The sequence below is a fragment of the Triticum aestivum genome, chromosome 7B, assembly GCF_018294505.1.
Source record: "Triticum aestivum cultivar Chinese Spring chromosome 7B, IWGSC CS RefSeq v2.1, whole genome shotgun sequence".
NCBI classification, from domain to species: Eukaryota; Viridiplantae; Streptophyta; class Magnoliopsida; order Poales; family Poaceae; genus Triticum; species Triticum aestivum.
In genome coordinates this window covers 751,872,607-752,016,295 of record NC_057813.1, presented here as the reverse complement: position 1 = coordinate 752,016,295, position 143,689 = coordinate 751,872,607, and the positions used below count along the sequence as shown (strand labels likewise).

Here is a 143,689-nt window from a genome sequence, read left to right as displayed (position 1 = left end):
TTAGTGTCGCCGCGTTGCCTACGATCCAAAGGCAGTGCCTGCAACCACGACAATCGAGGGGACATATATCAGCTGGTCGTTCCAGTTACCATGCATTACAACATAGTTTCAAATAGCTGACCTATAGCGGTTTGAGTTGGGTGCCACTAAATGACACCCACTAGCTGACTATAGAATCGCAATAGCTTGACATACAATACTTGCTGCCCGATCTGCGAACCACAGTGTCTTCGCATTCAAATCTCGTGAATGCACACGCGCTGTAGCACTGGCATGTAGGATCGGGCACAAGTAGGGCGCAGTTTTATCGTGTGTATAGCAACGCTATAGGATTCATGCACAATTGTGCGAAAAAGTTCTGAAATAGACAGCTATAGCCGGACATGGAGTATTTGATCACGAGCTCATATGCTCCCACATGAACAGTAAAATCAAAAAATAGTTAAAAATTCAAAAAAATCTGATTTTTTTGTGATGAATATTGATAAATTTTCTAACTGCGTGCAAAATTTCAGGTCGAAATGACATTTGTGAAGGTTTGGGCGAAAAAAATAAAATCAACGGTCCAAAAAAACTTGTTGGAAGCATTTTGGAGCATCGATTTTGTTATTTTTGCCCAGACCTCTACGAATGTCATTTCAATCTGAAATTTTGCACGCACTTAGAACATTCATCAATGTTCATCCAAACAATAAACTCAGATTTTTTTTTTGAAATTTTTACTATTCTTTTCTATTTTACTGTTCATGCGGGAGCATATGAACTCGGGATCAAAAGAGGACTTTAGGCTATAGCTATAGCCTTGTTACTAGCAGTCTTCGCTATTTGGCTTAGCCCTCTATTTAATGCAATGATTAGAAGTTCAGCTGTAGCCTGTGCGTCCGTACCTTGCCCTCGTCAAGGCGACGTTGGCACGTCGCCGGTTCGACAGGAAGCCACCGGAGCCGGTGCTGTTGGACCTGACGGTGGAGAGGATGATAACGTCTTCTTCGCTGCCCTGGAACCCATCCACGGTGTTGACGCGAAGAACCAGTGGGCGCATCTCCTTCACATCCCCTATCCCCCCCTTAATCGCCTCCACCTGAGCAGTGTATGGGCATATGACGCCCACGCTAACCAACTTCCCAGCTCTGTTACAAGCTGCACGACAAACACCATGACATGAATTGGCATGCGGACGTAGGTGCACATATAGCTCAGCAGTAGCAGAAAATACATTCAGTGGAAGTGAAACCTTTCTTGAGACTCTGCAGTATTTGCAGGATGGCGGTCACCTCAGACATGTTTGTCTTGCTGCGGCCGCGGTCTTCCACACCGTCGATGTTGATGAACGAGTATGGCCCGAACATTGCACCAGGAAGGTAACTACGTTGGTGCTTCGTCTCCAACACATTGGGGCCATTCAAGATTTGCCTGTCGTAGAAGCTCAAGTTGGGGAAGATGCTTATGGAAGGGTGCATCCTGTACTGCATGTTGAGGAGGTGCTTCTTGTGTCCGAGTAAACCCAGTCTTTCAAACAGGCTCCTGCCCAGCAACGCCTTATCTGAAATCTGCAAGAGATGTCACAAAAATATAGGTAGATGCAATTTAAAACTAATACTTGGGAGTAACAAGTACGTGGTATATGAAAGGCATGGACCTTGCTTTGGACCATGGCCGGCAGTTGGCGCTCGTCACCGATAAGAACTGCATGCTTGAGTCCGAAGACTTGCAACGGGATGAGGGATTCACATTCCTTGAGCTGTGCAGCCTCATCGATCAGAAGCAGATCCATCTTCTCCCCCTCCAGCTTAGACGAGCCAGACACAGTGCATAAAATGACCGAGGCGCTTTGGATGCAAAACTTCTTGATCTCGGAAAATTCTTTCGTCACAGGAAGGTTCCGGTCCCGTAACAGATCTCTCGTGACGTCTAAAATTGCTGGCATTTTCTCCCTCATGGCACCAACTGTTTGTTCCGAGTGGCAACCCATTCTTAAACCATGGCATTGCCGTTTCAGCTGTCTCGATGACGTGGGGACTTGTTTCTGAACGCCCGGCAGCTTGCTGAAGTCGCGGAGCATCTTGCTGAGCAAAGCAATGTTGCTGTAGTTCTTCTCCAGAGTTGACACATGAGACATGATTGTCTTCAAACACTTGCTAAGCTCATCGAAGATCCGGTGGAACTGTGACGTGGGGAAGGAGTAGTACTTGAGTACTACTGGTTCTGTGCCATCCTCCGGCTTGATCATGGCTATTTGGCCGCGCAGAAACGCTTCCAGTGAAAAATGACACCGCCTCCAACCTGTCCCCGGCGAGAAGCACTCTGATAGCAGCTTCACACAAGTGTCCAGGAAGATGTGGTCGAGATCGTCGGCGATGTGCATACGTTGCCTGTTGCCAAACAGCAGCAGATCGCCGTGGCCCATTCCAGCGCAGGCATCGGGATCGGGGTGCTTCCTTCTCAGCGCCAGGAGGCGCGACGCCAGCTGGCAGACGGCGGTGTTGGTCGGCGCGCACGTCAAGACCCGCCATTTCATCTTCATCGCCGACAGCAGCAGCACGGTGATGGTCTTGGTTTTGCCCGTGCCAGGCGGCCCCCAGATGAGGCTAACCTTGGTGCTCGCACCACCACCGCCACCGCCACGCTGCACCGCAGACACACAGCTCAGTATGGCGCCAGTCTGGGACTCGTTGAGCCTGAACGCAGACAGCCTGCCCGATACGGATAGCGGCACGTCGGTGCCGCCGGTCAGGGAAGTGCTCTGTCTCACGATGGAAAATCTGTTGTCAGATGAGAAAATCTCAAAATCATACTCCTAGAAAGGATTCAACGAAGCGATCTGCGAACCAAATCTTACCAGCTACTGCACATAGAGTTCTCTATGGTATACTTGCACATGTTTAAAGTTATGTTTTACCTGTGAATGAGAAAAGTTCACTTCTACACAGTATTTTTGCTTGTGTCTTTATGTGTACTTTTCTAAGTAAAATTGTAACTTTTCTATCTTCGGGTAGTAAAATTCTGCGAAAATGTGATAACAAGATTAGTCATAAAAATATTTTTCATATCGTATATCCATTTATAGGTGATGTAATGGTTCATCCACTAGCTGATTCATTGTTTTGGTGACTTCAGGTTTGGAGTTAGGAAAAAGGACAAGGTTCACAAGTACATGATTGCCCTGTTGGATCCACAAGTACCATGATTGATTAATCAAGATGCAATGGAGATATCTATCAGAAATATGCATGCTTACCCATAAGTGGTTCTAACTTATGTCGACATTACTTGAGTTAATGATTTTTCCACTGATTGACCAGTTATGAACTTGGCTTGTAAATTTTGTAAGACTTAACTATGCTCACTTTTTCCGAACAGTAGACAGCATGGCATGATTAGGAGATTCCTTCAGAGTAAGGCACATTGTCTACTCAGTAGATTTTCCATTGTTCATAGGAGATACCTTCAGTTCGGAAGAACCACAAAATTTTCTTGCAGACGTCTTAAAATTAAGCATTTCTCGAAACATTTCATCATCACTGTTTCAAGACCATAGATGCCTCTTCAGGCAGGAACACCAATATGTGTGTATTGATGTCGTATAGTAACTTATCAAAATTATTTACTATTTGGAAATTTTTGATACAACATTGAAGAAAACTACAAATTGGTATGTCCTTTATAGACCGTATTGTGCTATTGGTTTAGGAATATAGATAGATTTAATTCCAAAAACCAAATGTATGGAATCAACGGCATGTATATTAGTTTTTAAGAAAAAAACTTCATTTCAAATCTACTTACATACATAATTTCATAGTTTCAACTGAAATTTTTGAATCAGCCTGGTCTAAAACTTTCACCATTCGGCACTTTATTTTCCTTCAAAGCATAGGATCTCGTTAATTGAATTTGTGGTAAAGAAGATATGCGAAATCACTTTACATAGAAGAAATGTATTGGAACCAATATGGAACAAAAGGATTGCTGGACTTATATTTATTGCTTTCTCACTTTGCAGCACAATATTCAGTTCATATTGCTGCATATACCTTCTTTCAGCAATTCAATTTTACGGTCCCTTTAGAAAAATTATTAATACCGATTTGATACTTCGGCTAAACTTTCAGTTATGTATTAGCTCCTGAGAAGATGTTGCAGATATTTGCTCTAAAGTATATAAGATCGTATAATTTGATGTGTTGTGGTACTTGAGTTATAAGCATGTGAGGCATGTAGGCTTTAAGTACAACAAGTAGGTACAACTTTTGCTCTTAGCTCTATTTTTCACTTCAAACAAACATGCATCAAGTATTCGATAAGCTAGAAAACTTTTGTAATTTCTTCTAAATCAAACTGTATTCAAGCCAAACCTGGTATACTGAATGAACACCTTTTAGTAAGTGAATGCATTGTATTGCTACTTATTAAATCATTCTATTGCACTAAAACAATGCATGTCCCATATTTCGACAACAAAATAAAGACTCAATATGAAATTAAATTTATTGACAATATTATGAGATTGAGTTGTCACAAAGTTTACAATGATTGACAACTAAACTTATTATTTTTTGATAATATAAAATATTTTAAAATATAAATAAGTACTTAAGGTCTAGCCCGCGCGGGCAACTTTGCTAGCCAGTTACTACTAGAAAGTAGAAACGATTGAACGAAGGGATATGAGAACAAAAGAAGCTTACCAACGGCATAGGGTCTTCTGCTTCCCCGGCGATAGCCTTGAGAACCGAGTCGCCATCTCTCTTGACAGAAACAGAATCGTTAGCTCGGTAAAACTTCTGGTCTTAGCTTTATTTTTCACTTCGAACAAACATGCATCAAGTATTCGATAAGCTAGAAAACTTTTGTGGTATAGTCATACAAGTTTGTAATTCCTTCTAAATCAAATTGTATTCAAACCAAACCTGCTATACTGAATGAACACCTTTTAATAAGTGAAGGCATTCTATTGCTACTCGTTAAATCATTCTGTTACACTAAAAAAATACATGTCCCATATTTCGACAACAAAATAAAGGCTCAAATATTATGAGATTGAGTTGTCACAAAGTTTACAATGATTGACAACTGAACCTAATATTTTTTGATATATTAAATAATTTAAAAATATAAGTAAGTACTTAAGGTCTAGCCCGTGCAATTGCGCGGGCCACTTTGCTAGTTACTACTAGAGAGTAGAAACGATTGGACGAAGGGATATGAGAACCAAAGAAGCTTACCAGCTGCTGGATGGAGTCTTCCTCTGCTTCCCCGGCGATAGCCTTGAGAACTGAGTCGTCTCTCTTGACAGAAAAAAAATCGTTAGCTCGGTAGCGTAGGCACCGCCAGATGCGTTGGTAGGGTATGAAGCTGAGCAGGCTAGCAACGAACGCGTAGCTGTTGACGTAATCGTCTACTCTCTGGGAAGCTCTGACCACAAAGCTGCTGCTGTCCTTGTGGACGTCGAGGACCTGGGCAAGGCAGTAGGAGGCGCCGTCGTTGCCGCTGGCAAGGTCGGACGGCCGAAGCGGCATCGCCGCCGAGAGCACGACGATGTCGCTCATGAATGGAGGGCATTCGAAAGTACAAGAGCTGTATATGCTGCACGAGGTTGAAGCAGTTGGTCTGTGCATCGTCCAACAGGTTGGACCTCATCTCTGCCCGGATTTCTTCCAGCAGCGGGGCCTTGAATGAATCAAGGTAGCTCCTCAGGCCCAAGAACCTGTCAGGTATCCGGCTCACCTGTGAAAGAAATCACGCACCATCACCATGCAATGCATGATGGTCAAGTACATACTCTGCTGCTTGCTCTCTGGGAAGAAGGATTCGACTTGGCATTACCTTGCCCCTGAAGAGGTCCTGGTTGAGGACGTCCTGGATGGACCAGGAGAGGATGAGGTTGACCAGGAGAGCATGAGGGACGTGGAGCTGCCTTTGTTGTGGCCAAGGTGAGAGCTTCGATGAGGTCCTCAAAGGGAGGCGGCCTCTAGTATGGTGATGTGTGGTACACCGCGACCGCTAGGATGCCAAATTGTGTCTAAGTTGCGCGGTGCAATGAGAATACGTCAATAATAGCACAGGGATGACAAATATAAACTACGAGTAAGAGGAAGACCACCAACACTGTGTCAATGAACAACCACTGCAACTGCCCATCTTGTTGGATGCCGCTGGACGTCTAGATCGCCGACGTGGCCATGAAACTGGCATTTCAATTTTATTTTTTGGAGGTGGAAACTGGCATTATTTTCAGTGCTCGTCTGGTGGAGTTAACCCTTGCATATGGGGTTTCTAAAAGACTTCCATGTGATGTTTGTTTTAGAATATCTGTACATCTTTTTTTTGATATAAATTGCGTCCTTTTCATTTAAAGTTCAAAAAAACTCATTAGAGATACATATAATGTTGGGTAAAAAAAAGCCACACATGATGCCCAAAGAGAGGAAGAAGCATGGGCTTCCCCATTAAAGTCATGTTTCCCGTGTATGTGTCCGGTATGTGGAGTAGAAGAGGAAGATAACTTTCACCCGTTCGTGCGCTGCCAGTTTGGACGTGATCTGTTTGTGGCCATGGCCAAGGTGTGGAAGCTCCCGGATATCACATCAATACTTAATAACGGGAAAGAATGGCTGCTACACATCCTGGGTCCTCTTTCTAGCCTGGAACGAACAATGATACTGATGATCTTCTGGAGGTGCTGGTTTGTCCGAAACGAACTTGTTCATGCTAAGCCTGCCCCGCCTATGGAAGTCTCTCTAAGATTTCTTCAAAGCTATCTAGTTTCCTTGGTTGGCATCAAACAAAATCCACAGGCTGACCCAGCCAAAGGCAAAACCTATATTGAATGGAAGGATACAGCAAGAAGGGGGAGATGCGCTGGTATTCAGGTCGAACGGAAGTGGACTGCGCCGGAGTCGGGCTGGTCCAAATTGAATACCGGCGGTTCCTTTGTTACGTCAGAACAGGCGGGTGCAGGCATGATTCTACGTGATCATCAAGGAGCTATTAACTTCTCGTCCTGCAGGGTGTTGTTTTCTTGCAGAGACTCCCTTGAGGCTGAGTTGTGTGCGTGTATGGAAGGCATGTCTCTTGCCTTGCAGCGAAGCGTTTTGCCGATCGTGGTGGAGATGGATTCTATCGAAGCTTGCTCCCTCTTATCAAGCTCGGATACGGATCGTTCGGTTTATTCTATTGTTAGAGAGATTAAGCACCTCATGGGTTTAAGAAAAACATGTATTTCTCATATAGTTAGATCTCAAAATAAGGCTAGTGATTGCTTAGCTAAGTTTGCTAGGACCGAAGGCAGGACCATGACTTGGTTAGGAGCTGGTCCAGTTGAAGTATTGGAAATAGCAGCGTCTGATTGTAATGACATTGTGATTGAGTAATGAAATGCTATTTCTCCCGCAAAAAAAACATTGAAGGCTTGGACGGGTACCACGACACTGGTTAGTGATCTCCGTAAGGATAGTAGAATACCGACAAGGAGCTTCACAGTCTCAAGTATGCACATGGACTGGGCGTGTAGGTCAGTAGCGAGGGCCACTACTTGGCTGCAAGCAGGCGCTTCTAGGATCGCCGGGTCGACGAGGCCATCGAGCACCATCACCGACGCAGGTGCCGCGCCTCTGGTCCTGTCTATGGAGAAGCCGCCGTCCATATTAACCTTTCTTCAGAATACGTGAATCTGTTACGTGCGAGTCCTCCGAAGTACATCGTTGTTAACAAGCAAAAGCATGCGTGCCAACCCGAACGACTCGGAACTGAAAACACGAGTGGCAATCCCTCAACAACAAAAGAACACGAGTCACGACGTAGGCAGATTGAGTTGGTGGACTGGTTATTTCGAATTGTACCACCTCGATAATTTAGGTACGTATACTCCAGCGTAAATAGCGTGCTGCTGACCGATCGTTCGCCGAGGAAGCACGCCTGGCGTGCCGAGGCAAAAAGGCCGGTTCGTGTCGGCCCGTTACCCTAGCTCGCTGGCCTCACAAATGTGACTTCGTGTGTGTAGGGGGACAGGCGTACAAAGTGACGTAAATCCTTTTTTTATTTGGTGAATTTTGTTTTTTCTATGTTCTGTAAAACGCAATGGAATTGTTTTTCGACTAGGATTGATTTTCCCGTACCTACTGCATCGACAACATTTCTTCAATGATTTCGATTTGAAAGAAGCGCATCGGCTTTAATTTCCTTATCTACACCCTTCCCTACTAAGAGTGACGTTTTTTTTGCGGGGGTAAAAAGGAGTGTATTACTCAAGAGCCTGAAACTTCATCCCTGCACAGACTAGGGATGTTAAGAGGGCCCGAGCGGAGCCAGACCACAGTTTGGTCCTCCGATCGCCCAAAGTTAGCTAGAACATGACTAATATTATTTTGCTCTCTAGAAATGTGAGTAACCCTACACTCCCGCTCACTCATCAATCTCTTAACCTCCGAAATGACCATGGCATATTGTGATCGATCCTTGCTATGAGAATTGCTCAACTGGACTGCATGGAGACTATCGCATTCCAAGATGACTGGTAGTTCCGTCCACTGGTGCGCTAGAGCCAGCCCTTCCATGCATCCTGCTAGCTCTGCATGAAGCGCATACGGGCACGACCACAAGGATCTGCAAGCCGAAAAAATAATGTCGCCATTGTGGTCTCGCAGCACCATTCCCGAACATGTTGTCCCATCGTCCGGATTGAACGACCCATCCACATTCAGCTTCGCCCAGCTCACCGGCAGGGGACTCCACTTGCAGGTCGGTTTCCGTTTGTTCCGCACATGTGATATGGGTTGTTCAGCACCCTCCTGCTGGATCACCATCTTCCCCTTGTCCCAATCACCTGCTGGGTACTGCTGGATGCCCATGATGAAGGTTACATAGCTTTGTAGGAACTTCCGTGAGACATCAATTGGTGGCGCCGGCTTGCTCTGTGCTATTTTGTTTCTCACAAACCAGCACCGCCATAACAACATGAGTAGCCTCAGTCTGTCTCCCTCATTGCAGCTCGCAATGAGATGAAGGACCCATTCAGGACCCGTTACTAAGAGTGACGTTGATTGGGAGCCTCTGGTTCTGGAAAAAACAAACCCTCTAGGAGTGGTTATATTTCTTCCGTAGCTCTTGCATCACAAGTCTTTTTCTATGATTTCAATCTGAAAAATAAGCACAGCCGGTTCTTCTCTCTATAAATTAGAATAAAAAAATAAAGCTACCAACTTCCATGTGGGGATAAGTATGGAGTAACATTTTTTCGCTTCTCCCCTTCAAAGTCCTCTAGCGACGCAACGCAAAACGACAATGAGCATTTGAGTAAGTCGAGCAAAGAAAACCCTTACTTCACATTTGCAACCTTATTATTGGTTGCTATCAAATGATTCGTAAGTCGTAGTTTCACCATAAACCCATCCATGTGTATAATGATCCCCTCTTGACGACCATACCCAATTTGAGGAGGGTGATTTGATTTCTTGACACTAATCACTTCAGATCTAAAGGGCTTAGAAATGATGCGCTCTGGGAGCCTACCAAGGTGGTTGTTTTCTTTCCCTCCTAGAATCTTGTGTCGTCTCCTACAATAAGCATTGGATCTCGGATTATTTGACATCCATGTTTATGCATGTTTGATGAGGGTTGCTAGAAAATTTAACACCCCATATGATCATCTAGGGCTACACCACAATGCTACACCACATTTCGAATTCTATCTATAAGTACGCACACATGCCCTTCCGTGGCTAAAACCTTCATAACAACCTCACTCATTGATTCCACCTTGCAATCCACTCCACGCAATCCATCCATTCCACTCCAATCATCTACAACCACAAGTGAGGAAAAGAAGACTTGGTAGATTCCATCACCGCTTCTTTGATTCCTTGAAGGCAAATAACTTCTCTTAATTGGATTATTCCTACTCCTTAAGTTCATCTATTTCACGACAATTCTATTCTTGTGAGAGAATGTTCTCTTGGATTCAAGAAGGAGCTTCATTGAAGATCATATAAGTTCGTGTCAAGTGACTTTGCTTTGCTTGTTACTCTAGGGCGGTTAGGAGGATTTGGTAGCCTATCATGTTCTGTGTGTGAAGGACTCAAGAGTCTCTATCCGTTCGGAAATTGCAACTTGGTGAAAATCTACCCCTCAGTGAGGCTTCTTGGTGCAAACCATGATCGGTTGTTGGGTGACACAAACAAGATCAGTATGATCCTAGAACCGTTGGTTCAAAGCCTCCATGAATGTGGATGAAAGATAGTGCCGACTCTATTGGAACAATGACAAAAAAATCCTCGTCTCATGGGTATTTGCATCTTTACCCTACCTTCTACTTATTTGCAGGTTGTTACTTTCCGCCTCTCAATACTGTTGATAGCTTGATTGGTAAGTTTTTTAGGAAGTTTCACTAAATTGGAGTTGAAATTTCTCATATGACTATTCACCACCGTCTAGTCCTTATACCTCAATCCAAACAAGTGTGTTGGAGCTAACAACGAATCCTTTAATGCGATTTGGCTCGATGGTTCGAGAAGAAAAAATGGCAGCGATTTCGTCACGTGGAAAACTGGGTTTCTTCTAAGTGGAGGAATAAGTCTTAAGTGGCTCGGTAATATTGAAAGCAAAATCTCTGAAGGTACTAAAGATTATAAATACTCAAAAAATTTGTGGCTTCAGTGGTTTCTTGAAAACCTTGCTTTAGGATCTATTCTTGTAGTTTGAACCAAATTACATTGTTTGTGCCTTTCTTCATAATACAGGTGTCCTATACTCAATGTGAATCTTGGATTCACCAAAATCATACAAAGCACCTCTGCACCAAAACCCAATAGGGGTATCTAAGAGATGCACTTTCATTTATGTAAACTCAAGTGTGAAGGCATGGACCATGGAAAGTGAGGAAAGTAGACCAAGTCGCGAACACAGAGCGAACATATAAAGAGGGTAAGGAAGTGTATCTGTGAGGTCTCCTAAGCCTCCATCCAGATTGGCCTGGAACCTTCGTGTCCAAACTGAGGGAACCCGCAGCAATACTCAAAAATCTGACTCCAAGCCAAAGAACCCCAAGGAATAGTCTTCGAGCCCTCCACTTCCACTCATTCCATCATAATAGCGGAGCCTTCGACCCAATCTAGTCAAAAACTCCCAGCCTGGAAGCAGGAGCGACGACCCTAACTATGACCATCGATGCCACACTAACAAGAGCCTGAACCAACAAACCAGAGTCTGCAGGCTAAAACACCTATAGATTCCGAGGCTTTGCCTGGACACAAATTTAGGATCTCCGATCTCCGGTCCTTGTACCTCTCTCTCCTACTTACCCCTTCACCCCTAGATTTCAAGTGTAGTAGGTGAGTCAACACTTCCATTTTATCTTATAATTGTTGGTCTCTTAAGTGCTCTGCGTTGCTCACAATGGTCACTTTCACATTGAGACGTGGAGCTTACTTCACGACTACATCAAAATCCCTTGGGAGAACTTCCTAAAATTTTCCTGCACATAAGCAAAAATATCTCCTAAAATCCACCATACCTATATATCATGGAATTTCCCCAGTTATTATGATTATATTTACATGCACCACAATCATTTATTTCCATGTTTGGCATGTATTTTTTCGTAAACACAGGTGTAGATCCATGTCGCCCACCATCCCCACCACCTGGCATGGGTAGAGCATCTGGGCGTCGTTCCCTCCTCCCCATCACGGGTCAAGAGCCTGGCATTGGCATCTCACCCATCTCCCACCTTCTCTTTTTAGGCACAGTTCAAGCTCCTCTAGCTGCCCCGCGTGAGTGGAACAACGATGATGGCTTGAGCTCGGCTAAGGCAAGCAGCCCAGCGTTCCACGTCCATCTTGTTGGGCGGATCCAGCTCGCGCGACGCGTCTGCCTCCTCTGCTCTAGTAGTCGTGCTATCCTGCTCCGAGAAGGGTGAGGTGCAGTGGCACTAGTATTTTAAGTCAGGGTGGTCCATTTAGCATAAAAACTAACAAAAATACAATATACTAGTATTGAATTTATAAAGAGCGCAAACTAATAAGATCTTGCAGAGTATATCAAAATTCACATTTAAGTCTTAAATTTGCAGAAAGAAAATACCACACTTTCTTTGTCAAGGACAACGCCTTTTCGTGGTCATTAGAGTATGGATTATATCATCTTCGTTCACTTTGAAGAAAAAATCTTGCACAATGTATATGGCTAGAAAACCATTCAACAAAAAAGAGATGCAATGTATCGGGTCAGCTTCATTTTGCAACAATTCTACAATATAAAAGTTCAATTAATGAACATCAGTTGGAATGAACCCGTAATCAACGCTCAATAACAAAAAGACCATAAGTGCTATAGGTTAAACTTGCTAAAAACTATTATACATTTAAATTCAAGGAGATGAAAAATCATACTTTGAATAAAGAAGCTGGATGTATACTTGAAATTACACTTTTTCCTGCCTCAGCCTGCTCTCAGCCGTCGGCCTGCCAAGCGCCCTGCTGGTCGCGTCGTGGCGCCCCAATCCACCAACGGAACTGCTGGCAACAGGCATCATTGGCCCACTTCTAGAGTAAATCGGGATAATATTTGGACGAAATCGGGCAATCATGATTGGAACGTCTCGGTTCTGTAAATCTATTCCATTGTTTGGCCGATTAATCGGGACACGAACGATCAACAGAGGCCACATACAGATAGACTACGAGGAGGCTTGGAGAAATAAATCGTTCTCTTGTTTCATAGGCTTGGACTTAATCCTAGTTGGGCTTCCATTTTTAGCGAGGTATACTAGCGTGACTGGCTGACTCCTATTGCTCAAAAAAAAAAAAAACTGTCTGACTCCTAGGGTGGTCCATGGACCACCCTGTGGCTATGCCACCGGTGATGTGGCCCGAGACATCCTCCACAAGTCCTTTACCATGGAGTCTAATGCCACTGCTGCCGACGAAAGAACGCGAGGACGCTCCGATACGCGATTAAGGCTTCACAACTCGAAGCGAAGAAAGAAGCCCGAGCCAGAGCTCTCGCCAACGAGCAAGCCCCCTCTCCCCGAGCCTTCGTCGGACTGCTGTACGAGGAAGACGAGGACCCCTACGCCGGCTTGAACCTTCACTTGCACGTAAGAGGAGGAAAATGTCGGCGAAATGTCAACTTGTATGAAGTATCTCCTACTTTCAAACTTCGTGTTGTATGTGTATGTGCATGTATTTTTTTTTGGGGGGGGGGGGGGGGGGGGGGGTTCATGACCCGGAAACCACAATATTCGAGCGACGAAAATTACATGTTACATAATAGTGAACCGAAGTATATGTGCACCCCGCCCATATCAGCATGCATCAGTGCTGCGACGGCTGCTCACACGAGTGGAAGCTGAACATTCTCAGAGTCCTACACGTATTCGATCGGCTCATTTTCTGGATCAGTTTGTTTATTCTATGCATTTCGTTAATCTACTACGTAGCACTAATGTACAGAAAACAGCATAATGTACAGTGCATAATGTACAGAAAACAGCATAATGTACAGTGCATAATATACAGAGAACAAACAAGGTCTGTACATTATGGGGTGTGTCATCCTTTCTTAATGAATGATGAAATCAACCCAATGCTGTTTTTCGTCAAAAAAATATATGCTGCGGACTAGTTTTGGTCAACGCATGCATGAACGGGTCCGAAGAATATGCACTGTACGTGCTGTGCTCCGGCTGCTGCATGCATGCCTACCCAAGTCAAAGCCAAGCCCAGACCTCATAAGAGAGTCCCACACGTATTCGATCCATCGGTTCCCTTTTGGATTTGCTTGTATATTGCGTTTTGTTCACTAGCCCTTCTTCCTAGCTCCACCACACAAATATTTGCTTCCTACACTGGTGCTAGTGCAGCTCACACCCACAAAGGCCCTGGCCAAACTTTCAGCCACATATGAGTCACACCCATCCCCCCACATGTCGTGCATGAATATTTTCTGGAAAGTACCCACCCATGCATGCATGAATGAATGAATGAATGAATTGCGGATAATATACATCTTTGGTAGAGCTTGCTTACAAAGAAAAAAAACTGGCCATCGAGACATCCAGCTGACTAAGAGCATGGTTGGTTAATAGTATAGTCATTCGCCCGCTATATAACTGTCATGTCATCTATAGCCGTCATCTATAGTCACTCTTACAAGTTACAATAGTGTGGGTTGCAAGGTTCGCCATTACATTAGTATTTTTTTCATCTTCTCTGTTTCTCTTTCTTACTGTATTTGCCAAGAAATACGCATATAGTTAAGCTCTTGCATGAAAGCCCAATTCCCTTACTTTTTCACATCTCTCTTCTCCATATAAACAAAAGTACCATGTGTAAGACAATAGGCTTTGGGAGGAACCGGCACAACCCTCTAGGGGTGGCCTATCACATATATATATAATGAGGTGGTATACAACGTTACAATATACACATGTAAATACAGTCTAACACCCTCCCTCAATCTTAGCCACTTTCTAATGAATCTAGAAGGGTAAGATTGCGCCTGCAAGTCTCAAACTGTGGCAAAGGCAATGGCTTGGTGAAGATGTCAGCAAGTTGATCCTTGGAAGAAATAAACTTGATCTGTAGTTGCTTCTGAGAGACACGTTCACGCACAAAGTGATAGTCAACTTCAATGTGTTTCGTTCGGGCATGGAATACCGGATTTGCAGAAAGGTATGTAGCACCGATATTATCACACCAAAGAATAGGAGGCTGTGATTGGGGTATACTTAACTCCTGAAGCAAGGACTGTACCCAGATGATCTCTGATGTGGCATTGGCCACAGCCTTATACTCAGCCTCAGTACTGCTACGCGAGACAGTAGCCTGTTTCCGAGCACTCCAGGCAATCAGGTTAGAGCCAAAGAAGACAACATAACCCCCCGTGGATCGCCTGTCATCCGGATTGCCAGCCCAGTCTGCATCAGAATATGCTGAAAGACAACCAGAATCAGACGGCCGAATATGCAAACCATGAGCCACCGTGAAACGAATATAGCGCAAAATCCGCTTAACAGCAGACCAATGAGTGTCACGGGGTGACTGCAGATACTGGCAGACTCGGTTAACAGCATAGGAAATGTCTGGTCGCGTGATCGTCAAGTACCGGAGCCCACCAATAATACTCCTGTACTCTGTCGCGTCAGAAGAAGAAAGAAGCACACCATCAACAGCATTGAGCTTATCAGTGGTAGACATGGGTGTAGTCGTCGGTTTGCACTTAAGCATCCCAGCTCGCTGCAACAAATCCAGAGAGTACTTTTTCTGCGTCATAACAAGGCCAGCAGCACGAGAAGTAACCTCCACACCAAGAAAGTAATGAAGCTTCCCAAGGTCCTTGACCGCAAAATCAGCACCAAGTGAGCGAACAAGCGCAGTAGCAGCCGACTGAGAGGAGCTGACCAAAATGATATCATCTACATAGACCAACAAGTACATAGTAACCTCAGGCCTTTGAAGAAGAAACAATGAGGAGTCAGCAGTTGATGATGCAAAACCATGAGCACGAAGAGCCATTGCAAGACGAGCATGCCAAGCACGAGGAGCCTGCTTCAGACCATAAATTGCCTTGGACAGACGACATAGATGATCAGGGCGATCCGGATCAGAGAAACCCGGAGGCTGGCGCATGTAAACCTCCTCCGCCAAGACACCATGAAGAAAAGCATTTTGAACATCAAGCTGACGAAGAAACCAACCTCGAGTAACAGCCAGAGAGAGAAGAAGTCTGATGGTAGTAGGCTTGACCACTGGACTGAAGGTGTCTTCATAGTCAAGTCCAAAACGCTGTCGAAAACCACGAGCAACCAGACGAGCCTTATAGCGCTCAATGGACCCATCAGAATGCCTCTTCACTTTGAAAACCCATTTGGAATCAATGACATTTACCCGTGATTGTGGAGGAACAAGAGTCCATGTCTGATTGCGAAGAAGCGCTTGATACTCCTGCTCCATGGCCTCTCTCCAATGAGGAATGCGCATAGCAGCTTGATACGTGCGTGGCTCAGAGGATGGATCTGCGAGAGCAGCAGACATGCACGCCGCTAACCAAGCAACTGTGTCATCGTGATGTTGCTTAGGCTAAAAAATGCCACTCCGACTGCGCGTATGTGGACGTAGAGCAGCAGCAGGAGCCGGCGGAGGCGAAGGTGACGGAGACGTGACGGTCGCCGGAGATGCAGGAATCACCTCAGGCGAGCTCGGGACAGACGACTCCGAGCTGCATGGCGAAGACTGGCCCGACGACAGGGGCTCAGAGGCCATGGGCGAACCGAGAGTGGGCGAGGCCAGCTCCGGTGACACCGGCCCAGACGGCCTTAGCGAGGCGAGAGCAGGCGAGGCCGGCCCTGATGAGAAGGGCCCAGACACCCTGGGCGAGGCAGGGGCGGGCGAGGCCAGGCCTGGTGATGACTGCCCCGACGCCCTGGGCGAGACGGGGACCGAGGAGGCCGGCCCAGTCGGCGGGGTTGCAGGGCGTTACGATGGCGAAGGCAGCCCAGAAGCCAGAGGCGACCGGGCCAGGACGTCGATCGGCCGTGCATGAGCACGAAAACCGAGGCCATGCAGGGGCGCCATGTGCTCCTCATGCACAACAGAAGGTGCCGAGGATGAAGGCGATGGCGACGAAGAGGAAGATGGCACTTCCAGAATCTCCAAACGAGCCCCACGACCAGTGCCTGCGCCATGGTTAGGCAACAATAGAGGAGAATATGCAACATCATCAAATTGGTCAGAAGCAACAGAGGATGAATGCATGACAGGTGGCTCGGTAGTGGACACAGGGAGTTTGGCAAAGGGAAAAACATGCTCATCAAACACAACATCCCGAGAGATGTAGACACGATTAGTGGGCACATGAAGACATTTGTATCCTTTATGAAGAGAGCTATAACCAAGAAAAACACACTTCTTGGAACGAAACTCGAGCTTACGCTTGTTATATGGACGGAGATGGGGCCAGCAAGCACACCCAAACACCTTGAGAAAGGTGTAGTCCGGTTGTTCATTAAGGAGAACTTCAATGGAAGTCTTCATATTCAAAACACGAGTGGGAGTACGATTGATGAGAAAACATGCAGTGGTGAAAGCATCACTCCAAAAACGAAACGGAACAGATGCATGGGCCAAAAGAGTCAGACCAGCTTCAACAATGTGACGATGCTTACGTTCTACTGAACCATTCTGCTGATGTGTATGTGGACATGCTAAACGGTGAGTGATCTCAAGCGACTGAAAGAAGGAGTTGAGGTTGCGATACTCGCCACCCCAGTCCGACTGAACATGAACAATTTTGTGCTTGAGAAGGCGTTCAACATGTTTTTGGAACTGAACAAAAATGTCAAACACATCAGGTTTATGTTTGATAAGATAAAGCCAGGTAAAGCGGCTGTAAGCATCAACAAAACTGATATAGTAATTATGACCACTAACAGAAGTCTGAGCAGGACCCCATACATCTGAAAACACAAGTTCTAAAGGATGTTTCACCTCACGACTGGACTCCGAAAAAGAAAGTTGATGACTCTTCCCCTGCTGACAAGCATCACACACTGCTACATCTTTATTACTAGACACACTAGGAAGCTCATGACGACGCAAAACATGCCGGACAATAGGTGTGGCCGGGTGACCAAGACGAGCATGCCACTGTGACGGAGATACCCGAACTCCACTGAAGACGCGAGCGACGCCAGGATGCTCCAGACGATAGAGACCTTGGCAGAGCCGCCCACTAAGAAGAATGTCCCTCGTGCCCCGATCCTTAATAAAAAGATCAAAAGGATGAAATTCACAAAGCACATTATTATCACGAGTGAGTTTAGGAACTGAAAGAAGATTACGTGTCACAGATGGAACTCGAAGAACATTGCGAAGTTGAAGACTCCTATTGGCATGTCTAGTGAGAAGTGATGCTTGACCAATATGAGAGATGTGCATACCTGCTCCATTGGCGGTGTGGATCTTGTCGGAGCCATGGTAGGGTTCACGAGTGTGAAGCTTCCCCATCTCACTGGTCAGGTGCTCTGTCGCCCCAGAGTCCATGTACCAGTGGGGATCAATGGAGTAGGACTGAGTGTGTCCCTGTGGCTTCTGCGGCGGCGGACGATCAGCCATGGCGACCTGACGAGCAAAGTTGCGTGTATCCTTCCCGTCATTGCCGAGACCAAGAAAACCCCGTTGGAAGCGCTTGTGACACTTCGAGGCCCAGTGCCCATCGCGACCACAAAGCTGGCACACACGTGGACCGCCAGCCCCTGGTAGCGTCGCAGTAGGAGGAGGGGCCGAGGCGGGTGGTGGTGACTGCCCCGAAGGAGCCCTGGATGAAGCAGAGGAGCGACCACCCTTGGTGGCGGCGTTTGCCGAGAGGGCGCCGTTGCCCCTGGATCGGCGCGTCTCGACTCGTTGCTCAGTAAGCAGGAGGCGTGAAAAGACCTCGTGTGCTGGCATGGGCGTGGAGTTGCCTCTCTCATTGATGATCTCGACTAGGGCGTCATACTCCTCATCAAGACCATTGACAATAAATGAGTTGAACTCGGAGTCGGTGAGGGGCTGTCCAATGGAGGCCAGCGTGTCGGCGAGACTCTTGACTTTGTTGTAGAACTCAGTGGCGGTGGAGTCAAGCTTCTGACACTCCCCAAGTTGGCGACGGAGCCCAGATACACGAGCCTGCGACTGTGCCGCAAACGAGCGCTCAAGAATAGTCCATGCCTCGTGGGACGTCTTGGCGAAGACAACAAGCCCAGCAACGGCCGGAGAGAGCGACCCCTGGATGGAGGAGAGGTTCGCCTGATCCTGCCCTGTCCAGACACGGTGAGCCGGATTATAGACCGGACCGTGCACGCTGTCAACCAGCGTAGGAGGGCGAGGGAGAGAGCCGTCGACATAGCCAAGCAGATAGTGACTCCCAAGAAGCGGAAGAAACCTGCGCGCGCCAGAAGATGTAATTGTCCGACGACAACTTGATGGTGATGAGATGGCCGAAGCGAAACGGCGGCGGCGGCTGCGATCCCATCGAGGAGACTGGCTGAGGTGAGACCACCGTGGAGACAGTCAGAGGGGCAGCCGGCGCGGTGACAGAGGGCGCGATGGCCGCGGTTGACGCCGCGAAGCCTGCCAGCGCGACGTCCTCCGCCACCAGCGGCGCAGTGGCCGAGGGCGCGACAGCCGCGGTTGACGGGGCGGCGGCGGTGTGGGCCACAAGCGCCTGCCCGGGCGAAGTAGCAGCCGGCGGGAGCGCGAAGAGGGAGCCGACGCTCCGTGTCCCGATCGGCGCCTGAAGGGAGGCGGCATCCAGCGGCCTCGAGAGAAGTGCCGCGAGGGAGGCCGGCAGAAAACCGGTGGCGGTGGAGCCGGACGCAGCGGTGGACGTCATAGCAGTCGGGCGACGGCGACGGCGGGCGCGGCGGCGGCAGCGGCGGCGGTTTAGGGTTTTTAGGCGGAAGCGGACGTAACCTAGCGTGATACCATGTAAGACAATAGGCTTTGGGGGGAACCGGCACAACCCTCTAGGGGTGGCCTATCACATATATATATAATGAGGTGGTATACAATGTTACAATATACACATGTAAATACAATCTAACACCATGTAACACTATTGTGTTTGCTCTAAGGCCAAGCACTCAACACATTTGATTCTCAGTGGGTAAAAGTGGATTAGGGCAAATTAAGCAAGCAGATGAAGAAATCAACATGTCAGACATGCATGTTTAACTACGGGGGCTCTTTTGTGCATCTACATGCAAGCCAACAGAACAGGAGGAGGGGAATGTGCGATGCCACGTCACCAGTATGAACACCAGCCGGGATCCGTCCATCATTTTCTAGGTGTCACCACCGAGCGTCCGCCGTGGCACGCACCCGCGGTGAACAGTCCAGCCATCTTTAAATCCTACTGCTACCCTATTTTATCTGCCAGGGCTGCATACGATCTCGGATGGAGATGACCCAAAATCAAAGTTTTTCGTTTCGATGATAAGAAAAACTTTCATGTTGAAACATTTTTTTAGGCCATATGAATTAGTTTCTTACCGTCTCAAAATCTGGTGTGAACAAAGAGGCCCAAGGGAGGGTAGGAGCACGAGGCTACAATCAGGGCCGGCCCTGAGGTGGGGCAGGGGGGGTGGCCGCCCCAGGCCCCCAAGATCTAGGAGCCCCCTCCCAGGTGTAATATACGTATAGCCATAGCTTCACCTAGAAAAAAGAAGTAGCCCAGCCCAAGAAGGAAGGCACGGCAGGTAGCAGCGAACGCACATAAATCAGTGTACGATCATGCGGAAACAAATCAGCATACACACGTAAATCACGTAGGCTCATTCTCTTTATTCCTTAACTATCGTGAGACATTCTCCCTCCAAAAGAAAAATAAACGATCGTGTGACGTGAGGTCATCCCTAATTCCCTCTATTCTCTGTTCTCCACAAGCTCCAAACTCCAGATCTGGTCTCTGTTAGGATGATCCCTTTTCCGTTCGAGCAAACGCCTCGACGGGACCGTGCACCGCAGACCCCCACCAACATCCCTACCGATCTAGGGTTACCGCGAGCCGACGGAAAGCTCCACTGCATCCACCCTAGCGCACACACAACCCCACACCGACGACGCCACCATGGCCGCCGGCGCCGGTTTCTCGAGCCAAGGAGAAGGTGATCTCCTCCCTCCGCCGTCAATCCTATAGCCTACCCGATCCACAGCATCTATTAGTCTCCAGGCACTGTACGCGGCGACGATACAGCACGAACATCACCTACCCCAGAAAATTGACATCGCCAGCCCGGGCGCACATGTACATCCTCGAGTGTCTGCCACCAGAAATCCACATCACATCATCGCCGAGTGTCCAATGACTGACGCCGATCTAATCAATCTCAGGTATGTCAATATTACTATTCCCTACTATTTAAAGTAAAACTTCGTGCTTTGAGAAATAAATAATTTGATAAAAGTAGTTTCCATGAAGAAATTCTATAACCTGTGGATGATTTTTTTTCATGTTACATATCTATTTGTTTTGGTTGATATGAATCACTTCATTGAAGAAAGGATATAACTCACTGTGTTTAAAGATTTGTTCAGATTTACCGTGCATGTGATTGTTGCATCAGCTAAAAGAAGCTTTTCAAATTTAAAATTATTGAAGAACCATTTGGGATAAAAAATGAACTAAAAGATTGACATTGACACAATCACAAGTGATTTTGCATCGAAGAATCTTACAAGAAAATTTGAAGATATGCACATTATGTTTTTAACAAGGGGCCCCAAATTATACTTTCGCCCCGGGCCCCCAAAATCTCAGGACCGACCCTGGCTACAATTCCTCCTCGTCGTGTTGCCTTCCTCTACTACATGGTGCCCGACCACCTCCATCGTCTTTGTAGCCTGCCTGGTGTGGTGGAAAGCGAAAATTATATAAGGGCACGTTTGGTTGCATTCTCGGTAGGGCCTCGCTGAGAGGATGAAATGAGCCAGGCTGAGCAGGGCCTAGTTTCGAGAAAACGAGGCAAAAATGATATTGTCAAGTAGTTTGGTTGCCTGCATATGGGGTCTTGTCATCATGAAGCAATTTTCACCCGGTGTTTGGTTGCCTGGCTCGCATGGTGATTAGAAGTAAATGACTATACTTAAAGCAGAGCACCTCGGCCAGCACGGCGGCGTCAGGCTGCTCCCCCGCCATGGCTGCGTTAAAGTGCACATGCACCGCCATGGGCTCCGGCGCCGAGTCGTCGTCGGAGCCCATCTCCATCGTGAGGTCGTCGTTGGCGGTTCTGCCAAGCAGCCGCAAAGGGGGGCACCTCGTGCTTCATCTCCGTCGACAGGGTCTCTCACAGAACGTTCCTACCCGCAGTCATGATGGGGATGTGGTGCATGGGAGGAAGATGTGGAGCTGATGGGGTTGTGATGTGTTCTTCGCCGGCTGTGGCCGCCTTTAAATGGTGGATGACGGTGAGGCTAAGCATCCTCAATGTGAGGCGCCGGACTTGGTTTCTTGGCCCCGAGCCTGTTTAATGGTGGAAGACAGGCCCAGGTATTGAACGAGCGTGCTATGTATCTGCCCCGTCCCGTCCAATAAATGTCTGGCTGGCACTGAACAGGCGTAGACAACTGGGACGCGGCACAGGTGCCAGAGAGAGGTCACATCGTCCTGGGCCGGCGTCAATGTGTAGCGGTCGCTCTAGAGGAGCATGAATGCCGGCAGCTGGCTTCGGGTGGGAAAGCGAGCGGGCACCCGAGGGGTTTTTGGTGGGCTAGATTAGTCAGACATGGGTGTGCAGCGGTGCGGACGCCCAGACCCCCCCCCCCCCCCCCCCTCCTGGTTTGTCTCTGGTTTGCGAGGAATAGTGTGTGCGGACTGCCGAACGGGCTGATGCAGGGCCATGTTGAATGGCAAAATACGTCCGGGTCTTGCGGTTCGAACGGTTACGAGTGGTTTGAGGTTCAGCTTTGGAGATGGCCTAACTCACCGAATGGTCTCCTTCTTCTATTATTGGCTTTGGTCAAATTTCAACGCGAAACGTAATCTTTATGATTTCAGCGACGAAAGTTTAGCCTTGGAATAGTCTTCCAACGCATGATGTATGGCACTATAGTACGGTTGTACCTGTTTGGGTCAAAGCAGAAACAGTGCTGGAGAGCACATGCAATGCATAATTAATGGTATGCTCCGACGGCTTGGGAGCTAGCTAGGCTGCTTTACACAAGTCAGATCCAGACTTTGTGCAGAGTCCTACACGTATTCCATTGGTTCATTTCACGATTAGTTTGGTTACTTCACGCGTTCCACCACACAAATATTGCAAGCAACAGCCACGATGCCACTAGTGCAGCTCACACCCACAAAGACAAGGCAGAGGAGGGCGACACGTAGTACGCTTACAAGCACTGCCTTTGCCTGCCTTGGCCAAACTTTGAGCCACATATGAGTCACACCCATCCTCCTCGTGTGCCCACGCGTGACTATTTATTTCCTTTAGAAGAAACCCTCGCATGCATATTGTACTAGTACTAGAAATCTTATCTTGGTCGACGTTACATTGTTAAGTGGTGACAGTGCGTACTGTCAACGCTACGGATGCGGTGCATTGTCCAAAAGAAGAAGGGAAAACTTTAAGAAGGCAGTAGTAGTAAAATCTAAGGCATGTAAAATGATGCTATCTTAAGAGTGACACGTAGAATAAATGATAAGGTGAAGAAGAAAGAAAAGGCTTGTGTTCTCTTATTCAAGAGAAGACAAAAGATAATCTCTTAGCACAATATGTCTCATCAAGTTTTTAGGAATAGCTAGTTATTGAAGATAAGGCTAAGAAATGACCTATTGTAGACATCTTTTTTGTCATGTCTAAATTACATGCAAGACTTAAGATAAGACTATCTTATCAACCATTGTACATGCCCTAAGGCAAGTCCATGCTGGCAACGCTAACCCGACTTGCACCCTTTGTAGAGTGGTGGAAGACATGGAACACATTCTCTTCAAGTGCTCCCTGGCTCAGTTCGGTTGGAGCTGCGACCGCTCCTGGCTTACTTGCACTTGGAATCCACAAGGCTTTAGCGACTTGTTCGGTCTCTCCGGCAACCTGTCAGGGCAGGGGCGCATGATCTTTTGGGTGTTCTTTGCGGCATTAAGCTGGAGTTTATGGATGACTAGGAATAAATTTACTATTAAGCATGTTTTTACTAACAAACCCTTTGGTTGTCTGTTTAAAATGGTTGCTTTCTTACAGCTGTGGGCGCCTCTGTTTAAATCTTGCGACGTGGATGCTTTCAACTCGCTCATTTCCAAGACCCGCGCGACCGCCATTAGCCTTGCATCATCATGCCGTGCCTCCCCAAGCTCCTCCAGTTCAGTAGTGCCTAATGCTTTCTTGCCTTCCCGGCCTGTGTGCCTTCTGCCCTAGTGGTTGTACCGTACTTTGCAACCCTGCTTGGTTGCCTTTCTTTTAATCCATCTCTGCAAACTCTGGTTACTTATGGTACTCGTGATGATTGACTTTATTTATAAAGTCGGGCGTCAAGCCTTTTCTCCAAAAGAATAGGCAAGTCCATGCAAGCGTTGGGCTACAAAGATAGGGTTATATCATTACAACAAAAATATGGTACTGCAAACGTGAATTTTGGATGCTCCCAGGCTTAATAACCACTGGGCCAACAAAGCCGGCAGGGAATGCATGACGCCATGTCACCGGCGCGTGTGTGCGTCCCTTCCCTGGGGTGGGTGTGGGGACCAGGCGCCACGTAGGAGAGCCCCAGCGGATTCGTCCATCCGTTCCTTTATAAAGTCGAAGTTAATGTTTTTTTCCTTTAAGATGTGAAGGATTGATCCCTGTCCTATATAGGAACAGGAATCCATTGCTACAAACCAAAGGGCTTCAAAGGATTTTTTTTCCCTACAATGTCCCTATCCTTTACGATTCCTATAATATTCCTATGGACCAAAGAAGGCCTAAGGTCAATTCCATCCAAGGGTAAATTAGCAGACGGGTTTACTAAAACTCTTCCAGCAAGGCCATTGACGAGCACAAGAGAAATTTTAATATAGGGTAGTTTAGATTAAGGAAGTGTGTTTGAGTATCTGTTTAAATCTATTGTAATCTAAACCTTCCACTATCTCTGCTTCTCTCGTTTCCTTCTCTGACTCCTCGGGTATCGATGAATCCTAGTGAACATCGCAGGCTTGTACGCCACGACAAGCTGTTCCTGTCTCTCATAAATAAACACAATGCGGCTCTCATCTGAAGTAGGAACGCCTCCAATCTTTCAACCACTAGTGGCAATCAAATTTGGTTCCAAAACTGCCTTACATACACTTTCGCTTTCCAGAACGAGGAGCGGTGTTGCTGACCGATTTTCATGTTTCAGGATACTTCCCCAGTCCGAAAAAGTTTGTTCCTTAAATGGTTGTATCTAGCATCAAGTTAGTGCTAGATACATCCACTGTGTTTGAGGAACAAGTTCGGGAGAAGCTTTTTTGGGACGGAGGGAGTGTTATACTGCTGCGGACCTGTGTTTGGTCAGAGCATCCACTGTGTTGTGCTGTGCTCCGGCTGCCGCATGCTTACACAAAGTCAAAGCCAAGCACACAAGAGTCCCACACGTATTCGATCGATCGGTTCGTTTTTGGATCTGCTTGATTATTCCATTTTGTTCACCACGCAAATACTCCATTTGCTTGCTGCTGGTGCTAGGGCAGCTCACACACCTAGAAGGGCATGAGAGGACACACGTACCATTTCCCGCATTTCGTTTGCTGGCCCTGGCCAAACTTTCAGCCACACATCAATCACACCCATCCCCCGTATATCGTGGATGAAGATTTTCTTGCAGGTACCCATGCATGCATGAACAGTGCATTGTGGAAATAAATAAATATTGGGTAACTTGAGATACTACGTACGTGCCGTGCATGTTTTGGTCCAAGCAGAAACAGGGCTGAAAAGCCCATTCATATTATCCGTCTGGACTGGCTAGGCTGCTTACACGAGTCAAATCCAGGCTTTCTCAGAGTCCTACACGTATTGGGTTCATTTCTGGATGAAAACAAAATCCATTTTACTACCTAAATAAAGTGGATGGTTCACTTTACCCCCTAGTCTATTTTTCTGCTTCTTTTACCCCCAAATAAACTCAAACCGGACAAAACATCCCCTAGCTGATTTTTCTCCACCTGCTGCTGATGTGGCATTAGTCAACGGCGGTTTTGACCTGGGTGGGACCCTTGTCAGTTCTCTCTCTCTCCAGATCGGATGCGCCATCGGCCGAAGGAGCTCGCCCGGCCCGAGCCAGCCGCGCCCCACCTTGCTCATCGCGTCGCCCATGAGCCGGCGTCCTGCCAGAGGAGCCCCGTCTCGCACCGCCGCGGATCCACCGCCCCCGCGTCGCCTCGTGGATCGACCCGCCGCCTCGCCGACCTCGCCGGCCACACCATCCCGCCGCAGAGATGTCGTCCTGTGCCACCGCGGATCGACACGCCTCCTGCGCTGCCGCTGTCTCGCCGACCCCGCCGACCAAGCCATCCCGCCGCCGCGTGAGCCCGCCCCGAGTACCCACCGCCGGTGGTTGTCACCACCTCCTCTTGCCGACCCTGCCTGGACATGCTCTGCGCGCCGGCGGGTGCAGAGAGAAAAACCTCCTAGAGAGAGAGAGAGAGAGAGAGAGAGAGAGAGAGAGAGAGAGCTCTGACAAGAGGGGCCTACCCAGGTCAAAACCGTCGTTGACTAGTGTCACATCAGCAGCGGTTGGAGAAAACCAGCTAGGGGATGTTTTGTTCGTTTCGGGTTAAAAGAAGCAGAAAAATAGATCGGGGTGAAGTGAACCATCCACTTTATTCAGGGTAGTAAAATGGACCTTTTCTTTCCGAATTAGTTTGTTTACATGACGCGCTCAACCACACACAGAAATGCCAATAGTGCTGCTAGTGCAGCTCACACCCAGAAAGACAGGGCAGAGGAGGTCGACACGTAGTAGACGTAGAGCATCTCCAATAGCATGTGTATATTTGGATGTCTATATATTCATATAGACAATGGTCTAAAAAGATTCCCTCATATACACATCCAGTTTTGCATCAGAACGTCTATATACAGGGACCATGACAGGTGGGCCGTTGCTGGGGAGAGGAAAAATCATGACTACATCTGAGTTTAGACAACGCCTTCACATTGTCCAGGCGTGGACATTGTCAAGGTCGATTTAGAGGATGTGTATATTTGGACAACCATATAGACAAGCTGTTGGACGCCTGTTTTGGTCTCACGTCGTGGAAAACGAGTATAGACATCCATATAAACAAGCTATTGGAGATGCTCTTACAAGCACTGCCTTGGCCAAACTTTGCGCCACATGTGAGGCACACCCATTCTCCTCGTGTGTCCGTCCGCGCGTGGCTATTTTATTTCCATTAGAAGGTACCCATGCATTCATATTGTACTACCAGAAATCTTATCTTGGTCGACGCTACATTGTTAACTGGTGACAGTGCGTACTGTCGACACCACAGATGCGGTGCATCGTCCAAAAGAAGAAGGAAAAACTTAAGAAGGCAGTAGTAGCTAGCAAAATGTAAGGCAAGTCCATGCAAGCGTTGGGCTACAAAGATAGGGTTATGTCAGTACGTACAACAAAAACATGGTACTGCGAACGTGAATTTTTTTTTTTTTTTGAGGAAACAGCCCACCCAGAGGCTTATATTACTTAACGGAGCTATTACAATCCTCAATGAGGATACTTCTAAGGTTTGGAGGGATATCTCCAAAAGAGAAATAGTCTCCCTGTCTCCTGACATGAGCTGCAATCTCGTGCGCCAGCTTATTCTTGTCCCTTCTCACGGTCTTATAAGTTATCGCAGCAACCTTCTTCTCAAGGTTCCAAACATCCGTGATTAGAGGGAAAAAGGCTGACTGATTGCTTCCTCTGTTATTGAGTAGACTGACAGCCGTAGCACAATCAGACTCCACACAAACCGGGCCCTGGTAGTATTTAGTTAGAACAGAAAGACCGTGTAGGATCGCATTAAGTTCAGCTTCCTCGGGGCTACTGCAAAGTTGTAGCCGTTGGCCGCTGCACAAGGCAACCATTCCCAGGTGGTTCCTGACGACTACGCCGGCCGTCGATTCCCCTGAGCTAGGCAGGAACGCCGCATCTGAGTTCATTTTCCAGATACCCTCGACCGGAGGAACCCATTGTCCCTCATCCCCTGATCCAGAGTGCACTGGCATCTCATCTGGTTTGTCTGCCTGATCCCCCTCTCTGACGCTGTTCCTTCTGATGCATGTGTTCGTCCCTTGGACCTTTTTCCCTTCCTTGATTTCTGCCCGTCGTGAATCAGCGGCCCGATCAAACGGAAGGACGACCGGGGGTATTGCCCTGTCCCCTGCACTGCAATCTGTTTTGTCCATCTTGATTTCATCCACATATTTTAGAAGGAATTGGACTGACTGATTAATAGTAGCCCTTCCATCAGCATGGATGCAATCATCTCTTAGCCACCAGGCCCTCCAAAGCAAGAGCAGGAGTTTGCTTCTCCCCTCCGCATCACACCTTCCCAGGAGGTTCTGGAGCCAGTCGTCACCATTAAAACGACACTGATCTTCGGCGGGTAACTCCCAGTGAGCCCTCATTTCTTCTCTATGTGCTCTGGCCTTTGTGCAGCTCATTACCGCATGGAATTCATCTTCCTTTTCCTTTCCGCAAATATTACAGATGTTATCAACCTCCAGTGTTCTCTTTCGCTTGTTCTCTTTTGTGGGCAATGTTTCAGTCGCTACTCGCCATCCGAATATCCTGATTTTCTCCGGGACCTTTGCCTTCCATATGAGGTCCCAAACACTTCTATTATCCGCCTCATTACCTGAACTTGATGCTTTCATGCTGCGTTGGTATTTGAGATTTGCGCCAAGCCTGTAGGCACTACGAACAGAGAACACACCCGACTTCTCCTCGTTCCATGCAACACAGTCCTCCGCCATACTCGATGGGATCTTTATTTTACATATTGCTTCTGCATCATACTTATGGAATATTTGATGCACGAGGGCCTCGTCCCATTCTTTCCTGTCTCGCTTCATTAGCTGGTTCACCCACCTCAGTCTTGACCGCCTTTTAAATACTGTGATCTTTAGGCCACTCCTCCTGGGGACCCATTGGTCCCTCTGAATTTGAATGTTCTTCCCATTTCCCACTCTCCAAATCAGTCCCTTTTTCAGTAATTCCAGTCCATGCTCAATGCCTCTCCAAGCTTGCGAGGCATCCGCCGCAAACACGGTGTCAAGGAGGTCACCTCTCGGGTAGTATTTGGATTTAAGGACTCTTGCACACAGGCTATTAGGATTTTGAAGGAGACGCCAGCCTTGTCGCGCTAAGAGGGCTTGGTTGAAGATGTACATATCCCTGAAGCCGATGCCACCCGCCCTCTTGGGCTTGATCATATCATCCCAGGCCATCCAGTGGACCTTCCTCTTCTCACCATCTTCTCCCCACCAAAACTCCCTAATAAGCCGCTCATACTTGTCACAGAAGCCCACCGAGAATTTGAACACCCCCATGGCAAAAGTAGGCAACGCTTGTACGACAGACTTCACGTGCACCTCCTTGGCGGCAGAGGACATATACCTCCCTGCCCAATCATTACATCTCTTTAGGAACCTATCCATGATAGGCTGAAAATGGGTGTCCTTCATTCTTCCATCCGGGGTTGGAAGTCCCAGATACTTGCTTTCAAAAGTTGATGTCTCACAAGCTAGGATCTCTTTGATTTCTATTTGTGTGTCCAGAGGGCAGTGTTCACTAAATAAAATCGAACACTTACTGCTGCTCAATAGTTGGCCCATGCATTGTTGAAACAAAGTAAGAGCCCTCTTGACCGCCCTTGCTTGGTCACTCGAAGCCTTAAAGAATACTAGGCTGTCATCTGCGAATAAGAGATTTGAGATTCCTGGGCTGTTTCGTGCCACCTTTACCGGTGATATTCTCCCTCCCTGAACCTCTCTGTTAAAGATGGTGGCTAGACCGTCAGCAACAAAAAGAAACAAATACGGGCTAAGGGAGTCACCTTGACGGAGCCCTCTTGACGGGCTGAACAGTTCTAGCACTTCTCCATTCAATTTCACTGAAAACTGGACCGATTTCACGCACTTCATGATCCAGCTAATCCATAAAGCATTAAAACCCATCTTCTCCATGGCTCCCTCAAGGAAATCCCAGTCCACTCTATCAAACGCTTTTGCTAGATCAAGCTTGTACGCACAGTATGTATTGTGGGGATTTTTGCTGTGTTGGATCTTATGAAAACACTCGAACGCAATGATGGCATTATCTGTGATCATCCTTCCCGGGATGAAGGCACTCTGAGTTTCTGAAATTAGCTCATCCAAGAGAGGACTCAGCCGGTTGACCAAACACTTGGAAATTACCTTGTAAATCACGTTGCAAAGGCTTATTGGGCGGAAGTCTTTTAAACTCTGTGGGTTGTTTCCTTTAGGGATAAGAACAATGGCTGTGTCATTTATTCCCTCCGGCATAATCCCATTTTCAAAAAAGTTCCTTACTGCTGCAATTACATCTTTCCTCATAAACTCCCAGTTCCGTTGGAAAAAACGCGCCGGAAAACCGTCCGGCCCAGGCGCCTTTAGAGGTCCAATCTGGAAAAGCGCGTCACTAATTTCTTTTTCAGTGAATTCCTTTGTCAGGCCCCTGTTCATCTCCTCTCCTACCGTGCGGGGAAACATCTCAATTAGTTCAAAAGGGGCCACTCCTTCCTCTTTAGTGTAGAGTTGCTTAAAAAACTCAGTGGCCAACTTATTCAGGTCCTCCTTTTTTTTCCACCCATACACCATCATTATTCTTCAGTTTTCTGATAGTGTTCTTCTTCTGCCGCCAAGATGCCTTCCGATGAAAATAGCGTGTATTTTGGTCTCCCTCTCTGATCCAAGTGGCCCGAGAGCGCTGTCTCCACATGACTTCCTCCCTGAGCAAGAGTTCATCCAACTCCGCCGCTGTATTTTTTATTAAGGTTTCTTTTTCCCCATGATTTGGCTTTTCCACAAGCTCTTTAAGTCGCTGGCGTTTCTTTTTAATATTCCAGGTTACAGACCCAAAGTCCTTCCTGGACCACACCATCAGCGATTTTTGAACTTCACCCAATTTTTGTGCAACTCCGGCAAGTGTACTAGCAGATCCTTCATTGCCCCATGCCATCCTCACAGTGGGTTCCAACGTATTTACCCTCTCCCACATCATCTCATACCTGAACCCCTTCTTCTTATTTGTAGAATGATCTTTGGCAAGAGTCAGGAGCAAAGGAAAGTGATCAGACCTTGAGGTAACTATGTGATGCACCTCTCCGTGGGGGAACATGTCCATCCATCGTGGCGCCGCCACGCCCCTGTCTAGCCGAGCTCGGACATTCTTTCTTCCGCTTTGCTTGTTATCAAAAGTCCAGTCGGGACCCCTATATCCCAGGTCATGCAGGTCACACCACCCCAAACATTCTCTGAAGTTACTCATGTGTCTTTCAGAACGTTTTGTAGCTGAAAAATGTTCCCCCTGCCACAAGGTCTCATTAAAATCGCCTATCATCATCCATGGTTCCCTGGATCTGTCTTTTATTCTACGGATCAGACTCCACATATGATGTCTCTCGTGAGCACGAGGCTCGCCATACACAAAGGTGCCTCGCCACAAAGGGCCATGAGGATCATTACGGATATGCACATCGATATACCGCGGTCCATACGAGAGCAAATTTATTTCAATGCTATCGTCCCAGAATAGGGCGATGCCGGCACCTTTGCCTTTCCCATCATGGGCGATACAATGCTTCATACCTATTCTCGATCTTATTCTTTTGACGCTCTCTTCGCACTGTCGTGTCTCTGAGATGAACACGACGGAGGGGCGGTGGGTATGCACTAAGCACACCAGCTCTCGAACTGTCCCGGGGTGGCCCAAGCCCCGGCAGTTCCAGCTCAAGATCGTCATTCCTCCTGACGGGCGCTATCCGTCGCGCCCGTCAGTTCCCCGGCAGCCCCAGTACCGGTAGCTTCCTTTCCGCCTATCTCCCCTTTTGTGCTCCTGTCCTCTGCCCTCTCAGTGCCTCTCTTTTTCTTATACATATCCCTACTGTCAGCTAGCTCACTGTCTAAGCCTATATTGTGTACAGATGTGTTACAGGTCGTCCTCTTGCCCAGAATTGAGTCCCCCACAATTGTGTTCTTCCTCCCCTTAACCTGATTCATGTACCTTTTCTTGATCTTGGCCTTGTTCTCCTCTGCCGGGGGTGCCATAGGTATACCAGTAGGATCATCAGCCTCACCGCCCTGGTCTGCAGAACTATCCACCTCACTGCCCGCTTCTGGGGTCGTCTCCCTCCCTGTCATCATACCCGCCCCTACAGGGGTGGTGACCGCAGCAGTCGTAGGCGTGGGCTTGGACACTGCATCAGGACCAAACCCTGGAGGGTAGGGAGGGGTCACTGCTTCCATGATGGCAAGCGCGAGTGGGGTTGTGTCTGTGTCGGCCCCCGCCACGATTCCTGTAGGTGGAGTTGACGACGCATCCGCAGCGGCCGTGGCTATTGTTGGTGTAGAAGCCCCAGCCCTCGCTATGTTTTCTGTAGGTGGAATTGGCGCCGCATCCGCACCGACCGTGGCTATTGCTGGTGTAGAAGCCACAGCCCCCCCTATGGTTCCTGCAGGTGATGATGTCGCAACCACGGCGGCCGTGGCTATTGCTGGAGTAGAAGCCACGGCCTGTGCGTGATTTGTTGTTGTCATCGCGAGGTTCACACTGATGCTCGCCTTTCTTGCGCCCCTCTGCGCTGGCTCATCACTCACCCTGAGCGCGCTCACCGCGGCTATCGCCGCTTGCACGCCTGGGTCGAGCAATATGTCGTCAAGGATCCTCTTGCGAACGTGAATTTTGGATGCTACTGCCTCCGTTTCAAAATAGATGACTCAACTTTATACTGAAGTTAGCATAAAATTGAGTCATCTATTTTGGTGCGGAGGGAGTACATACCAGGCTTAATAACCACCGGGCCAGCAAAGCCGGCAGGGAATGCATGACACCATGTCACCGGCGCGCGTGTGCGAGTGGGTGTGGGGACCAGGCGCCACGTAGGAGAGCCCCAGCGGATTCGTCCATCCATCCCTTTCCAGGTGTCACCACTGAGCGGCCGCCAAGGCACGCACCCGCAGCGCGCCCATGTGATAACCCTATCCCCTCCCTCTGGCCGGCCCTCGTCTCCTCCACGTCTCTCTCTCAAAAGAGGAAGCAAGAGGACACTAGACGCAGAGAGAGAGAGAGAGAGAGAGAGAGAGAGAGAGAGAGAGAGAGAGAGGGAGACACTGGACTTTGTCCTAGCATGGAACCTTGGTAGCAGCATGTTCACATACGCACGCTCACTCTCAGCAGGATCCGGCCGTACATGTGTATCGTCTTCTTGCTTGACGGCGATCCGGCGCAGGTTCAGGCAGGCATATGCCGTGAGCTCCTAGAGGGGTCGAGCTTGCAGTGTGGCCGTGCTGATAAGAGGTGAGTGGCCTAAGCCGCTCCTCCTGCATAAGCCCTTTTGCCCAAGCACAAGGGAATTGTCGCCATTGCATGTCACTCACCGTGTGCTGTACATGCTTGTGTAGTAGTATATGCAGTGCAGGGGTGCCCGGCAGGCTAGTGGTCGGTAGTGCGGCCACCACTCCGGCCCAGACAACGCGTGCGCGTGTCCAAGAACGCCTTTCCCCCCGGCTCACACGACAGTGGTGAATCCACCATCCGCTCGTCACACGGTGCGTGCCTCACTTCTCTCCCTTGCAGGGGAGAATCCTCTGCTCCGCGGCGACGAGCTCCGGCGGTTTGGGGGTGGCGTTGCGCGCGCGCATGCAGCAGATGGCCACCACCGTCACGCTGCTGCTCGGGGCAGCCTCGTCCCCCGGTGATGGCGCCGCGCGGGACGGCGTCCAGTGCTCCCGCATGTTGCCTAGGAGGAGGCAGCAGAGGCCGCGGTGGGTGCTCTGCTCGCTCAAGTACGGCTGCCTCGGCGTCGGCGAGCCGGGGGAGGCGGGAACCCGGAGCGCGGCGTCGCCGGTCTACTCCAGCCTCACCGTCAGCCCCGGCGGCGAGGCGGCCGTCGCCGTCGTCTCCTCGGAGCAGAAGGTGTACGACGTGGTGCTGAAGCAGGCGGCATTGCTCAAGCGCCAGCTCCGGCCACAGCAGGCGGCGCCGCCCGCCGTAGCCAGGGAGCTGGACGCGCCGCGCGGTGGGCTCGGGAAGGCCTACGCCCGCTGCGGCGAGATCTGCGAGGAGTACGCCAAGACCTTCTACCTCGGTACGGTGCTCCTTCATGCATGCTTACTCTGTTTTTCTTGAGCCATGGTGGCAGTCTGCCGCATGCCAAGCCCATGTTCTGATGATCATGGAGCTCACCCGTTCATGTCTGGTCGTGCATGGCAGGGACCTTGCTGATGACAGAGGAGCGGCGACGCGCCATATGGGCCATCTACGGTAATCAATCTGAAACCTCACCATGCCTGGCTTGGACCCTCCATTGTTGCTCCCCTGCTGTAGTATCAGTATGTGTCACACAGTGTCAGTTAGTTTCAGTAATGTGACTGAAAATGGAGCTAGTTTCATTTTCACTTCAGATCGTCAGAAAGGGCATGCCCACATTTTGCATCAGTTAAATTGCTACATATTGTATTTAACAGCAACTTGCAAGAATCTTTGACACTCCCCAAGATTATTGGCCACTTTTGTTTTCAGTTAATGGCGTAAACTAGTTCTGGATGCGAATAATGGCAAATAGAAACATCGTGGAACTTGCATGCTATACATTTATATAGATACTCCTATATAGTATAGTCAGTGAAGAATAAAGGCCTCACATAACACTTTTTTTATATGCCATTATGTGTGGAAGAATCAAATTAGGCTTTTTGTTGGCTAAATGGCCTCAATAGGATCAAAGTACATGAGAAAAGTTTGCAAGAACATATTCCTCACTACTTAAGGAATGTGAACCTGAGGTTCTGTCAGTTCTAAATGAGATATACTCTAGGCATCGAACACTTTCAGAATCTGATGTATAGCATCATTTGTGCAGTGTGGTGCAGGAGGACAGACGAGCTGGTGGACGGTCCCAACGCGTCGCACATCACGCCGCAGGCGCTGGACCGGTGGGAGAGGAGGCTGGAGGACCTCTTCGCCGGGCGCCCCTACGACATGCTCGACGCCGCGCTCTCCGACACCATCACCAAGTTCCCCATAGATATTCAGGTACCAGCTCGCCGGTGCATAATTGTTCAGTCCACATTGTATGATTCTGGTAGAAGAACAGAGTGGTGGTGGATATTCCCTGTCAGCATCAGATTCTCCCTAGACCTCACAATCTCAGTGCAAGATGACCGGAAAGTCCGTGATTGGTCAAAATTGTTTCGTTTGTCGGCCTTTTATTAGTCTCTGATGCTGTTATTGAGTTGTATGAACTTTTCACACATTGTAGTGGGGGCTTATCCAGTTGACTAGACGTATAGTGGGAATCATCTGGTCAAAGATATGTTTAATCAAAGTGGGGAAATTATAGGGAGAATTTTCAATAAGAATTAGTCCTGAACATGCCAAGAACAAGCAGGAACTTGGAGATGATGTAGAAGGAGAAATGAAAACATGAATTATTGGGCTGTATTCCTGGTCACTGTTTTTTACCGGAGATTGTGCTTTTCGGTCTAATTTCTCCTACAAACCGCGTTACTGTGTATTTCTTTTCTTAATAAAATCGGCAGAGCTACTGCCTTGCATTGTCAATAAGAAAAAGTTCATGGGTTGTTCTTAGCACTACTACTTATGAACTATATTATTGATATTCTAAAATGACCAATTACTTTTACATATGCCAGCCCTTCAAGGACATGATCGACGGGATGCGGACGGACCTCAAGAAGGCAAGATACAAGAACTTCGATGAGCTCTACATGTACTGCTACTACGTCGCAGGCACGGTGGGGCTGATGAGCGTCCCGGTGATGGGCATTGCGCCCGAGTCCAAGGCGACGGCTGAGAGCGTCTACGGCGCCGCTCTGGCTCTCGGGTTGGCGAACCAGCTCACCAACATACTCAGGGATGTCGGAGAAGAGTAAGCCACTCACTCACTACCAATACAGTGCAATGATTTTTCCTTGTACAATCATGATATGGACATTTTGAGATAGCACTATCCTGAATGTTCTGGTGTTTCGACTAATTTTCCAGTGCAAGAAGAGGAAGGATATATTTGCCGCAAGACGAGCTCGCGGAGGCAGGGCTCTCCGATGAAGACATCGTCAAAGGAGTCGTCACTGACAAGTGGAGGAAATTCATGAAGAGGCAGATCAAGAGGGCAAGGATGTTCTTCGAGGAGGCAGAGCGAGGGGTGACCGAGCTCAGGAAGGAGAGCCGGTGGCCGGTAAGTGCCCTAAAGCCACAACTTGAATGTGAAACAAAACTACATATAGATCTCATCATTGTTAATTATCAGTAGCAAAAATGAAGCTATGTCTAGTTTATACCCCCCCCCCTCCCACTTGGTATAATCATTGAAAAAAAATTTAGGGGTTCAAATGGAAGAAGTATCAGTAGAGTGATAATATGGTTTTCAATTTCATTGCAATTGCAGGTTTGGGCCTCTCTGTTGTTGTACCGGCAGATCCTCGATGAGATCGAAGCGAACGACTACAACAACTTCACCAAGAGGGCCTATGTTGGAAAGGCGAAGAAAGTGTTGGCGCTCCCTGTCGCATACGGGAAATCGCTGCTCTTACCGTCTTCACTGAGAAATAACCAGACCTAGAAGAAACAACAAAGCAAGATGAAGATGGTCAGGTTAGGATAGATAGAACGAAAAAGGGCAGTGTTGCGACATCTGCCTTGGAGCTCTTCATCCAGTTAGTTGGCCAAGCAACAATGCGGTGAATCGATCGGTACATTCCTCAGCGATCAATGTTGCATGCATAACATGAAGTTCTGGGGAAGGAAGGGAGAAGAACACTGCAGCCAACCGAGATGGAGACCAAATGTTTGCATGTATATTATTATTCTAGAACATGTGCATTTGAAGACAGAACAACATGTATATATATACTCGTTGTCGGTCCCGAATTCGGGAAACATGTATGTTATTCTGTAAGCGTATATATTCGAACAATATGGTTTGGAATGCAAAACTGAGAAAATACGACGCTGTTTCTAAACTTTAGAAGGACATGCCGTTCAAGGGAAACCAGTTATGCGAGACATTGAAAAATTAACATTGGTCATCCATGTATTGGTCTTGCATCAAGCGAGTAACTAATTTCTGAGATTTGAGATCGGATTAGGTTTAGATTTATGATTGCAGCCTTGTAGGAATGGGAGAGGCATGGATGCGAGAAGATGTTTTTTGGCGAAAAGATAAAAGATGAGGGTTGTGGCTATTTCACGGAGGCTGACCCTTTCGGTGTAAAATTTATGTTATACTTCCAAAATTAATCATACTAGTCGTCAACCCGTGCATACGCACGGGCTAATTTATTTCATAAAGCATATATAAGAAAACTTAAACTATCTATTGCTTTTGGATCTAGTTTAGTGTCCAACACGTGAAACACCTTATAATTTAAAGTTTTCTATTGATATGTTTGAATTGGTTTTAAATGCAAAGTTAGCAAGCAAGGAGTACCTTGTTGCCTTGATTATGGGTTTGCGAGCACTTCTAGTCTATGGGTTCGCAAGTAATTATTCATGAAATTCAATAATCTGCAAGGAAACTCCTACCAGGATATCTATTGGGTGAAATGACATGAACACCTAAGATTATTTAGGGGTGAATTCCATATATGCCACTCAAAACTTGCCCGTATTCCCATCTGCCATTGGAAATTTCCCTCTACCAGATATGCCATTGAAAATTTGCACCGCGTACAGATATGCCACTATGGCCGGTTTGACCGTTAGTTGACTGTCAAGCGGCACTTGCAAAGACGATTTTGCCCCTGGCACTGTAGCGGTGATACACTGTAGTATTCCAGACAAATTTGGTCACTTTCGAAATTGCAGGCAAACATACTGTAGCGTCCACTTTTACAAAAAAAATTCCAGTTTTTTGAAATTGCGTACAAATTTTTCTAAAAAAAGTGTTAGGAATTAAGAATTTGAAATTACCGAGATTTATTTTGAAATTCAAAAAAAAATGTTCGAAATTCAAATCTGTTCGGACGCTACAGTACGGACACTCGCAATTCAAAATTGACCAAATTTGTTCAGAATGCTACAGTATATCACCGCTACAGTACAGGGGTAAAATCGTCTTTTCACATGCCACTTGACAGTCAACTAATGGTCAAACTGGCCATAGTGGCATATCTGTACACGGTGCAAATTTTCAGTGGCATATTTGGAAGAGGGAAATTTCCAATGGCAGATGAAGGTACGTGCAAGTTTTGAGTGGCATATATGGAATTCACCCAGTTACATATTCTAAAATTGTACTAAACCAAAGACACTTATTTTGAGATGAAGGGAGTATTAATTACAGCTACACCATCTCCATAAGTTCCCATTGGTTAGAAAATATAGCATTGTGAAATATAAATTAATTAAGAAAAAAGGAACAAACACTTCATTGATAAAATAAAATAACGTCGGCATCATGTATGTAAATAAAGTTGTTAGAATGCCTCTCACAATCATTGATAAAAAACTTATGGTATTTCCTAAAAAGGGTATCCTTAAAATACTTGTAAATGTCCAGAATAATTAAGAATTTCTTTTAGGACACACCATAAGTTTCTTCATGAATGCAAATAATTTATCAGGTACCGAGTTATTTCTACTGAAATTTATCAGATAATATACTACGGTTCTAATTTATGGTAAAAGCCCACATAAGTACATGTAGTTACTTCCAGCAATTACATTATTGGAGTTCTGACTAATCTGAAAAATAATCTAAACTAAATCACTTTAATTGCAATGAAGATTAAAATGGAGTGGTTCTTTTGAACTATTATGCTCTTTTCACACTACTACCGCTGATGAATGCTTATCCCAGGCCTATTCAAATGGATGTCCTGGCTAGTATACGCCTCGGCGAATAAAAGGGAATACAAATTCACATCAAATTTTACTGACATAGTGACAATTCCGCCATATATCACTCCTTATGTTCATAGAGAACTACTGGCCTGGCCAGGAGATTAAATAACAATTCGGAAGTTCTACTACTGTATGCAGATTTCTATCCGTTCATTTTTATTGTTTTCTTGTCCCTTCCACTGGAAAGTAACATGCTACAGTCCCTTCCAATGCACTACCGGACTCGCGATCTATGCCTACGACCACGGGCCGTCGGCATAGGCCCCTAAGCCGTCGGCATAGATCTATGCCGACGGCTGCCGTCGGCATAGCCCCATCAGTGTAGATCACGTCAGCGTACTCCTGTCAGACCGTCGGCATAATAATTCCGTCGGCATAGGGGGGTATGCCGACGGCCCTGACGTAGCCGTCGACATAGTTTAGCCGTCGGCGTAGTTTTCCGTCTGACGGCAACGGACGGCACCGTCAAAACTGCTGGCGGCTCAGGAGGCGACACGTGGCAAAGATATGCCTACGGCAAAGCCGTCGGCATAGATTTAACCTATGCCGACGGCTTTGCCGTAGGCATATCTTTGCCACGTGTCGCCCCCCTGGTTTAACCTGGCGGCAGGGCTATGCCTACGGCAAAGCCGTCGGCATAGATGTAAATCTATGCCGACGGCACATCTATGCCGACGGCTTTGCCGTAGGCATAGCCCTGCCACGTGTCGCCTCCTGGTGGCTCCTGAGCGTATCTATGCCGACGGCTTTGCCGTAGGCGTAGTTTTTTTCTCCTGTTTTCTCTTTTCCAATTCATTTGATAACATTTCAAAACAGAATAATATGAAATATGACAGTTCATCAACATCATTTAAACATAGTCAAGTTCATCATCTAAAGATCATCACCGGCGGAAGTCCACGAACATAAGAGTAGTGCCAGACATGAAACATCATAAAAGTTGAAACATGAAAGACATGGCACAACGGCCGCATACACGGAATCATCATCGACATCAAGCACCACCGAGTCCACCACCACCGAGTCCACCTCCGCCAAAACCACCACCTCCGCCAAGTCCACCTCCGCCAAAACCACCACCAAGTCCACCTCCGCCAAAAACGCCACCGCCAAGTCCACCTCCGCCAAAACCGCCACCGCCACCACCATCACTCTGCCAGATCTGAGTGACTGGGGTTGATGGAGCAGGAGTGGAGCCACCGGTCCCCTACAAGTTTGAAAGAAGATTCTAACGGTAAATATGACATGATAGTGTTGAATGGACGAGAACTAGCTTGTCATTAGTTAGGCAAATTTACTAACCAGAGTATCATCGCCTAGTGCCAGCCATTCCTCGAACATGGGAATGTGTGGGGCGTCTCCCGCAGGTGGTGGTGGGGGTCCAACTTGTGGTGGCTCCGTGCGGTTAGTCCAAGACGCCAACATAGCCTGGATGTTAGTTAGACAAGTCCACTTAGAAACAAGACGTGATCAACAAAGTCAGAAGGAATGAAAGTGCAAATTTGAGCTTGGTTTAAGAGGGCAAAACTAACCGCCATCACTTGACGGCTGTAATCATCGTTTGCCTTCACTCGTTGCAAGTACTCCCTCACCTCAATATGCCTATGCTCGAGAAAGGCCTGATATGCCTACAAAATTGAGGTTGTTTCTAAGTGGGCAGTGATGAAAATAAACTAAGAAAGATAGAGACAAAGAAGATAAGGGGAAGTACTTACAGCACGTTGGCGGACTAAGGGAGGCTGCGAACGCCCCGTACTCTCTAACGGGCTCGGGTTGGTAGCTCGAAGCCGTGTGTACGAGATCGACGGAGTGATCAAGCCATCGAAACACGGATACCGGCCATGGGACTTACCCTGGATGGCCACCACCGCCGTGTCGTCGATCTGAGACTGGGCGACCTCAGGAACGGGAACATCCGGATGCAACTTCTGATAGTTCTGAGTGTAAGACTCCAGGTGTTGCTCGGTGTTGCCGTAGTACTGGCTCTCGCCCTCCTTGCGATCACTCCGCTCGCGGGCCAGCTTCCACGACTCCATGTCTGAGAGCGGCCTCTGCAACTTGTCCTCCTGCAACGTCAAACAGAAGTTAGCCATACATAAGAACATGACGGTAAAGAAGAACCAAAATGCATCTTTCATATAGATATACCTTCATGGCCTTGAAGCCCCAGTGGTTCCTGTTTCCTTGGCCGTGTGTCCCGTCTTTTCCACGGTTAGCCCGGGCCTTGATGCTCTTGGCAACAAACTCTGGATCGTCACCGACCCACCTATCCACCAAACACGCCCATCCGTCATGCCTTCCATAGCACCAACGAGGAACAACCTATGCAAATTTTGGAAGCATGACATGTGAGCACGAAACATATAGTTGACTCCTTGAAACAATGAAAAGTCAGTAATAGTTACCATCATGAACTGCTCCCTGCTCATGGTAATTTTTTGCCTCTGTGCTTGAGTTTTGGTCATCTTTTGTTGCAGGTAGATGTGGTAGTACTGTGAGACGGCAACCCAACGCACCTCGTACTGCAACTGACGAGCTTTCTTCTTTGCAGACGCAAGTAAGACCACGTCGGCTCTGGCCTTGTGCTCGTCAAGAACTCTATAGAGTTGCTGCAATCATGCATAAATCAGAAGCAAACAAGGCATGAGTTGAGTGATTCAATGATAAACTATGAACGAAACTAAAGACAAGTGATTCAAAAGGGAACTTACCCAAAATTTGGTGATCACGGCCTTAGCGGCCGTCCCGTACTCCGCGTTGCTGCAAGCCTCGTAGTGGGCCCAGCTTGTGGCCAAAACACGCAGCTGTGGGTCCCTGTCTGGCCGCGGGCAGAATAGGCCAGGCCAAAACTGCTTTAACAGGACAGTGAGAAGGCCGTTCGGTTTACGGCCCTTTCCGCAAAGGATCCAGTTACTGCAAAAGAATCAAAGGGTTGCCATGTGTACAATAAAAAATGTTGTCATGTGTTGAAAGTATGATTGAGATGCACTTACTCTGTCCCCGCAGGTTCAATGAGCCACTTGTGCGCCTCGATAGAAGGTGGTGTAGGTACTCCGGCATTACCACGCAGCCACCCCTGCGGAGCACCCGGTGGCAAGTCACCCCACAACTCGGGGTCAACCTCCCCTCCACCCTCCTCGCCCTCCTCCTCACCCTCCTCCTCGACCTCCTCCTCCTCGGCCTCCTCCTCCTCACCCTCCTCCTCCTCAACATCAGGAATATACTCCTCCTCCTCAGACTCAGAAGTTGCATCAGCATAGGAGGGCATCGAAGAAGACCCTCCTATTTCGGACACGGCCCGGAGTTTTTTGGCCCGGTTGCCTCTCCCCCCACCTCCTCGTCCTCTAGGGGCTCTCCCCCCACCCCCTCCTCCTCTAGGGTCTCCTCCCCCGACCCCTCCACCTCCCTGTGAGGTGCCATCCTCGAGTAGTCGGGAGGGAACCTTGTGGGCTCGTCCACTCCGAGTAAGTCCTCCTTTGAGTTTACTGAGGAAACTGGCACCGCTGGACTTGCCCATGATTAGCAAACCTGCATTGAGAAGAGAATAAACAATTAGTAAGGATATAAAAAAACAAGCATACAGGAAAGACATTAATAACGGAAGAGAACATTATTAAAAGAACATACATTTTCTAGAACCCATATGAATCATCACTATTGTAATCTATTTGTCGACCGGTCTCATCATCACTATCCCGCATATCTTCTTCGTTGTCTGACGGAGGTGGAGGCTCTTCCTCATCGTCAGCGTCAGCGTCTTCATTTAACTTTTCAAGCATAATTATGTCTCTTTGATTCACAACTGCCTCACCATCAATCCGTGCGCCGTCGTCGTTTGGGTCCAGGTCAACATAACCCAAGTCATCATCCTCCTTGTTTCGGACCACGTCATCATGTTCCTCTTGAAAGAACACTCCCTCGTATGTCATGGGGTTTATGTTGTAGTAATCATCATCGTTCGGGTCCGGTAGCTTACCATGTGGCGACACCTTGAACACAACTTCCCAACCCTTTAGGTACTCTTTCTGGCATGGGTAAGGCAGATAATATACTTGTGTGGCCTGGGTAGCGGCGATAAAGAGATCAGCTCCGGCATAGACGGTTGATGGTTTAACTTCAACTAAACCAACAGAAGGCGTATGTCTCAGACCCTTTTTGGGGTCGAACCATCGGCATTTGAACACAGTGAGACTTAGGTGTTTACGGCCACATTTGAATGTAAGCTCGTATATTTTTCCTACCCTTCCGTAGTAATCTACATTATTATCTCCTTCGGTGAAGACTCCGGTATTTATGGTTTTGGGATCAGGCCGACTGTTCTGGTGCTCCTCTGTATGGAAGCGATACCCATTCACATCATACTTTTGGCATGTCATGACGGTAGGGTCAAAACCCATGGAAACCCATCTCAATTCTTCATCCATTGATTCGTTCGGATCATTTCCCTACAAGTTTAATTGAAATTATAGGGTGCATGAGTTTAATTGGAAGTGTGAAATGGGTAATAGGGAAGTGTGAAATATTACTTTCTCCATGAACCACGCAACGAAATTTTTCCTTCCATCAGCACCCTTTCGGAGAAGAGCAAGTGCCTCCGCTTCAGTAGGAGGCAGCATTCCCGTCCACTCTTCCTCAACGAATCGACTACAATAAGAAAAGCGGTATAAGAACTAGGCAAAGTGAACATAACGAATTGACTAAAAGAATGGTGCAAAGGTATTACCTCATCCACTCATCCTCAACTTCCTTGATGTTGTGCAAGATATAGAACATGACATCCTCCCACTCATCTCGTGGCATGACATAAGATGTCGAGCATCCAGCCCTGCCACCTTGCCCGGTGAATAGAGGCAACTTGGGTTTATACTTGGGTTCTTCTGTATTGTATCGAGACACCTTATTGTGCAACGTGGGAACATGGTCCGGATAGTAGGCTGTCCTGAGGTCTGCCACCTCCTCTAGGATAACTGCCTCAGCTATGGAAGCTTCAATCTTAGCTTTGTTTCCACATTTCTGTCTCAGATGCTTGTTCTGTCTCTCAGGGCCGTACTGCCAACGATACTGCACAGGGCCCCCCAACAATACCTCGTTCGCAAGGTGCAAAATGAGATGTGTCATCGGAGTAAAGAAGCCTGGCGGGAAGATCTTCTCTAGCTTGCATATCAACTCCGGCGCCTTCTTATGCATTTCTTTTATCTTCTCAGGACATACTTCTTTAGCACAAAGCGTTCGGAAGAAATGGCTTAACTCCGCAAGCACACGCCAGACACGCTCGGGAACATAGCCCCGAACCATCACCGGCATAATCCGCTCAATCCATACATGATAGTCATGACTCTTGAGCCCGGTCACTCTGCCCGTTGAAAGATTGACCCCCTTACTTATATTCGACGCATAACCATCAGTGAACTTCACGACGTGTTTCAGCCACTTGAATGCCTCCATCTTATGATCCTTTTTAAGTACGAAGTCAGCATCTGGCTTGAACCAAGATTTTCGACTGCCTGTGGGAGGTTGCATGTGAAGACGTGGTCTATCACAAATATTCTGTTGATCGACTCTAGCATTAACATTATCCTTTGTCTTATCAGGAATGTTGAGGATCGTGTTAAAAAGGGACTCTGCGACATTCTTTTCGGTGTGCATCACGTCGATGTTGTATGGAAGTTTGAGGTCCTTAAAATAGGGAAGCTGCGTGAAGGGGGTAATGTGAGTCCAGTTGTGCGTCTCACCATATCCTTCAAAACATTTTTTCCCTTTACCTTGCCTTTGCCTTTGCCTTTGCCTTTGCCTTTCCCTTCACCGGCAGGCTTAAGAGCTTTGAGCTGAGCAAGCACATCCGCACCAGAAAACGTTGGAATCTCGTTTACTTCATGGACAACTTTGCCTTTTGTGAAGTTCTTCTTGTCTTCCCTATCAGGATGGTCTGGAGGGAGGAACTGTCGATGCTGGTCAAAGGCAACATACTTGCCACCCTTCTTCAGCCAAATGAAAATCAAGGCCTGCATGCACACTGGGCAAGGCATCTTTCCACTTGTACACCATCCGCAGAACAGGGCATAGCCGGGAAAGTCATGCATGCAATACTGTAGCCAAACTTTCATCAAGAAATTTTTCTGCAGATGCCGGTCGTATGTCAACCTCGGGAAGTACCAAGAATGGTGCAAATCATCCACCAACGGCTGCATAAACACACTCAAATTCTTCCCTGGATATTCAGGCCCCGGAATTATAAGCGACAGGAACATGGTCTTGCGTTGCATTATGGCGCCGGGAGGGAGATTGAGCGGAATAACAAATACGGGCCAGCAGCTGTATGGATTAGACGACATACCATATGGATTGAACCCATCACCTGTTATAGCAATTCTGACATTCCCAGCCTCGGCTGCTTCCTCCGGGTACTTTATATCGAATGACTTCCATGCTTCACCTTCTGATGTATGTACAATTTTTTTTGGATTGTACCTTTTCCCTTCCTTGTGCCACTTCATCATTTTGGCAGACTCCTCGGTGATGAAAAGGCGCTGCAGTCTTTTTATAAAATCAAGATACCGAAGAACCTTCACAGGGATTTTTAGCTGCCGCTTCTGACCATGCTTATCGACCACCTCAATATACCGAGAGGAACCGCACTTCCTACAGTAGTTGTCATCCGCATACTCATGCCTAAACAAAAGGCAATTCTTTGGACAAACATGTATTTTCTCATAGTCCATGGAGAGCGCCTTCATGATTTTCTTCGTACCGTACATGGTTTTCGGCAGTTCATGGCCCTCGGGCAGGCTGTTAGCCCATACTCCCAGAAATGCTTCGAAGCAACCTCGGCTACAGCCGTACTCAGCCTTCACTGCCATCAGTTGCGAGATGGCATCCAGCACAGACAGCTTGGCACCCTCATAGAGAGGTTTCTTTGACGAGGCCAAGATTTCCAGGAAGGCCTTTGCGGTTTCCTCAGGCTCCTCCGGTTCATTCGCTGAATGTGACGGAGGTGTCGGCTGTGCAGCAAAGACATCATCTAGCATGTCTCTAACCCCATCGTCCTCATAACCAGCGACGCGTTGTCGTATCACATCCTCTCTACCACGGTCCCGCTGGGCAAAGTTTATCGGCATATTAAAGTTGGGCATAAATCCATTCGTGCGAAGGTGCTTAGTCATCGCACTCTTATCTCTGCGGATACGTCTCTTACATTTGGCACACGGGCATTCTGGCACCATCCTCATTGGACTACGGAATATCTCTTTCAAAAACACATCAGTTTTCTCGACCCACTCTGTTGTTACTTGATTCCGACGGAAAAACCCACTATACATCCACTGATTATCTGCCATCTCTGCTTTATTGGAAGCCACACAACAAAATTAATGATTCATTTAAATTACCCACATCAATATTTTATTTTTTACAAGGTTGACGAGAACGACATTTAATCCACCTACATCTCTAATAGGTAAAGATGGGTCCTAATCCCACCCGAGAATGTGTAGATTGAGTACGGTCCATGCTCTACCCCATTCCGAGACAAAATTTCGGCAGCACCTCCCCGCTGTTCTCCAAATACACGTCTCGGCAAAATGCCGAGAGAATGTGCATCCGGAGAACAACAGGGAGGCGCCGCCGAAATCCTGTCTCGGAACGGGGTAGAGCATGAACAACGTACCCAATCTACACATCCTCGGGCTGTCCGTGGAAAGCGCTGGACAATCCGAAAGAGCTGCGGTGATAAATATGCAATTGAATGCATATTTATCGATGCAACCCTTTCGGACGGGAGACCTAGGTTACGCGACTTGATGTGAAAATTCAATCTAGTGACATGGAAAAAAGTGGACGAGGTCATGGAATTGTTGCTCACCCTCCGATGTAGTCGATCAAAGGAGAGGGACAATCGTGGACCAACACCTCCAACGTCAACGATCACTCCACGAAGATGGAACACCACAAATCCTGTTAATTACACCGAGTGAAAAAAAATTAGGTCATCACATCACATTAAGCATTGACACTTTTAAACTATGAAAAAAATCATGTTTTGTCAACTGTCAAATTTGGAAGCACTTATCACATCGCAATTTAGGTCATCACCTCACATGAAGCATTGACACATCAATTTTTTAGCAAGATCATCATGATGAAATAACCACTTATCGTATCCCAAATTTGAAGCACATCTCACATAGCTACTTAACAACATCACAAACTGAAAAATAAAATCTTCGTTAACAATTTTATGAACTAAGTGACTCAAGTTGCTTTTTTAACTATGATAATTCATTTTGCCGAGATTCATCCATCTAGCAACCTAACCATAGCAAAATAATTCCTTTTGCCGAGATTCCTCAACCCATCTAAGATACATACAACATTCATCCATCTAGCAACCTAACAACATCCAACATCCATCCATCCATCCATCCATTCATACATCCAACAATAGCTAAATAATGCAAGAAAATGAAAAAAAGGAGTGTTAGCTCACCGGGCAGAGAGGCGTCACGGTGGTGGAGTTGGACGCAGGGGCCGGAGGTGGAGGTGAGGGGAGGGCCGGGGCGGAGCTGGGCCGGCCGGGGAGGGCCGGGACACAGCAGGGGCGCGGGCCAAAGGGGGTCGGCCGGTCGGACCAGCAGGGGGCCGACCAGGCTAGGGCATGGGTCGGCCGGGGCGGCGTCCACGCAGGGCGACCGGGGTCGAGGAGGGAGGGGCGGGGGCGGCTGGAGCGAGGGAGGGCGGGGGCGGCTGGAGCGAGGGCGGCGCCGACTGGAGCGGGAAGGGGCGGCGGCAGGGGACGAGAGGTAGGGTGGGATGGGGCAGCGGCGACGCAGGTGGGGGCGGCAGGGGGCACGGGCGAGGAGAATGGGCGGCGGCAGGGGGCGGGGGAGAACGCGGCAGCGGCGCGGGTGTGGAGGCGCGCGGCGGTGGCGACGAGGGTTGGGAGGCGCGGGTCGGTTTGCTATCGGGTGAATGAGTGGTGGAAGTGGACCGGCTGAGGATAAGGGCGAGCTATGCCGCCGTCGGCATAGGTACCGATGCCACGTGGCACCTATGCCGATGGCTTAGCCGGAGGCATAGTTATATTTTTTTATTTTTTTAATGTTTTTAATAGCTTATATTTTTTCTTCTTTCTGTTTTTTTATTTCATATAAATTTTTGATGTTTTTATAGTCATCAGTTATATTTTTTATATTTTTTTATGCATTTTTAATGTTTTCTTAACACTCCTCGGCCCTCTCCTCTACCGGAACCACACAGAGGGGAGGTGAAGGCGCCACGTGGCATATTTTTTTTGCAACAACTTTTATACATGTTTAAGATTTTTTTAAAAATATTATTAACTGTCTTCAAATATATTTTTAGTGTATATTATTTTCATACGCATTGAAAAGTTTCGTTTACATATAAAATGAGGGACCGACGCGTCCGTTTCCCCCCTCCAGGTGCCGGCGGCGGCGCCGTCCGTGATGGGGGCCACACCCCGAAGACGCGTGCTGCCTCTTTGGACATGCCACAACACCACCCCGCATGTATGAGGGCCCGGTACGACGCTCCGGTGGCATTGCTACCCCCCAGGGCCCCCGTCCCGCCTAACCCTGGAGCGGTTGACCACGAGATCTAGCCCTTTGACTTCCCACGGACGGGCTTTGACCAGTGGACCTCTCCACGCGGTTGTGTCAGGTCGGCCCAGAGGGACACCCGGAAGCAACATCCGGGCCAAAACCACAGCTACATCCACTCCGTGTAGACCCGACGCGTCCGTTTCCCCCCTACAGGTGCCGGCGGTGGCGCCGTCCGTGAGGGGGGCCACGCACCGGAGACGTGTGCCGCCTCTTCGGACATGCCACAACACCACCCACATGTATGAGGGCCCGGTACGACGCTCCGGTGGCATTGCTACCCCCCAGGGCCCCCGTCCCGTCTAACCCTGGATCGGTTGACCACGAGATGTAGCCTTTTGACTTCCCACGGACGGGCTTTGACGAGTGGACCTCTCCACCCGGTTGTGTCAGGTCGGCCCAGAGGGACACCCGGGAGCAACATCCGGGCCAAAACCACAGCTACCTCCACTCCGTGTAGACACGCGACACGTCCGTTTCCCCCTCCAGGTGCCGGCGGCGGCGCCGTCCATGAGGGAGGGGGCACGCATCGGAGACGCGTGCCGCCTCTTCGGACATGCCACAACACCACCCCGCATGTATGAGGGCCCGGTACGACGCTCCGGTGGCATTGTTACCCTCAGGCCCCCGTCCCGCCTAACCCTGGAGCGGTTGACCACGAGATCTAGCCCTTTGACTTCCCACGGACGGGCTTTGACAAGTGGACCTCTCCACTCGGTTGTGTCAGGTCGGCCCAGAGGGACACCCGGGAGCAACATCCGGGCCAAACCCACAGCTACATCCACTCTGTGTAGACCCGATGCGTCCGTTTCCCCCTTCCAGGTGCCGGCGGCGGCGCCGTCCGTGAGGGGGGCCATGCACCGGAGACGCGTGCCACCTCTTCGGACATGCCACAACACCACCCCGCATGTATGAGGGCCCGGTACGACGCTCCGGTGGCATTGCTACCCCCAGGGTCCCCGTCCCGCCTAACCCTGGAGCGGTTGACCACGAGATCTAGCCTTTTGACTTCCCACGGACGGGCTTTGACCAGTGGACCTCTCCACCCGGTTGTGTCAGGTCGGCCCAGAGGGACACCCGGGAGCAACATCTTGGCCAAAACCACAGCTACATCCACTCCGTGTAGACCCGACGCGTCCATTTCCCCCCTCCAGGTGCCGGCGGCAGCGCCGTCCGTGAGGGGGGCCACGCACCAAAGATGCGTGCTGCCTCTTCGGACATGCCACAACACACCACCCCGCATGTATGAGGGCCCGGTACGACGCTCCGGTGGCATTGTTACCCTCCAGGCCCCCCGTCCCGCCTAACCCTGGAGCGGTTAACCACGAGATCTAGCCCTTTGACTTCCCACGGACGGGCTTTGACAAGTGGACCTCTCCACTCGGTTGTGTCAGGTCGGCCCAGAGGGACACCCGGGAGCAACGTCCGGGCCAAACCCACAGCTACATCCACTCTGTGTAGACCCGATGCGTCCGTTTCCCCCTTCCAGGTGCCGGCGGCGGCGCCGTCCGTGAGGGGGGCCACGCACCGGAGACGCGTGCCGCCTCTTCGGACATGCCACAACACCACCCCGCATGTATGAGGGCCTGGTACGACGCTCCGGTGGCATTGCTACCCCCAGGGTCCCCGTCCCGCCTAACCCTGGAGCGGTTGACCACGAGATCTAGCCTTTTGACTTCCCACGGACGGGCTTTGACCAGTGGACCTCTCCACCCGGTTGTGTCAGGTCAGCCCAGAGGGACACCCGGGAGCAACATCCGGGCCAAAACCACAGCTACATCCACTCCGTGTAGACCCGACGCGTCCGTTTCCCCCCTCCAGGTGCCGGCGGCGGCGCCGTCCGTGAGGGGGGCCACGCACCGAAGACGCGTGCCGCCTCTTTGGACATGCCACAACACCACCCCGCATGTATGAGGGCCCGATACGACGCTCCGGTGGCATTGTTACCCTCCAGGCCCCCCGTCCCGCCTAACCTTGGAGCAGTTGACCACGAGATCTAGCCCTTTGACTTCCCACGGACGGGCTTTGACCAGTGGACCTCTCCACTCGGTTGTGTCAGGTCGGCCAAGAGGGACACCCGGGAGCAACATCCGGGCCAAACCCACAGCTACAACCACTCCGTGTAGACCCGACGCATCCGTTTCCCCATTCCTGGTGCCGGCGGCGGTGCCGTCCGTGAGGGGGGCCACGCACCGGAGATGCGTGCCGCCTCTTCGGACATGCCACAACATAACCCGGCATGTATGAGGGCCCGGTACGACGCTTCGGTGGCATTGCTACCCCCAGGGCCCCCGTCCCGCCTAACCCTGGAGCGGTTGACCACGAGATCTAGCCTTTTGACTTCCCATGGACGGGCTTTGACTAGTGGACCTCTGGTCCCAAATCCTCCTGAGAGAGTCGCACAACTCATCGATAGTACTTCTGCTTGCTGGAACGAGGGCTTGGTTCGAACCAGGAGGTGGAGGTGAGGGGAGGGCCGGGGCGGAGCTGGGCCGGCCGGGGAGGGCCGGGACACAACAGGGGCGCGGGCCAAAGGGGGTCGGCCGGTCGGACCAGCAGGGGGCCGACCAGGCTAGGGCATGGGTCGGCCGGGCCGGCGTCCACGCAGGGCGACCGGGGTCGAGGAGGGAGGGGCGGGGGCGGCTGGAGCGAGGGAGGGCGGGGGCGGCTGGAGCGAGGGCGGCGCCGACTGGAGCGAGAAGGGGCGGCGGCAGGGGACGAGAGGTAGGGTGGGATGGGGCGGCGGCGACGCGGGTGGGGGCGGTAGGGGGCGCGGGCGAGGAGAGTGGGCGGCGGTAGGGGGCGGGGGAGAACGCGGCAGCGGCGCGGGTGTGGAGGCGCGCGGCGACGGCGACGAGGGTTGGGAGGCGCGGGTCGATTTGCTATCGGGCGAATGAGTGGTGGAGGTGGACCGGCTGAGGATAAGGGCGAGCTATGCCGCCGTCGGCATAGGTACCGATGCCACGTGGCACCTATGCCGATGGCTTAGCCGTAGGCATAGTTATATTTTTTTTTAATGTTTTTAATAGCTTATATTTTTTCTTCTTTCTGTTTTTTTATTTCATATAAATTTTTGATGTTTTTATAGTCATCAGTTATATATTTTATATTTTTTTATGCATTTTTAATGTTTTCTTAACACTCCTCGGCCCTCTCCTCTCCCGGAACCACACAGAGGGGAGGTGAAGGCGCCACGTGGCATATTTTTTTTGCAACAACTTTTATACATGTTTAAGATTTTTTTAAAAATATTATTAACTGTCTTCAAATATATTTTTAGTGTATATTATTTTCATACGCATTGAAAAGTTTCGTTTACATATAAAATGAGGGACCGACGCGTCCGTTTCCCCCCTCCAGGTGCCGGCGGCGGCGCCGTCCGTGATGGGGGCCACACCCCGGAGACGCGTGCTGCCTCTTCGGACATGCCACAACACCACCCCGCATGTATGAGGGCCCGGTACGATGCTCCAGTGGCATTGCTACCCCCCAGGGCCCCCGTCCCGCCTAACCCTGTAGCGGTTGACCACGAGATCTAGCCCTTTGACTTCCCACGGACGGGCTTTCACCAGTGGACCTGTCCACTCGGTTGTGTCAGGTCGGCCCAGAGGGACACCCGGAAGCAACATCCGGGCCAAAACCACAGCTACATCCACTCCGTGTAGACCCGACGCGTCCGTTTCCCCCCTCCAGGTGCCGGCGGCGGCGCCGTCCGTGAGGGGGGCCACGCACCGGAGACGTGTGCCGCCTCTTCGGACATGCCACAACACCACCCACATGTATGAGGGCCCGGTACGACGCTCCGGTGGCATTGCTACCCCCAGGGCCCCCGTCCCGTCTAACCCTGGATCGGTTGACCACGAGATGTAGCCTTTTGACTTCCCACGGACGGGCTTTGACGAGTGGACCTCTCCACCCGGTTGTGTCAGGTCGGCCTAGAGGGATACCCGGGAGCAACATCCGGGCAAAACCACAGCTACATCCACTCTATGTAGACACGCGACACGTGCATTTCCCCCCTCCAGGTGCCGGCGGCGGCGCCGTCCATGAGGGGGGGGGCACGCACCGGAGAGGCGTGCCGCCTCTTCGGACATGCCACAACACCACCCCGCATGTATGAGGGCCCGGTACGACGCTCCGGTGGCATTGCTACCCCCCAGGGCCCTCGTCCCGCCTAACCCTGGAGCGGTTGACCACGAGATCTAGCCTTTTGACTTCCCACGGACGGGCTTTGACTAGTGGACCTCTCCACCCGGTTTTGTCAGGTCGGCCCAGAGGGACACCCGGGAGCAACATCCGGGCCAAAACCACAGCTACATCCACTCCGTGTAGACCCGACGCGTCCGTTTCCCCCCCTCGAGGTGCCAGTGGCGGCGCCGTCCGTGAGGGGGGCCACGCACCGGAGACGCGTGCTGCCTCTTCGGACATGCCACAACACACCACCCCGCATGTATGAGGGCCCGGTACGACGCTCCGGTGGCATTGTTACCCTCCAGGACCCCCGTCCCGCCTAACCCTGGAGCGGTTGACCACGAGATCTAGCCCTTTGACTTCCCACGGACGGGCTTTGACAAGTGGACCTCTCCACTCAGTTGTGTCAGGTCGGCCCAGAGGGACACCCGGGAGCAACGTCCAGGCCAAACCCACAGCTACATCCACTCTGTGTAGACCCGATGCGTCCGTTTCCCCCTTCCAGGTGCCGGCGGCGGCGCCGTCCGTGAGGGGGGCCACGCACCGGAGACGCGTGCCGCCTCTTCGGACATGCCACAACACCACCCCGCATGTATGAGGGCCCAGTACGACGCTCCGGTGGCATTGCTACCCCCAGGGTCCCCGTCCCGCCTAACCCTGGAGCGGTTGACCACGAGATCTAGCCTTTTGACTTCCCACGGACGAGCTTTGACGAGTGGACCTCTCCACCCGGTTGTGTCAGGTCAGCCTAGAGGGACACCCGGGAGCAACATCCGGGCCAAAACCACAGCTACATCCACTCCGTGTAGACCCGACGCGTCCGTTTCCCCCCTCCAGGTGCCGGCGGCGGCGCCGTCCGTGAGGGGGGCCACGCACCGAAGACGCGTGCTGCCTCTTCGGACATGCCACAACACACCACCCCGCATGTATGAGGGCCCGGTACGACGCTCCGGTGGCATTGTTACCCTCCAGGCCCCCCATCCCGCCTAACCCTGGAGCGGTTGACCACGAGATCTAGCCCTTTGACTTCCCACGGACGGGCTTTGACAAGTGGACCTCTCCACTCGGTTGTGTCAGGTCGGCCCAGAGGGACACCCGGGAGCAACGTCCGGGCCAAACCCACAGCTACATCCACTCCGTGTAGACCCGATGCGTCCGTTTCCCCCCTCCAGGTGCCGGCGGCGGCGCCGTCCGTGAGGGGGGCCACGCACCGAAGACGCGTGCCGCCTCTTCGGACATGCCACAACACCACCCCTCATGTATGAGGGCCCGGTACGACGCTCCGGTGGCATTGCTACCCCCAGGGTCCCCGTCCCGCCTAACCCTGGAGCGGTTGACCACGAGATCTAGCCTTTTGACTTCCCACGGACGGGCTTTGACCAGTGGACCTCTCCACCCAGTTGTGTCAGGTCGGCCCAGAGGGACACCCGGGAGCAACATCCGGGCCAAAACCACAGCTACATCCACTCCGTGTAGACCCGACGCGTCCGTTTCCCCCCTCCAGGTGCCGGCGGCGGCGCCGTCCGTGAGGGGGGCCACGCACCGAAGACGCGTGCTGCCTCTTCGGACATGCCACAACACACCACCCCGCATGTATGAGGGCCCGGTACGACGCTCCGGTGGCATTGTTACCCTCCAGGCCCCCCGTCCCGCCTAACCCTGGAGCGGTTGACCACGAGATCTAGCCCTTTGACTTCCCACGGACGGGCTTTGACAAGTGGACCTCTCCACTCGGTTGTGTCAGGTCGGCCCAGAGGGACACCCGGGAGCAACGTCCGGGCCAAACCCACAGCTACATCCACTCTGTGTAGACCCGATGCATCCGTTTCCCCCTTCCAGGTGCCGGCGGCGGCGCCGTCCGTGAGGGGGGCCACGCACCGGAGACGCGTGCCGCCTCTTCGGACATGCCATAACACCACCCCGCATGTATGAGGGCCCGGTACGACGCTCCGGTGGCATTGCTACCCCCAGGGTCCCCGTCCCGCCTAACCCTGGAGCGGTTGACCACGAGATCTAGCCTTTTGACTTCCCACGGACGGCTTTGACCAGTGGACCTCTCCACCCGGTTGTGTCAGGTCGGCCCAGAGGGACACCCGGGAGCAACATCCGGGCCAAAACCACAGCTACATCCACTCCGTGTAGACCCGACGCGTACGTTTCCCCCCTCCAGGTGCCGGCGGCGGCGCCGTCCATGAGGGGGGCCACGCACTGAAGACGCGTGCCGCCTCTTCGGACATGCCACAACACCACCCCGCATGTATGAGGGCCCGATACGACGCTCCGGTGGCATTGTTACCCTCCAGGCCCCCCGTCCCGCCTAACCTTGGAGCGGTTGACCACGAGATCTAGCCCTTTGACTTCCCACAGACGGGCTTTGACCAGTGGACCTCTCCACTCGGTTGTGTCAGGTCGGCCCAGAGGGACATCCGGGAGCAACATCCGGGCCAAACCCACAGCTACAACCACTCCGTGTAGACCCGACGCGTCCGTTTCCCCATTCCTGGTGCCGGCGGCGGTGCCGTCCGTGAGGGGGGCCACGCACCGGAGATGCGTGCCGCCTCTTCGGACATGCCACAACACAACCCCGCATGTATGAGGGCCCGGTACGACGCTTCGGTGGCATTGCTACCCCCAGGGCCCCCGTCCCGCCTAACCCTGGAGCGGTTGACCACGAGATCTAGCCTTTTGACTTCCCATGGACGGGCTTTGACCAGTGGACCTCTCCACCCGGTTGTGTCAGGTCGGCCCAGAGGGACACCCAGGAGCAACATCCGGGCCAAAACCACAGCTACATCCACTCCGTGTAGACCCGACGCGTCCGTTTCCCCCCTCCAGGTGCCGGCGGCGGCGCCGTCCACGAGGGGGGCACACCGCGGATGTGAGGGGGGTCACTCTCTGGAGACGGGTGTCGGGCGTTTGCAACTGCCACAAAACTTCTGTCGGCATAGCTGTTTTTGATTTTAATAAAATATAAGGATCTATATTTAAAAGAACATGACCGCACATTATTAACGTGCTCGAAAAAATACAAACTATATATATATATATTCATAATATATGAAAAAAATACAAACTACATATATATTCATATGTATGTTTATATTTAACATGCTACATGTTAGTTGATATAATAATACATAAAAAAGCATTAAAAAATACGTACGGGAAAAAATCTTACTATGCCAACGACATAGCCGTCGGCATAGCCGTCAGCATAGTTCCGACCAGCGTGCCGCGGATCACTGACGTGGCAGATATGCCGACGGCAGCCGTCGGCATATGCTCTGCACGGTGCGGCCTGAATCGATGACGTGGCCTGCGGACCTATGCCGACGGCCCCCCGTCTCGGCCGTCAGCATAGCTCTGACGCCGTTAGCCAGGGGGTGGCCGGGCCCCACGGGTATGCCGACGGCCTTTGTAAGCCGATGGCGGCTGTCGGCGTATATGTAGCTAGGCCGACGGCCATTCTATGCCGACGGGTGCCGTCGGCTTATCTCTGCGTAACCCGACGGCCATTGTACGCCGACGGCCAGAACCAGGCTGTCGGCATATCTCCGAAGAAGCCGACGGGGGCCGTCGGCATTGTTTTGGCCGTCGGGGTATGGCCCTGTTCCGGTAGTGCTGGGAAGTAACATGATACACTATTTGGCTGCAAAAGATTGATGTAAAATATAATGCACAAAATGAGAACGCAAAAGAGTGCCACCTTAAATCAGTTCATGCCTACCAATCCTTTTGTTATGCAAGTAACCACATCAAGTATCATGGAGAGAAAGAGAAAGATCAGATTGCTAACGCTGCCATCTTTCAGGAAATAAGTCAAACACGCCATTGGTTCTTTTTCAAGAGGTCGTCACTGCAAGCTGGAGAGTTTTCGCGTGTCAAACTCGTTTTGGGTAAATGTCTGAAATATAGTAGAAAAAAATGAGTTTTTGAAATGACAAAAATAAAACTCATTATTGTCTTGCTGTACGAAGGTCGTAATGAAAAACTACATATCATCATGAGCTAATGAGAGTACTAATAAGTGATAGATGCTACTTCTATGAAATAGTACCACAAAAATAAATTTATATTTTTGACTCGCCCAATATAGTCAACCATGTGAGCCAAAAATTAGTAGCCACGCAAAGAATACCAAAAAGAACAAACAAAAGTGATTCATATATAGCTATATATAAAACATATTTATTCGTATAAAGCATATTTACATAGTGGCCTACAAACATCATGCTCACACCTTGCACCACACGGGTAAATAACTTTCACATTGATTCATGACTTCTATATAGGAGAGAAATTTCATGGATTAATTAATAGCATAATTGTAAGATGATACAAAGGAGCTAGTCCAACACGTACGTACCTACTCCACTCCATCAGATGTCAAGACGTTTCCAAGTTGACCACATATTATCGTCATATATATCAGTAAGCAAGCACTGGAAATTAAAATGCGTATACATGCAGGCATACACGCAGTCTGAGAGCCGATCGAGCCCAGTATACTTCCACCATTTCACAATCAAAGGGCAATCTTCTTGTTTTATTTATCAAATTATTCTGTCTTCAGTGCAGACATGGTACGCCTAACTGAGAGAAAACATGAGGAGACCAAAGTTGTCAGGATTTGAATAAGATTTGCATTCACAGTATAACCGATGCACATGGTTGCATGATGGCATACATGATGGTCAGAATAAGAAAAAGACAGTCATTGGGAGACAAATATTTGATTGAAAAAGTATTTGCATGCGTGTTATTTGTACTGCACTGAGAGGCTTTGCTGCATGTTCGTACCTGCACTGAGAATACTTGTTGCGTACGTGCTGGCGCCTGCCACACGCGAGAGATGAGAAGCAGCAGATCATTCAATAGGAAGTGTCAGCGCCGCCAGCGATTTGTGGCGCCCAATCCGTCCAGTCAGGTGTTTGATCAATTTTGTTTCCACGTAAGCAAAGATAGATCTGTAGATAATTATACGTGATTAGCTGCAACCCTTTGCATGTGTTCTTGCTTTGAACATGAGATGGAGGATAGCAAGAATGATCCAAGTAAATATGTAGGTACAAATTACCAGAAAAAGATCAGCACGCCCGATAAGAGTGAGTAGCCAATCTATTGGCTCCTAATCAAATTCACCCGAGCCTCAGAATTTCAGCGAAATTACATATGAAACCATCAACTATCATCTGCAGGCGATCGAGGACCTCGCGACCGGTGGATCAGTTGGAGGACAAGCGATGGAGCACCAGCGAAATTACATATGAAACCATCAGCTATCATCTCCAGGCGATCAAGGACCTCGCGACTGGTGGATCAGTTGGAGGGCAAGCGACGGAGGACCTTGGGAATGATGGTGTCTTGAACGTGGAGGGTACATGCATGTCTTCCTAGGCGGCGCTCTGGCGGAAGGAGAGAAGAACGATGGGCTAGAATCGAACGGATTTTGAGGATGATAGAACACATCTAGAGTGTCTTTCGGAGGCTTCTCATCAAGGTATATTAATCACACGTATTGTTTTTTTCCTTTCTCTAAAGGAACACGTACTGGTTGTTGACATGTTGTTTCTTTGACTTGGACTCTTTCTTTGAATCGTTCAGTTTTTGGATCAACTGATCCGATCATGGGAGGAGTCTTCTTTAACATGAACTCTTTCTTTAATATATTTTTAATGGAATTTACTTGAGCCTTAGTTTTTTTTTCCTAAGGGGAAGTAAGAGTCTTAGTTGACATAGAACCACATGGACTGCTTCTTTAATCTCAGCCATTATAATTCGGTCCTGCTAGATCAATGATTTCTAACTTTTTTTAATTTTCTTTGACTAACATGATTATTCTTTTGGAAGGTTATAGATGTCAACGTGACGGCTAGGTTAGATGTACAATATATACGTCTCATCTTTTTCTTTGGAGGGGTATATATACGTCCCATCTTAACCATTATAATTTGAACCCACAAAATCAACGGTTTCTATTTTCTAATTAACGTGGGAATTTATAGGAAGTGCCTAATTAGTATAGGTACAGATAGATAGATAGATAGATAATAATATTAGCTATTTATTCAGAACATGTTGAATTTTAATATTTTTATAGCATTCATAATTTCTGTTGCGGGGAATTATTATTATTTGAGACAATGTTGTGCGGAATATATATATATATATATATGATGATGTTTCTTAGGGAAGGTCCTATTTGAAACTCCGCCAATCAGCACAAGTTTCGCTCGGGTAGGCCGGCCCAGGGAGCAACACATAGTCGCGAGCGAGCTCTAGCTCTGTTTTTTTATTTTCCTCTCTTTTTGTGGGGTTTCATTTTTCATTTTCTAGAATAACTTAAAAATTATTTACTCTTGAAAAATGAACATTTTAAAACTTGAGAACCTTTTTGTGAAATGTTAGCATATTTTATAAATACGAGATTTTTTTCAAATGAGAGAACATTTATTAAAAGTTCAGAAAAATAGAAATGGTGAAAAATTAAATATGAACATTTTCTAAAATTAGGAACTATTTTGGATTTTACTGAACGTAAAAAAATCCTGCAAAAAGCAGTAATGAAAAAAAAAAACTGGACACAAAACTTCTAAAAGGTTCCAGAAATCGGGAAAACCAGAGAGCATAACTTATTATATTGGCCCACCCAGTACAGTCACCGGCTCGCTCGGCTCTGATAAGAGCATATATAATTTCTTAGTAGTGTATATGCATGACTGAGAAAATAAAATAAAATAATATTAGGTGTATTTTGGAGGAAAGACCCCAAGGCCCAACTTATTTTGAAAGCTTTACAAGGCCCTCCACCCTCTGGAACACCAGATAGATTGCGTAAAATAACGAAAAACATAAAAGGAGCAGGTTGCGAGAAAACACAACAAAGAGAAAACACCAACAGCTAAGCCACAGAAAGGGAATTCCACATCCCACACTAAGGTTAACCTTTTTTAAAAGTTAACATGAGGGCTCCCAAGATTCCATTAATAGAATTATAGAAGAGACACCAAATGTAACTGAACATAACCATAACCATAACCATAAGCATCATTAAAGGAGATGTGGGATAGTAAACTCCAGACAAAGAAACTGTTGCATCATAAAATATTTCTAAAAACTTGAGCAAATCTTTAGCAACTTCCCAAGTATCATCAGTGATATATTCTCTCCCCATATTTGCATTAATCCATCCCGAGAATTGTACTTCGTCTTGGATGACTGCCTTAAGCATCATATATGTAGAGTTCCATCTAATAGGCATGTCTAGATTATACTTATGCGGAGTTTTTTTCTATTGCTATCCAATATATCCTGTAACTAGTAATTCGTTGATTAGAGTTATCAAGATAAGAAATTGCATTACGTAAAATCTCAATGGGTCTCTCACATCTCTTAATAGTACATTTAGCAATAAAATTAATTATATGGCAAGCACAACGTTGATGCAGTAAAAAAGATGCAGCATATACGGAAAATAGAGGACTGAGGCTCTCCATTGCAGTTGTATTTGATGAAGCATTATCCAAAGTTACTGCAAATATCCTGTCGCTCAGACCAAATGCTGACACAACATTAAGTATAACCCGAGCTATGTTTTCACCAGTATGTGCTTTGTCAATTAATTTGAACCCTATAATTCTTTTTTGCAGTTCCCAATTTTTTGTTAACATAAAGAGCGACCACACTAATGTAGTCTTGCTTTGCCCGACCACTCCAGATATCAGATGTTGAAGCGACAGAAAAAGTGCACGTAGTAAAATCATCTTTTATTGTCTGAAGAATAGTTTTGCATAATTTTTTCATATCCCTAGTTGTAGTTTGTCTAGAAACTGGTTTGAAACTAGGAGTATGAACAGTCTGAATGTATTCGATGAAACTTTCAGAATCACCGAAACCTAATGGCAAATCATTAGAAGCAATTAAACAACAAATTCCTTCTCTATGTAGAGTAGGATCATAGGTGAAATTGTGTACCGTACCATCAGGGTTGAACTTGAGCGTGGCATGTGTCCCCGCAGACTCCTTGTCCTTGTTCTGCTGCATGAGGATGTGCCTATTGAGGTGGCCGGTTCCTCCCCCCCCCCCCCCCCCCCCCCCCCCCCCCGCATCCTCCACCACTATTTCTTCAGTGAACTCCTCCCAGTGGTGGTGAAGGTACTGGACTGGGTAGTGGATTGGCTGCCAGATGCTCCATATTCGTTGGAAGAAGGATATGTGGTATTGTGGGTTGTGGGATCGATAAACTCAGGGATGTCCACATCTAAATCACTAGTATTGAAATTGTACCGGTCAGGATCACTACCCATGGGATCCATATTTGAGTGTGAGAAAAGAGAGGAAGAGGAGGTTCGAGTGTGAGGAATGGGAGAGGTGTGCATCCCTTTTTATAGCAAAAAACTGACATTTTTTAGACCAAATTTGCCCTCCAACGTTCAAATATTCAAATTTGAGACAAAATATACCTAAACAGCCCCAAATATGCCCAAACCCCGCCCAAAACCCCACTACCCCCCCCCCCTAAACCCTCCTAACCCCTCGCTGCCCCTCCCCCCCCCCCACTCCCTCGATCGAAGAGCCCAGCGGCTCTCTAGCATGCCCCGCTCCCTCCCCCTCGTACATAAAGCGTGCCAAGCTGGGCCGTGCCCGTGCCGGCCCGTTACTGGGCGTGCCATGCCGGGCTGGCACGCATGCCAGGCCTCGCAGCCCAGGCACGACCCACGTAGCCTCGTGCCGTGTCGGCCCATGACGGGCCAGGCACGCGGGCTATATGCCGGCCCGCCAAAACCGGCCTGTTTGGCTAGATATACTCGCTAGTAAGCCACCTGCACGCCGCGTGACCGCTCAACCAGTCAACCTTATCCTTTCCCATCGCTATCGACCGCTCAACCTCTCTCCTTCCACGAGACGCTTCTCTTTCTCCTCCTCTTCCATCTCCCCCATCCCGGCCGATGTGACTCCACTGCTGATCCTCCTTGTCCTCTCCACTCCTCAGGCGAGCCCAAGGCAGCAGATCCGCCTCCTGGTGACAGAATCCGTTAAGCAAGATGCTGCAATGGCGGCCCGGCGAGCTGCAATGGCACCCTGGCCCCCGCTCCGCGGGATGCTGCAGCGGCGCCACGGCAAGCTGGAATTGGCATCTCCCTACACCGCGCCCCCATGTCGCGTACTGCAACCGGCCGCAGAGGAGCTGCAACCACCGGTACAACGTGCTGCCACCCGAGACGAGGAGTGCTACCACGGTCATGCGGCAAGCGAGCACAATCCCACGATGCTGGAACCAGTGATCCATTTTGCTGGAAGCAGCAATTTTTTTTCCTGGAACCGGCCTTTCTCCCCCAGCTTGTAATGGGGCTCGGCGAGCTAGGTGCTACAACCGGTGATCCTGTTTGCTAGAAACCAATGATTTTTTTTTGCTGGAACCAAACTCTCTTCCTGAGCTATGGCGGTGAGGCGAATTTTTGCTGCATTTGTTGTTTGTAGGATTTTTGCTGGAACCAGATTAAATTGTTGCTAGAAATGGCTGTGTGTTTTGCTACAATCATTTTTTGACAGAGATTTGTTGTTTTGTGAGATTTTTTGCTGGAATCAGTGTTACACCCGGCTATGAGATATACTGAAACCGTCGCAAAAGGAGATGCGGGGGCGCGATGGAGTGGGGTACTGATTCAGGCGGGGGAGAAGGTGCGGGGCTCCGTATTAAGCAGATCGAACGGCCCACACGGGACCAGCCGAAAGCACCTATCAGTCGCCTTCTTGCAAACGAACGTATATAACATGGTAGGATTTGATTTAAAGGAGCAAGGTGGGACTATTAATTATATGCATAAGGAGAAAATTCTGGCCCATGTGACGACGTAGGAAGCCGGACATGAACGAAACTGGTGGGCGAGGTGAACGGACAGCCTGCAGGCCCAAGTCGAGGAGCGAAACTTAGCCTGCAGGCCCAAGTCGAGGAGCAAAACTTCTTTGAATTATAAAAAATAATATGGACGAAGTGGACGGACGACGGGCGGACAAAAACGGACGAAATTATCCGAGAGAGAGAGTACGTAGGCACGCACGCATGCATTATCCGAGCTCCGTAGTTGGCGAACGCATCGATCGGACAAGAGGAGAACAAAAAACAGCGATCCAGTTGTCAAACAAACGCGTCGAGTACACATCTCTCCTACAAGCAGCTGGGACATAAATGTACAAGGAGAAGGAGGTGCCGTAGGACTAGCTAGGTACTACAGTTACAACGGAAACACACGTACATGTACTACAGGACAGTCACCTTATTACAACTCAACAGCAACTCCCAAAGCTAACCTCCCTCAGGGAAGTAATGTTGCCATTGAAGGAGAGCTAACAACTGGAAGCCGCCACTTTTCTCAAGTGCTCACCTCTGGGCATAGGAGTGTACAAGCCAGCGATTGGAATCAGCTTGCCGTAGCCATGATCATCGCACACCCTGCTCGCCTTCCCTGATTTTACTTGGACTGCGAAGAGGCCAGCATCCGTGGTCACGAAAATGGTGTTTGCTTCCTCAGCGAAGCCCAACACATGCACTGGACATTGTGCACCCACGGGAGCACCATATAGGGACGGCAAACTTTCCAAGTAGATGATTCGGCCCGGCACCCATCGGCCATCCACTATCTCCCTTGACCACAATTGCAGATGCGGATTCAATTCTTCGGCGAGTCCTAGTCCACCGTCCTCCGCTAGCATGAGGTTGCAAGTGGGTTCACCCTTAGAATGGCATGAGTCTGGTGTGTCGAACCAAGTCAGTCCATGCCTTGCCAGGTCATACTCCAGGATAAACCCACCACATGTCATGAAGTACAAGAAAGACCTCCCAACAAGCACGCTCGAATAATATTTTTTTTGGAAAAGGACGCTCGAATAATATATGAAGTCCACGATAAATTCGTTGTGCATTAAGGTCGGCTCACCCCAGGCGCCAGTCTCGGATTCGTAGACACATGCCGACGTCTCATATAGGTCGTAGCCGGCGTCTTCATCACAGACGGAGAAGACAAAGACCACGCAGAAGGGACCCCCGTGGCAGTCGTAGTGGTTGCACCCGTCAGCTGCGCAGAACACGGCTGCGGTGGTGTTGCCGAACTGGAACGCCACGGGGATAGGTACGCGCTGCTGGGCACCTGTGATTGGCTCCCACACCAGGAATTCCTCAGTAGGGCCCTTAGAGAGGAAGACGGTGCGGCCATGGCGGCAGTCGACGGCCTGCCAGAGCAAGCGGTCGGGGGCGGCGAGGGAGAACGGCGACGCGGTGGCTGGGATGAAGGTAGGGATGGCCTCATCGTGCCAGTCATGAAGAACCCCGAGCACGGTGGGTGATGGATGAAGATTGTGAAAGCTGCGCCGGAACCAGCGTTGGGAGACGGCCTCGCTCCAGGACTTGCAGACGAGGTACGCATGGAGGAGGCTGGCGGGGTCGTCGGGCGGGATGCGGAGCAGGATCTCTCCTACGAGCTCGTCCGGGAGGGCCGGCGGCGGTCCTTTTTTTCTCAAATGATACTCCGGCAGCGGTCCTGGTGCCATGCTGGCCGCTAGCTAGGTTTTTCTCTCCGAGCTTGGCAGCTGCTGTTGGCCCAATCTGACGAGTACGTGCGGCAATGGCGACGAAGCGTACGTATGTACACGATGGGTAGCCGGCTAGAAGCTAAGCCCAAGCTGGCTAATTGCTAGCTAGCCTTGGTGCTTTGTGTACTGCTTTCCAATTTTCACGGTGTGTTTAGATGTATATATAGTACAGTAGTAAGGACAAGGACATGATCGACGGGATGCGGACGGACCTCAAGAAGGCGAGGTACAAGAACTTTGACGAGCTCTACATGTACTGCTACTATGTTGCGGGCACCGTGGGGCTGATGAGTGTCCCGGTGATGGGCATTGCGCCTGAGTCCAAGGCGACGGCTGAGAGCGTCTATGGCGCCGCTCTGGCTCTCGGGCTCGCGAACCAGCTCACCAACATACTCAGGGATGTCGGAGAAGAGTAAGCCACTCACTCACTACCAATACAGTGCAATGGTTTTTCGTTGTACAATCATGATATGGACATTTTGAGATAGCACTATCCTGAATGTTCTGGTGTTTCGAATAATTTCCCAGTGCAAGAAGAGGAAGGATATATTTGCCGCAAGACGAGCTCGCAGAGGCAGAGCTCTCCGATGAAGACATCTTCAAAGGGGTCGTCACCGACAAGTGGAGGAAATTCATGAAGAGGCAGATCAAGAGGGCGAGGATGTTCTTCGAGGAGGCGGAGCGAGGGGTAACCGAGCTCAGGAAGGAGAGCCGGTGGCCAGTAAGTGCCCTAAAGCCACGACTTGAATGTGAAACAAAACTACATATAGATCTCATCATTGTTAATTATCAGTAGCAAAAATGAAGCTATGTGTAGTTTATGGGGGGGTCGCCCCCCCCCCCCCCCCCCCCCCCCCCCCCCACTTGGTATAGTCATTGAAAAAAAATTAGGGGCTCAAATGGAAGAAGTATCAGTAGAGTGATAATATGGTTTTGCATTGCATTGCAGGTTTGGGCCTCTCTGTTGCTATACCGGCAGATCCTCGACGAGATCGAAGCGAACGACTACAACAACTTCACCAGGAGGGCCTATGTTGGGAAGGTGAAGAAGGTGCTGGCGCTCCCTGTCGCGTACGGGAGATCGCTGCTCTTACCGTATTCACTGAGAAATAACCAGACCTAGAAGAAACAACAAAGCAAGATGAAGATGGTCAGGTTAGGCTAGATAGAAAGAAGCAGGGCGGTGTCGCGACATCTGCCTTCGAGCTCTTCATCTGGTCAGTTGGATAGTCAATGCGGCGAATCAGTCAGTACATTCCTCAGCGATGAATGTTGTATGCATGACATGAAGGGCCGGGGAAGGAAGGGAGAAGAACACTGCAGCCAACCGAGATGGAGACCAAATGTTTGCATGTACATTTGAACACAGAACAAGATGTATATATATACTCGTTGTCGGTCCTGAACTAAGGAAACAGGTATGTTATTCTGTAAGCGTATATATTCGAACAATATAGTTTGGAATGCAAAACTGAGAAAATATGACGCTGTTTCTAAACTTTAGAAGGACATAGCGCTCATGGGGAACATTCAATGAATACAGGGGCGATGGGACATAGATCAAGGAGGTTCCTTAGGACTAGCTAGCTAGCAGTCCTCAAGACTAGGTTCTACAGTTACAACGGAAACACACGTTACATGTACTACAGGACAGTCACCTTATTACAACTCAACAGCAACTCCCAAAGCTAACCTCCCTCGGGGAAGTTGCCATTGAAGGAGAGCTAACAACCTGAAGCCGGCAAGCGCTCGCCTCGGGGCATAGGAGTGTAAAGGCCGACGATCAGAATCAGCTTACCATATCCATGATCATCGCACACCCTGGTCGCCTGCACTGATTGTACTTGGATTGCGAAGAGGCCTGCAGCGGTGGTCACGAAAATGACATTTGCTCCCTCGGCAAAGCCCAACACATGCACCGGACATTTTGCACCAAGTGGAGCACCATTTACTAGGGACAAACTTTCCAGGTAGATGATTCGGCCAGGCACCCATCGGGCATCCTTCACCTCCCATGACCACAATTGCAGATGCGGATCCAGTTCTTCGGCGAGTCCTAGTCCACCTTCCTCCGCCAGCATGAGGTTGCAAGTGGGTTCACCCTTAGAGTTGCAAGAGTCTGGTGTGTCGAACCAAGTCAGTCCATGCCTTGCCAGGTCATACTCTAGGATAAACCCACCACATGTCATGAAGTACAAGAAAGACCTCCCAACAAGCACGCTCGAAAAGTATTCAAAGTCCATGAGGAATCTATCGCGCATTAAGGTCGGCTGGCCCCAGGCGCCAGTCTCGGATGAGTAGACGCATGCCGACGTGGGCATATAGGTCGTAGCCAGCGCCTTCATCAAAAGAGTGAGAACCTAAATTTGTCAAATACACCTCTTCCGAGGCTTTCAAAGAACCTCATGTGCCTCCCACCTCAAGGAGTGGGAACATAAAATCTTTGGTTGCAACCGTCGCAAGGTAAGCTGCCAAACCAGAAAGAACACCAAACACATGGAAATAGAAGCCAGAAGAACGACTATATAAAGATAGAATGCGGCATCCACACAAGATCAAAGAATCATGAAATGTTTATTTTGTACAATGCTTCGTTCGCCGTTGGCATGATGTCGTGATGGCCACACAAACCTAACAAAAAAGGTAAACATAAACTTCATGGGAACGTTTAATACGTTGTTTCAACCTAACGATGCCAAATCGTGGTTCTAAAATTTAAGGGGAACCTACACAGATTAAAATGGTGGACAACGCCTGGCCATATATCTCCTTTTATGTTACAAGCCTGAAAGTTCTATGCCGACATAAGAAAAATAATTCCTTTACAAGTTCCAATATTCACAAAAGGGAATCTAGGGATTTAAATTGTGTACAAGGCCTGGTCATATGTCTTATTATTATATATGAGAGTACAGCTTGAAAGGTCCATCCCCGCAAAAAAAAAAAGCTTGAAAGGTCCACGCCGACAATCTTTTTCCACTACCCTTATACAAATCTGTTGAAACATTGAAAAAAAATCCCCGCCCTAGGCCTATATGCCCCCCGTGCCTCACACTTCCAAATTAACTCATGTACACATGTCTGATAGCTAGTCCTTGGAGGCGTATGATGTATGCAGAACATGAATTGTCTTTGACAGGTGGTAGTGATGCATTTCAAGCTGGATCAACCATCCCATGGGCACAAGCTAAATACCCAAACCTAACCTCCCTCAGGGAAGTTTCCATTGATGGAGAGCTGACCACTCGAAGCCGACAATTTTCTGATGTGCTCACCTCGGGGCATAGGAGTGTAAAGGCCGACGATCGGAATCAGCTTACCGTATCCATGATCATCACACACCCTGGTTGCCTTCCCTAATTGTCGACGGTCGACGGCCTGCCAGAGCAAGCGGTCGGGGGCGGCGAGGGAGAACGGCGACGCGGTGGCTGGGATGAAGGTAGGGATGGCCTCATCGTGCCAGTCATGAAGAACCCCGAGCACGGTGGGTGATGGATGAAGATTGTGAAAGCTGCGCCGGAACCAGCGTTGGGAGACGGCCTCGCTCCAGGACTTGCAGACGAGGTACGCACGGAGGAGGCTGGCGGGGTCGTCGGGCGGGATGCAGAGCAGGATCTCTCCTACGAGCTCGTCCGGGAGGGCCGGCGGCGGTCCTTTTTTTCTCAAATGATACTCCGGCAGCGGTCCTGGTGCCATGCTGGCCGCTAGCTAGGTTTTTCTCTCCGAGCTTGGCAGCTGCTGTTGGCCCAATCTGACGAGTACGTGCGGCAATGGCGACGAAGCGTACGTATGTACACGATGGGTAGCCGGCTAGAAGCTAAGCCCAAGCTGGCTAATTGCTAGCTAGCCTTGGTGCTTTGTGTACTGCTTTCCAATTTTCACGGTGTGTTTAGATGTATATATAGTACAGTAGTAAGGACAAGGACATGATCGACGGGATGCGGACGGACCTCAAGAAGGCGAGGTACAAGAACTTTGACGAGCTCTACATGTACTGCTACTATGTTGCGGGCACCGTGGGGCTGATGAGTGTCCCGGTGATGGGCATTGCGCCTGAGTCCAAGGCGACGGCTGAGAGCGTCTATGGCGCCGCTCTGGCTCTCGGGCTCGCGAACCAGCTCACCAACATACTCAGGGATGTCGGAGAAGAGTAAGCCACTCACTCACTACCAATACAGTGCAATGGTTTTTCGTTGTACAATCATGATATGGACATTTTGAGATAGCACTATCCTGAATGTTCTGGTGTTTCGAATAATTTCCCAGTGCAAGAAGAGGAAGGATATATTTGCCGCAAGACGAGCTCGCAGAGGCAGAGCTCTCCGATGAAGACATCTTCAAAGGGGTCGTCACCGACAAGTGGAGGAAATTCATGAAGAGGCAGATCAAGAGGGCGAGGATGTTCTTCGAGGAGGCGGAGCGAGGGGTAACCGAGCTCAGGAAGGAGAGCCGGTGGCCAGTAAGTGCCCTAAAGCCACGACTTGAATGTGAAACAAAACTACATATAGATCTCATCATTGTTAATTATCAGTAGCAAAAATGAAGCTATGTGTAGTTTATGGGGGGGTCGCCCCCCCCCCCCCCCCCCCCCCCCCCCACTTGGTATAGTCATTGAAAAAAAATTAGGGGCTCAAATGGAAGAAGTATCAGTAGAGTGATAATATGGTTTTGCATTGCATTGCAGGTTTGGGCCTCTCTGTTGCTATACCGGCAGATCCTCGACGAGATCGAAGCGAACGACTACAACAACTTCACCAGGAGGGCCTATGTTGGGAAGGTGAAGAAGGTGCTGGCGCTCCCTGTCGCGTACGGGAGATCGCTGCTCTTACCGTATTCACTGAGAAATAACCAGACCTAGAAGAAACAACAAAGCAAGATGAAGATGGTCAGGTTAGGCTAGATAGAAAGAAGCAGGGCGGTGTCGCGACATCTGCCTTCGAGCTCTTCATCTGGTCAGTTGGATAGTCAATGCGGCGAATCAGTCAGTACATTCCTCAGCGATGAATGTTGTATGCATGACATGAAGGGCCGGGGAAGGAAGGGAGAAGAACACTGCAGCCAACCGAGATGGAGACCAAATGTTTGCATGTACATTTGAACACAGAACAAGATGTATATATATACTCGTTGTCGGTCCTGAACTAAGGAAACAGGTATGTTATTCTGTAAGCGTATATATTCGAACAATATAGTTTGGAATGCAAAACTGAGAAAATATGACGCTGTTTCTAAACTTTAGAAGGACATAGCGCTCATGGGGAACATTCAATGAATACAGGGGCGATGGGACATAGATCAAGGAGGTTCCTTAGGACTAGCTAGCTAGCAGTCCTCAAGACTAGGTTCTACAGTTACAACGGAAACACACGTTACATGTACTACAGGACAGTCACCTTATTACAACTCAACAGCAACTCCCAAAGCTAACCTCCCTCGGGGAAGTTGCCATTGAAGGAGAGCTAACAACCTGAAGCCGGCAAGCGCTCGCCTCGGGGCATAGGAGTGTAAAGGCCGACGATCAGAATCAGCTTACCATATCCATGATCATCGCACACCCTGGTCGCCTGCACTGATTGTACTTGGATTGCGAAGAGGCCTGCAGCGGTGGTCACGAAAATGACATTTGCTCCCTCGGCAAAGCCCAACACATGCACCGGACATTTTGCACCAAGTGGAGCACCATTTACTAGGGACAAACTTTCCAGGTAGATGATTCGGCCAGGCACCCATCGGGCATCCTTCACCTCCCATGACCACAATTGCAGATGCGGATCCAGTTCTTCGGCGAGTCCTAGTCCACCTTCCTCCGCCAGCATGAGGTTGCAAGTGGGTTCACCCTTAGAGTTGCAAGAGTCTGGTGTGTCGAACCAAGTCAGTCCATGCCTTGCCAGGTCATACTCCAGGATAAACCCACCACATGTCATGAAGTACAAGAAAGACCTCCCAACAAGCACGCTCGAAAAGTATTCGAAGTCCATGAGGAATCTATCGCGCATTAAGGTCGGCTGGCCCCAGGCGCCAGTCTCGGATGAGTAGACGCATGCCGACGTGGGCATATAGGTCGTAGCCAGCGCCTTCATCAAAAGAGTGAGAACCTAAATTTGTCAAATACACCTCTTCCGAGGCTTTCAAAGAACCTCATGTGCCTCCCACCTCAAGGAGTGGGAACATAAAATCTTTGGTTGCAACCGTCGCAAGGTAAGCTGCCAAACCAGAAAGAACACCAAACACATGGAAATAGAAGCCAGAAGAACGACTATATAAAGATAGAATGCGGCATCCACACAAGATCAAAGAATCATGAAATGTTTATTTTGTACAATGCTTCGTTCGCCGTTGGCATGATGTCGTGATGGCCACACAAACCTAACAAAAAAGGTAAACATAAACTTCATGGGAACGTTTAATACGTTGTTTCAACCTAACGATGCCAAATCGTGGTTCTAAAATTTAAGGGGAACCTACACAGATTAAAATGGTGGACAACGCCTGGCCATATATCTCCTTTTATGTTACAAGCCTGAAAGTTCTATGCCGACATAAGAAAAATAATTCCTTTACAAGTTCCAATATTCACAAAAGGGAATCTAGGGATTTAAATTGTGTACAAGGCCTGGTCATATGTCTTATTATTATATATGAGAGTACAGCTTGAAAGGTCCATCCCCGCAAAAAAAAAAAAGCTTGAAAGGTCCACGCCGACAATCTTTTTCCACTACCCTTATACAAATCTGTTGAAACATTGAAAAAAAATCCCCGCCCTAGGCCTATATGCCCCCCGTGCCTCACACTTCCAAATTAACTCATGTACACATGTCTGATAGCTAGTCCTTGGAGGCGTATGATGTATGCAGAACATGAATTGTCTTTGACAGGTGGTAGTGATGCATTTCAAGCTGGATCAACCATCCCATGGGCACAAGCTAAATACCCAAACCTAACCTCCCTCAGGGAAGTTTCCATTGATGGAGAGCTGACCACTCGAAGCCGACAATTTTCTGATGTGCTCACCTCGGGGCATAGGAGTGTAAAGGCCGACGATCGGAATCAGCTTACCGTATCCATGATCATCACACACCCTGGTTGCCTTCCCTGATTGTACTAGGACTGCGAAGAGGCCAGCAGCCATGGTCACGAAAATGGTGTTTGCTCCCTCGGCAAAGCCCAGCACATGCGCCGGACATGATGCACTCACTGGAGCACCGTTTAGGGAGAAACTTTCCAGGTAGATGATTCGGCCTGGTACCCATCGGGCATCCGTCACCTCCCATGACCACAATTGCAGATGGGGATCCAATTCTTCGACGAGTCCCAGTCCACCTTCCTCCGCCAGCATGAGGTTGCAAGTGGGCCAACCCTTAGAGTAGCAAGAGTCTGGTGTGTCGAACCAAGTCAGCCCATGTCTTGCCAAGTCATACTCTAGGATAAACCCACAACATGTCATGAAGTACAGGAAAGACCTCCCAACAAGCACGCTGGAATAATATGTGAAGTCCACGATGAATTCGTGGTGCATTAAGGTCGGCTCTCCCCAGGCTGCAGCCTCAGACGAGTAGACGCACACCGACGTGGTAAACGGGTTGTCGTCAGCGTCTTTGTCATAGATGGAGGAAACGAAGACCACCCGGAAGGGACTCCCGTGGCATTCGTGGTGGTTGCACCCGTCCGCTGCGCAGAACACGGCTGCCGTGGTGTGGCCGAACTGGAAGGCCAAGGGCACAGCTACGCGGTGCTGGGCACCCGTGATTGGCTCCCAAACGATGAATTCTTCGGTACGACCCTTGGAGAGGAAGAGGGCACGGCCGTGGCGGCAGTCGACGGCCTGCTAGAGCAAGCGGTCGGGGGTGGCGAGGGCGAACGGCGACGCGGTGGCCGGGATGAAGGTAGGGATGGCCTCATCGTGCCAGTCATGAAGAACCCCGAGCACGGTGGGTGATGGATGGAGATTGTGAAAGTTGCGCCGGAACCAGCGTTGGGAGACGGCCTCGCTCCAGGACTTGCAGACGAGGGACGCACGGAGGAGGCTGGCGGGGTCGTCGGGCGGGATGCGGAGTAGGATCTCTCCTACGAGCTCGTCCGGGAGGGCTGGCGGCGGTCCTTTTTTTCTCAAATGATACTCCGGCAGCGGTCCTGGTGCCATGGTGGCCGCTAGCTAGGTTTTTCTCTCCGAGCTTGGCAGCTGCTGTTGGCCCAATCTGACGAGTACGTGCGGCAATGGCGACGAAGCGTACGTATGTACACGACGGGTAGCCGGCCGGAAGCTAAGCCTACGCTTGGGGCGAGAGCTGGCTAATTGGTGCTTTGTGTATTGCTTTTCAATTTTCACGGTGTGTTTAGATGTATATATAGTACACTAGCTAACCCGAGGCGGCCACTATTTCGAATCCTACTATAGCTAGCTACATGTTGGCTCTGAAACCAGCACGGACAGTTTAAAAAAAAATGTCAGACCGAGTGTTGGTCGAGCCTTAGATTTGTGTGAAACAAAGACCTCCATATGAGTCTAGCCGTTGGTGTATCAGTGTATGCCTCGGTTTCGTGTTCGCGTTTCTTTCGTGTTCGTGCTAGCCTTAGATTTGTGTTCGTGTATGCCTCCATACACTAGTAGAAACGGCCCATTTGGTCCGATTCCAGAGGCCTTTTAGCCCCGGTTCAGAAATCGGGACTAAAGGGTCGGGACTAAAGCCCAAACCCTTTAGTCCCAGTTCACTTACGAACCGGGAGTAGGGTTTTTTTTTCTCTCACTAGGGTTTTCTTCCTCTCGGGGCGATCTCGGTCGCCGCCGTTGGGACCTGGTTTTTCCCTGACCCTGCTTCCTTCCCTAGTCCTTTCTCTCGCGATTGTTTGCGCCAGGGCTCGTCGATCTGGGCGGGGTGGGGAGAGAAGGAGGTTTCTAGGGTTCCTGCAAGGCCCGATACGTTGTTGATCGGGTTAGGGTTCGAAAAGTCATGGCATCAGGCGGAGCTTCGGGGTCGAGTACGGGACCTACGGATCCGGATGATGTGATTGTGCTGATGAAGGAACTAGGTCTGCGGGTGGAGGACCTAGACGACGTGGTTTTCAATGAAGAAGAGGCCCCGGATGAGACAGCGCGATGGATAGCGCTGGCTAAGGTTCACTCGCCAAAGACATACAACCAATATTGGTTTTTCAAAAACATGAGAGCTGCGTGGGATCTAGCCCAGGAGCTGCAGTTCAAACCTCTGGAAGATAATCTATACACTGTGCAGTTCTCTTGCCTAGGTGATTGGGAGAGAGTAATGCGTGATGGCCCGTGGCACTTCCGGGGTGATGCTGTGATACTCAAACCGTCTGATGGGTTGGCTAAACCATCTACGGTCCTGCTTGATATGATTGAGATTTGGGTGCAAATCCATGATGTGCCACCCTTGTATGCCCATCTTTAGCAGCAAAGGTTGGAGAAGTCCTATATGCCGAGCCACAATCACAAGATTTCATGGAAAATTTCCATCGGATATGGGTTCGGATCAATGTCAACAAGCCACTGAGGAATGTTGTCTTGATGATAAGGGACGGGAAGCACCATATTTATAGGCTCAAATATGAAAAACTCCCGGATTGGTGTGCGGTGTGTGGCATGCTCATCAGTTCAAAGAGCATGGCCATGGAATTCACCCACCATCAGCTTTGGTTTTCAAAGATCTGAGAGCTTCGTGGGTTATGCGAACCAGACAGGGTCCAGGAGGGGGACGAGGCCGCAAAGGTGGTCGGAGAGGCAGCCGGGGTGGTCATGCAACCGGCCCTCGGTTTGATCATGACAAGGGTAGCGATGGGAAGGAGGAAACTGGCAGTGCTTCAGACACCGTCATGGATGAAGTTGATAACAGCAGAAAGAGGGCACCAGCCCACGCGCAACAGGTGACGCAACCAGGGAATAACAAGATAAGCGGTGCAAGCCAGGGAGCGATGCTTTTGCTACCAGCACGCTCAATTGTTCCAGCTAGCCCGAGCAGCTAACAAGATTTAAAGAGGACCAAGATGAGTTCAGATGCAGGGAAGGACAACTTGGAAAACATTAGCGGTCTTGGCAAGACCGTCTCTTCTTTGGCGGGCTCCTTCGAGGAGCGCCGCCGGGCCCAATGAATATCTTTTGCTGGAACTGTCGTGGTGCGGGCAAAGCTGCGACAGTTCAAGAGCTTCGTGATTTTGCGAGGCAATTTGCCCCTACCCTCTTATGCATTGTTGAAACACAACTGGAAAGCGGTAGGGTAGAATCACTAGCTGGTACTTTGGGCTTTGATAAATCTTATGTTGTAAGTAGTCGAGGTAGAAGTGGAGGCATTGGCTTGTTTTGGAATGATTCAATAAATGTTGAGATTCTTGGTTACTCTGACTATCATTTAGATGTTTCCATTGAGGAACAAGGCAGGGAGAAGTGGAGGATGACACGCGTGTATGGTGAGGCACAGACACACTTGAGGCACCAAACCAGGGCAACTTTGAAAAAAGTTAGCACTTTGAGCACTCTCCCCTGGCTATGTGTGAGTGATTTTAACGAAGTTTTACGTCCAGATGAGCATCATGGTGTGGGACAACGAAGCAACGCTCAAATGCAAGCCTTTCGATGATGTTTTAGATGTTCGCATGTTGCTCGACTTGGGCTATAAATGTAATTTTTGGACCTTCGAGAAGAAAGTAGCATGAGGAACTTTCACAAGGTGCAGACTCGATTGGGCGCTAGTGAATGCAGAGTGGTTGGCGATGTTTCCTTTAGCCTCGGTCACACATTTGACGGGTGTTACATCTTATTATTCCCCGTTGTTGCTCGAGCTGGATGCTGGGACGGCTGATCGTGTTAGACGTCCTTTCAGATATGAGACAATGTGGGAGACACATGACAACTTTCGTGATGTCATAAACTAGGGATGGGGCGCAGGTCCTCCATGCTCAAAATTTGGAGGCAGTGCTTGATCACATGCCTCGCAAGGTAACAGCAGCGATGAATACTAATCTTTGTGTGATATACACCAAGGAGGAAGTCAAGATTGCTTTGTTTCAAATGTTTCCAACCAAAGCTCCGGGGCCCGACGGTTTTCCTGCCCACTTCTATCAGAGACATTGGGAAGTTTGTGGGGATGAAGTAACAAGAATTGTGCTGAGAATTGTGAACGGCGAGGAGAGCCCAGAATCCATAAATGACATTGTGCTTGTTTTAATCCCCAAGGTAACTACTCCAAAGGTACTTGCTCAATTCCGTCCCATATGTTTGTGCAACGTTCTGTATAAAATAGCTTCAAAGGTGATAACTAATAGATTGAAAGTTATCTTACCTGACATAATCTCTCAGAAACAATCTGCATTTGATCCTGGAAGGCTTATCACAGACAATATCATATGTGCTTATGAATGCTTGCACTTTATGAAGAGGTCGAGATCAAAATCCAACAGTTTTTGTGCTTTGAAGCTGGACATGATGAAGGCATATGACAGATTGTAATGGACATACCTGCGAGGTATCATGACAAAATTGGGTTTTGATCAACACTGGATAGATATTGTTATGGGCATGCATGGTATCCTCAGTTTCATTTTCGGTATGTTTCAATGGTGAAAAGCTTGAGTCATTCAAGCCTCCTTTAATCAAGTTCTCGGTCGTCTCTAACAGGTATTCAGGTGGCTCCTTCGGCTCCTACCGTTAACTATCTCCTGTTTGCAGATGATAGCTTGTTGCTATTCAAGGCCAGTGGGGAAGGATCAATTCAGGTGTCAAACCTACTTGATATTTACTGTAATGCTTCGGGACAAAGAATCAACAATGAGAAATCTTCAATTTTATTTAGCAAGGGCTGCCCTGCACAGTTGAGAGAAACTATTAAGACCAACTTGCAAGTTTTAAACGAGTCTTTGAGTGAACGTTACCTGGGTATGCTGATGGATGTTGGACACTCGAAGAACGGTATGTTTAAATATCTACGGACCGAGTCTGGGAAAAGATTAAAGGATGGATGGAGAAGTTACTGTCTCCTGCTGGTAAGGAAGTTTTAATTAAATCTGTAGCCCAAGCGATCCCCGTGTATTCGATGTCGTGCTTCAGATTGCCAAGGGGTCTTTGTGATAGTATCACTTTGATTATTCGACAATTCTGGTGGGGCTCTAAGCAAGGGAAGAGGAAACCTAGCTAGGTAGCATGGGATATCTTAACCATGCCGAAGCACTTGGGAGGCCTGGGTTTTCGAGACTTGGAAATTTTCAACCTTGAATTGTTAGCAAGGCAGGCATGGCACACACTCACAGATGACACATCTCTCAGCGCTCGAATCCTCAAGGCGGTGTACTTCTCGGAATGCTCTTTACTTCAAGCCAAACTTGGAGCACACCCGTCTCAGATATGGAGGGCAATATTGGATGGGCGTGATATCCTAGCACAAGGTGTGGTGCGTAGAATAGGAGATGGAGCATCAACGGAGATATGGCAACACAACTGGATTCCTCGAGACAGTTTCAAGCGCCCTATAACATCTCTGGTCCCAAATCCTCCTGAGAGAGTCGCACAACTCATCGATAGTACTTCTGCTTGCTGGAACGAGGGCTTGGTTCGAACGGTGTTCACTCATTTTGACACCGAGGCAATTCTGAAAATCCCACTTTGCACGCGCCGAGTCGAGGATTTCTGGGCGTGGCATCATGATCCTAGACGAAGATTCAGCGTCCGATCTGCCTATCACATGATTCTCAAGACAAAGCACAGCAGGGATGCATAGCTAAGCGAGGAGGGTGGGACTTCATATGAGTACAACGAATCCAACAACTGGTCTTTGATTTGGCACATCCAAGTCCCCTTGAAGCTTAAGTTGTTTCTATGGCGTTTAGCCAGGCAGTCAATGCCAACAGGGACTGTTTTGGAGCACCGTCACATGGCAACAAAAAATACTTGCCTACTCTGCGGAGCCGTGGATACATGGAAGCATGCACTGATCTTATGTCCCATGGCTGCAAGTGTATGGGCGCTGGCCCCCGAGGAGTTGGTGCATCACATGCTAGAGCGGGGAGAGGAGAACCCGAAGGATTGGTTGTTTGCGATTCATGAAATACTAACTAAGGAGCTTTTTGATCGTTGGTGGTCTCATTGTGGGCGATATGGGGAGTCAGGAGGAAGGCCATCCATGAGAACATCTATCAATCACCCCACTCAGTGAGTAGTTTCATATCTAGTTACTTGGGGGAGCTGCAGGTGATAAATGCCAAGAACCCTGGGGTGACGATGCAAAGAACTGAGAACCCAACAAGGTGGATACCCCCGACTGCAGGCAATGCTAAGATGAACGTTGACGCAGCTGTATCTAGGCAGGGATTCGGGTATATTGGGGTGATATGCAGAGACCAAGGAGGTATGTTCATCGGTGCCTCCACTTTTGGTTTCAGAAACATTGTAGACCCACCGACCCTCGAAGGTTAGCAATCAGAGAAGCTTTGGCACTGGCAGACGATCTATATTTGCGAAGGATTGAAGTTGCGTCAGATTGCAAAGTGGTAGTGGAGGATCTACAGAAGGATAACTCGGCGAGCTATGGTGCAATTGTACATGAAATAATAGCCCATTCCTCATCTTTTGATTTTTGCAGTTTTAGACATGAATTTAGGAGCTCCAACTATGAAGCTCACAACTTAGCGAGGTATGCTTTATCTCTCGGTGGTGGCCGCCGTGTCTGGTTAGGCTATCCCGGGAATCTACCTTCCGTCCCTGTAAACATTGTGACGAATTAATAAAGCCTCGCGACGTTGTCTCAAAAAAACTTATGAACCTGGACAGAAGAGCTCCACGTGGCCGCAACGGGGCGTCCAGGCAGGAGGACCTTTAGTCCCGGTTGGTAATACCAACCGGGACCAATAGGCCTCCACGCGTCAGCAGCTGGCAGGATCTGGGGGGGTTTTAAGGGGGTTTACGGGTTTTGGAGGGTTAATTTAGGGGTTTCGTATTGTGTTAGCTAGCTAATAGAGAGAAGTGTCCTCTCTTATCTCCGTGCTTGGTTGACGCTAGCTACTATACGTATATAGAGAAGTATCCTCTCTTATGCTACTATAATTTTGTGGAATGCAACAGAGAGGAAAACATTTCTACTTAATTAAACATCTTATTGCATAACAACTTCACTTCCAGTACATAACAACTTGACAATGCTTAAATAGCTGCAGTACATAACAGGTTCAGCATACTGAACATAAACACTGACACTTGTCTAACTGACACTCACCGCATTTTTTTATTTCTGCATCTCCTTCATCTTCTTGATCCAGTCAGAGTGGCGAATGCCGACGCGGATGTAGGTCTCCGCGTCGATTGGCATGCTCATGTCGCCGAGCTGCGGGATCCCCGGCGCTACCATGTACAGGTCGTCGTCGGCAGGCGGCTGCAGCTGTTGCGCCACCTCCCCCTCACCGTCGTCCTCCACCACCAGCTGCTCCTGCTCGTTGTTGTCCTCCACCTCCACCACCACGTCCGCACCTGGCTCCTCATCCTCCTCCTCCTCATCTTCACTGCTCTCTCCCTTGCTGTCAGAGTGGACAATCACCTGCTTCACAGCAGCTGGTACAGCGACCACGACGCCGACGAGACCTTCCACTGGAGCTGGAGGGGCGCGACGGCGGGGGCGGTACTCGTACCACCTAGCACGCTGACGTGGATCTGGTGAGTTTTCCGCTTCATTCATAGCCCAAAGGAATACAGCGACAGGAGGAATTCCACGGTCGCGGGGGAACATCGTCTTCTTCTCATCATCCGTAGCCACGACGATGAGGCCCCTAGCATGGTCGACGCACATCTTCAAGCTGGGAAACCTATTGCAGATCTCCTCTATGTCTGCCCTTTTCTCTGCATCTCCCTTGCAGAATTTGCTGACAATCTCCTCCCATCGATCTTGAGCACGGCGAAAAGCTCTCGCAGACGTACGACCTCTTCTTAGGCGCCATGGCCGGCATCAAGAAGCGATGGGAGTGGCCGGATGAGTTGCTTATCCCCTGAATCAAGCCCAAGTGACCAAAATGTTATTTAATCTTATCTAGAACCATAAAAGCACAAAGAATTATTCAAAGACCAAAATGATAGTTTGTAAGTGCATTTTAAGTGCATTTTTTTGTAAGCCAAGTTACAGAAGTACATGACCAAGAAATTAGCAAACTGGTACTTTTGTAAGTGCATTTTTTTAAACATCATATTTGTATTTGTATTGTCCTGTACCAACCTTTTTAAGCATCCTATATATTAATTGTGAAAAAGAACATAATGCACTCGCTTACAATAGCAATGCTAGATGTTAGTTCTTGGAATCTTCTTATACTGAATTATCTAGAATATAACATCGGTCATTCTACATTCATCGATGTTGTCCATTGAAACATATCATCGAGAGGGGAAGTCAACCGCCGGTCATTTCCTCTCATAGGTGAGATTTTTGTTTTCACCGTCGGCTATTAAAAATCAAACCATTTTTATATTATCTACCCTTTTTTATCAATGCAATCATCATATATATGAATTTTTTTATGAAAAATCAGGACATATCATCATACATACACACACATATCATCATATACACTACATATCATCTGCGGGAAAAAATCATCATTTATATATACTCAAGAAGGGAGTATATAAATAAAAACAGGACAGAGAGGAGGAGGCCAGCCGGACCGAACACGGAGTTTTCTATGAACCAAAAAAATGCCACATGACATGTCCGACGACCGGACCGCCTCTCTCATGAATGTCTGACATCCCCGCCTCTCTCTCATGAACAAAAAAAATCTATGAATAAAAAAACATGTTCTTATGCAAAAATTCTGTGAACCTAGGCTTCTTTGAGCATGTTGAAGCAAATGAAGAAGTCTTCTCTTCGAGCAAACAAACTTCCTTTGACATTAATATTCTTATGCATGATTTTGCAAGGGTTATTTCAAGAAGGGAGTCTGCAACCAGTGGCGGAGCCAGCGCTTGGCGATTTTTTTCAAAACTATCACCTTTTTTATAGCTAATTCGGAAACTATAGTACCCATTGCCAATATATCAAAAATATGACCCTGTCGGTCTCGTGGTGGCCGAAGTGGTAGTTTTCGGCCAGAACTTGGCCGAAAAGGACTTTTCGTCCAGCTGTAGGCCGAAATGAGCCTCAGTTGGGCCGAAGAGGTCTCGTCGGGTGAGGGTGGGCCGAAAATAGTAGCTTCGGCCAGGCCTAGACCGAAATGGGCCGTTTTCGGCCAGCCCGCAGCCGAAAAGCTTTTCGGCCAGGCCTAGACCGAAAAGGTCTGGATAAGGCCAATCCCGTTGTCACCTTCCTCTTCGTGCTCGCCTCTGTTCTTTCTCGTTCCTCTCGTTCTTCTCTGTAGATCTCCCGTCTCCTCCCTGATCTCCTCCAATTTGCACTCATTTACACAACCAAGGCACAGAATAGATAGATCATAGCATTCTCCACCGGCCTACGGTGTTTTTTTTGTTATGGGATAGTTTTTTGTGCACTTGGGGGAGGAGCCATGGTGGGGTGGAGGAGGTCCAGTTGGGAAGGAGGTGGTGGTGAGGAGGAGCAGCAGCTGTGGAGGAGGAGGTGGTGAGGAGCAGCAGCAGCTTGGGGGGTGACCGGAGTTGAACCTCCGGTCGTCGAGTGGGCGGCGCTGCCGTTGTCCAGTGGCCGGTGCCGGTGACCAGAAGAGACGCACGCTTCGAAGGTATAACCATGGCGTCACAAATTTTCTCTAAATTGTATAGTTTATTAGTTAGTGTTAATATGTTTGTGGTGGCATTTTAGCGCGTAGTTATTGTAGCGGGTAATATTAGTGTTCGTTGTGATTAATGAGAAGATGACAATGTCTGACAGGTGAAAATGTCTGAATCAGTAAATTTGACTGTTTACTACGGCGCTGGTAACGTTCGATATAATGAGTTGGGAGTTGATCTTAGCGAGTTTAAAAATGGCGTCATGACACTAGCAGACCCGGACAGACTGGACATTAGACAATTGAAGTACTGGTTGACAACTAGTTTCGGGCTGGATTCTGAAGTATGTTCTGTCAGTATTCACGCATTGTGGACCAAATCTTGTAAAAATGTCAAGTGGGAGTTGACGCCGGTAGATAGGAGCCAACATTGGTTGTCCCTGTTAAGACGCTATCGAGACCGAAGAATCCACCCATATGTACTTGTGCAACCTGTGCCGAAGGAGGAGAATGCCGTACAACTCCACAGGGGGTATGGAACCGGTCAGGGCGGTGAAGTGGCGACCGAGATTGTTTTATCCGGGTCACAGCCACAAGATGTGTATGCTAGCCAACCCGAGAAAGAGTCGGAGTACGTGCCACACAATGTTTGTGGTCCTGGTACTGGGCAGAGTAGCCAGTCGATAATATTAGCTGGTTCTAGTTTTGCTGATGAGGATGAGGAAGGGGATGAAATGCAGAGGGTGATGGAGGAAGAGGACGAGGATGGATTGGTGGAGGAACTGGATTCTGAAAATTCTGAGAATGAAGTGGAGGTACCGATTCCTTCTGCATGGGAGCAGGACATATCCACCGGCCTTACGGTCAACGATGGCCATGAGACTCCATGGCAGTATAATCTATATCAGGGACAGTCGCCTAGGAGGAAACAAGTCCATGGCTTATTGGCTTAAGAGCATTACCCCTTACATTGACGAATGGACTACTGTTGCGACAAATATCTGGGGTGAGGTTTGGGCCTTTAACTGGGAAAAGTTTGAGTTGTATCTGCAGCGTTACCGGCATACAACGAGGATCTACTTGGTTCCATTAGCTGCTCCTGATCAGATCGAAGCCCCTCTCACCAGCGATATGTACCCAACTGCCTCTGTTGTGGGAACCAGACACCACGCGGTAAATGCCTTGGTTCTTATATGTTGAGTCTTTTGTTAATCTGGACATATTCGCTTGGGTGTCTATTCGTGGTGTCTATCATACAACGAGGATATAATTGGTTAACTCTTCATGTACAGGATGACTTGACAGTACAGGCGCGAGAGGAGGTTTCCGCTTTAATGCGGCGCTTTCAGAGGGGAGAAACTATCCCACCGCGAGAGGGTGTCTTATGGTTGAGGCGTCTTGATGACAAGCTACGCGGGATTTATGCAGCTGTTACGTGTAGACGGTCTTCGGATGTTGCACTTCCTCCTCCAGCACATCGTCCGCCACGTCCCTCTGGACAGCATTCAGAACCACGACCCTCTGTGCACCGTTCACAACCACGACCCTCTGTGCACCGTGCAGAACCTCATCCTTCACAGCCAGGGAGCTCTTCCTGGCATGAGCCACCTCCTTCACAGCCAGGGAGCTCTTCCTGGCATGAGCCACCTCCTTCACAGCTAGGGAGCGCTTACTGGCATCAGCAGATGGAACTAGGTAACCCTACTCACTACATCTTTTCAACAGTGTAGTAATCGTTCATGCATTTGTATCAATTTTACATGTTTTACTTTACCGCAGGCGGCAACCAGTCGCAACCGTTCATGCATTCAGAGCAGTCACCCATCCTTAGTGGTGGTGCTGATTACTTTGAGGGCGACCGCGAGGATGATGACCATACTACAAACATTTATGGCTTCTCGCAAACAGTGTTTCACACTCCACCACCACTACCGACGCAGGAGACACAGACCGTGACAGACGAGGTTAACTATGGTCGTGATTATCGCGAGCCTCGTCCACCGCCTCAGCGCTTATCGCCTTCCGGTCCTCGCCCGAGGAAGACCCAGACTCGTCGCCGTCCCCCGCAGTGATATGCTTATCTATCTATGTATGACTCATTATCTATGTTAGTTTCAGACTATTCGCATATGTGTGTCAGTATTTATGTATGAGACATGCTTCATGTATGTGTTACTATCGCACTTCCTTCTATCTGATCAGGAGACATATATTGTTTTATGTATGCGAGAGACATATTACTATTAATTCGCATTCTTATTCCAATTACATTTCCAAATAGATTACAACCGATAATTAAGATACAAGTACATCTGAAATAAACGGTGCGGCTGAACTTGTGCAATACATCTTACATACTACAAAATGAAATTCAGATAGAACATAATGCCCTACAATAATAAAATACAAACTAATAATGCATATACATCTGAATGAAACGGTACAACTGGAATACATCTTACATACTACATGAAGTCATCATCATCATCCTCCGTTGATGCAGCCCTCTTGCCCTTCGACGATGCGGTCCTCTTGCCCTCCGTCGATGCAGAACTCTTGCCCTTGCTGGATGCAGAACTCTTGCCCTTCGAGGATGCAGAAGTCTTGCCTTTGGACGATGCAGAACTCTTGCCCTTCGACGATGCAGAACCCGGAAGCGGCGGCATGAAGATATCTTCGTCGTCCTCGCTCTCCTCAGTCCATAAAAATGTATTCTTTGTTGCAGTCCTTCTGAAAGTTTCACTCTTCGGCTCCACTACCTTCTTCCACCTTTCATGCAACCTAAGAAGTTCTTGACGTACCTCCTCATAGGTCCTTTCAGGCCACCCAGACCTACGTAATTGGTGAGCCAACTCATTCATTATGGTGTCACTACCGGTGAGTTCGTCCCATGGAACTATCCTATTGTTCATCCTGAAATCGGTAACTAGACTCAGAAGAGTGCTGCTCATCCCAGGGTGAAAACTACGATCAAATGGATAATGGGACATCTCGACTACACTACACTACACTGGAATGCTTATCCACCTTCACCTGAAGGGGGTTTTATAGATACAGAGGAGAAAATGGCGGGAAAGAATAACTGCGGTATGGCGGGAAAGGGTTGGCGGGGAAATAAGGCGGGAAGGGATTGGCGGGAAAATAAGGCGGGAAGGGATTGACGGGAAACGGGTGGCGGGTACATATGGCGGGAAGGGGTTGGCGGGAAACGGGTGGCGGGAACATATGGCGGGAAGGGGTTGGCGGGAAACGGGTGGCAAGAAAATACATTTCAGCATGAGCCATGCAACTTCGGCCTACACGAGACCAAAAAGTACTTTTCGGCCTAGACTTGACCAAAAAGTCTATTTCGGCCTAGAGTTGACCAAAAAGTACCTTTTCGGCCAGGTGCCCCACTCTTCGGCCAAGTGATGGCCGAAAACGCTACTTCGGCCTAACTGTGGCCGAAAACTTCTACTTCGGCCAAAAGATGGCCGAAAACAACTACTTCGGCCAGAAGATGGCCGACGGGCTACTAGTTTTGGTTTTTTTGCATTACGTCCTATAGTTTCCGAAAATGCTATAAAATATATCATAGTTTTGGAAAAAAATCGCGCCTGGCGACCCTGGGCACTTGCCCAGGCTCGCTCGGTACGTTCCAGCTACGATGGCCCCGCTACGTTGGCAAAACTCATTAACGCATCGTTCTTTTACCCGGGCAGTTGGGCTGGTTGTCTGATCAGCTAATGGGCTTCTTTTTCCTTACGTAATTATGCGAGACTTGCATATGGGACGTGGGAGGCGTACTGGGCCATGAGTAAGCAGTCCGTTCGGCTGTTGTTTACTCCAGACGAAAAGGGACACGATCTTTTTTTCAGAAAAAAAGAGGATGGTTGGTCGATCGCTCCACCTCCCCACGACCCCGCCTGTTCCTCTGTTCGAGACGGCCGCTCCCTGGTTCGATCGGAGACGGAACGGCGGCGTATGGAGGCTGGCCTGGGCTGGGCGTGTGGCCGGCGATGGGCTGAGCCGGAGCTGATCCATCACAGGAACGGCTTGTTACATCATCGGCCAGTGGATGCTTGTCTGTTCCTACGTGATAACTCATTAGGTAAGATTGCTAACTTTTGGAGATTGGCATTAGGATTTAAACAAGGACTGTGCAGATCCGCACGAGTCCGATCCATTTCTCCCGATAGTTAGCGATCGATGCGCTATCTTCTCACGCTCGCTTTCCATCGATTTTTTTCCTTCTCTCAAAAACCATAGTAAATCGCTAGTGGTTTTTTCTGGTTTTTCGCTGCATAATATGAAAAGAAAATAAAGGTACTTGAAAGAGGATTTGAACCCAGGTCTATGCAATAGTTGTTGAGCCTAATAACCAACTAAGCCACCTGTTGTTATTGTCTATTGTAGATAAACAACGTTATTTAAACCTTTCTTATTTCTGTCATATCAGAAGAAAAAAAAATTTGACTTGGTAACTTTGGCATGACCAGCGTGATAACTATGGTATGAGCAACATGATAACTATACCATGATAAGGCAACACAAGTGCAACACAACTATACTTTGGCATGACTTTTTTTAGATAAAAAATTACCACACATGTGCAACACAAGTTTCATGCCAGTTGAGCGTAAGTTATCGTGTTGTTTACACATAACTTACCAGGGCATAAAAACTGATTTCTTCTACATTCTCCACACACGCACATTTGTGTGCCCTAGGGAATGAAAAATGCTAATGTCAGGGAGGATCTCACCGGAACTCAAAAAGAAAAAAAATGTTTTGAACTCAAAAATTCGCTCCGATACAAAAATCATTTTCACATAAAAAATTCGTTGTGATGAGACCTTCAAAACTAGATCTCATGTTGGTATGTTTCAACAACTTCTTTCGGTCAAAAATTTATCAAGCCTGGGTTAACTAAGTTATCAGCTCTCTTGTGTGTGTATTACTATGTTATTCACACACGAGTTACCGAAGGGTGTTTTTCAACAAGCCCCCCCCCCCGTCTCAAAAGTTATCACACCTAGTCTAAGTAAGTTATCAAGTCAGTTGTGCATATATCATAATGTTATTTAATCATGAGTTATCGGGTCGAAGTTATCATCGTGGTTGTACGTAAGTTATCAGGTCTGCGGTGCATAAATTACCATGCAATTTGCACAAAAATAACCGGGGACATGTTTCTTCAACTTTGTTTTCATAAGTCAAAAGTTATCTAACATCTTGCACATAAGTTATCAGGTTTATGGTGCATAATTACCATGCTATTCACACAAAAGTTATCGGGGATGTATTACAAGAACCCTCACCCCCGCCAAAGTTATCATTGTGTTAGTACATAAGTTATCGGGTATGTGATGCGTAAATTATCATGCTCTTCAGACACAAGTTATAGGGATATGTTTTCACCCCCCCCCCCCCTCCACCGGGGGTCGCGGTCGAAGTTACCACGATATTTGTACGTAAGTTATCAGGTTCACGGTTCCTATATTATAATGCTACTTACACAAAAATTACGGGGTATATTTCAACAATTTTTCCCGGGTCAAAAGTTATCATAGTGTTCATACGCCTCATTGGCTCATCGAGAAATTGTCCTCATTATTATTGTGGCGTTCAAGTGGGTACAACAAAGTATATGTACCATGTGAATGATACAATGGAGAGATGTAGCAAAAAATCATGATGAACTGATAGCTTTTATAGCCAATATTGTGCATTTGTTTTCTTGAAAGTGTTCTTCCTACTAAACGTAAGAAATTTGGGGTTAAAAAGGCCTCAACCTAAAAAATACTAACAGAGCAGCCGAGCCATTTGACTATTAAAATGAAGAAAAAACAGTAGGAAAAAGAAGGAAAATTCGGTGAAAAAAAGACACTTTATTATTCACTCCACATTTTTTACAGGTACAAAATTTACAAAATCTGAATGTAATCACAACCTCAATCTAGTCGTGGTGGTTGGGGACCTTGGAAGATACCAAAGAGGTATTGGGTTTGATTCCATTTTCTCCCAAATTTTTACTCTTTTCATGAAGGAAAAGGGGAAGCGGGGCAACGCGAGGGGAGAAAAGTCCCGATCGAGAGCGGGAATGAGCAGAAATCACGGGACCAGCGAAGCGGGAGCGGGAATCACGGAGCGACCGAGAATTACGTTAAAAATCGAAGCATGCAGATTATCCGTTCGATCCGAATCTAACGGCATCCAAAACATGCGGATCTATTGCAAAATTACAGTCGGCAGGAATTTAGCTTTCCCCTTTAAACAATAATCCTACATCTACGTAACCCGCTACAAAGATCTTCTCGGCCCCCTGATTTTCAGGGGGGTGGGCCCCTTCGCGCCTAATGACCCACTAATAACACTCCACGTCGCTATTTACGTAAAGAACGTAACAACTATTACGTAGCTCTAGCATTGCCCGGATTTAAATTTCGAGGTTAGAGCGTGCGGAGTTCGTCATTGAGGTCATAATTTCACTTCGTTTAGAATTGGTCTGGGATTTTGGTGCTATTTTATATGTTCTGTAATCAAATCAAGGTTTATTTTTACTGGTCAAAATTTTTGGAAACCAATGGATTACCTGATATATTTCTTTGGAACCTGATTTTTATTGCTACACATTTAGGTACTGTGAAATAAAATCCGTATCCATCTCTTAACACAAAATAACCCCTAGGCTGGTGGAAGTGCTTTCGAGGTCGCATGATCAATTACCCGTCTTGCCAGCATACGCCAAACCCGCGCATTAGGGAAAGGATTACGGAGTCGTCAAACCCGCGCATTAGGGAAAGGATTGACGTGTGTTGACCACTAGAATGCAAAGAGATTTGTGTATACAAATGATTAAATATTATATATTCCGCTTATAAATAAATTTGAAATTAAAAGTTTATTTAAATTCTTTTAGGCAAAAAAGCCAAAAAAATCAAGAATTTTCAAAAACCCGTTCTTTCGCCTCCTACAGAAAACCCGGCATCAAGAAAAAAAATACTTGAGCCAAGCGCCCAAAATTTCCAGATTATACACTTAGGCTTAAACTTGCCCGGGCTTCACAAAATTTCTGGCTCCGCCCCTGTCTGCAACAATGGATGGTAGGTGTTGAAATATTGCCAACAATACACCATTTGCCAATACTAACTAATTATGTATATCCTATGGATGATCAAACTATTATTCTATCAACAGACCCCCATAGTAAGAAGTTTGACCAAAAATTGAGAAGTGCATTTGCATCAGTGTCAGAACTGAGGACATTAGTGTTAATTGGGCAGTATGTCTCTTTATTCTTCAAAACCTTCCAAGAAGTAATCCATAAGGAACATGATTTGCAAGTGCTGCATTTGTCTGCAACATGATTTGCGAGTGTTGCATTTGTCTGCAACATCTACTGATTTTCATTCCTTCCACATAGTTGGGTAAATTGTACACATCTCCGGTATCTAAAACTTCATGGCGCTCATGTTGATCTTGGTTCACCTTCACCGCCTCAAGTTTCAAGCAAGTTTTTCAATCAAGCATTGGATGGTTGGCGTACCTATTTGCAGACAATTCATCTAGAGAACTGTGTGGAGTGCTAGATACTTCCATTTCTGGGATGGTTTCCGTTTCTTACAGGGTTGAAGTTGAGCAACATGTGGGAAGTAAGGGAAGTATCAGTACCGCCATTGGAGGAGCTAGTTTAGTAGAAATGCCAGACTTGGAGAGTTGTGTTTACACTTCACTGGGAGATCTGAACTCTAGTTTAAGGGTACTGGAGATCCGGAGCTGCCATGCACTCAAGATATTTGATTGGCTTGAGAAACATCATGGCTTCAAAATGGAGAAGGATTCATGGTTGCCCAGTCTTGGGAAATTCGTTGTCTGCGATTGTCCTCACTTGCAAGTATTGATCCCTCTTCGGCCTTTTTTTCTTCTGAATATGTCTCGATCGATGCTAATCAAAACAAGTTTCGTGCAATATTGGAAGGAACAGGTCGGTTTTTTCATTCATAGATGCTACCACCAGCTACATAATACTCTGAAGAAGGTAGACATTGCGTATGTATGATAATGTTTCACCTCAAAGTAATGACTGAGCAGTCATATCCATGATGAATGTAGAAATTACCTTGTTCATCATTTTCCTAGTCTTTCATTTTTCATTGCTGGGTTTCTGCGTGCAGAATAATTAACTAACAGCCAAGGGTGAATGCAGAAATCTGAATTCAGAAGTTAAATTGGTTGTTTCATCCAAAAAACAGAACTACAGAAGTAACCCTCAATGAGTCTCGACGAAGCGCTTCATGGTCAACGATTTCAAAGGCAGTTAATTTCATCCAGTGGTCGTGATTCAGGACTTTAAAAATGTTATGATTCAGGTTTTTTCTTTGCAGGTGTGCGTCAGCCTCTTGACGAACCTGAACCTGAACCCTGAAGGTCCAAAATTCAAAACAGGGCCCCCTCTGTTTTCGTTCCCTCTTGCCTACATGCGAGATGATGACGACGACGACGATGACGACGGCTTTGGAAGATTATGAATGTTTGCTCTATGCTGATCAGTGCATCCATTCTTCCAGCTGTCGACTTACTTACAAGGCTGAAGCTTAATTATTAGAATGCAGTTCAGTTCTAGTAGCAAGCAAGAACCTGAGAAGAAAACGTTCAAGTGCTACAGCTGCTGCCTCATCCTACCTAGCCTATTAAGCTGCAGCACAACTTGTATTCCTGGATTGCACCCTTGATAAGAGCATATATAATTTCTGACTAAGAGTGTCCAGATGGGTGCGCATGCGTGGCAGAGAAAAGATAATGGAATGACAGTTTGTGTATTTGAGAGGAAAGACCCCCAGGCCCAGCTTTTACTCAAAGCTTTACAAGGCCCTCGACGCTCTGCAACACCAGATAGATCACACAAAAACTGTCAGAAAATAAAAGTTGCACGTCGCAAGCTGACAAAAGACACTGGACAAAATGAAAACCACCAGATCACTAACTGGCAGCAAACCTTGCAGTAGTTCCCATTCCCCAAGGATAAAACCACCCCATCTTGTTGCTCACAGGTCACAACAAGAAAACAGGGTACTGAACTGAATTTCTAATGGTGTGCCCCCCAGCCAGCCTTGCCCAGACATCATGTCAAGAAAGACTTATGCATTTTTGAGAAACCATGGTGACTCCAAGAGTCCAGATCAAAGCAGCTCTGTAATCGTCATGTTAGATAGAATGTTAAACCGTGGAACGCAACGCATCGAGCCACGATGCACGAGGCTGAGCAACATGCGTAATGTTAGAGAGGTATCGGTACCGCCGTTGGAGAAGGGTGGACATTCTGGAGTATGTATGATGATAATGTTTGTGTCTCAACTGTCAGAGTTTCTGCTGGCTTTTAACTGTCGACCAACAGACTCAAAGTAACTACTGAGCAGTCATATCTTGCTCATCATTTTCCGAGTTTCATGATGAATGTAGAAATTACCTTGTTCATCATTTTCCTAGTCTTTCATTTTAGATTGATGTGTTTCTGCATGCAGAACAATTCACAGCCAAGGATGAATGTAGAAATCTGCATTCAGAAGTTAAATTGGTTGTTTCATCCAAACAACAAAAGGAACCGGCAGTGAGTCTCGACGCATATGGTCCACGATTTCAGAGGAAATTGATTACATCCAGTGGTCGTGATCCATGACTTTAAACATGGTACATTACATGTGGATGATGGATGATTTGGGTTTTTCTACGCAGGTGTGCGTCAAGAGGCTGACAAACCTGAACCCTGAGGAAGAAGCTATGGTCCAAGATTTGAAACACGGCGTTGGGGGCACCACCCGCCTCCTCTGTTTTCGTTCCCTCCTGCTGTCGACTTTACTTACAGGGCTGAAACTTAATTGTTAAAATGCAGTTCAGTTGTAGCAAGCAAGGACCTGAGAAGAAAACGTTGCTACAGCTGTTGCTTCATCCTTACCTACCTAGCCTGTTAACTCTGAAAAACCTGACTTACTGCTTGCTATTCAGATACGTAAACACTACTATTAAGCTGCAGCACAACTATTATATATTGTCCATTCCTGGATTGCGCACTTGATAAGAGCATATATAATTTGTGAGTGTCCAGATGAGTGTGCATGTATGGCTGAGAGAACAAAATGAAATGACAGTTGGTGTATTTTACAGGAAAGACCCCAAGGCCCAGCTTTTACTGAAAGCTTTACGAGGCCATCGACGCTCTGAAACACCAGATAGATCCCGCAAAACAGCCAGAAAATAAAAGGTGCGCGTCGCAAGCTGACAAAATACTCTGGACAAAATGAAAACCACCAGCTAAAGCCACCACACCGCTAACTGGAAGCAAACCTTGAAGTAGTTCCCATTCACCAAGGATAAAACCACCTCATTTTGTTGCTCACAAGTCACAACAAGAAAACAGGGTACTGAACTGAATTCCTAAAGGTGTGTCCACCAGCCAGACATCATGTCTAAAAAGAAATTCCCACCCATATAAGCCAACCCTGACTTAAACCATCTTTTTTATGGCATGCAAGGCTCTCCAGAATTGAGAAGATCTGGCACAGCCTGTCCTAGAATAGGTGGGTTCAGAGTGAGGATTGTGCATATTTGAGAAAGCATGGTGGCTCCAAGAGAAAATAAAACAATATGTTTGGTGTAATTTCAAGGAAAAGACCAAAAGGCCCAGTGGCTTAACAAGATCCTCAACCCACGACAAGATCAGATAGATGGCACAAAATTGTGAGGAACATACGAGGCCAACTCCACCTCTGTCGATCAGGCCGCACTCCAGGATTCACCATCTTCAATGCGACCCACTAGCTTATGCTTCCGCTTCTGCCACTGTAACATGAAGGAAACAGCCTGGTCAAGCTAGCTACATAACCAATCGAATTTGCACCAAGAAGCACATCCACAGAAAGAAAAGAAAAAACTAATTTTCAATCACTAATTGGTTAAGCTGCTAAATAACCCTATTTCTACCTATCATAACCCTTTTTCTCATGTGCTCACCTCGGGGCATAGGAGTGTAGAAGCCAACAACAGGAATCAGGTCACCATATCCATGATCATCGCACACCCTGGTTATCTCCTCTGATTGTATTTGAACTGTGAAGAGGCCGGCAGCCGTGGTCACAACAATGACGCTTACTCCCTCCGCAAAGCCCAACACGTGGACCGGACATACTGCACCCATTTGAGCACCATTTAGAGACAAACTTCCCAAGTTGATAATCCGGCTGGGTATCCATCGGGCATCAGTCATCTCCCTTGACCACAACTGCAGATGCGGATCCAATTCTTCAACGAGTCCCAATCCACCGTCCTCCGCCGGCATGAGAATGTAACTGGGTATACCCTTAGAGTAGCAAGAGTATGGTGCCTTGAACCAAGTCAGCCCATGCATTGCCATGTCATACTCCAGGATCAACCCACCATCAGTCACGAAGTAGAGCAAAGAGTCCCCAACAAGCACACTGGAATAATATGTGAAATGCATGTAGAACTCCCCATGCATCAAGGTCAGCTCGCCCCAAGCACCGGTCTCTGACGAGTATACACATGCCGCCGTGTCATATTCCCCGTCGTCAGGATCTTCGCTGTCGACGGAGAAGACGAAGACAACGCAGAAAGGGCCCCCATGGCAGTTGCAGTGGTCGCACCCGTCTGCTGTGCAGAACACTGCGGCGGTTGTGCGGCCGATATCAGACATCACGGGCACTGGCACACGCTGCTGGGAACCCGTGATTGGCTCCCACACCAGGAGTTCCTCAGCATCAGGGTCATCAGAGAGGAAGAGGGCGCGGCCGTGGCGGCAGTCAACGGCCTGCCAGAGCCACCTGTCTGGGACGGCAAGGGAGAAGGGCGACACAGTGGCGGAGATGAAGTCGGGGATGTCCTCGTCGTCCCAATCATGGAGAAACCCGAGCACAGGGGGTGCCCCGTGGAAATCGTGGAGGCAGCGCCGGAATCCGCGATGGGAGACAGCCTGGCTCCAGGACTTGCAGACGAGGGAGGCGCGAAGGAGGCCGGCAGGCTCGTTGGGCGGGATGCGGAAGAGGATCTCTTCGACAAGCTCCTCAGGGAGCGTCGGCGGCGGTGCTGCTGGCATGATGGCCGCAAGGTTTTCTTCCTTCAGAGGTAGCAAGCTGCTAGGTCTGTGTAGCACTGTAAAGTTAGAGAAAATGGATCAGAACTTGAAACCCAGAACAGGAAATAATATTGTTGTCAGAAGTAGACAGTTGAACAATTTCCTAATGCAAGCAATTTATTTCTGATGAAACAAGGAGGAGCCGTATCGGTCTCTCTCTTAAATCCTAAATTCACTTCCATGCCACTGATAAAAACTGAGAATTCAAGTGTAATTACAGATATCAACTACTAGAGCACACCACCTGCTTGCTTGGTAGAACTGGGAAAGAAAAAACAGACATGTCATGACCAATCCTACCAGATAAACAGCTTCACTGGTAACTACAAAATCACATCAGCCTGCTGAATCATAGGAACCTGGACATGGGGAATGCTCCCATTTGTGTAGTGCAAAGCTTAGGCTAATGTTTCTGCACTAGAGCCTACACACAGGTTAAGCTCATATGTTCTTACTACTAGCTAGGAATCTTCCATTTGTGCAGTATGAAGCAAGGGATTGCAGGATTTGGCTACTATGCAGATTTTGCAAGATTTGTTACCTGCGTGGGGAACGGGGCGGCGGCGCAGGGAGCAGGCGACGGTGAGGCTGCTTGTCGAACCAGCAGGGTTGGGGAAGAGGGGCGGGCGGGGGGCTAGCTGGCGGTGGAGAAGTGGGGAGGCGCTCCGGCCGGCGGTGGTTGACGGGGAGGAGCGGCGAGTGACGCGCGGGGTCAGGGGGCACACGTCCTGCGAACCCGTTGGCGGCGGCGGCGACGAGTCGAGCCCCGGGGCGGTGAAGGTACCTCGAATCCTGCGGCCTCAGGGGCGGGAGGGCGGAGGAGGAAGAGGGACGCGTCGGCCGGCGGCGGCGGCGGCAGCGGACCGGCGGCCACTTACCCTAGTGGCGGAATGGAACGGACCGAGGGGATTTGGTTGGGGAATTTCCTATTTGCCGCTCGTTGCCTCAAACTGCCGGCGCTTCGCACAGGCGAGCGACAAGCAGCGACGCAACGGGCCGGCCCGCTTAACGGTTCCACGGTTCCCGGTTTTGGGAACCTTCTAGAGGTTTCCAGCTGGTTTTTTCCGGTTTCGGAAACCTTCTAGAAGGTTCCTGAATCGGTTTTTTATTTTCCTTTCTTTTTCTATTTCTGTTTCGTTTTTATTTTCTTTTTTTATTTTTTTTTTCAAGTTTATGTTTTCTTTTTCAAAAAAATGTTCGCATTTTTTGGAAAATGTTCGCACTTTTACAAAAATGTTCAGAACTTGAAAACAATTCTTGTTTTTAAATTTTGTTCACAAATTCAAAAACTGTATGCATTTTTCAAAACTTGTTCCGAATTTTCAAAAGAAAATTGTGTTTTAACAAAATTGTTACGAATGTTTTTGTTCAAACTTTTGACAACTTTTAAAAAAATGTTCGGGACTTCAAAAAATGTTTCAGTTTCAAAAATTGTTCGCAATTTTAAAAAAAGTTCGGTATATTCAATACTTTGTTCGGTTCTAAAAAAGATGTTCGAAATTTTTTTGTTCAGGTTTCACAAAACATTTCATTCTTTTCAAAAAATGTACAAAATTTTGTTTGTGTTTCCAAAATTTGTTCGGAGTTTCAAATTTTGTTCGTGATTTTTATAAAATGTTCACGTTTCCAAATTTGTTCATTTTTTCAAAAGAAATTGGGATTTCACATTTGTTCCCATTTTTCAAAAATTGTTCATGTTTTTTAAAAATTTGTTTGTGTTTTCAAAAAATTGTTCACAGATTCAATAAATGGTCAGCTTTTCAACTTTTTGTTCAGAAATTTCAAAAAATGTTCCTGTTCTTAAAATTGTTCATGTATTCAAAAAATTTGTTTGGAGTTTCAAAATGTGTTTGCGTTGTTTCACAAATGTTCAAACTTTGAAACATTACTTACCTTAAAAGTGTTCATAATTTTCAAGATTTGTTCGAATAAATCAAAAAGTGTTGTGTTTTGTCACTGTTGTTATTCTTAGATATTAGCGCTGTAAATCGGACAATTGGAAACTTGGAATCATTAGCACGCATGGAAACTGAATTAAGCAATGCATAGCTTTTTCAATTTTTTTGTTCACATATTCAGAAAATGTTTCTGTCTCCGTTTTTCTTCTTCAGGAATTCAAGAAATGTTGATACTTTTTCAAAATATGCATTAAAAAACGTTCACCCCAGTAACTAATTCAGATTCGCTACAATAGCTAATTTTCTATAGTACTGGTTCCAGGTCGCTGCAGGATACCGTTTCTGTTTTACATTTATGACTAGTTCTTTAAGTTGTGTACTGCTTTATTTGCCAGCAGTAGTGGTTAGTTGGAGTGGCTACTAGTGCGTGCTAGTACGCAGCTGGTCACGGGTTCGATTCCTGGGTCACGTGTGCTTCATTATTCTTCTGTATTCAAAGCGCGGCGTCCCTTTGGTTGGGGCTCTGCAGCCTGACTCTGCCACTTCAAAAACAAAACTGACTGTGCCACCTGTATATTCAAACAAATCATTTTATACAATTTTCCTTTTCTTGGACTGATATTTTTGAAATGTTAAATGAAAAACTGGTCCAAAAGGAGAAACTATATCATCCAAACTGATATTTTTGAAATGTTAAATGAAAAAGTGGTCCAAAAGGAGAAACTATATCATCCAATAGACCATCTAATTGAGATTTATTCCAACAAAAAAAAGAAAGAAATGGGGATTAAGCCGGGCGGGCCAAAGCTTCACCATGAAACCAACTATGGCGTCCCTTTGGTTGGGGCTCTGCAGCCTGACTCTGCCACTTCAAAAACAAAACTGACTGTGCCACCTGTATATTCAAACAAATCATTTTATACAATTTTCCTTTTCTTGGACTGATATTTTTGAAATGTTAAATGAAAAAGTGGTCCAAAAGGAGAAACTATATCATCCAAACTGATATTTTTGAAATGTTAAATGAAAAAGTGGTCCAAAAGGAGAAACTATATCATCCAATAGACCATCTAATTGAGATTTATTCCAACAAAAAAAAGAAAGAAATGGGGATTAAGCCGGGCGGGCCAAAGCTTCACCATGAAACCAACTATGGCGTCCCTTTGGTTGGGGCTCTGCAGCCTGACTCTGCCACTTCAAAACAAAACTGACTGTGCCACCTGTATATTCAAACAAATCATTTTATACAATTTTCCTTTTCTTGGACTGATATTTTTGAAATGTTAAATGAAAAAGTGGTCCAAAAGGAGAAACTATATCATCCAAACTGATATTTTTGAAATGTTAAATGAAAAAGTGGTCCAAAAGGAGAAACTATATCATCCAATAGACCATCTAATTGAGATTTATTCCAACAAAAAAAGAAAGAAATGGGGATTAAGCCGGGCGGGCCAAAGCTTCACCATGAAACCAACTATGGCGTCCCTTTGGTTGGGGCTCTGCAGCCTGACTCTGCCACTTCAAAAACAAAACTGACTGTGCCACCTGTATATTCAAACAAATCATTTTATACAATTTTCCTTTTCTTGGACTGATATTTTTGAAATGTTAAATGAAAAAGTGGTCCAAAAGGAGAAACTATATCATCCAAACTGATATTTTTGAAATGTTAAATGAAAAAGTGGTCCAAAAGGAGAAACTATATCATCCAATAGACCATCTAATTGAGATTTATTCCAACAAAAAAAGAAAGAAATGGGGATTAAGCCGGGCGGGCCAAAGCTTCACCATGAAACCAACTATGGCGTCCCTTTGGTTGGGGCTCTGCAGCCTGACTCTGCCACTTCAAAAACAAAACTGACTGTGCCACCTGTATATTCAAACAAATCATTTTATACAATTTTCCTTTTCTTGGACTGATATTTTTGAAATGTTAAATGAAAAAGTGGTCCAAAAGGAGAAACTATATCATCCAAACTGATATTTTTGAAATGTTAAATGAAAAAGTGGTCCAAAAGGAGAAACTATATCATCCAATAGACCATCTAATTGAGATTTATTCCAACAAAAAAAGAAAGAAATGGGGATTAAGCCGGGCGGGCCAAAGCTTCACCATGAAACCAACTATGGCGTCCCTTTGGTTGGGGCTCTGCAGCCTGACTCTGCCACTTCAAAAACAAAACTGACTGTGCCACCTGTATATTCAAACAAATCATTTTATACAATTTTCCTTTTCTTGGACTGATATTTTTGAAATGTTAAATGAAAAAGTGGTCCAAAAGGAGAAACTATATCATCCAAACTGATATTTTTGAAATGTTAAATGAAAAAGTGGTCCAAAAGGAGAAACTATATCATCCAATAGACCATCTAATTGAGATTTATTCCAACAAAAAAAAGAAAGAAATGGGGATTAAGCCGGGCGGGCCAAAGCTTCACCATGAAACCAACTATGGCGTCCCTTTGGTTGGGGCTCTGCAGCCTGACTCTGCCACTTCAAAAACAAAACTGACTGTGCCACCTGTATATTCAAACAAATCATTTTATACAATTTTCCTTTTCTTGGACTGATATTTTTGAAATGTTAAATGAAAAAGTGGTCCAAAAGGAGAAACTATATCATCCAAACTGATATTTTTGAAATGTTAAATGAAAAAGTGGTCCAAAAGGAGAAACTATATCATCCAATAGACCATCTAATTGAGATTTATTCCAACAAAAAAAGAAAGAAATGGGGATTAAGCCGGGCGGGCCAAAGCTTCACCATGAAACCAACTATGGCGTCCCTTTGGTTGGGGCTCTGCAGCCTGACTCTGCCACTTCAAAAACAAAACTGACTGTGCCACCTGTATATTCAAACAAATCATTTTATACAATTTTCCTTTTCTTGGACTGATATTTTTGAAATGTTAAATGAAAAAGTGGTCCAAAAGGAGAAACTATATCATCCAAACTGATATTTTTGAAATGTTAAATGAAAAAGTGGTCCAAAAGGAGAAACTATATCATCCAATAGACCATCTAATTGAGATTTATTCCAACAAAAAAAAGAAAGAAATGGGGATTAAGCCGGGCGGGCCAAAGCTTCACCATGAAACCAACTATGGCGTCCCTTTGGTTGGGGCTCTGCAGCCTGACTCTGCCACTTCAAAAACAAAACTGACTGTGCCACCTGTATATTCAAACAAATCATTTTATACAATTTTCCTTTTCTTGGACTGATATTTTTGAAATGTTAAATGAAAAAGTGGTCCAAAAGGAGAAACTATATCATCCAAACTGATATTTTTGAAATGTTAAATGAAAAAGTGGTCCAAAAGGAGAAACTATATCATCCAATAGACCATCTAATTGAGATTTATTCCAACAAAAAAAAGAAAGAAATGGGATTAAGCCGGGCGGGCCAAAGCTTCACCATGAAACCAACTATGGCGTCCCTTTGGTTGGGGCTCTGCAGCCTGACTCTGCCACTTCAAAAACAAAACTGACTGTGCCACCTGTATATTCAAACAAATCATTTTATACAATTTTCCTTTTCTTGGACTGATATTTTTGAAATGTTAAATGAAAAAGTGGTCCAAAAGGAGAAACTATATCATCCAAACTGATATTTTTGAAATGTTAAATGAAAAAGTGGTCCAAAAGGAGAAACTATATCATCCAATAGACCATCTAATTGAGATTTATTCCAACAAAAAAAAGAAAGAAATGGGGATTAAGCCGGGCGGGCCAAAGCTTCACCATGAAACCAACTATGGCGTCCCTTTGGTTGGGGCTCTGCAGCCTGACTCTGCCACTTCAAAAACAAAACTGACTGTGCCACCTGTATATTCAAACAAATCATTTTATACAATTTTCCTTTTCTTGGACTGATATTTTTGAAATGTTAAATGAAAAAGTGGTCCAAAAGGAGAAACTATATCATCCAAACTGATATTTTTGAAATGTTAAATGAAAAAGTGGTCCAAAAGGAGAAACTATATCATCCAATAGACCATCTAATTGAGATTTATTCCAACAAAAAAAGAAAGAAATGGGGATTAAGCCGGGCGGGCCAAAGCTTCACCATGAAACCAACTATGGCGTCCCTTTGGTTGGGGCTCTGCAGCCTGACTCTGCCACTTCAAAAACAAAACTGACTGTGCCACCTGTATATTCAAACAAATCATTTTATACAATTTTCCTTTTCTTGGACTGATATTTTTGAAATGTTAAATGAAAAAGTGGTCCAAAAGGAGAAACTATATCATCCAAACTGATATTTTTGAAATGTTAAATGAAAAAGTGGTCCAAAAGGAGAAACTATATCATCCAATAGACCATCTAATTGAGATTTATTCCAACAAAAAAAAGAAAGAAATGGGGATTAAGCCGGGCGGGCCAAAGCTTCACCATGAAACCAACTATGGCGTCCCTTTGGTTGGGGCTCTGCAGCCTGACTCTGCCACTTCAAAAACAAAACTGACTGTGCCACCTGTATATTCAAACAAATCATTTTATACAATTTTCCTTTTCTTGGACTGATATTTTTGAAATGTTAAATGAAAAAGTGGTCCAAAAGGAGAAACTATATCATCCAAACTGATATTTTTGAAATGTTAAATGAAAAAGTGGTCCAAAAGGAGAAACTATATCATCCAATAGACCATCTAATTGAGATTTATTCCAACAAAAAAAGAAAGAAATGGGGATTAAGCCGGGCGGGCCAAAGCTTCACCATGAAACCAACTATGGCGTCCCTTTGGTTGGGGCTCTGCAGCCTGACTCTGCCACTTCAAAAACAAAACTGACTGTGCCACCTGTATATTCAAACAAATCATTTTATACAATTTTCCTTTTCTTGGACTTATATTTTTGAAATGTTAAATGAAAAAGTGGTCCAAAAGGAGAAACTATATCATCCAAACTGATATTTTTGAAATGTTAAATGAAAAAGTGGTCCAAAAGGAGAAACTATATCATCCAATAGACCATCTAATTGAGATTTATTCCAACAAAAAAAAGAAAGAAATGGGGATTAAGCCGGGCGGGCCAAAGCTTCACCATGAAACCAACTATGGCGTCCCTTTGGTTGGGGCTCTGCAGCCTGACTCTGCCACTTCAAAAACAAAACTGACTGTGCCACCTGTATATTCAAACAAATCATTTTATACAATTTTCCTTTTCTTGGACTGATATTTTTGAAATGTTAAATGAAAAAGTGGTCCAAAAGGAGAAACTATATCATCCAAACTGATATTTTTGAAATGTTAAATGAAAAAGTGGTCCAAAAGGAGAAACTATATCATCCAATAGACCATCTAATTGAGATTTATTCCAACAAAAAAAGAAAGAAATGGGGATTAAGCCGGGCGGGCCAAAGCTTCACCATGAAACCAACTATGGCGTCCCTTTGGTTGGGGCTCTGCAGCCTGACTCTGCCACTTCAAAAACAAAACTGACTGTGCCACCTGTATATTCAAACAAATCATTTTATACAATTTTCCTTTTCTTGGACTGATATTTTTGAAATGTTAAATGAAAAAGTGGTCCAAAAGGAGAAACTATATCATCCAAACTGATATTTTTGAAATGTTAAATGAAAAAGTGGTCCAAAAGGAGAAACTATATCATCCAATAGACCATCTAATTGAGATTTATTCCAACAAAAAAAAGAAAGAAATGGGGATTAAGCCGGGCGGGCCAAAGCTTCACCATGAAACCAACTATGGCGTCCCTTTGGTTGGGGCTCTGCAGCCTGACTCTGCCACTTCAAAAACAAAACTGACTGTGCCACCTGTATATTCAAACAAATCATTTTATACAATTTTCCTTTTCTTGGACTGATATTTTTGAAATGTTAAATGAAAAAGTGGTCCAAAAGGAGAAACTATATCATCCAAACTGATATTTTTGAAATGTTAAATGAAAAAGTGGTCCAAAAGGAGAAACTATATCATCCAATAGACCATCTAATTGAGATTTATTCCAACAAAAAAAAAAGAAATGGGGATTAAGCCGGGCGGGCCAAAGCTTCACCATGAAACCAACTATGGCGTCCCTTTGGTTGGGGCTCTGCAGCCTGACTCTGCCACTTCAAAAACAAAACTGACTGTGCCACCTGTATATTCAAACAAATCATTTTATACAATTTTCCTTTTCTTGGACTGATATTTTTGAAATGTTAAATGAAAAAGTGGTCCAAAAGGAGAAACTATATCATCCAAACTGATATTTTTGAAATGTTAAATGAAAAAGTGGTCCAAAAGGAGAAACTATATCATCCAATAGACCATCTAATTGAGATTTATTCCAACAAAAAAAAGAAAGAAATGGGGATTAAGCCGGGCGGGCCAAAGCTTCACCATGAAACCAACTATGGCGTCCCTTTGGTTGGGGCTCTGCAGCCTGACTCTGCCACTTCAAAAACAAAACTGACTGTGCCACCTGTATATTCAAACAAATCATTTTATACAATTTTCCTTTTCTTGGACTGATATTTTTGAAATGTTAAATGAAAAAGTGGTCCAAAACGAGAAACTATATCATCCAAACTGATATTTTTGAAATGTTAAATGAAAAAGTGGTCCAAAAGGAGAAACTATATCATCCAATAGACCATCTAATTGAGATTTATTCCAACAAAAAAAGAAAGAAATGGGGATTAAGCCGGGCGGGCCAAAGCTTCACCATGAAACCAACTATGGCGTCCCTTTGGTTGGGGCTCTGCAGCCTGACTCTGCCACTTCAAAAACAAAACTGACTGTGCCACCTGTATATTCAAACAAATCATTTTATATAATTTTCCTTTTCTTGGACTGATATTTTTGAAATGTTAAATGAAAAAGTGGTCCAAAAGGAGAAACTATATCATCCAAACTGATATTTTTGAAATGTTAAATGAAAAAATGGTCCAAAAGGAGAAACTATATCATCCAATAGACCATCTAATTGAGATTTATTCCAACAAAAAAAGAAAGAAATGGGGATTAAGCCGGGCGGGCCAAAGCTTCACCATGAAACCAACTATGGCGTCCCTTTGGTTGGGGCTCTGCAGCCTGACTCTGCCACTTCAAAAACAAAACTGACTGTGCCACCTGTATATTCAAACAAATCATTTTATACAATTTTCCTTTTCTTGGACTGATATTTTTGAAATGTTAAATGAAAAAGTGGTCCAAAAGGAGAAACTATATCATCCAAACTGATATTTTTGAAATGTTAAATGAAAAAGTGGTCCAAAAGGAGAAACTATATCATCCAATAGACCATCTAATTGAGATTTATTCCAACAAAAAAAAGAAAGAAATGGGGATTAAGCCGGGCGGGCCAAAGCTTCACCATGAAACCAACTATGGCGTCCCTTTGGTTGGGGCTCTGCAGCCTGACTCTGCCACTTCAAAAACAAAACTGACTGTGCCACCTGTATATTCAAACAAATCATTTTATACAATTTTCCTTTTCTTGGACTGATATTTTTGAAATGTTAAATGAAAAAGTGGTCCAAAACGAGAAACTATATCATCCAAACTGATATTTTTGAAATGTTAAATGAAAAAGTGGTCCAAAAGGAGAAACTATATCATCCAATAGACCATCTAATTGAGATTTATTCCAACAAAAAAAAGAAAGAAATGGGGATTAAGCCGGGCGGGCCAAAGCTTCACCATGAAACCAACTATGGCGTCCCTTTGGTTGGGGCTCTGCAGCCTGACTCTGCCACTTCAAAAACAAAACTGACTGTGCCACCTGTATATTCAAACAAATCATTTTATACAATTTTCCTTTTCTTGGACTGATATTTTTGAAATGTTAAATGAAAAAGTGGTCCAAAAGGAGAAACTATATCATCCAAACTGATATTTTTGAAATGTTAAATGAAAAAGTGGTCCAAAAGGAGAAACTATATCATCTAATAGACCATCTAATTGAGATTTATTCCAACAAAAAAAAGAAAGAAATGGGGATTAAGCCGGGCGGGCCAAAGCTTCACCATGAAACCAACTATGGCGTCCCTTTGGTTGGGGCTCTGCAGCCTGACTCTGCCACTTCAAAAACAAAACTGACTGTGCCACCTGTATATTCAAACAAATCATTTTATACAATTTTCCTTTTCTTGGACTGATATTTTTGAAATGTTAAATGAAAAAGTGGTCCAAAAGGAGAAACTATATCATCCAAACTGATATTTTTGAAATGTTAAATGAAAAAGTGGTCCAAAAGGAGAAACTATATCATCCAATAGACCATCTAATTGAGATTTATTCCAACAACAAAAAAAGAAATGGGGATTAAGCCGGGCGGGCCAAAGCTTCACCATGAAACCAACTATGGCGTCCCTTTGGTTGGGGCTCTGCAGCCTGACTCTGCCACTTCAAAAACAAAACTGACTGTGCCACCTGTATATTCAAACAAATCATTTTATACAATTTTCCTTTTCTTGGACTGATATTTTTGAAATGTTAAATGAAAAAGTGGTCCAAAAGGAGAAACTATATCATCCAAACTGATATTTTTGAAATGTTAAATGAAAAAGTGGTCCAAAAGGAGAAACTATATCATCCAATAGACCATCTAATTGAGATTTATTCCAACAAAAAAAAGAAAGAAATGGGGATTAAGCCGGGCGGGCCAAAGCTTCACCATGAAACCAACTATGGCGTCCCTTTGGTTGGGGCTCTGCAGCCTGACTCTGCCACTTCAAAAACAAAACTGACTGTGCCACCTGTATATTCAAACAAATCATTTTATACAATTTTCCTTTTCTTGGACTGATATTTTTGAAATGTTAAATGAAAAAGTGGTCCAAAAGGAGAAACTATATCATCCAAACTGATATTTTTGAAATGTTAAATGAAAAAGTGGTCCAAAAGGAGAAACTATATCATCCAATAGACCATCTAATTGAGATTTATTCCAACAAAAAAAAGAAAGAAATGGGGATTAAGCCGGGCGGGCCAAAGCTTCACCATGAAACCAACTATGGCGTCCCTTTGGTTGGGGCTCTGCAGCCTGACTCTGCCACTTCAAAAACAAAACTGACTGTGCCACCTGTATATTCAAACAAATCATTTTATATAATTTTCCTTTTCTTGGACTGATATTTTTGAAATGTTAAATGAAAAAGTGGTCCAAAAGGAGAAACTATATCATCCAAACTGATATTTTTGAAATGTTAAATGAAAAAGTGGTCCAAAAGGAGAAACTATATCATCCAATAGACCATCTAATTGAGATTTATTCCAACAAAAAAAAGAAAGAAATGGGGATTAAGCCGGGCGGGCCAAAGCTTCACCATGAAACCAACTATGGCGTCCCTTTGGTTGGGGCTCTGCAGCCTGACTCTGCCACTTCAAAAACAAAACTGACTGTGCCACCTGTATATTCAAACAAATCATTTTATACAATTTTCCTTTTCTTGGACTGATATTTTTGAAATGTTAAATGAAAAAGTGGTCCAAAAGGAGAAACTATATCATCCAAACTGATATTTTTGAAATGTTAAATGAAAAAGTGGTCCAAAAGGAGAAACTATATCATCCAATAGACCATCTAATTGAGATTTATTCCAACAAAAAAAAGAAAGAAATGGGGATTAAGCCGGGCAGGCCAAAGCTTCACCATGAAACCAACTATGGCGTCCCTTTGGTTGGGGCTCTGCAGCCTGACTCTGCCACTTCAAAAACAAAACTGACTGTGCCACCTGTATATTCAAACAAATCATTTTATACAATTTTCCTTTTCTTGGACTGATATTTTTGAAATGTTAAATGAAAAAGTGGTCCAAAACGGAGAAACTATATCATCCAAACTGATATTTTTGAAATGTTAAATGAAAAAGTGGTCCAAAAGGAGAAACTATATCATCCAATAGACCATCTAATTGAGATTTATTCCAACAAAAAAAGAAAGAAATGGGGATTAAGCCGGGCGGGCCAAAGCTTCACCATGAAACCAACTATGGCGTCCCTTTGGTTGGGGCTCTGCAGCCTGACTCTGCCACTTCAAAAACAAAACTGACTGTGCCACCTGTATATTCAAACAAATCATTTTATACAATTTTCCTTTTCTTGGACTGATATTTTTGAAATGTTAAATGAAAAAGTGGTCCAAAAGGAGAAACTATATCATCCAAACTGATATTTTTGAAATGTTAAATGAAAAAGTGGTCCAAAAGGAGAAACTATATCATCTAATAGACCATCTAATTGAGATTTATTCCAACAAAAAAAAGAAAGAAATGGGGATTAAGCCGGGCGGGCCAAAGCTTCACCATGAAACCAACTATGGCGTCCCTTTGGTTGGGGCTCTGCAGCCTGACTCTGCCACTTCAAAAACAAAACTGACTGTGCCACCTGTATATTCAAACAAATCATTTTATACAATTTTCCTTTTCTTGGACTGATATTTTTGAAATGTTAAATGAAAAAGTGGTCCAAAAGGAGAAACTATATCATCCAAACTGATATTTTTGAAATGTTAAATGAAAAAGTGGTCCAAAAGGAGAAACTATATCATCTAATAGACCATCTAATTGAGATTTATTCCAACAAAAAAAAGAAAGAAATGGGGATTAAGCCGGGCGGGCCAAAGCTTCACCATGAAACCAACTATGGCCTTTGGTTGGGGCTCTGCAGCCTAACTCTGCCACTTCAAAAACAAAACTGACTGTGCCACCTGTATATTCAAACAAATCATTTTATACAATTTTCCTTTTCTTGGACTGATATTTTTGAAATGTTAAATGAAAAAGTGGTCCAAAAGGAGAAACTATATCATCCAAACTGATATTTTTGAAATGTTAAATGAAAAAGTGGTCCAAAAGGAGAAACTATATCATCCAATAGACCATCTAATTGAGATTTATTCCAACAAAAAAAAGAAAGAAATGGGGATTAAGCCGGGCGGGCCAAAGCTTCACCATGAAACCAACTATGGCGTCCCTTTGGTTGGGGCTCTGCAGCCTGACTCTGCCACTTCAAAAACAAAACTGACTGTGCCACCTGTATATTCAAACAAATCATTTTATACAATTTTCCTTTTCTTGGACTGATATTTTTGAAATGTTAAATGAAAAAGTGGTCCAAAAGGAGAAACTATATCATCCAAACTGATATTTTTGAAATGTTAAATGAAAAAGTGGTCCAAAAGGAGAAACTATATCATCCAATAGACCATCTAATTGAGATTTATTCCAACAAAAAAAAGAAAGAAATGGGGATTAAGCCGGGCGGGCCAAAGCTTCACCATGAAACCAACTATGGCGTCCCTTTGGTTGGGGCTCTGCAGCCTGACTCTGCCACTTCAAAAACAAAACTGACTGTGCCACCTGTATATTCAAACAAATCATTTTATACAATTTTCCTTTTCTTGGACTGATATTTTTGAAATGTTAAATGAAAAAGTGGTCCAAAAGGAGAAACTATATCATCCAAACTGATATTTTTGAAATGTTAAATGAAAAAGTGGTCCAAAAGGAGAAACTATATCATCCAATAGACCATCTAATTGAGATTTATTCCAACAAAAAAAAGAAAGAAATGGGGATTAAGCCGGGCGGGCCAAAGCTTCACCATGAAACCAACTATGGCGTCCCTTTGGTTGGGGCTCTGCAGCCTGACTCTGCCACTTCAAAAACAAAACTGACTGTGCCACCTGTATATTCAAACAAATCATTTTATACAATTTTCCTTTTCTTGGACTGATATTTTTGAAATGTTAAATGAAAAAGTGGTCCAAAAGGAGAAACTATATCATCCAAACTGATATTTTTGAAATGTTAAATGAAAAAGTGGTCCAAAAGGAGAAACTATATCATCCAATAGACCATCTAATTGAGATTTATTCCAACAAAAAAAAGAAAGAAATGGGGATTAAGCCGGGCGGGCCAAAGCTTCACCATGAAACCAACTATGGCGTCCCTTTGGTTGGGGCTCTGCAGCCTGACTCTGCCACTTCAAAAACAAAACTGACTGTGCCACCTGTATATTCAAACAAATCATTTTATACAATTTTCCTTTTCTTGGACTGATATTTTTGAAATGTTAAATGAAAAAGTGGTCCAAAAGGAGAAACTATATCATCCAAACTGATATTTTTGAAATGTTAAATGAAAAAGTGGTCCAAAAGGAGAAACTATATCATCCAATAGACCATCTAATTGAGATTTATTCCAACAAAAAAAGAAAGAAATGGGGATTAAGCCGGGCGGGCCAAAGCTTCACCATGAAACCAACTATGGCGTCCCTTTGGTTGGGGCTCTGCAGCCTGACTCTGCCACTTCAAAAACAAAACTGACTGTGCCACCTGTATATTCAAACAAATCATTTTATACAATTTTCCTTTTCTTGGACTGATATTTTTGAAATGTTAAATGAAAAAGTGGTCCAAAAGGAGAAACTATATCATCCAAACTGATATTTTTGAAATTTTAAATGAAAAAGTGGTCCAAAAGGAGAAACTATATCATCCAATAGACCATCTAATTGAGATTTATTCCAACAAAAAAAGAAAAGAAATGGGGATTAAGCCGGGCGGGCCAAAGCTTCACCATGAAACCAACTATGGCGTCCCTTTGGTTGGGGCTCTGCAGCCTGACTCTGCCACTTCAAAAACAAAACTGACTGTGCCACCTGTATATTCAAACAAATCATTTTATACAATTTTCCTTTTCTTGGACTGATATTTTTGAAATGTTAAATGAAAAAGTGGTCCAAAAGGAGAAACTATATCATCCAAACTGATATTTTTGAAATGTTAAATGAAAAAGTGGTCCAAAAGGAGAAACTATATCATCCAATAGACCATCTAATTGAGATTTATTCCAACAAAAAAAAGAAAGAAATGGGGATTAAGCCAGGCGGGCCAAAGCTTCACCATGAAACCAACTATGGCGTCCCTTTGGTTGGGGCTCTGCAGCCTGACTCTGCCACTTCAAAAACAAAACTGACTGTGCCACCTGTATATTCAAACAAATCATTTTATACAATTTTCCTTTTCTTGGACTGATATTTTTGAAATGTTAAATGAAAAAGTGGTCCAAAAGGAGAAACTATATCATCCAAACTGATATTTTTGAAATTTTAAATGAAAAAGTGGTCCAAAAGGAGAAACTATATCATCCAATAGACCATCTAATTGAGATTTATTCCAACAAAAAAAAGAAAGAAATGGGGATTAAGCCGGGCGGGCCAAAGCTTCACCATGAAACCAACTATGGCGTCCCTTTGGTTGGGGCTCTGCAGCCTGACTCTGCCACTTCAAAAACAAAACTGACTGTGCCACCTGTATATTCAAACAAATCATTTTATACAATTTTCCTTTTCTTGGACTGATATTTTTGAAATGTTAAATGAAAAAGTGGTCCAAAAGGAGAAACTATATCATCCAAACTGATATTTTTGAAATGTTAAATGAAAAAGTGGTCCAAAAGGAGAAACTATATCATCCAATAGACCATCTAATTGAGATTTATTCCAACAAAAAAAGAAAGAAATGGGGATTAAGCCGGGCGGGCCAAAGCTTCACCATGAAACCAACTATGGCGTCCCTTTGGTTGGGGCTCTGCAGCCTGACTCTGCCACTTCAAAAACAAAACTGACTGTGCCACCTGTATATTCAAACAAATCATTTTATACAATTTTCCTTTTCTTGGACTGATATTTTTGAAATGTTAAATGAAAAAGTGGTCCAAAAGGAGAAACTATATCATCCAAACTGATATTTTTGAAATGTTAAATGAAAAAGTGGTCCAAAAGGAGAAACTATATCATCCAATAGACCATCTAATTGAGATTTATTCCAACAAAAAAAAGAAAGAAATGGGGATTAAGCCGGGCGGGCCAAAGCTTCACCATGAAACCAACTATGGCGTCCCTTTGGTTGGGGCTCTGCAGCCTGACTCTGCCACTTCAAAAACAAAACTGACTGTGCCACCTGTATATTCAAACAAATCATTTTATACAATTTTCCTTTTCTTGGACTGATATTTTTGAAATGTTAAATGAAAAAGTGGTCCAAAAGGAGAAACTATATCATCCAAACTGATATTTTTGAAATGTTAAATGAAAAAGTGGTCCAAAAGGAGAAACTATATCATCCAATAGACCATCTAATTGAGATTTATTCCAACAAAAAAAAGAAAGAAATGGGGATTAAGCCGGGCTGGCCAAAGCTTCACCATGAAACCAACTATGGCGTCCCTTTGGTTGGGGCTCTGCAGCCTGACTCTGCCACTTCAAAAACAAAACTGACTGTGCCACCTGTATATTCAAACAAATCATTTTATACAATTTTCCTTTTCTTGGACTGATATTTTTGAAATGTTAAATGAAAAAGTGGTCCAAAAGGAGAAACTATATCATCCAAACTGATATTTTTGAAATGTTAAATGAAAAAGTGGTCCAAAAGGAGAAACTATATCATCCAATAGACCATCTAATTGAGATTTATTCCAACAAAAAAAAGAAAGAAATGGGGATTAAGCCGGGCGGGCCAAAGCTTCACCATGAAACCAACTATGGCGTCCCTTTGGTTGGGGCTCTGCAGCCTGACTCTGCCACTTCAAAAACAAAACTGACTGTGCCACCTGTATATTCAAACAAATCATTTTATACAATTTTCCTTTTCTTGGACTGATATTTTTGAAATGTTAAATGAAAAAGTGGTCCAAAAGGAGAAACTATATCATCCAAACTGATATTTTTGAAATGTTAAATGAAAAAGTGGTCCAAAAGGAGAAACTATATCATCCAATAGACCATCTAATTGAGATTTATTCCAACAAAAAAAAGAAAGAAATGGGGATTAAGCCGGGCGGGCCAAAGCTTCACCATGAAACCAACTATGGCGTCCCTTTGGTTGGGGCTCTGCAGCCTGACTCTGCCACTTCAAAAACAAAACTGACTGTGCCACCTGTATATTCAAACAAATCATTTTATACAATTTTCCTTTTCTTGGACTGATATTTTTGAAATGTTAAATGAAAAAGTGGTCCAAAAGGAGAAACTATATCATCCAAACTGATATTTTTGAAATGTTAAATGAAAAAGTGGTCCAAAAGGAGAAACTATATCATCCAATAGACCATCTAATTGAGATTTATTCCAACAAAAAAAAGAAAGAAATGGGGATTAAGCCGGGCGGGCCAAAGCTTCACCATGAAACCAACTATGGCGTCCCTTTGGTTGGGGCTCTGCAGCCTGACTCTGCCACTTCAAAAACAAAACTGACTGTGCCACCTGTATATTCAAACAAATCATTTTATACAATTTTCCTTTTCTTGGACTGATATTTTTGAAATGTTAAATGAAAAAGTGGTCCAAAACGAGAAACTATATCATCCAAACTGATATTTTTGAAATGTTAAATGAAAAAGTGGTCCAAAAGGAGAAACTATATCATCCAATAGACCATCTAATTGAGATTTATTCCAACAAAAAAAAGAAAGAAATGGGGATTAAGCCGGGCGGGCCAAAGCTTCACCATGAAACCAACTATGGCGTCCCTTTGGTTGGGGCTCTGCAGCCTGACTCTCCCACTTCAAAAACAAAACTGACTGTGCCACCTGTATATTCAAACAAATCATTTTATACAATTTTCCTTTTCTTGGACTGATATTTTTGAAATGTTAAATGAAAAAGTGGTCCAAAAGGAGAAACTATATCATCCAAACTGATATTTTTGAAATGTTAAATGAAAAAGTGGTCCAAAAGGAGAAACTATATCATCCAATAGACCATCTAATTGAGATTTATTCCAACAAAAAAAGAAAGAAATGGGGATTAAGCCGGGCGGGCCAAAGCTTCACCATGAAACCAACTATGGCGTCCCTTTGGTTGGGGCTCTGCAGCCTGACTCTGCCACTTCAAAAACAAAACTGACTGTGCCACCTGTATATTCAAACAAATCATTTTATACAATTTTCCTTTTCTTGGACTGATATTTTTGAAATGTTAAATGAAAAAGTGGTCCAAAAGGAGAAACTATATCATCCAAACTGATATTTTTGAAATGTTAAATGAAAAGTGGTCCAAAAGGAGAAACTATATCATCCAATAGACCATCTAATTGAGATTTATTCCAACAAAAAAAAGAAAGAAATGGGGATTAAGCCGGGCGGGCCAAAGCTTCACCATGAAACCAACTATGGCGTCCCTTTGGTTGGGGCTCTGCAGCCTGACTCTGCCACTTCAAAAACAAAACTGACTGTGCCACCTGTATATTCAAACAAATCATTTTATACAATTTTCCTTTTCTTGGACTGATATTTTTGAAATGTTAAATGAAAAAGTGGTCCAAAAGGAGAAACTATATCATCCAAACTGATATTTTTGAAATGTTAAATGAAAAAGTGGTCCAAAAGGAGAAACTATATCATCCAATAGACCATCTAATTGAGATTTATTCCAACAAAAAAAAGAAAGAAATGGGGATTAAGCCGGGCTGGCCAAAGCTTCACCATGAAACCAACTATGGCGTCCCTTTGGTTGGGGCTCTGCAGCCTGACTCTGCCACTTCAAAAACAAAACTGACTGTGCCACCTGTATATTCAAACAAATCATTTTATACAATTTTCCTTTTCTTGGACTGATATTTTTGAAATGTTAAATGAAAAAGTGGTCCAAAAGGAGAAACTATATCATCCAAACTGATATTTTTGAAATGTTAAATGAAAAAGTGGTCCAAAAGGAGAAACTATATCATCCAATAGACCATCTAATTGAGATTTATTCCAACAAAAAAAAGAAAGAAATGGGGATTAAGCCGGGCGGGCCAAAGCTTCACCATGAAACCAACTATGGCGTCCCTTTGGTTGGGGCTCTGCAGCCTGACTCTGCCACTTCAAAAACAAAACTGACTGTGCCACCTGTATATTCAAACAAATCATTTTATACAATTTTCCTTTTCTTGGACTGATATTTTTGAAATGTTAAATGAAAAAGTGGTCCAAAAGGAGAAACTATATCATCCAAACTGATATTTTTGAAATGTTAAATGAAAAAGTGGTCCAAAAGGAGAAACTATATCATCCAATAGACCATCTAATTGAGATTTATTCCAACAAAAAAAAGAAAGAAATGGGGATTAAGCCGGGCGGGCCAAAGCTTCACCATGAAACCAACTATGGCGTCCCTTTGGTTGGGGCTCTGCAGCCTGACTCTGCCACTTCAAAAACAAAACTGACTGTGCCACCTGTATATTCAAACAAATCATTTTATACAATTTTCCTTTTCTTGGACTGATATTTTTGAAATGTTAAATGAAAAAGTGGTCCAAAAGGAGAAACTATATCATCCAAACTGATATTTTTGAAATGTTAAATGAAAAAGTGGTCCAAAAGGAGAAACTATATCATCCAATAGACCATCTAATTGAGATTTATTCCAACAAAAAAAAGAAAGAAATGGGGATTAAGCCGGGCGGGCCAAAGCTTCACCATGAAACCAACTATGGCGTCCCTTTGGTTGGGGCTCTGCAGCCTGACTCTGCCACTTCAAAAACAAAACTGACTGTGCCACCTGTATATTCAAACAAATCATTTTATACAATTTTCCTTTTCTTGGACTGATATTTTTGAAATGTTAAATGAAAAAGTGGTCCAAAACGAGAAAACTATATCATCCAAACTGATATTTTTGAAATGTTAAATGAAAAAGTGGTCCAAAAGGAGAAACTATATCATCCAATAGACCATCTAATTGAGATTTATTCCAACAAAAAAAAGAAAGAAATGGGGATTAAGCCGGGCGGGCCAAAGCTTCACCATGAAACCAACTATGGCGTCCCTTTGGTTGGGGCTCTGCAGCCTGACTCTCCCACTTCAAAAACAAAACTGACTGTGCCACCTGTATATTCAAACAAATCATTTTATACAATTTTCCTTTTCTTGGACTGATATTTTTGAAATGTTAAATGAAAAAGTGGTCCAAAAGGAGAAACTATATCATCCAAACTGATATTTTTGAAATGTTAAATGAAAAGGTGGTCCAAAAGGAGAAACTATATCATCCAATAGACCATCTAATTGAGATTTATGCCAACAAAAAAAAGAAAGAAATGGGGATTAAGCCGGGCGGGCCAAAGCTTCACCATGAAACCAACTATGGCGTCCCTTTGGTTGGGGCTCTGCAGCCTGACTCTGCCACTTCAAAAACAAAACTGACTGTGCCACCTGTATATTCAAACAAATCATTTTATACAATTTTCCTTTTCTTGGACTGATATTTTTGAAATGTTAAATGAAAAAGTGGTCCAAAAGGAGAAACTATATCATCCAAACTGATATTTTTGAAATGTTAAATGAAAAAGTGGTCCAAAAGGAGAAACTATATCATCCAATAGACCATCTAATTGAGATTTATTCCAACAAAAAAAAGAAAGAAATGGGGATTAAGCCGGGCGGGCCAAAGCTTCACCATGAAACCAACTATGGCGTCCCTTTGGTTGGGGCTCTGCAGCCTGACTCTGCCACTTCAAAAACAAAACTGACTGTGCCACCTGTATATTCAAACAAATCATTTTATACAATTTTCCTTTTCTTGGACTGATATTTTTGAAATGTTAAATGAAAAAGTGGTCCAAAACGAGAAACTATATCATCCAAACTGATATTTTTGAAATGTTAAATGAAAAAGTGGTCCAAAAGGAGAAACTATATCATCCAATAGACCATCTAATTGAGATTTATTCCAACAAAAAAAGAAAGAAATGGGGATTAAGCCGGGCGGGCCAAAGCTTCACCATGAAACCAACTATGGCGTCCCTTTGGTTGGGGCTCTGCAGCCTGACTCTGCCACTTCAAAAACAAAACTGACTGTGCCACCTGTATATTCAAACAAATCATTTTATACAATTTTCCTTTTCTTGGACTGATATTTTTGAAATGTTAAATGAAAAAGTGGTCCAAAAGGAGAAACTATATCATCCAAACTGATATTTTTGAAATGTTAAATGAAAAAGTGGTCCAAAAGGAGAAACTATATCATCCAATAGACCATCTAATTGAGATTTATTCCAACAAAAAAAAGAAAGAAATGGGGATTAAGCCGGGCGGGCCAAAGCTTCACCATGAAACCAACTATGGCGTCCCTTTGGTTGGGGCTCTGCAGCCTGACTCTGCCACTTCAAAAACAAAACTGACTGTGCCACCTGTATATTCAAACAAATCATTTTATACAATTTTCCTTTTCTTGGACTGATATTTTTGAAATGTTAAATGAAAAAGTGGTCCAAAAGGAGAAACTATATCATCCAAACTGATATTTTTGAAATGTTAAATGAAAAAGTGGTCCAAAAGGAGAAACTATATCATCCAATAGACCATCTAATTGAGATTTATTCCAACAAAAAAAAGAAAGAAATGGGGATTAAGCCGGGCGGGCCAAAGCTTCACCATGAAACCAACTATGGCGTCCCTTTGGTTGGGGCTCTGCAGCCTGACTCTGCCACTTCAAAAACAAAACTGACTGTGCCACCGGTATATTCAAACAAATCATTTTATACAATTTTCCTTTTCTTGGACTGATATTTTTGAAATGTTAAATGAAAAAGTGGTCCAAAACGAGAAACTATATCATCCAAACTGATATTTTTGAAATGTTAAATGAAAAAGTGGTCCAAAAGGAGAAACTATATCATCCAATAGACCATCTAATTGAGATTTATTCCAACAAAAAAAGAAAGAAATGGGGATTAAGTCGGGCGGGCCAAAGCTTCACCATGAAACCAACTATGGGGCCCACTTATCCTCGCTACCTTTTGCTCTCCAACACACAAATCGCAGATGTGGAGCCCGGTTGCCATGGCGCCACCTCCGCTCCCCCTCTTCTCCCCGTCCGCGAAGCAGCCGTCACCACCGCTGTGGCTCCACGGCCCCAAAGCCCCTGCCACCGTGACCCCTCCACACCCTAGCGGCGGAATGGAAGGGCGCGGCTCAACCCGTTAGAGGATATTTGGGGCTCTGCAGCCTAACTCAGGCATAAAAACAACTTATTTTGACACATGTATATGCAAAACAAATCATTTTATACAATATTTCTTTTATTTGACTGATAGTTTTGAAATGTTAAATTAAAAAAGTGGACGAAAAGGAGAAATTATGTCATCCAACAAACCATCTAATTGAGATTTATTCCAACAAGAAAAAAAGAAAAAAAGTAGGGTGAAGCCGGACGGGCCAAAGCTTCGCCATGCATGGAACCGACTAAGGAATACCACCGAAGGATCAGCCGTTGAGGATCATCTTCCCCTACGGCTTTTCGTCACCTGCGTGGCCCCAAGGGGAGGTGAAGAATCATTGCGACAAGTTCCAAAATACACCATCACTTTATTTGTCGGAGACACTTACTCATCATTAGACCTAGGATCCAGAACTCCATCCAATCCAGCGTTGACCACCATGGTCGCCAAAGGCGAGTAGTAGGGAGACCTGATGGGGAAGTCAGAGGTGGAATTCTTAAGAAGGGACGCCAGAACATGAGTTTAGAAAGTCTATCAAATTACCAGTACTAGTGCTTTTCAGCAACATCATGAACCCTTAACTGTTTTTTTTAAGAAATGAGCTCTTATCCTTTTTTTAACATAAAATGAACTCTTATCTGTTGTGGTAGCCATTTCATAAACTCTCTTTTAGTGGTTATAAATATACCGTGTTAAGTACTTTCTCAATAAAGTTCCATAAGATCTTTTACTTCAGTCCTAGAAAAATAAATAAGGGCTCATAAATTTCTGTTTGGAAGTAAATAATAAGTAATAGACATATTTCATATTGTTAATTGTGGGGCCCACTTATCCTCACTAGTTTCCGCTCTCCAGCACACAGCTCGGCCGCCATGGCGCCACCTCCGCTCCCCCTCTTCTCCCCGTCCCCGAAGCAGCCGCCGCCGCCGCCGTGGCTCCACGGCCCGAAACCCCCCGCCACAGTGACCCCTCCACACCCTGCAGAGGCCCCTCCGAGTTCGAAGCCGCAGCGGCAAAGAGAAACCAGCTCCTCCGCCAACCCCCTCAGCGCCGGCGTGCCCGGCGGCCGCACCCGCCGCGCCGTGCTCGGCATCATCCGCCGGGTCCGCTCCCTGGAGCTGTCCGACCCCTCAACTCCGAGGCCCAGACCCAGCACCCGCGGCAGCGTCCCCTTGTTCGACCTCCCGGTCGAGGAAGGCCGGGGAGCGGAGGCGGGGGGAGACGGGAAGGGGAGGCCGGTCCCGTGGTCCGCGGCGAGGGACGAGGGCCTCAAGGCCGCGCTGCGGCGGAAGAAGAAGGCGCGGCAGCCCACCCCCGCGGAGCGGCTGTTGGACCCCGCCGAGCTGGAGCGGCTGCGGCGGGCGGCGCGCGGGGTGGCGGACGGGTGGGTGCGGGCCAAGAAGGCCGGGGTGACGGACGAGGTGGTGGAGGACGTGCGCGGGCTCTGGTCCGGCGGCCGGGAGCTCGCCGCCGTCCGGGTCGTCGAGCCGCTCCGGCGGTGCATGGACAGAGCGAGGGAGATCCTTGAGGTGAGTGGGTGAGACCATGGTTTTCACTTTCAGTGAGATTTCGATGAAATTCACTGAATTTCAGCAGTCACTGAAATCTTTACCTTTCGGCCAAAATATTGTAGCAGTTTCAGTAGCACACAACAGTCACTGAAAACCTTGGGTGAGCTCCATTTTGACCAACATTTCTGTTGTGGGTAGTGAGTTTGATTGATGTGAGTGCTTCATTAGCTGCGATTTGATGCAGTTCTGCTTCATGACGGCACATATGTGGCGAATGTGAATTCTAGTGGCTCTGCATGATACATGCGGCAAATAGATGTGAAATTTCGATGTGCTCATAGCTGACACTGGTGGATGCATGTGGGTGTTGTAGTGAGCTAGCTGGACAGTCTATTATCTGCCAATTATGGCTGGAAATGTTGAACATTCTCTGGCCACTCCTGATGTTTGGTAAATCTGAGTTTTTAATGGCCTCTTCGACTGAAAGAAATTTTTGTAGGACTTCAGTTCTAGCCCATAGAGGTTGTTTGATTTGTAGGATAAGATTTCCTCTTCTTCTTGTGTGCTACTTTGCACTCAGTTCCAGAGGAAATGTTCCATGACAATTCTGGTATGCAACTAATCCCGGAAGACAATTCATGCGGTTTCCAGTGTTGTAGCAAAAAACACATATTATGCTCAATTCATGTAGACAGAACACATTATGACATCCAATTTCTGTCCTATTCATTTTTTTTTCAATTCCTATGTTCTGTTCCGCAGAGGCTCTTATTGAGTTAAGAGTTAATGTATGAGGACAACCAGTTGTGTCCTAGTGAAATTATGCTTTGAGATAATTTTAATGCGGAGTGAAATTTGTTTACTTATCAACTATTTTAGTTTTTTTATTACACAATTACCATGCCTGAGTCGAAGTCTCAAATTTCCTTTGTTGGATTTCCTTTTTTATCAGATAAAATCAGGAGGTTTAGTTGTTTGGACAAAAGGAGACGTTCATTTTGTGTACAGAGGAAGTGATTATCTAGAAAACACAAAACATCGTCACAAGTCCGTAGCTGATATTCAGAGAGTTCCCCCTGAAGAATGTACTGCGCCTGAGCCCCAATGGAAACACGGAAGCAACACCGAGCCTTCAAAAAATCATAATGGTGATGCTCATGGTGTTTTCCGAGAGATTGATCCAAGCCTTGGTGTTCACGCATATGAAGAGCCTCTCGAAGGAACACTCTATGAGAGAGAAGTAAACAGACTGTTGGACAGCTTGGGCCCTCGGTTTGTAGATTGGTGGTGGAACACGCCATTGCCTGTGGATGCTGATCTCCTTCCAGAAGTTGTTCCAGGCTTCAAAACTCCATTTAGACAGTGCCCTCCTGGTGTGAGACCGACGCTAGCAGATGAGGAGCTGACATACCTGCGCAAGCTTGCACGTCCCTTGCCGACACATTTTGCTCTAGGTGATTATGCTATTACCTTCCAGACTTTGCACTTGTTCCAAATAGCCATGCTTGTACAGGATGATTAAGTATTAACTGCTTCCGGCACTCTTACCGTCTTATGCGTACATCACCTTATTGTTCCACAAGAAATAATGTAGAATCACAAGAAAACTACCATAGGAGGCTTATAAATTTGTCCCAACTAATCTTTGGTAGGTAGAAATACAAGACTACAAGGTTTGGCAGCTGCTGTGCTAAAGCTTTGGGAAAAGAGCCTTATAGCGAAGATTGCAGTGAAAGTGGGTATCCAGAATACCAATAATGAGCAAATCGCATGGAATCTTAAGGCAAGTGCTCTTCCTCATGAAATCTGTTTATGATACTTGTCCTGTAAAAAGTTCATAATAGTTGGTGCATTTGAGTATCAAACACGTATACTGTACAAAATACTGTGAAGGCTATAATACTAAATTAGACTAAACATAAGCAATTAAATGCTCATGCTTTCGTACTTCTTTGTATCAGAAATAGTTGTTGTACCTTCGTCTATATGACACTGAATCTTCTCAGTGCAGCATCTTACTGGAGGAACTATCATATTGAGAAACAAAGATTTCATTATTCTATATAGAGGCAAGGGTTTTCTTCCAGGTGGAGTTAAACGATCTGTTATTGAGCAAGAGGCTCGGGTAGATGCCCAGCAGGTGAATGAAGAAGAAGCCCGATTAACGGTGATGGACTCGCTTCAGATGTTTGCTGGTTTACCATCTGAGGAAACTTCTGCGGGAACTTTCAGAGAATATCTGGATTTCCAGCTTAACCATGTGCATGAAATAACTGAAAACAACTTGGGCATGGTAGAACTAGAGGCCGAGAAGCATAGACTCGAGAAGGAGCTGAAAGACCAGCAACGGAGACTTTCCATTGTAAGCCCTGATCTTACATTTGTGCTCTTGTTTCAAATCTAACCTTCTTAGAGTACCTAATGGAACAAAACCGGTGTCGGCTGCAGCTTACGAAGAAGATTGAAAGATCCAACGAAGCGCTGGCGAAGCTTCATAGTTCTTGGAACCCTTCAGGGCAATCTGCAGATAAAGAACTTTTGACAGAGGAGGAAAGAATGATATTCCGAAAAATTGGCCTAAAAATGGATGAGCATGTGCTCCTTGGTATGGCTTTCTGCATTTACATATATTTTTTGTTCATATGTGCTCTTATGCGTGTGCAAGTGACCAAGAAAAGCTACTTAATTACCCGTTGCTGATCCCAAAAGTTATTTTGCTTCGTTTTCCTCGCAGGAAGACGTGGTATCTTTGACGGTGTAATTGAAGAGATTCATCAACACTGGAAACATAAAGAGATTGTGAAAGTAATTACCAAGCAGAATCAAGCTTACCAAATAACATACACATCAATGCTGCTTGAGGTTGAGACAGGAGGAATGCTAATAGCAACACAGAAGCTCACAAATAGCCATGCCATAATACTTTACCGTGGAAAGAATTATCATCGCCCAACAAAATCATCACCAAGTAATCTCCTGACAAAGAGAGAGGCATTACGAAGATCAGTTGAGGTTCAACGACGAGGGGTAGGAACCCTCCTAAAATCATTTTTGTTATTTCCCCCCTCCAGATTTCCGTTTTGCCAAGTGCTGCTTTATATCTCATTTCTTTTCATCTTATTTGTAGTCAATGAAATACTACGTTTGGGAGAGACAAAAGTCTATTGAGGATTTGCAATGGAGACTGGTTAGTTGACGACGGCATTTCTTAAATATGAAGTATCAGGGCATCAATAGGTTATCAATACAATGGTATTAAATTCCATTCACTTCTGCAGCCTGGAATTCATGCAGTGTGTTTGTTTCTGTTGCGTTGCAGGCAAATGTGACAACGAAAATCAGGAAACTAACCGCATGATTCATGGAGTAGTATGCAAATGATTCAAAGATTTCAATGGTCTTTCCATCTAGCTTTTCCTTTTTTTTCTCTCTATGCGTTGGATGAATTTGTACATCTTGTCTATATGGCTTTCTGCAAATGTATATATAATAGATACAGATTCTACAGCCTGTAATAAATACAATTTTGTGTACCTATACTCTAGATCCTAGATACCACGTCTTGAAGGTGAGGAACTAAATCAATGGACAGATCTTGAAAACATGCATGGTGAGATTGCCCTTGCAGACTCTGATGAAAAATTGGCCTGGCTCCTCTTCTTTAGGACAGTTTTTTGTCAAGTCTTTTTATTTGAAATAATCTAGGATGGATGAAATAACAAAGAAAAAATGAAATCATCTGGGATTGTGATACTGTTGGATATGCGCAACTGCAAACTGAGAGAAAAAGAAAAGAAAATTTGAAATCATCAGGAATGGATGAAATATAAATATAAAAAAAATAATCTGATATGTATGGAAAAACGAAAAGCACCGCTGGTCTGCGCAATTGGGAACCGAGATACTTGTTCTGCCAGATTGCTTGATATGCGCAATTGGAAAGTGAGAGTTTTTTCTTTAAATTGTCTAGGATGGATGAGATAAAAAAAGAAATCATCTTAGGTTGCCCCACCGTTGGATCTACACAATTGGGCTGCGAGAGAAAAAAAAAGAAAATTGAAATCATTATTGATGGATGAATAAAAGAATACTATGGATCAAAAGGATTTGGGAAATTGAGAAGTGAGAGAAAAAAATAGAAAAAAATGAAATAGTCTGGGATGGATGGAATAAAAATTATGAAATAATCTGATATGAATGAAAAGGATCCGCGCAATGGGGAAGCAAGAGAAAAAAACAAAATTAAAACAATCTAAGATGGATGAAATAAAGAAAACAAATCAAGAGTATCTAAGATGGATGTAATAAAAGACCATGCAATTGGGAAGCCAGATAATTTTTTTGAAAAACAATCTGGAATGGAAAAATCAAATTATCTGAGATGGAAGACAGGTGAAAAAACCCAAATTATCTTAGACGGATGTAAAAATACAAAAAGACCGATCATATACGTCTACACGGTGTGCCTGCCTATATCAAAAATTATAGATACGACAGAGACGTATCAGGGCCACAGCCTGCCACCAGCCTGCCACCACCTCTTTAGTACCGGTTTGTGGCACGAACCGGTACTACAGGTTAGCCACGCACCGATACTAATGAGCGCCGGCCGCCTAGCCGTTGGAACCGATACTAATGATCACATTAATGCCGGTCCAGTTATAAACCGGGACTAATGTGCTTTACATTAGGCCATTTTTCTACTAGTGGAAATTGAGAAGTGAGAGAAAAAACCAAAAAATAAAATAATTTGGGATGGATGGAATAAAAATTATGAAATAATCTGATATGGATGAAAAGGATCTGCGCAATGGGGAATCAAGATTTTTTTTTTGAAACAATCTAAGATGGATGAAATAAAGAAAACAAAGCAGAAGTATCTAAGATAGATGTACAAAAAGACCACACAATTGGGAAGCGAGAGATTTTTTTAAACAATCTGGAATGGATGAAATAAAAAAATTAAATTACCTGAGACGGAAGGTAGGTGAAAAAATCCAAATTATTAGAGATGGGTGTAAAATTTAAATCATTATGGATGGATGAAATAAAAGAATACTATGGATCAAAAGGATTTGGGAAATTGAGAAGTGAGAGAAAAACAGGAAAATTGAAATAATCTTGACGAATGGAATAAAATTTATAAAATAATCTGATATGGATGAAAATGATCTGTGCAATGAGGAAGCAAGAGGAAAAAAACAAAATTAAAACAATCTACGATGTATGAAATAAAGAAAACAAATCAAAAGTATCTACGATGGATGTAATAAAAGACCACGCAATTGGGAAGCCGGGTAATTTTTTTTGAAAAGCAATCTGGAATGGAAAAATCAAATTATGTGAGATGGAAGACGGGTGAAAAAAATCCAAATAATCTTAGACGGACGTAAAAATACAAAAAGACCGATCGTGTACGCCTACACGGATCTCACAATGGTATAGTAAAAAAGGTAGAAAAAAGCAACCGTATACATGTACGCAGACCCAAAAAAAGACCGACCGTATGGACGAACGAGAGAAGAAAGAAAAATGATCTAAAATAAAAAAAGACCGACCGTATGGACGAGCGAGAGAAGAAAGAAAAATGATCTAAAATAAAAAAGTAAAACGATCTAAAATAAAAAAGACCGACCGTATGGACGAGCAAGAGAAGAAAGAAAAATGATCTAAAATAAAAGACCGCTCAATTGGAAAGCAAGAGGAAAAAAACAAAAAGACCGACCATATACATCTACATGGATCTGATGATCGTATAGCATCAAACGAACCCGATGGCTATACGTCGGTCTTTTACCTCCGCAGACCCGTTAGGTCAGCGCTAACTGACTCGTGAGTCCTAAACCGATATCTTTTCCTACCTCGAGGCTGTTTTCCTCTCGTACCTCGCGGCTGCAACCCTAGCCGCCGCCAGGGGCCGATCTTCCAACGCCGTTCTCCAGCGGCTCCCCTTCGCCGGCGACTTCAATCGTCGGTGGTGAGGGGGGTCGCCGGATTCACACGTGTGGATCGTTTTTACTCATCCGTAGTCTAGGTTTTTAGGTTGTTCATCATCTTTGCTTCGGCGGTGACGATGACGACGCTGAATAAATATTCTTCGGATCCTTTCCTGACGAGGTCATCGGTCCTATGGTTGGGGATGGATCTGGAAATCAGTCTGTTCAAGCAAGGATGGCGTGGCGGCGGCGGCATCCTCGTGGTGGACCTGTGTCCTCGGGCTTCATCGTTGCGACGACGTTTGCTCCAGCGTCGGCGTGGAGCTTGGGAGGTAGTCCAGGAGCGGATGCAGATTGTGGTCTGCATCGACGACATCTGGAAGACGGAACGTGTGCTGGGTTCGTGGTTCGTGGATGGCAGGTATGGTTTCCTCCTTCGGCGTCTTAGTCGTTGTGGGGTGCCAGATCTGGAGTTCGATGGCGTGTCCGGGGTGTTGCCCCGGTCTGATTCGTTCAACGGCAATGGCTTCACTTTTGGTGAGCCACCTTGGAGGTCCGCAAAGCTGCATATCAGCGATGGAGCCGCGTCGAGTTTGGGTGAGGAGGTGATCCGTCATTCTTTTTTTTGGTGGCTGTTGTGGTGGTGCCGGAGGCAGGTGACGGGCGTTAGTGTCAAGCTCAGAGATGTTCTGCTATCTTTTCAGTTTTGTCATGTCGGTTCTTACGTGACTTATACTTTGTTTTTTATGATATATGAATGAGATGCGTATTACCATGCAAAAAAAAAAAAACTGACTCGTGACCGCATCGTTGGCAACAACCGGGTCAGTACCGCCGCATTTAAGCAGCAAAATTGGCTCCCGAGCTCGCGATGTGGTACTAAATAACCGACGGCGAACCGAGCGGCCCACCAGCAGCTAAAACGCTCGCTGGGCCAGCCTCGTCCTCGGCCCACCAGCTAGGCTGGGCTTCTAACACGCGACTGGGGGACATCAGTTGCCGATCTCCTAGGCTTTCGCTAGGGTTACCAAATCATGCGGCGATTCTCGCCGGAGTCCGCGTATTCCTGCCGATCATCCCGTGATCCATCAACGGGGCTCGGTAGTCCTGTGCAGATCATGCCCAGTGAAGCTGCTGCATGGCTCATCCCTAGGAATGTCTAGGAGGAGGAGAACGGAAAGTGAAAGTGCCCATCAAGGAGTAAGGAACACCCTAAAGTACGGAAAGTGCATGGCTCATCCATAGCTCGTCCATGGTAGCCGGAGGTTAGGAAACTCGGCTATTCCAGACGGGAGTTTGGGCAAGGAGCTACTCTTTTATTTATTTATTCTGAAATCTTTTAGTGCTGCTACATCTTCCCCTCATGATCTGGCTGGGAACAACCATGGGGTGGAAATGACACGTCGTCGGGCCTGGCCTGCACTTCGGATGCGATGATGCACTATGACCGCCAGGCCGCGCCAGCTGTACCAAGGCAGCCGTTAGATCAACCTTCGGAGAATCTTACTATGGAACCGATGTCAGATCGGAATAAAATTTTCTCTTCCACCCACCCCCATGTAGAGTACCGTCCCGATAACTCAGGGCCGACCGACATCCGGGACCTAGCATTCATTGTGCACAAGAGAAACAAAACCGTCTGACAATTCTGGGCTCAAATTTTGCTTGTAAAAAAGCAAGATCGCCGATTGCCGGGATGCGAAGGCCCTTCCCGCATTCCGTCACAACTGATACGACGAAGGAATCACAAAGATGTTGCTTAGAAACGCCTCACAATGTTTGACGAGCTGTCCGCCACCGTGACAAGATATTACGTTATGGAGGACGCCTGGTCGGCCAACCAATGGCACGAGAACCCTAGTTCGGATTACCTGAGCGTCGAGGTAGGGGTGATATAGGAGGAAGAAGAAGAGGTCTAGGTAGAGGAGATAGATGGACATGAGTTAGAGGGAGAGAGGGTGGAGTGTCTCGGATGCTTCAGAACATGTCGACACTGTTATTTATCATAGCTCAAATCGTGGAATAATCAAATAAGAACAAAGGTGCATGCAAAAGGTTCGTAACCGAGGATGGTGCAGTCAATGTCAATGAATAGCTTGTGCAATTCGAGGCTGGTAAGGTGCCCAGAACAGTTCTACTACTTTAGAATGGAGGCACTGTTGTAGCTGTGGGGACCGAGGGGGCTTATTCTACCCCAGGAAAGCGTCGATTGTTGAAATAAGGCGGCAGAGAGAGGATGGTGGTATGGACGAGAGCGGTCCGATAAATGAGGCGGCCTCTTATGGGAAAGGCCGCCAAGATAAATGAGGACTTAATGTTGAAAGTGTTGTGGGATTGGCGATCCTGCGACTATTCAGGAGCTCCTACGGGAGAGTGCAATGTCGATGGTTTGTATTGTCGAGACACAGTTATTGCTCAACCATGGCAAGTTGGTAAGCACTACGGACATAAAATTATCCAGTACGCTTCCAGTTGCCACACACAAAATCATGGCATTGCATATGAGGTGTTTGAATCTTAATAAGTACTTCATCCGTAAAGAAATATAAAAGCATAGATCACTAAAATAGTGATCTAAACGCTCTCATATTTGTTTAGGGAGTATGACATATGTGGTAGTGCGGGACAAGACGTGCATGCACTGGTTCACACTTTACTTTTGGGGTATGCACACAAAACTGGCTGGCCGGAACACTTTGTTCCGTGTCAAAGCAACCATCCAATGACATATGTGTAGCTACCGGGGGTGGAGTTGTGGTAGCCTGGTAGGACGCGTCTTGGACATTCGTATACTAAGGGGGGCACAAAATACAACATGTATAAGGCACGAAAACATTTCGCTTTTACACAGCTGGCACAGAGTTACCCTCTCCATTCATGTTCGCACGAGCAGGATACCTTGCGCCAATGGCGTTGTGCACTGAAAGTCCGGTTTATGACAAGCCGTCAGTTCTTATGAGGAACAAATAGAGAGACAGGGGATCTCCCTCACGTAACCTGCTTTAGTTTTTGTACTACTACTAGATAACCGATTGTTATTGTGCACGTGATCCACCCAATTCATGACCAGACATTCTATTTGATAGAAGAACGGAAGAGGAGGCTTAAGGAAGAATATGTAATTTGGTGTCACTTCTCTTATCTGTTACCTTGCCAAGGTGTCGGCTTTGGGGTGGAAGGAAGGTCTTCGGCTCCGTTCCGGTCAGCCGCATCAATTTGGTGTATCCATGGATGAGGTGGGGCTCGGATGCCGTGGCGACGGCCCGGTTGGTGGAAGCTAGGGTGCTCCTGGTTGGAGCACGCGACTCGGGCGATGTCCTGTCACCATGGCGGTGTGGGCGGCATGTTGACCAGGGTGTGTCACTCAATGGCGGCGTTGCAGTTGTTCGTAACCTAATCCGGTGATGGTGAGTGTTGGCTGGGGTGAAAACCCGCTCTGTCTTGCTAGGCCGGTGGTAGCGGCGGCGTACTAGCGTCGTCCCCTTCTTGAAGGCGCTGGCCCGGCATCTCATTTGTCGCCGCGGTGCTCCGGGGAAAACCCTAATCCTTGCATTGGATGGTGGCGATGCTACAGTGTCGTTCCCTTGCTGAAGGCGCCGCCTTGGAGCCCATTTTTCTTCATACATGGCTTCTACTCTACGTGGTGCCTCACCCACGGTTGAGGGCCCCGATGACTTTGTAGTAGTGCTTAATGTTTCATCTTGTGTTGGCTAGGAGTTTGTTGGGGGTAGTGTTTTTGTTTTCAGCGTCCTCATATCCAGCCTTGTGTGTGTGTGTGTGTGCGCGCGCGCGTGTGTGCATGTGTGTGTATCGGCTGGTTTCGGCTTGTTCAGGTGATGGTTGCTTTATACATAAAGTGGGTGGAAACCCCTTTCCGTCTTGTCGTCCCCTCTATCCTCACGCTCTGTCGCAGATTGTGAGTCCTACGACTTTACTGTGGCGGTTCTTGAGTTGGCGGCCATGGATCTAGTCCTGTCTAGCCCGGATTGGGTGGAGTCTCGTAGGCGTCCTCTGTACGTAGTTGATGCTCCAAAGTCAAAGTCTACATGATCCTGCTGATTGCGAGTGGGGTGACTATCTTTTGTGGAATTTTTGAGACCCCTGGGAGTAGTCAATCTGAGGGTCGAGGCAGGGGTGATATAGGAGGAAGAAGAAGAGGTCTAGGTTGAGCAGATAGATGGAGAGGAGTTAGAGGGGGTGGAGGTATATGAAGGATAGGAGAGTGTCTCGGATGCTTCAGAACATGTTAAAACTGATATTTATCATTTTCACTTCTTCTTCGGTACAACCCCCTAAATACATCAACGGAGGAGATTTCTTCATACCCCTTCATAATAAATGGTAGGATGGTCTTTTCCCGCACCGAGACTTGTGTATATAGAACCTTTTTTAGAGACGTGTACCTAGAACCTGTACACGGCCTGGCGGAGGTCTGGCTCGGTCGAGTAGCGAACGGCCTATAGTGAAACAGTGGAAATCCAAAAAATTCTTAATGAGGCACGAATCGAGCACAGAACCTCCCGCTCACACACCGAGGAGGTAAACCACTCCATCAAGGAAGTCATCATGCCTAATTGGCAGCACGGAAATTTAAAAACTATTCTCCGAGTTTAGGAAGCTTGCCATGCAGTATTAAATATCATGGCGAGATAAGGGCTGCGACGTTAGAGCAAGTACAATAAAGCTGAGTCAGCGGGCTATAAGGCATAAACTAGTATATTTCTGCTTAGTTGGAGGAAAGAGAATAGGAGAGAGAAGGTAAGCGGGCTCTTCGTGAAGAGCCAGCTCTAGCACGTGCTCCTAGGCACTTTGTGAGAATGAAAGGTGGGCCACATAATAAAAAGTAATACACTCTTTTGATCTACTATTATACATGTTGACTATAAGATGGGCTGTAGATAACATGGCACTGGCTTATAGCCAGCAGCTCGCTATACTATTAACCATGCTCTTAATAGGAACCGGCCGTGCAGGCGTTTGCTTTTACAACAGATTAGCATGCATGTCATGCAGCCTTTATTAGCGTGAGTTTTGTGGCAGCTATGATTACGGGCATTAATTAACATAGGAAAGGAAACGAACCGCACGCGATTACTGGTGAGAATTACACGTATTTAGTTCCCATGCGACGAAGCCTTGGTCCTAGAGTTTTGGTCATTGTGCCCAATATGCCCAGGCGGGGAGAGTATGAACGACGACCTATTTGAACTTTTTTGGAATTTTGAACGTAACTTTTTTAAAAGCGAACATTGTTTAAAATTTGAATAACATATGAAAAGGCAAACAATTTTTTGAAAGTCGAACACATTTTGAAACTCTAAACAAATTTTGAAAAATGGGAAAACTGAATTCCAAACAATTTTAAAACTCTGAACTTTTTGAAAACGAGACCATTTTTCGAATTCTTCAAATTTCTTGGAAAATGTGAATAGATAAATAAATATGTTGAACATTTTTGAACTTTACAGTCTTGGAAAAGAAAAAAGAAATGGAAAAAAGAAAAAATTGATTCATGAACATTTTCCCAAACCGGTAAAACCGACCTGGAACCATCTTTCAAAAAACGGCATCTCAGAGGCAACGAACAGATTAAAATGGGCAGGCCCATGTTCACTCGTATCGACCTGGTATGTGCGAAACAACAAACTATTTTTTTGACATTTTTAAAATGACCTCAACTCTTGTGAACAGGTCGGCATGACCTTGTTAGGCTTCCATGCCATGTTTGAACGATTTTCGACGCCGTATGCAAGTTGCGACAGGTCCGATCATTTATGAGCATTTTTTATCAAGAAAACTACAGAAAAGGCAAAACTTGTCGAAAACCCAAACGACTTGACATGATGTCTCGAATTAGTGATACAAGGTCATGAAAAAATCTTGAGTTCATTCGAAGGTTGTCAAGAAACTACGTGCTCTCAGACGGTGCCTTCTGGCAGGACACCCTCCACTAAATATGGTCTAATTTTGGACATTCTTGAAATAACTCTAACTTTTGTAAGTAGGTGAGAATGCCCATTGTAGGCATCTATGCTATGCTTGAACGAATTTCAACACCGTATGCAAGTTGCGACACATCCAACCATTTATCAGTCTTTTTTGACCGAGAAAACTCTAGAAAATGCAATACTTGTTGGAAACCCAAACAGCTTGGCATGGTGCCTTGAATTGGTCATACAAGTCCATGAGCGGAATTCGAGCCATTTCAACGATGTTGAGAAACAATGTGCTCTCAAACGGAACCTTCTTGCCTACGCGGGCACCCTCCGTTGAACATATGGCCTAATTTTTGTCATTCATGAAATGACCTCGAATTTTGCACGAAGGTGGGCATGCCCATGGTAGGCATCCATGCCAGATTTGAGCGAGTTTCGACATAGTATGCAAGTTACGACATGTCCGTCCATTTATTGACCTTTTTTGTTGCGGCAAATCGTCAGACAATCGCACACACGATTGTAGAATGGGCGAGCCCATCTCAGCGTTCGAGCCACCGGTATTGCAAATCTTCTAGAAGGTTACTAGCCAGTTTGACGACTACTAGAAAGTTCCTAAACCATTTTTCCTGATTTTTCTCAGTTTTGGTTTTGTTTTTATTTTCTATTTTTTGTTTCTTTTTGTTCTGTTTCTTTTAGAAAAAATCATATTTTTTTAAAAAAATCAACATATTAAAAAATTGTTCACTTTTTTTTCAAAAGATGATCACAAATTCTAATTTTCGTCATGTTTTCAAGAATCCTTCACGTTTGATAACATGTTCAGATTTTTAAATTTGTGCATGTTTTCCAAAAAATGGAGTTTCAAAATTTTCTTTACGGTTTAAACATTGTTCACAATTTAAAAAAAATGAATTTGAAAATTTGTTTGTGTTCTGTAAATAGCTTAGAGTTTTAAAAGTTGCTCGTGTTTTTTTTCGAATTTCAATTTTTATTCTCATTTTAGAATGTGTTCGGAATTTCAAAATGTGTTCCAATTTTTTAAAATTTTATTTGAGTTTTCAAGAAATTGTTCTCATTTTATGTATTTTTCATAGATTCAAATAATGTTTCAATATTAAAAAAACTTTGATTTCAAAAACAATTAGCGTATTACAAAAAGTTTGTGGATTTCAAAAAATGATCGTGTTTCCAAATTCTGTTTTATAATATTGTTCACAGAATTTAAAGAAATATTCGGCATTTAAAAGATGGTCACAATTTTCAGTGAAATGTTCAAAGTTCTGTAAACACTGTTTCAATTGTGCCGCTTCTGTGTGTTAATAAAATACCCGCGTTGGCTTAAAACACAAAGCAGTTAATAGGTCGACTGGTTAGCAGCACACCTTAGACGGTGTAATGTCACGTGTTCGAATCTTGCCATGGCATTTATTAATGTCACGTGCGGGCGTGCTGCTCTATATGGTTCCTGTTAGTGGGCTGGGCCAGTAGCGGGTCCTCTTCCCAATCGTACGGCATATACTTCTAGGTGGCTGACGCACATAACATACGGAAGTTGTGAAATGTCCAGATTACTCTTTATACGTTTTGTGAGGGGGGTTGTACCGAAGTGGAACTCATTTATCATAGCCCCAAAGTCGAGGAAGCAAATAAAAACAAAGGTGCATGCAAAAGGTTCGTAGCAGAGGATGGTGCAATTAATGTCAATGGACAGGTTGTGCCAATCAAGGCTCATAAGGTGGCCGGAGCAATTCTACTTGAAAATGGTGGTACTGTTGTAGCTGTGGGGACTAAGATGGCTTATTCTACCCTAGTAAAGCGTCAATTGTTAAAAGAAGAAGAAGAGGAGAGGATTATGGCTGGACGAGAGCGACCCGACAAATGGGACGGCCTCTTATGTGGAAGGCCGTTGATGATGTCCTGGCTAAGGGAGTGCTTAACATTTGTGTTCTTGTTTCAAATCTAACCTTTCTTATAGTACCTAATGGAATAAAACTGATGTTGGCTGTAGCTTACAAAAAAAATTGAGAGATCCAACCAAGCGCTTGCGAAGCTTCATGGTTCTTGGAACCCTTCAGAGCAATCTGCAGATAAAGAGCTCTTGACAGAGGGCATCAATAGGCTGTCAATACAATGAAATTAAATTCTGCCGCCTGGAATTCATGCAATGTGTTTGTTTTTGTTGTGTTGCAGGCAAATGTGATAAGGAAAATCAGGGAACTAACCATATGATTCATGGAGATTGTTGGTAGTATGCAAATGATGCAATATTTTTGAATGTCTTTCTATCTAGCTTTTCATATTTTTTTGTCAATGTGTTGGATGAATTTGTACAGCCTGTAATAAATGCAGTTGTATGATTTTCTGCTAATGTATATATAATAGATACAGGAGCTACAGCCTGTAACAAATACAGTTGTATGTATATATACATGATACAGGAGCTACAGCCTGTAATAAATACAATTCTATGTACATGTATAATAGATATGTGCGAAAAGATACATGATATATTTACCGCAAGACAAGCTCTTGGAGACGGAGCGAGGGGTGACCGAGCTCAGAAAGGAAAGCCGATGGCTGGTAAGCGCGTTGGTGCCATGACTCAAAAGCGACACAGAACTACACATAATATGGTAAGCGCGTTGGTGCCATGGCTCAAAAGCGACACAGAGCTACACATAATACTCACTGTTAATTACGGTAGAGTTGAAGGTGTGAAACTAAATCAATGGACGGATCTTGAAAAGATGTGTGGTGAGATTGCCCCTAGGGATTCTGATGAAAAATTGGTGTGGCTCCTCTCTTCTTTAGAACAGTTTTCTTTTAAGTCCTTTTATTCTGTCATTCAAAACTATGAGATTGTTCCTTACAAATCCCTTTGGAAGGTTAGAATTCCCCTGAGAATCAGAATTCCTTTGATCCCTGGTTGATTCCTAACCAGAGAGGCCTTGCTCAAGGGAGGGGAAGATAATGTGAGCCAAAATGTATTTTGTGTGGAATGTTGTCAATTGGGTGATTGGCGTCAATTGCCAATTTGGTAATGTGAATGGTTATTTCAATGGGTTGAGAAAAGGCCGTCACAATCTTATGACGGTGGGATTCACTACCGTGCTGTGGGGAATTTGGAAAGTATGAAACCAAGCGTGTTTCCAAAACCAATGGCAAGGCAATCCAAGTGTTGCCATGTTTCAAACTTACCACTCGGTTGATTGTGGAGTTCTTTGCATCCGAGATGTAGGGCACAAGGCTACCGGGACAAATCTCGGGTGATGTCTTTAATGCGAGAAGAAGGTGGGTGCCATGGGTTTTGATGGCTCTATTTTATAGAGTTCTCTGAGGGATTTCTTATGGTTATTCTCATGGTTTTGCCAGTTTCATGCTTTAATTAGTATTTATTTGTCGAAATAGGAGAAACATGGGATCCTTACTTCTGTTACTAACCTTACACTTTTGGAAGGATATAAGGCCATAGTGGAGTATATGGAAAGGAGAGACACAATAGAGTTACCAGAGAAGAGATAAAAGAGACTAGCGTACAAGAGAAAATATCTGGAGGGGGAATTGTTTTACTTAGATCCACCCTGGACTCCTCTGCAGTGAAATCCTCCATTTCACCATCGGTAACAACATCATTAGAGAGCGATTGCAAGCCTATGGTTTGTTAAATCTATTGATAATTTGACACAGAGATCGTGGTCCGGATATTCATAAAATTACCATGGAAAAATTACCCTTTTATCCGATCTCCGTGTTTGGCTGTGGTCCCTCTTTCATGCGTGAGCGTGAGTAATCTCATGGGAATTTAGTTGATTGGTGAGATGTGATTGTGACTAATTCATATTTATAATTATGTCTGGTTATTTAGATGATTGATTATGAGGTGATTATCCATGGTGTACACAATAGTTATTGTCTAATTTAAGGGTCCATGCAACATCCGGTAAGCACTCATTGTCCAGCAAGTCTGTGACCACTAGGTGAAAGGTGTTGGCTTCAATGAGGAGCAAAGCCAATACTAGAAGCAAAATAAGCCACAACACATAAAGCATTGGTTTGATCTAATGACCTTAATTGTTGCGACCATTCGTGATGGCAATGGAAGGCGAGACAATAGAGTGAAATAGTGTCGGTAGGAGGAGTTCGGTTATACAAGAGTGAATCGCCTACCGAATGTTCAATACAAAGGGTAACACCACATTATGGTCGCACAAGACACTTCCATTGTTTAGCATGAACTGAAGCTCTTCGCGCCTAACTTCACCATTGCAAGAAACATTGTTTACTTGCTGTTATTTACTTTATGTTGTAGTATTTTATATTCGATTACTTCACTCTCCTTTATAAACACCTATTTCACCATCGCCATCTCAAGTCTTGCATATACCATACTACTCCCTCCGTTCCGAAATACTTGTCTCGGAAATGAATGTATCTAGAACTAAAATACATCTAGATACATCCATTTCCGAGACAAGTAATTCCGAACGGAGGGAGTAGTTAGTTAGTATATTTTGAAGCGTGGGGGAAAGCCCATACAGCTCGGATAGGGCTAGCTGGTCACTGACACCGATGCCTCCTGCGTTGTTCATGAGGACAAGCTCATGCATGAGAAATCCGGAGTGGATGCCCTCCCCTTTTTGTCCCTTGACAAGCAACATGAGAGGCTACTACGTTCCAAGAACCTCTTGGGAGAAGGATCCGCCATCAAATGGCATTAGTCGAAAAAGGGTCATTTGTCTCGGTTGGGGAACCAGGACTAAAGGGTCGATACTAAAGCCCTATACCTTTAGTCCCGGTTCCTACACCAACTGGGACAGATGGGCCTCCATGTGGCCGCTGCGGCGAGCCCAGGCAGGAGGGCATTTGGTCCCGATTGGTAGCACCAACCAAGACCAAAAGGCATCCACGCGTCAGCAGCTGGCAGGAGCTGAGATTTTTTTTTGAAAGGGGGTGGATTTAGGGGGCTTTGGAGGGTTAATTTAGGGTGTTAGCTAGCTAATAGAGAGAAGTGTCCTCTCTTATCTCCGTGCTTTGTTTACCAACGCTACTGCTATGCCTAAACATGGCTTAGATTGAAGTGAAGGCAACATGTGGTGCATGTCGAAAGTAATACTAATCCTAACTTGATCAAGTTTGGATTAGTACTACTTTCGACATGCACCACATGTTGCCTTCACTTCAATCCAATCCATGTTCATAGCATGTGCTAAAAAGTTGAGAGGGTTACGGCAAAAACTGGATGCACTTCGTGTACAAAAGGACAATCTCTTTCGAAGTATCAGGGTTTCGGACGAAAACTCATCTGTTACAAAGGGATTTTATTTTTTTGAACTTATTTGAACTTCAGACTTTTTGTGTGTTCAAAATGAACAATTCAAAGGCACATCATCAATTTTCAACCCTTTTGACTTCATTTGTTATATTTCATGCATTTACTGATTTTTTGAGCTATATGACCCTGAAATTCAAAAGCACTTCAAATAAACTCTGAAGAGGTTGAAAGTTGGCATGGTATCATCATTTCACCCACATAACATGTTCTAAAAAGTTGAGAGGGTTATGGGAAAACTGGATGCACTTCGTGTACAAAAGGACAATCTCTTTCTAAGTATCAGGGTTTCGGACCAAAACTCATCTGTTACAAAGGGATTTTATTTTTTTGAACTTATTTGAACTCCATACTTTTTGTGTGTTCAAAATGCACCATTCAAAGGCACATCATCAATTTTCAACCCTTTCTGACTTCATTTGTTATTTTTCATGCATTTACTGATATTTTTTGAGCTATATGACCCTGAAATTCAAAAGCACTTCAAATGAACTCTGAAGAGGTTGAAAGTTTGCATGGTATCATAATTTCACCCACGTAGCATGTGCTAAAAAGTTGAGAGGGTTACGGGAAAAACTGGATGCACTTCGTGTACAAAAGGACAATCTCTTTCGAAGTATCAGGGTTTCGGACGAAAACTCATTTGTTACAAAGGGATTTTATTTTTTTGAACTTATTTGAACTCCAAACTTTTTGTGTGTTCAAAATGCACCATTCAAAGGCACATCATCAATTTTCAACCTTTTCGGACTTCATTTGTTATTTTTCATTCATTTACTGATTTTTGAGCTATATGACCCTGAAATTCAAAAGCACTTCAAATGAACTCTAAAAAGGTTGAAAGTTGGCATGGTATCATCATTTCACCCCCATAGCATGTGCTAAAAAGTTGAGAGGGTTACAACAAAAACTGGATGCACTTTGTGTACAAAACGGACGATCTCTTTCGAAGTATGAGGGTTTCGGACGAAAACTCATCTGTTACAAAGGTTTTCATTTTTTTGAACTTATTTGAACTCCAGACTCTTTGTGTGTTCAAAATGCACTATTCAAAGCCACATCAGCAATTTGACTTCATTTGTTATTTTTCATGCATTGGCTGATATTTTTGAGCTAAATGACCCTGAAATTGAAAAGCACTACAAATGATTCTTTTTAGTTGCATACATTTTATCTAATTTAACTTGTATAAATTTTATTTTTTATTGATTCTTTTTAGTTTATTCCTTTTCCTATTAGAGTTTTATTAAAGCTTTTTAGTTGATTCTTTTTGCTATTGTACAATATTATAGTTTTGTTTGAAAAAAAACGCCTTTGGTCCCGGTTCTAGACACCAACCAGGACTAAAGGTGGTGGGCCAGGAGCAAGGTCCATTGGTCCCGGTTTGTGTCTGGAACCGGTACCAATGGCCCCCGAGGACCGGCTCGCGCCCTGGCCTCATGAACCAGGACCTATGCCCCCATTGGTCCCGATTCGTGGGTGAACCGGGATTAATGGGCTTGCCCTGCCTAGACCAAAGCCCTGTTTTCTACTAGTGTGGGGATGGGGGCCCAAGGAAACTTTCCATGCCCTCCCTCACGCCCTCTAGCTCTTGCTCCACGATGATCATTGTATCAATAACCATGAAAGCTTCTACCATTTGTCTGTTCATACGTATGATTAGTTGGTTGGCATGGAATCATACTAATGTACTTCCTGTTAGCAAGATCTCTAATTTATGCATCCAACTCCTCAATTGGTATTCTCTTACTAGGGTCAGGTTCAACATCACTATAGGCTTGAGTTGAGTTGTACTATGAGGGACATTATTAGTTGTTCGAAGTGAAGGACCCATTTTCGCGGATCCCGTGGTTTGAACTTGGAACAAATATGTCACTGTCTTGTTTGTTTTATGTATCTCGCCTTCCTTTCAAATTATATAGAGACAAAATTACTAAATATATTTCTACATTTACAGAACTACAATATCACAAAACTAAGTGAAGGAAACACCATTCCTTAGGGAATTTTTGATTTTTAGAAGGGGTAAAAGAAGAGTCTGAAAAGATCTGCTTCAATCATCGGAAGTAAACAACACGGAAAGACCACCTACGCGTAGGGGAAAACATTAAGAACTAAAGATCATGTGTCAATCAAGGCATTAAAGTATCAAACAATGACATTTTACAAGCAAGAGAAATTGGGATTTGGAAATTTGGACCGCCCGAGATGGGGGATACCTTTGCTGAGCCACCGAGGTTTCTCCTTGTCTTTGTGACTTTGTTGGACGAATGTCAAACAGGGTCGCCGCCTTGCTACGGCTGCAGGGGAATCCGGGGAAGCAACAGAGAAGGAGATGGAAGGGGATGATTGCCAGCTGCCACACGGGGTTGAGCGGTGCCCTGCTGGGCAGGGCGAAGGCCGCATGGGGCACGTTGCCGGGCGATGACACCTGACACGGTGGTGTTTCTTTGTCTCTTTCTCATCAACAGATAATAGTGCTTTTCTTTCTCTCTTCTATCACTTCTGCTTCTCTCCTAGATCACTAGTGTACTATGGAGATGGAATGTGATGTTCAACTAGAGGGTTAGTAGTGGGTTTTGCCCTGGTCATTTTTTATATAGGATGGGTATGCTTGAGAAACCTTATACAAGCACACTTTTAGTGGGTTGAGGAGGGAATAATTAATGACCTCATACATTCTACAAAACACTGTTACTGACTTGAGTACTAGAGAATAAATCCACCATGGCTCCGCCTCGGATCATAGCTAACTAGAAGTGGTGATGGTGAAAAAATTACTCAAAAACTTAGTTGGATGGTGGCCGAAGGGCACCGGAGCTACCTTGTGGGGTCCACGTGTGGGCCCATGTGTCCTAAGTACGAGGCCGTGTATGGAGGCCATGTGGCTCCCGTTAGCTTCTTCGATGCCTTTTTAAGAACCGACTGGAGCGTCGCCTTTATATTAAGAAGTGGGAAATATTTACAAGGTGGCATGTTTTAAAAGGGGACATGCCAAAACCCCAAGATCCCAAGGATCTCAATCAAAGTCGCACGCTAACTACTCATGAATTTGAGTCACTCTTGGCCAGAAGGCCAAATCATGGTGCGAAATCTCCTCAAAGGCGAGATGGCCCACCTCGATGTAAGTCAGTCTTGTGCCTTCGAAGATGTGTCAGTTCCTCTCATTCCATGCATTCCAAATTATATAAATGAGGATGCAATTGCGTCTCCTTCTCATATGGTTGTTTGTGTCCTTGAGGCTTCCATCCCACTAGGCGTCAATAGTGGGGGAGGCAGTCGTCAGAGTGAAAGCCGACGACTCTCCTGCCCAAGACAACACAAGGCTATGGATGGCGGAAGTGAATGGACAGTACTTAAGAAGATGGTCAATGGTCTCAAGGGCACTGAGGTAAAGCTGACAGACATGGTCATGCGGCCAGCCGTGCATGGGCAACCGATCAGCCATGAGGATCCTGTTGTGGAGGACGAGCTAGGAGGACAACTTACGCTTTGGCTCTGCATGCGCCTTCTAGATTTTATCGCCCGAGAACCTTGGATAAGACCCGAATAATTGAGTTTGATTGCCTCCTTTCACAAGTCTATCTAATAGAAAGTTAGGACCATCATTTTTTTTGTAGTTTTTTAGAGCTTGGGAAACATGCAACTCTTATCCTTTTAGCAATTTGTTATTAGGCTAACCAAAAAAATTAGAAGATATTGGAAAAAATGGTAAGAAACACTCCTAAAAAGTCCAAAAGTCCTTGATACATTTAGGACATTTCAGGATGTCCAAACGGAACTTCAAATTCATACTTAGCTTGCTCGGAGGTACCAGACAAAATTCAAGGTGCCGAATGTGAGCAGTAAGCTTCCACAACATCTCAGATATATCGAACACCTCGCTCGGCGGGGGGGGGGGGGGGGGGGGGGGGGGCTCAGCGCGAGGCTCCAGATGGTATCAACTCACAAGGTCCCCCATATTAAAGTGGAGAGATTTAGGAATTGGAACTATGTGGAATTTTGAGATTTTTTGGAGTTTGATCTCTCCGCACTTAGAAAGAAATACATCTCCTCACAAGGTCTCTCTCAGATGTGTGCACATATAGAGTGCATATATGTATCGATGGACTATGAAACCTGATGTAACATGTAACAAACAAACATGCGAACCAGAAAACATGATAAAACAGAACGTTGATGATTATGATTTGGTGACGAACTCCTCATAAAAAAGTCTAGATTTATTTATTTATTTATAGCTAATAATAAACTTGAAACTGCTACGAAGATATTTTCGAGACCATGTTCTTTAGAGATCTCTACCAAGTTATTTAAGGACAGACATAGAGATATATGCACTATATTAATGTGAGTATCCCAAAATAATCCATGAAAAATACGCAATTTTGTATTCCTTCGCAATTGAATTTAAGTACCTATTTAAGACATAATGTAATGAAATAAAAAAATACTAATGTGAATTCCATTATAAATACAGTTCCATGCAAAATTTTCACAGCTTGAGCATAAAGAGCAATATTATCAGTCTGAATAAGGATCACAACCCGATCTTGAGAATAAATAATAAGTATAAAAGTTTGGTATAAATATGGAACTTATTTTGACTTGGCCTAAATAAATAGAAAAATACTGAAAAAACTAATAATGTTATTACTAGCAACGAGAAAAAACCTTAAAGCTGCCATAGTGTGTTGATAAAGTACCAGGCAAGGGTTCCATTAGTTGCAGCGGCCGCATGGTCTGGGTCGGCGATCGTACATGTTGCCTAGTCAGATCCAGGATGGGACAACATCTGTGTCATCGTCGATCCGGGCGCAAATACTTAATGATCTCTAGGTCTGCAGGCAGCGAGAACAATAGCAGTCTCGCCGGGGGCTAGGGCTTGGTGGTTGTCGAGTACACCATGGGCGGGGAAGCTTCCAATGATTAGGGCTAGGGTTCTTCCGATGAATAGGACAACATGGTGGAGATGAGGATCAATGACCCGAGCACAAAAACATGCTTACATCAAGAAATAAAAACATGAATGTGCAGTAAGTTTAATATTGTTTCAATTTTCAACTAAAATAATATAAATCGTTGTCCAACTATAATTTGTTCATGACGTCACATTTATGTGTTTGCTGAGATGCCTCTAGTGATGCTATAACCCTGGGGTCTATCTTCTCCTAATTGAATACATCATTACAATTAACTTTTCTCGCCGTTCCTTTTTATTATATTCTCCTATTTATCAATTCCTACCTTACCATACAATTTATCCTTGTAACTAGCAGGACAAGAAGCTTCACAACCTTCTTGAAATGTTGGGGCAAGATTGTTTTGTGTTTGGTGTGCAGGTACCAAAGAATTTTGTTGCCAAGGAAAATCCTATTAGTTCGATAAACCATGGTTATCAATCAAGGGAAATATTTAATGTTAAGTTACTTCATCATTACACTTGGGTGTTACCCAACCACTCTTACAAGAGAGCAGCACACCTCGGCTGTCTCGGAGCTGCATGTCGTGTTCGGTTGCCGAGGTTGAAGCCGGTTCAGGTGAATCCTCTCTAAGAGCATATGCATGTAGCCGGTCTCCAATTGTTAGACCGCCTCCAAAGTGGTGCGGACCACCTCAATCTTGTCTTGTTGAATGAAATAGAACCTTCCTACAAAAAAAATGTTTGCCCGCGTAGTCAACTTTATGCAGGACAAATTCCCGTGCAGCTCCTTCAAGGGTCAACCTGCCACGGTCCTGGTGGACTATACGGGTCTTAGCCACGGGTCGCACTGTACCACATGTCAGGCTTGACCTGATGGTTAACAAGACGTGCGGGAGTGGGCTGAGGGCCCAGTCATGCCATGTCCCATCAACACTGGATGTGTGCCTTGATTCCCGCACGGTGTTAATAGACGTCCCCTCTATCCCTGCACACAATTGATGCCGTTTTGGCGGATATGAGGGGATTTTCTGCCACATGGCAGGGATAACCTGCCGCCATTTCACATTTCTCCTCCCCTATATAAGGCAGGGAAGACAGCAAGCGAAGGCTTCACGCTCCCTTCTCCCTCCCCCATCTTCTTCCTTGCGCCCAGAACTCATATGCCCCAACGCACCGCTGCTTCTCCACCGCACCACCATCATAGAGCTCCTCTGTAGCACCACCGCACTGCCATGGGTCGCTCCATGGGACGCTGCTTGATGAAGGATGGCAAAGTCATCAATACTAGCAAGAATGTCGTGCTGGCAAAGGAAAAGGTGGTATCCAAAACGGAAGGAAGTGGATGTCTTCCACCGTGAAGCGTGTCCAGCTGGTCGAATGCGCTCTTATCACTACAAGGACGCGAGACAAATTCCTCAAAGGTAGTATTAAAGGGATGGTGCATTACCGGTGTTAGCGACGAAGGGATTGTTTGCAAGAGAAGGTTGCCCTGTTAAGATACGAACAGGGGGCATGCCACGCATAATAGTAAAAAAAGGGCAGATAAGAGGATTGAAGGACAGAAGGAGCCAGAGGCCAACAAGGAATAGAATAAGTTGTTCCACTCGTAGCTCTTCTTCTTTTCTCAAAGCTTAACTCACATTTCGGGAGCGGATGTTGCTCAAGCTAAGATATTCCCCCAATTCTTAAATATCTCTCACTTGCCTTGTCTATCCGACGCCGGCTACCTCCCACTACCAGAAGTTGCCTTCACACGCGCCCCCATAGCCGTCAACAACAACGACGTCTGGGCATAGGTGATACCACAACCAGAGCCCAATGAACGGGTTTGCTTTATTATCTTCCTTATTCATGGGTTGGGGTTTCCAATCCATCCTTTTGCAGGGTTTGCAACATCTCTACTATCAGCAACTCCATCACCTTCCATCCAATTCCATCCTCCACATTGTGTGCTTCATCACGCTATGTGAAGCTTTCCTCTACTGCAAGTAGCACTTCAACTTGTAGCGGAAATACTTTTGCATCAAGCTCCAAACAAATGTTCACATGGCCTGCGGGCCGCTAGCAGGAAAGCACTGAGTACCTGTCCGGAGAGTTCGTGGATATGATCAAGAAGTGTCAGGAGAAGTGGTTCGATATCCCAGATGTAGAACTAACAGGTCCTCCTCGAGCCGACATTCTCACCCGGTTCAGCCCGACTCCTCGGACCAGGCGTGACATATGGAGCCTGAAGAGCAACTTTGGGGAATCTAGCTCCATGAAGAAGCTGTGAAAAAGGTGTCAAGGATGGACGACGATGGTATGACCCTAATGCATGTGATCCACATGGCCCTCAGCTGAGGGATCCATCCATTGCAAGCCCGGACGCACCTGATATGGCAATACACCAGGGAGAGGCAATACACAAGGGAGAATGTGATCCCACAAGGGCAATCCGGGGTGACTTCTTCGAGAACAAGTCACTTTGGGAGATATCCTCCATGATGTTCAAAGGGAAAATGACGAACTTCCCCAACGATCCGTTTGAAGCCGGATTTTAAGCCACCGTGCTTGTAGCCGAGGTGAGGCGAGTCTTTACTTACGTTTCTTCACCTTCATCTAACTTTTGCAATTTGAACTGACCCATGGTTTTGCTATATCATCCGCACCGCTCATGGGTAGCCAATATCTTGTCCTAATCTCACAACTCGAAGATCCTCATCGAGAGGGTTTGAGTGGCTCCACTCCGAGGACCCCACCACGAACAGTGGCGGAGCCACCTCCCGGCTACCCTGGGCAGCTGCCCGGGCTCTGCCATTGATTCTAGTTTAAACAATAGTAGTAAATGGAGAGTTAGCCATCGTTTTCTAGGGGCAACCAACCAATAGCTGAGAGTGTAGTGTACTTTGCCCCGGCTCTTCACCACAGTCATTGCAGCCACTATGAAGAATGACGCCGGAAAAACCAACCAGCCCAAAGACAATGAGCTGACGTCGATAATAGGATTTCAAATGGACTACCACATACGGATGTACATAGAGTCATAGACACATTTTAAAGTGTAGATTCATTCATTTTGCTCCGTATGTAGTCATTTGTTGAAATCTTTAAAAAGACAAATATTTAGGAACGGAGGGAATACTTAGCACGGTCATGCATTGCAGCCGCCCAGGTGCAGTCCGGCTTGGGAGTTGAGGCAACCCGGGCTTCTGGTCGTGTAGATTAGTCTTTAGTAGAAAAAAAAGCATGGTGCAGTAGCCCCTGGGACTCAAGTTAGGCACCAGTAGCCAACCAGAGGATCGAGAACTTCCTTGGGTGATAGGATGTCTTAAAAATGACACCGCTGATCTAGTAGCCCCCGAGACCCAGGTTAATTTGAAAACAATCGACCCGAGGATCGAAATCTTCCTCGAGAACTTATACTTAGAACATACGGATGTGTAGTAGCCCTCGAGACTTGGGTCAGGCATAACTGGGTGGCCGTATGCATCACCCAGATGCAGAGGCCGGGGGTCATTCTCCTTTAAAAAAAAAAGGAAACATTGAGGCAGTAGCGCCCGAGACTGAGGTCGGGCAACAGCGGTCGACGTCGGGATCGAATCTCTTCGGGTCATTGCTAAGCGCTAACTGACTTGAGTTTCCCGTACTTGATGTGTATAGGAAGCAGCCTTGGAGGATCTGCGCCTCTGCGGAGAGATGGACGGGCTGAAAAAATGTTGGCGGAGTCTGAGCTCAATGTGCAAAACCTTCCGCAGGTAAGTTATCTGATCTCCTTTGGCATTCTGCTCATAACCTTGCATGCCTAATCTGTGTTGACCACCTCAACTCCTTTCTGCAGCAAATAGAAGACGGCCGCCCAACTTGTGCAAGAGCAAGTGGCGAGCCAGGCTGGGCGGGAAGCATCCACCCTCCTCCAGCGAGACGTCTGCGAACTAAAGGCTGAGAAAGCCAGCCTAGCGGAGGACTTGAAAAAGGTTGTGTATGATTGCAATGCATGGTGGCCAAGCTGCGCCAGCAGAATGCCGAGGAGGAGGTTAGAGGCAAACTGGTGAGATTATAGCCGGTAAGCCATATCTTCTTCAAATGCATTTTGCACTAGGTTATAGCCGGTAAACCATATCTTCTTCAAATGCATATTGCGATAGGTGAGACCAACACTAGCACATGAGGAGCTGACATACCTGCACAAGCTTGCACGTCCTTTGCCAACACATTTTGCACTAGGTGATTATTCTGTTATTTTCCAGACTTCATATTTGTTACTCAAGTTTATGGGTGGTTCGAAATACCCATGCTTTTAGAGGATGATTAAGTATTAACTATCCCCATCATATGCACTCTTACCGTCTTTTGCATACATCACCTTACAGTTCCACAACAAATGTTGTAGACGCACAAGTAAACTATCATAAGAGTCTTATAAATATGTCCTAACTAAACCTTGCATGTAGAATTACAAGACTACATGGTTTGGTGACTGCTGTGTTAAAGCTTTGGGAAAAGAGTCTTATAGCAAAGATTATAGTAAAAGTGTGTATCCAGAATACCAGTAATGGACAAATGGCATGGAATCTTAAGGCAAGTACTCGTCCCCTCATGGAATCTGTGTATGTCACATTTCTGAAAGACCAGGAACGAAGACTTTTCATTGTAAGCCCTGATCTTACATGTGTACTCTTTTTTCAAACTTAACCTTTGTTATAGTACCTAATGGAATAAAACTGATGTTGGCTGCAGCTTACAAAGAAGATTGAGAGATCCAACCAATCGCTTGCGAAGCTTCATAGTTCTTGGAACCCTTCAATGTAATCCGCGGATTAGAACTCTTGCCAGAGGAGGAAAGTTGATATTCCGAAAGATTGGCCTAAAATTGGATGTCATGTGCTCCTTGGTATAGCTTTCTGCTGCATTTACATAGAATATTTGTTCATATGTTCTCTTATGCGTGTGCAAGTGACCAAGAAAGGCCGGGTACTTACCAGTTGCTGGTGCCAAAAACTATTTTGTTTTATTTCCCTCACAGGAAGACGCAATATCTTTGATGGTGTAATTGAAGTGATTCATCAACAATGGAAACATAAAGAGATTGTGAAAGTAATTACCAAGCAGAATCAAGCTGATGAAACAACTTCCACATCAATGTTGCTTGAGGTCGAGACAGGGGAATGCTAATAGAAACACAAAAGCTCATAAATAGCCATGCCATAATACTTTACCGCGGGAAGAATTAACACCGCCCAACCAAATCATCACGCAGTAATCTCTTGACAAAGGGAGAAGCATTACGAAGATCAGTTGCGGTTTAACAATGAGGGGTATGAATCCTCCTAAAATCATTCCTTATTTTCCCCCTTCAGGTATCTGTTTTGCCTGTGCGATGGCGAAAAGCGTCGTACCTCAACTTAAGTTGACGCCGTACGTGTTATAGGCAGGGACGCACCTCCCTGATAGCGCATAC

At 45.7% G+C, this 143,689-nt stretch overlaps 7 protein-coding genes and 2 pseudogenes across 10 annotated transcripts in view; 4 read left to right on the top strand and 5 right to left on the bottom strand.

Annotated features, from left to right (window-relative positions):
- Positions 1–5,519, bottom strand: part of LOC123158752 (uncharacterized ATP-dependent helicase C29A10.10c-like) — an 11,124-nt gene extending 5,605 nt beyond the window's left edge. The window contains exons 1-5 of the mRNA XM_044576620.1: positions 5,226–5,519; positions 1,640–2,743; positions 1,235–1,550; positions 960–1,140; positions 1–38 (exon numbers count right to left, since the gene is read on the bottom strand). The exon at positions 1–38 is cut by the window's left edge and continues 125 nt beyond it. Of these exons, the coding sequence (XP_044432555.1) occupies positions 1–38; positions 960–1,140; positions 1,235–1,550; positions 1,640–2,743; positions 5,226–5,519 (1,933 nt within the window). The remainder of the gene's footprint in view (positions 39–959; positions 1,141–1,234; positions 1,551–1,639; positions 2,744–5,225) is intronic.
- Positions 5,520–32,770: 27,251 nt separating this feature from the next.
- LOC123156221 (phytoene synthase 1, chloroplastic) lies at positions 32,771–36,693 on the top strand. 3 transcript variants are annotated; one of them, XM_044574372.1, is made up of 7 exons: positions 32,771–33,023; positions 33,128–33,813; positions 33,939–33,989; positions 34,588–34,760; positions 35,381–35,616; positions 35,733–35,925; positions 36,136–36,693. In XM_044574372.1, exons 2-7 carry the CDS (start codon positions 33,366–33,368, stop codon positions 36,307–36,309), a joined length of 1,275 nt encoding a protein of 424 aa, XP_044430307.1. In that variant the 5' UTR covers positions 32,771–33,023; positions 33,128–33,365; the 3' UTR covers positions 36,310–36,693. The 3 variants fall into 3 exon arrangements, with proteins under 3 accessions (XP_044430307.1, XP_044430309.1, XP_044430308.1); XM_044574374.1 differs by having other exon boundaries at positions 32,779–33,023; positions 33,131–33,813; XM_044574373.1 differs by lacking the exon at positions 32,771–33,023 and having other exon boundaries at positions 33,046–33,813.
- Positions 36,694–62,743: 26,050 nt separating this feature from the next.
- Positions 62,744–63,952, bottom strand: LOC123158751 (uncharacterized; the record flags this gene model as incomplete). Its single annotated transcript, XM_044576619.1, has 1 exon — positions 62,744–63,952. A coding segment is annotated over one exon (1,209 nt), but the record flags the coding sequence as incomplete, so codon positions are not given.
- A 221-nt stretch (positions 63,953–64,173) lies between these two features.
- Positions 64,174–65,317, top strand: LOC123156220 (phytoene synthase 1, chloroplastic). The gene is made up of 3 exons (XM_044574371.1): positions 64,174–64,397; positions 64,514–64,706; positions 64,935–65,317. Exons 1-3 carry the CDS (start codon positions 64,174–64,176, stop codon positions 65,106–65,108), a joined length of 591 nt encoding a protein of 196 aa, XP_044430306.1. The 3' UTR covers positions 65,109–65,317.
- A 392-nt stretch (positions 65,318–65,709) lies between these two features.
- On the bottom strand, positions 65,710–67,690 carry LOC123158750 (uncharacterized; annotated as a pseudogene).
- Positions 67,691–67,911: 221 nt separating this feature from the next.
- LOC123161365 (phytoene synthase 1, chloroplastic) lies at positions 67,912–69,052 on the top strand. The gene is made up of 3 exons (XM_044579207.1): positions 67,912–68,135; positions 68,252–68,444; positions 68,670–69,052. Exons 1-3 carry the CDS (start codon positions 67,912–67,914, stop codon positions 68,841–68,843), a joined length of 591 nt encoding a protein of 196 aa, XP_044435142.1. The 3' UTR covers positions 68,844–69,052.
- A 1,723-nt stretch (positions 69,053–70,775) lies between these two features.
- Positions 70,776–72,278, bottom strand: LOC123163219 (uncharacterized; annotated as a pseudogene).
- Positions 72,279–89,355: 17,077 nt separating this feature from the next.
- On the bottom strand, positions 89,356–93,691 carry LOC123162189 (uncharacterized). Its single transcript, XM_044579982.1, has 3 exons — positions 93,319–93,691; positions 91,640–92,794; positions 89,356–91,468 (listed from the first exon to the last, which is right to left on the bottom strand). The coding sequence occupies exons 2-3, from the start codon at positions 92,736–92,738 to the stop codon at positions 91,449–91,451; spliced, it is 1,119 nt and encodes a 372-aa protein (XP_044435917.1). The 5' UTR covers positions 92,739–92,794; positions 93,319–93,691; the 3' UTR covers positions 89,356–91,448.
- Positions 93,692–115,442: 21,751 nt separating this feature from the next.
- Positions 115,443–130,270, top strand: LOC123161031 (chloroplastic group IIA intron splicing facilitator CRS1, chloroplastic). Of its 2 annotated transcripts, none has more exons than XM_044578886.1 (8): positions 115,443–116,142; positions 117,077–117,578; positions 117,777–117,907; positions 118,136–118,486; positions 118,573–118,729; positions 118,859–119,151; positions 119,252–119,311; positions 130,190–130,270. In XM_044578886.1, exons 1-8 carry the CDS (start codon positions 115,486–115,488, stop codon positions 130,226–130,228), a joined length of 2,190 nt encoding a protein of 729 aa, XP_044434821.1. In that variant the 5' UTR covers positions 115,443–115,485; the 3' UTR covers positions 130,229–130,270. The 2 variants fall into 2 exon arrangements, with proteins under 2 accessions (XP_044434821.1, XP_044434820.1); XM_044578885.1 differs by lacking the exon at positions 130,190–130,270 and adding an exon at positions 119,444–119,661.
- The last annotated feature ends 13,419 nt before the right edge of the window (positions 130,271–143,689 follow it).

What these genes read in the sequence shown, in the direction of transcription:
- LOC123156220 (XM_044574371.1), top strand. Translation starts at nt 64,174, where the DNA reads ATGATCGACGGGATGCGGACGGACCTCAAGAAGGCGAGGTACAAGAAC. An exon ending in CTCAGGGATGTCGGAGAAGA is followed by an intron (nt 64,398 to 64,513) that starts GTAAGCCACTCA and finishes ATAATTTCCCAG; the next exon opens with TGCAAGAAGAGGAAGGATAT. An exon ending in GGAAGGAGAGCCGGTGGCCA is followed by an intron (nt 64,707 to 64,934) that starts GTAAGTGCCCTA and finishes ATTGCATTGCAG; the next exon opens with GTTTGGGCCTCTCTGTTGCT.
- LOC123161365 (XM_044579207.1), top strand. Translation starts at nt 67,912, where the DNA reads ATGATCGACGGGATGCGGACGGACCTCAAGAAGGCGAGGTACAAGAAC. An exon ending in CTCAGGGATGTCGGAGAAGA is followed by an intron (nt 68,136 to 68,251) that starts GTAAGCCACTCA and finishes ATAATTTCCCAG; the next exon opens with TGCAAGAAGAGGAAGGATAT. An exon ending in GGAAGGAGAGCCGGTGGCCA is followed by an intron (nt 68,445 to 68,669) that starts GTAAGTGCCCTA and finishes ATTGCATTGCAG; the next exon opens with GTTTGGGCCTCTCTGTTGCT.
- LOC123156221 (XM_044574372.1), top strand. Translation starts at nt 33,366, where the DNA reads ATGCAGCAGATGGCCACCACCGTCACGCTGCTGCTCGGGGCAGCCTCG. An exon ending in CGCCATATGGGCCATCTACG is followed by an intron (nt 33,990 to 34,587) that starts GTAATCAATCTG and finishes TCATTTGTGCAG; the next exon opens with TGTGGTGCAGGAGGACAGAC. An exon ending in AGTTCCCCATAGATATTCAG is followed by an intron (nt 34,761 to 35,380) that starts GTACCAGCTCGC and finishes TACATATGCCAG; the next exon opens with CCCTTCAAGGACATGATCGA.
- LOC123161031 (XM_044578886.1), top strand. Translation starts at nt 115,486, where the DNA reads ATGGCGCCACCTCCGCTCCCCCTCTTCTCCCCGTCCCCGAAGCAGCCG. An exon ending in GAGCGAGGGAGATCCTTGAG is followed by an intron (nt 116,143 to 117,076) that starts GTGAGTGGGTGA and finishes CTTTTTTATCAG; the next exon opens with ATAAAATCAGGAGGTTTAGT. An exon ending in TTGAGGTTCAACGACGAGGG is followed by an intron (nt 119,152 to 119,251) that starts GTAGGAACCCTC and finishes TCTTATTTGTAG; the next exon opens with TCAATGAAATACTACGTTTG.
- LOC123162189 (XM_044579982.1), bottom strand. Translation starts at nt 92,738, where the DNA reads ATGCCAGCAGCACCGCCGCCGACGCTCCCTGAGGAGCTTGTCGAAGAG. An exon ending in CTACACTCCTATGCCCCGAG is followed by an intron (nt 91,469 to 91,639) that starts GTGAGCACATGA and finishes TTCATGTTACAG; the next exon opens with TGGCAGAAGCGGAAGCATAA.